At 38.1% G+C, this 143,677-nt stretch overlaps 7 protein-coding genes and 1 pseudogene across 15 annotated transcripts in view; 3 read left to right on the top strand and 5 right to left on the bottom strand.

The window, feature by feature from the left end:
* LOC104594672 (uncharacterized) overlaps positions 1–51,871 on the top strand; it is a 53,725-nt gene extending 1,854 nt beyond the window's left edge. The window contains exons 2-18 of one of the 3 annotated variants that reach the window (XM_010255073.3): positions 4,141–4,359; positions 7,123–7,218; positions 11,377–11,429; positions 16,342–16,438; positions 25,272–25,345; positions 32,433–32,550; positions 33,935–34,045; positions 34,892–34,968; positions 35,681–35,747; positions 41,432–41,497; positions 49,604–49,711; positions 49,851–49,981; positions 50,151–50,217; positions 50,319–50,386; positions 50,469–50,559; positions 51,054–51,124; positions 51,247–51,871. In XM_010255073.3, coding sequence (XP_010253375.1) covers positions 4,141–4,359; positions 7,123–7,218; positions 11,377–11,429; positions 16,342–16,438; positions 25,272–25,345; positions 32,433–32,550; positions 33,935–34,045; positions 34,892–34,968; positions 35,681–35,747; positions 41,432–41,497; positions 49,604–49,711; positions 49,851–49,981; positions 50,151–50,217; positions 50,319–50,386; positions 50,469–50,559; positions 51,054–51,124; positions 51,247–51,625 — 1,893 coding nt within the window. In that variant the 3' untranslated portion in view covers positions 51,626–51,871. Of the gene's footprint in view, positions 1–4,140; positions 4,360–7,122; positions 7,219–11,353; positions 11,430–16,341; positions 16,439–25,271; positions 25,346–32,432; positions 32,551–33,934; positions 34,046–34,891; positions 34,969–35,680; positions 35,748–41,431; positions 41,498–49,603; positions 49,712–49,850; positions 49,982–50,150; positions 50,218–50,318; positions 50,387–50,468; positions 50,560–51,053; positions 51,125–51,246 lie in introns of those variants that run through there. The other 2 variants (XM_088897554.1, XM_088897555.1) reach the window with 2 other exon arrangements.
* A 3,162-nt stretch (positions 51,872–55,033) lies between these two features.
* On the top strand, positions 55,034–56,723 carry LOC104594671 (putative membrane-associated kinase regulator 4). Its single transcript, XM_010255072.3, has one exon. The coding sequence runs from the start codon at positions 55,313–55,315 to the stop codon at positions 56,414–56,416; it is 1,104 nt and encodes a 367-aa protein (XP_010253374.1). The 5' UTR covers positions 55,034–55,312; the 3' UTR covers positions 56,417–56,723.
* A 3,982-nt stretch (positions 56,724–60,705) lies between these two features.
* Positions 60,706–74,032, bottom strand: LOC104594670 (uncharacterized). 2 transcript variants are annotated; one of them, XM_010255070.3, is made up of 7 exons: positions 73,579–74,032; positions 73,402–73,472; positions 73,011–73,155; positions 61,600–61,706; positions 61,453–61,497; positions 61,231–61,285; positions 60,706–61,116 (listed from the first exon to the last, which is right to left on the bottom strand). In XM_010255070.3, the coding sequence occupies exons 1-7, from the start codon at positions 73,751–73,753 to the stop codon at positions 61,112–61,114; spliced, it is 603 nt and encodes a 200-aa protein (XP_010253372.1). In that variant the 5' UTR covers positions 73,754–74,032; the 3' UTR covers positions 60,706–61,111. The 2 variants fall into 2 exon arrangements, with proteins under 2 accessions (XP_010253372.1, XP_088754185.1); XM_088898059.1 differs by having other exon boundaries at positions 61,034–61,116; positions 61,231–61,275.
* Positions 74,033–74,923: 891 nt separating this feature from the next.
* LOC104594669 (E3 UFM1-protein ligase-like protein) lies at positions 74,924–92,520 on the bottom strand. Its single transcript, XM_010255069.3, has 20 exons — positions 92,224–92,520; positions 91,695–92,006; positions 91,329–91,595; positions 91,184–91,231; positions 90,239–90,304; positions 89,997–90,100; positions 85,620–85,713; positions 85,483–85,539; positions 82,757–83,195; positions 82,512–82,666; positions 80,379–80,444; positions 80,161–80,229; positions 79,969–80,061; positions 79,801–79,866; positions 79,354–79,400; positions 79,206–79,269; positions 79,017–79,094; positions 78,839–78,901; positions 76,216–76,308; positions 74,924–75,363 (listed from the first exon to the last, which is right to left on the bottom strand). Exons 1-20 carry the CDS (start codon positions 92,395–92,397, stop codon positions 75,262–75,264), a joined length of 2,457 nt encoding a protein of 818 aa, XP_010253371.1. The 5' UTR covers positions 92,398–92,520; the 3' UTR covers positions 74,924–75,261.
* A 308-nt stretch (positions 92,521–92,828) lies between these two features.
* Positions 92,829–94,076, top strand: LOC104594668 (FHA domain-containing protein FHA2 pseudogene; annotated as a pseudogene).
* Positions 94,077–97,424: 3,348 nt separating this feature from the next.
* LOC104594666 (ankyrin repeat-containing protein At5g02620-like) lies at positions 97,425–111,872 on the bottom strand. Its single transcript, XM_088898530.1, has 5 exons — positions 111,714–111,872; positions 111,539–111,587; positions 110,623–111,202; positions 110,128–110,537; positions 97,425–98,544 (listed from the first exon to the last, which is right to left on the bottom strand). Exons 3-5 carry the CDS (start codon positions 110,954–110,956, stop codon positions 97,681–97,683), a joined length of 1,608 nt encoding a protein of 535 aa, XP_088754656.1. The 5' UTR covers positions 110,957–111,202; positions 111,539–111,587; positions 111,714–111,872; the 3' UTR covers positions 97,425–97,680.
* A 9,711-nt stretch (positions 111,873–121,583) lies between these two features.
* NUDT9 (nudix hydrolase homolog 9) lies at positions 121,584–132,522 on the bottom strand. 5 transcript variants are annotated; one of them, XM_010255064.3, is made up of 10 exons: positions 131,154–131,378; positions 130,894–130,968; positions 130,678–130,734; positions 129,657–129,739; positions 128,718–128,776; positions 125,857–126,005; positions 125,245–125,388; positions 122,230–122,388; positions 121,994–122,122; positions 121,584–121,656 (listed from the first exon to the last, which is right to left on the bottom strand). In XM_010255064.3, the coding sequence occupies exons 1-9, from the start codon at positions 131,244–131,246 to the stop codon at positions 122,030–122,032; spliced, it is 912 nt and encodes a 303-aa protein (XP_010253366.1). In that variant the 5' UTR covers positions 131,247–131,378; the 3' UTR covers positions 121,584–121,656; positions 121,994–122,029. The 5 variants fall into 5 exon arrangements, with proteins under 5 accessions (XP_010253366.1, XP_010253367.1, XP_010253364.1 ...); XM_010255065.3 differs by having other exon boundaries at positions 121,584–121,627; XM_010255062.3 differs by lacking the exon at positions 121,584–121,656 and adding an exon at positions 132,507–132,522 and having other exon boundaries at positions 121,681–122,122; positions 131,154–131,348.
* Positions 132,523–133,426: 904 nt separating this feature from the next.
* LOC104594664 (ankyrin repeat-containing protein ITN1) lies at positions 133,427–140,965 on the bottom strand. 2 transcript variants are annotated; one of them, XM_010255059.3, is made up of 4 exons: positions 140,534–140,965; positions 139,847–140,344; positions 136,195–136,604; positions 133,427–134,634 (listed from the first exon to the last, which is right to left on the bottom strand). In XM_010255059.3, the coding sequence occupies exons 1-4, from the start codon at positions 140,553–140,555 to the stop codon at positions 133,801–133,803; spliced, it is 1,764 nt and encodes a 587-aa protein (XP_010253361.1). In that variant the 5' UTR covers positions 140,556–140,965; the 3' UTR covers positions 133,427–133,800. The 2 variants fall into 2 exon arrangements, with proteins under 2 accessions (XP_010253361.1, XP_010253362.1); XM_010255060.3 differs by having other exon boundaries at positions 139,847–140,341; positions 140,534–140,798.
* Positions 140,966–143,677: the final 2,712 nt, after the last annotated feature.

The raw sequence follows: 143,677 nt of genomic DNA, 5'->3' as shown, positions 1-143,677 counted from the left end.
TTTTGAGTCTTTGTCTTGTTATGCGTCTTTCATCATGACAGATGTTTTGAATATCCTTAAATTATTTAACAAATCCATTCAAAATAGTATAGCTTGGGATTTCTTGAAAATCTCTCTGTCACAAGTTTGGTGGATCAATTGTTTGTTATAGTTCATTTAGTACATCCATTAAGGTTGATTGACAACAGGTGTATTTTATGTTTTACTGTACTAATCTCCACTGCTATTCTGCCTAACTGTGGTTACCTTTTAGCATAGTGATGCCAAAGTGTTAACTAGAACCTGTAGTTAAGTGAGACGGATGTGAAATGGTAATTTTGTATGTAAGGACAATTAGTTGAGTGATGAGGAAAAAGGATGCCAAGCAAACACGAAGATAATATCCACTTGGCGATATTCCATTATAACTTATCTAAGCCCATGGATTAAGATTATTATTTAGGTTTTAACTTGAACTTGCAGACTTGAGTATTATTGGAATGTTAATTCTGAAACTATCATCACCAAAAAAAAACTCTGAAACTATCATCCTGTTCATGATTTTATTGATTCGGCTTTACACCTTACTTTTTTACTGCCTACCTGTTTATTCATCCATGTGTGAAACATCAAGGATCTAAACAAATTCAAATTGGCTGATTTGATTCTCTTCGAATTTTGTTAATGATAGACTAGGTGCTTAAACATACCCATATCTATCTAGTCTGAACCATACCAATCCAGTTTATGATAATGATATCTGTGACCATAAGCTAAATTAAAAGGATATTTATAAATGGATGGAAAAGCATACCAACTAGGATCAAGAAACACCCCTGCAAGGATTTGCACAAGATCAGACATGGATGTGATTTTACAATCTCAAAGATTCTTTTTGCGGTCCAAATTCCAGTCAAATCCAGAATAAAAGAATTAGATGGGACAACAAACTCAGATATTGACTTACCTTTAAGGGTAGAGAGCGAGAAAATAGAAGGGTATAGTCCTTTAATCGAAAATTTTCAATCCAAAGGTTTTCTTAGAATCTAATTTTATTATTAGGAAAGTGATCATACCTAATGTGATTAAGAAACGGAGGGATTTGTGTTCCATTTGCAATATGTTGGGGGATTTGAATTAAAAAGATATAGAAAGACTCTTTGAAACAACTGTTCTGATCTAGCTTCAGTTAGAAACAAGGTTATAGGCTTTTTGAGTTCTGGTTAAGTGTACAAAGGGCTTCCAATGGTGCCCAGCTTTTATCTTTTTGCAATCTGGACCTTTTTTCGTTGAGTCTTTTTGTATATCCCCATTGTACAAGCTCTCATTGTACATGGGCTGATGTTATTGGTTTTCATCATAATTCAATTCAATACTTCTCCTTCTTCAATCAATGAATCAATCATCTATCAATCAATAAATAAATAAATAAAAGGAATAATGACGAGTGGTGTGCAGATATTGAAACATGATTATAGATTGGTTTTGATGTTACCAAACTTTTCAGGGGTGGAGAGAACTTATATGGAGAGGGCTTCTTTTGGCATGGGTTTTTTGGGAACTATAGAATTGTATTTTGATGGAGCAAATTTAAATATTTAGTTATGTCAATTTTCTTTTTCTAGCTTATTTTGATGTATAGGTCCTAGTTCATCACCCTATACACTATTATAATCATTTTTATTTAATGAAGCTTTTCATTGATTTATTACAAAATATTTATGCATGTTTTCTATGCTTCCCCTGTATATTTATTGCATGTATTGCTTGAGCATTATATGCAGTTGTCTAATAATTCTTTCACAAAAATATTCCCCACTTATGTCTTGCATGTCAGAGAAAAACCACAAAATGCAATCCTCTCTCTCTCTCTCTGTCTCATATGATAGAATTTCCCATAATTTACAAAGAATCCTCAATTGGACTGGTATATTTGCCATTTTTTGTTTAACCTGGTATAGTTAAATCAATCCTTCCTGTAGAGGGAGAAGAAACAACTCCAAACCTATGATGCCATCTGCCACCTGGTTAAAGTATGTCCTCTCTTATGAAAAAATTTTGATCTTCTTTATTGGACATTCACATTTTCTAATTATAGTGAATCCTCAGCACCAATAGATCTATTCCTGTGCTACCTTCTAAAAGGTGTCTTGTGGCATCATATACAGCAACTCTTTCTTCATCCACTTGAGTAATTGAGATGATATGCAGATACAATTTAGTCATTAATTTTGTTTAAATTTAGCAAGTTTTTAATTATATTAGTTAAATTTGTGAGCATGCGGATTTAGAAGTGTTCTGTGGCTTGTTATGTTGTTTCCTTATTTGAACCACTGTGGCAAGTAGCATGCAAAGTAATATGAATTTTGTTTATCATATAGGCTAACTTGCTCTTAGTGAATTAAGTTGAATTGTTGAGTTAGACGTATGAAGAATGGATTCATATTGAAAACTTTCTCTTAAAATTGTTTTTATTTGTTTAAAGTTCTATGGCCACTGATATCCTCCCTCAAGCACTAAATGTGCTTTTTTCTTGTTAATGAAACTGATTTGAGCTTTTATTTAAGTAAGCCACCATGATGGTCTCTTTAAACTGTCAACCTGATTGAGCAAGCTGGTCCAAGAACCAGTTAGACTGTTCTAGTGGAGTGATTTCAGAAACTTCAAACAAGCTCATTGTTGGAAGGTGTTCTAGTCTCTCTTAGTCTGGTCTATGTTGTTGCATCAGTTTGCCATTAAGAAACAAGAAGGTTAATTGGAGATTTTCTCATTCACTAAAGAAATTCATGACTTGTACATTGTGTTAATGTCTTGCACCCATGTGGCTGAATGGGCAGAATCTTTTGCAAAGGGTGGGGTTCTTAGAAGGAGAGATAGTGTGGTACTATCCTCTTTGTATTTTTACCCTTCAGTTCTGTTCTTTGGTTGATTCTATTGGACTATGCTTTTTATGCATCCTCCTCCTCCTCTGTCTGTCTGTCTGTCTGTCTGTCTGTCTGTCTGTCTGTCTGTCTATCTTTTCTTTTCTTTTGATATAATTTTGCTTGTAGTTTCAAATCTATGTAATATTTATCAGCTTTGCTACTATCTAAAATTTAAATAAATTGTTCCTTTCTTAATCAGTCTTTTGTATTTTTGCTTTGTTCTATTGATGACGGTTCTCAATTTCGATATCATGGGTATTGCCATGCAGAGATTGGGAAATTTTGGGGATATTTTGCTGATTTTACTAAGATATTTGGAAAATCTAATGAAATCAGGATTTTTTTTTAAACATGAAATAAGTTATAAGCCTTCAAGTAATCACTAAAAGAAGCATAATTGCACATTTAAGGCTCAAAAAAGCATAGAAAAAAATGGATAAATTAAGTAAGAGAAGATTAAGTGACTTAAATAGGTATGTCTCTCTTTTAGTCTTTTAACCATCTTTTCTTCATTATGTATGTCATTTACTTGCCATTTTGACTTTGTTCTTTTTTTGTTACCATACTTTTTCATTAGATTGAGATAATCTTTTGTTGTTTTGTACCATTTTTCCTTTTTCTTTTGAATTGTAGTGACTTGGCAAATGAATCATATCAAAATAGTAAGCCAAATTATTCTTTTAGTTAAAGGTTTTTAAAAAATTATGATGATTTCAAAGAAATATTGAAAAATTTCTTATAATATTCAAATATTTAAACCTCAAATATATAGTCTATCAATGAAATTTGAAATATTGCTGATATTGGAGATATTAGGAAAAAAAAGATTCTTGGCATTCATATCTCCCCCTAGCAAAGTGAGGATGTTCCAGGGAAATTTCACCAATCTTGCTGATATTTTTTTGATGAGTAAAAAGATAATTTATTAATTCAGAACTTTAAACTGATACAACAGCCCTTGAAGATGTGCGAGCTGCAGCCTCTCCCAACAGATTGCAAAGAGACTAGAAAAAAAGAACAAACATTACAGCTGAGCCCAAAACATTACTTCCCTATTTGCCCCTTGCTTAACTAAGCCACCAGCCAAAGATTTTGCTAATCTCCCCACCCATTTTATTGTTACAGACATATTCTTTCTGATGTTGTGAACCATGTTATGACTAGTGTTTTTTTAACTTATACTTGGTTAGTTTCTTCAATATCTTACCTTTGTAATATTGTCTTGCAAATTTTTCAGGGGTCCAGGAATTTCAAAAGCTTTAAACATACTGTGAAAAGATTGGAAGAGGTTTCTATTTCTTGTAGGGGGCTAGAAAGAATTCAATTATTGAGAAGGTGGTTGTTTGCACTTAAAGAAATCGAAAAATTATCTGGAAATTCTATTGATGACAAAGAAAAGGTTCTTGATCAGCATCTTGCTTCTGATGAATCCAGCTCTCCAAAAAACCCCCCCATGGTGAGCAAACACATTTTGCTATTTATTTATTTATTTTTGACTTTGCCTTTTGAACTGCTACTACAAAGTCAAAGCGTTTTTTACTGGCTTAATTTATACTTTCCTGATGTAAAAACTTTGAACATGTTAATATTCTGTTTTGATTTGTATATTCCATCTATTCCTTAGTTGTCTTTATCAGCTGAAATAGAAACTATGTACTATACAGAATAATTTGTCAATGAAGCCTATACCTTCTCAGAAGAAGGGCTTTTTTCTTGGGAGATGATACTGGAAGTCAATACCTGTGATGTTCTTCAAAGGGGGAGACCTTGATATCTTTCACCCCACATGTGCTACATTATGAAATAAGTAACGATTCTATTTGTCACCTGCTAATTTCTGGTCCTTAAGTCATCAACATTCGGTTGCATGTGTTTTCCTTGTTTGGTTCTAGGTGGTTGCAGCTTACAGATGTAGATAGCCTTTTCAAACAAGATGTTTTTCTCTAGTAAAAGAAGGGGGAGGATATTGTGGGGGTATTCGATGGTTGCTCTGTTGTGGGCAGTTTGAAAAGAAAGAAAATATGGATTTTTCATAGACAAGGAACAGCCCCAAGAGGTGTTGATTGATTTAGGCACTATAAGACTAGTTCATTGGGAACGTGCCATGAATAATTGAAACACCGTTGTTTCATCCTCATTCCATAGGGTGAGGTTTGTACAGTAGTGGCAGCGACCCTAGTTTTGCGTCTTGAAGCTAAATTTTGAAGGATGCAGTCTTGGCAATCCGTGCCATTGGTGTTCGAGGAGACCTTAACAGCTATAAAAGGACTACTATCTTGGCATATTGACGGCCCAAAGGCATGGGAACCTCAGTAAAGTTGAGATGCTATCCTTACTCTTGGGTTTAAATTTGCAATATCATAAGAAAGCTGTCTTTGGAAGTGAAGGAGATTCCAAAGTGGTCATAAGATGGATGAAGGGGAAGATTTGACCTTTGGTTCTTAAACATCATATTACAGAGACTATATTTTTGGCCTCTAGAATGAACTTCTCTTTCTGATGGGCTCCCAAGGTTTATAACCCCGTGGCAGATACATTGGCTAGAAAGGGGGTTGTAGGGAAGCATCTTTCAGTGGTCCTGTTGCATTGAGGCAGTAGGGGGAGTTGATATTTATCGTTGATGGGTGTTGGAGAGGGGTTGTTCTATTGACTGGCCATGGTTGTCAAGACGTGCCTAGGCGACAAGGTGCCGTAACGTGCTATGAAGGGTCACCTCGCTTAATTGCCAAGCTAATTTGTACATGGCAGAATTTGAGATTATAATAATAAAATAGACTATTAAACTAGATATTTATTTTGTGCTTTTATATACTGGCTTCTTTTTATTATTTCTTATTTGTTAGGGTTCAATCAACACACATGTTCTTATTTGTTAAGGAAGGAACGGCTTAAAATTTTGACCAATCATCACATTCTTCTTCTTCTTCCACCTTTTCTTTTCGTCTTTTCCTAGGACAAAAACAGGGGCTCAGCCCCTATGTTTTCTGACTTCACTTTTCTTTCTTCTTTTTTATCATGAATATGTTAATTTTCTAGATTTTAATATGAATTTATATTTTTTTGTGAAGATTATAGATAATTATTTATGAAAGATGGTTGCTAGTTGTTATGGAACCTAGGGAACTACCCTAAGGTTCATGCCTTTTATTTGAAAAAAATCCATTGCCTAGTTGACTAGGCAACAAGGTGCCCCCCTGTCACCCAGCCTTGCCTTGGCTCTTTGAAAACTGTGACTGACTGAGGGTTGCATTATCTACTTCTGTACAGTTCATCTTGTTATTAATTGTCAGTTTTGACATGCTGCTCACGGGTGTAAACAAACTGATCTAATTTGTACCAGATCAGGGAGGCTAGAGCCTTTTCTTATAGTTCAATTGCTAGTTTCTACTGGGTTCCTACTTCCTATATCAGCAAATGCACATGCAAATGCTCTAGCTGGACTGATGGAGGAATCAGTAGATGGCCTTTCTTTTGAGGAACTCACCCTGATCTAATGTTTTTCTTTCTGTTGATTATCTGAGATCGGTGTATGTGGGGAAGAGCAGCAGTGGGGCTATTTGCTCTCTTTCTCAGCCGGCGGAAGGGGTGATAGCTCTCTTTTTCTGTAATTCCTTGTACACCTTTATAATTTCTGATTTAAACAAAATTATGATGTTACTGATCCAAGAAAAGCACTTGACTACAATGAGTTTAAAAGGAGATATATAGAATTGGAGACCTTGTAGTTGTAACTCAGTTTTATGAACACTTATTTGTTATCTCATGTTTCATTTTGATGACACAAAATGCATGAAAACCACATAATAAAGTTTCTTGTAAGAAGCTTTTAAGTTTTTACATTCTTGTATGCATTCTTAAATGCATTGGTCAATGACTTATCTCTAATTCCTGACTTTTTTTCTTGGGTCCATAACGTGGTCTCTGCCTTGTGGATAGTTGAATCAGATTTTAGTGGACATAGTCCAGTAAAATAGAGCTTGATTCCAACACTCAAGTGGAATCAAAGAATATTATCCTTGTTGGATAACGAGGTTTGCTTTGCCTGTCATGGATGTCTTACAATAGTAATGCAATCTCTTTTTGGAGTAATTTGTGCATGGCGTTGTATTATGCTTATTGCTTGTTCATTTGGAAGAGTATGAAATTTAAAAAAAATTATGAATTCTCTTCATCCCTTTGTTTAGGCTGCTGATCCTATGTACTTCATTCATTGTCATAGGTTCTGTTTTATGACTCTGAATTAGGTGGTGAGCCAATGAATTTTCGTGATGTCTTCCTTCATAGTCAAGCTCTGGAAGGCATAACATTGTCCATGGTGAGTTAGATGAATTTAAACGATCTATTTTATTTGATGGATGAACTTCAGCAATCTATCATTGGATGTGCTTTGACTTGTACCCTGTAAATGTTAAAACTTAGATGCAGCATGCTGGAGTTTGAAGCTCTTCCATAAGGCTGTGTTTGGTTTGATAGAAAATAAAAGAAAACAGGAATTGACAGAAAGTTCAAAAGGACCCAACTTTCTATTTCTCTCTTATTTTCTATCAAACCAAACATAACTTAAATGTCATGAAACCCTGTAGGTCTATATGTGAGCATTTTCTGTAAAATCTGGAATTGTATCCATAATTATCTGGTCCTTGGTCTTTATCTCTACATATTGGACAGAGCTTGTAAAACTTCCTCTTCCACAAATGGCCTCTAAAGCCAATCCAAATCTTGAAATTTGACTAAAAGCACTTCCTTCCAGGGGGAGAGATGTTAATGATATATCTTCGTTGTCTGGCACCTCCCCTGAATTGGTGGCTTATTTGTTGCTTCATTGCCTTTTCTCTACTGTGTTATAGTGGCATGCCAGTGAATATTTCAAGTAGCATCTCATCCCTCATTAACATGTGGCTCTTAAAGGGGTTTGACAAGCAGCGGAACAACCCAAGGAACTTCATGCCTTTTGTACTGTGCTGTTGCATATAGAACAAGAGAAACAACTGGGGTTTTAATGAAAGAGGTGGTCAGTTAGGCAAAGCAGAATATCTCATTTAATTTTGATCTTCTATCTTGGAGGAATTCCAAGGCCTGAATTTGATCAATGTTTCAATGATTGGAACAACATTATCTTTTTACTTGTTTTGTTAACAAGGTTTTAAAATATTGATACACATGATATGCAAGTGTTGAATATCATGCAATTTCCAAGGTGCAATACTCTTTTTTATATATATTTTTTCAGGATAATAACTCACAGATGGATAACTGATGATGGGCATTAACATTTAAAACCATTTAAATTTCCCAAGTTGGTCACCTCCAGAAGAGGGTTTCTTAAAATTAAATTTTGTGGAAGCTGCCAAAGCAACCCGGGACCATTGGGGGAGTATTCAGAAATAATGAAGGAAGCATCATTGCTTTATTCTTGGGTCCATCAGGAGTAAGAGGTTCCATTAAAGCAGAGTTCTAGGCAGTTGTGCAAGGGGTTAAGTTTAGCAAGGGATTGGAGCTTCAACAGATTGATCTTGAAGGGGATTCTAAGCTGGTAGTTGGCTGGCTGAAAGACCCAGACTCAGTAATTTGGACTTTTAGAGAGGACATAAAGTGATTTAAGTGGCTAACTTCCAATATGGTGGCGAGGATCCAATGGGAAAGAAGATCGGCAAATGGATTGACAGAGATGCTTATATTTGTGCGAGGCTGCACCTTGCGATTCTACTTGCAATGCTTGGATTGTTTGTACTCTTCTGATCTTAATTTTATTAACAAAGTTCTACAATAAATACTGATATGGTATGCCTGATAGAATATGATACACGTTGATACTTCAAACCTTCTTTGGTAATAGTATAGATGGTGCTTATATCTGGAGGCTTTTTTTTGGTAATAAATAAAAAAGAAAATTTATTAGTAAAAGAAAGAAGTACATCTTTGAAATTTGCAGAGAAGTTGGGAGTAAGAGAGATGGAAATTGAAGGGGATTCACTATTAGTCATAAATTGGGCAAAACAAATCAACTTAGCACCTTGAAAGTTGAGGCTCATCTTCAGAAAAATTGGTTCACTAGCAAGAAAATTCAGTTCCAGCTTTGATTGGGTCAAAAGGAAATCAATAGCATGGCGGATACTCTAGCAAAGCAGGGAGCTGATAGATCCACTTTATTTTGGGCAATTCTGTAATATGTTGTAACCTGGGCCATTTAAAGATGACTTGCTGTTTTGCTGTAATATGTTGTAAGCAGGGAGGAGGCAGGACTCTGGAAAGCTTGCTGTTTTGATGTCGGGAGTGGATCTCCGTGCAGATTTACAGAGGCTGGAAGGGGGTGGAGGGGGGGGGGGGAGAAGTAGATTGGGAGGTGATGGCAGGTGATGGAGAAGGCATGGGGAGTCTGGAGGGGAGCTGTGATAAGGATGGTTTTAAATCCGAGGAGGTGACGGCAGGTAGATTGGGTGACGATCTAGGCTGTAGGAGCAAGCTTGATGAAAAGGAAGAGAACCAAATAAGCGAGGCGATCAACAAGAAATCTCATAGTTTGAAAAATCTTAATGCAGTGCATGTGATGAAGATATTCTCCCAGCTAAAACTTGGTCTGGCAGGGGCAGGTCCCACGAAAAACTTGGGTTTATAAGAGAAAAGATTAAGAAGCAGTAGGTCATTTGGCTCTGAAAACAGGGGGACAATAACACAATGCCAACCTGTGTCCTCTCATTCAGGAAAGGAGCAACAGAAGGACAAAGTGAGTGTTGATGACTCTGCTTCTGGCAAGAGCGGGACAATGCAAAACAACAATGGCGTTGATAACAAGACAAGGTGTGGGACTCTTCAAAACTTGGTGAGCAGAGAGGTCACAATTGGAAAGAGCCTGGGTTTATTTTTCTGGGGTGGTGAGGAGTTCACTAGAAGGGCCTTTGAGGAGTTTGAAAGAAGGAAAAGGAAAGAGAAGATGAACAATGAAACTCATTGGGAAGGCGGCAAGCGTTGGGTCAAAGATGTTTCAAGCCGGGAGGATGAGTTTGCGGTGGAAGATTGAGGCTTTGGTTGTGGAGCAAGGAGGGTTTAAGTTTCTGTTTAGGGGATTTCTTGGTTTGTGCTTGAGATTGTTTTGAGAAAAGCTTTAAGTTTCGCCAGTTTTGGTTTTATGGGTTTTAGTTTGGGACTTTTGAGATCTTTGTTGGGTTCTTTGGGTTTATTTACTCTTCGGGTGATGTCTTATCACCTTCCTGTTGTATTCTATTTTCTTTTTCTAATGAATTTCTATCTTATTCTTCAAAAAAAAAAAGATGACTTGCTTTGTACTTTCACAGTAACTTCTAATAAAATAAAGGATTGTATTTACTGATAAAAAAAAGAAAGAAGTACATCTGATAGTGATGAGATATCCCTAGAGAACAAATCTACAAAGGAGATGAAGAAAACATAAAGGAGACACTGAATAGAAAAAGGAGGAATACATAAATCAAACAAAAGGGAAATTATTAAGCCAAAACGGATGTTCCAAAAATCAGAACCAAGGTCTTCTTTTGTGATTTCTTCATCTGGGAGAATAAGAACCCAGTCTGTAATTCTTTATATCTGGAGGATTAAGGTCAATTAAGTGTGGACAGACTCTGTGCTGATCAAATGCTTGTAAAGGATTTCAGTAGTGAACAGTAACCTAAGTAAAAATTGATTGGGTAGGATCAAATTGGAGGAGGGTACAATAGGGTCTTAATGCTAGTGGCCTTGGCTTTAGTATTTTGGGATAACATATAAATTCTTTAATCTTTCCTCCTGGTGGAAACCCTAGAATCACTGCCTTTTGGAGCCCATTTTTTGGATTAGATTTGCTAGAATAATTTTGATTGGAAAAAGAACTAAATCTCCTTAAGAGGTATAATCACCTTAATGAATTCCATATTTATTTTTTCAACTTTCATGTGTAGTTTTCTAATTGTTCCATCATCCATGCCCTAATGAGTGCAAAAGGTTAGAAAAGGGATATTTCCAAGGAGCTTGGAAATTCTAAGAGCAATCATTTGATCAGTTGGGAGATTGTGTGTCAACAGAAAGCAGACAGGTATTAGGTATAGGTAGAATGAAAGATAGGAAACCTGTTTTACCGGGCCAGTGGTTGTGTACGTTTCTCAATGAGGTTGGGAAACTTTGACATTTTATGATAAGGAATATCAGTGTTGAGGGTAATGGATTGAATTCGAGCCTAAAAAGATGAGTTACTCATGTTTTCCCATGGACATCCATTAAAAAATATCTTGTGTCTCCTTTGTTGTACTCTTCTTGATTTCTTCATCGTTAATAAATAAACTTTTTACTGTTACAGGTAAAAAATTATCAAATTTTATGTAGGGGGCTTCCATTCCCCCTCCATATTTATGACATTAATATATACAACATTTTCCTATAAAAAAGATTAAGTTGCATTTTTAGTTGGATTTGTACTTGCTGATCATGGAGGTTAACCGCAGGTTGACTCTTTTCTATGACTCAGATTCTTGAAGCACCAAACGAGGAAGAAATTTCTTTGCTTTTGGAGATATTTGGGTGAGTCTCTTCACTCTTATATCTATGGCAGGTCACTTCACTTCCAATTATGTATCCTTTAATAAGGCTGAGTTTGGAAGGAGTACAAATGCAAATATGTAGAGTGCAAGACCTTATATTTTGTATTATTTTGTATGTATTTACGCTGTACATATTTGCATTTGTACTGCTTCCAAACTGAGCCTAAGGAAATGGATAGTTCATAAAGTATCCACCATAAAGTAAATCTTCAATAAGTGATTTTGTATACTTACATTTGAATCTGTCTCAGATGTTGGTTTGATCTGGATTTAGATGTTATGTATCTGTTTAATCTTTAGCATGTTTGTTCTCATCATATTCTGGATTTAGTTTTATAGGGCATTTGATCTGTTGAAATCTTGTAATGCTTTTGTCTGACATGCACATGATAGAACACATAAAGGAATTTTTCCATTTTGTCATTGCAAGCAAGCCTTCATAACTTTTTTTTTTTATGGTAAATGTAAATTTATTGAAAAAACAAAGAATATATACAAGAAGTAAATGGACCCTAGGCCCAAAAGCAAACAAAAAGGAAAGAAAAAAAAAACCCCACAGGGAGCAGCATAAAAAGGAATCAACCCTGGGCATCCATCTGGTTATCTTATAGGCTGCTTCTCAAGGAGCCTGAAACTCCTTATTTACTTCTCCAACTCGTATCAACTGGGATGGTTGCTTTCCTCAACCTCTGAGTTTCTTAATATTGAATGGCCCTATCTTGCTCTTCCAATTGCCAAAAAGTGGCCTATGAGAAATCATCTCCTCCCAGTAGAAGAGGTGACAACTTGTACTTCTTTTTTCTTTTTATCTTCAAAAGAAAAAAAAAGAGGAGGTCACAGCTTCTTTTCGACTTGAACCTCATCGTGGACAATCTGATCAACTGGAAGAGACCTATGCAGCTGGTAAACCTCATCAATTGTAACCCTCTATATCCTTCTTGATTGCTCCCCTTTCTCACTCTGACCCATCAACACTATGCCCCTTCAATGAGGCTATTTCCACACCTTGAAATATTTTCGTTCATTAATTGGTAATTTGGTATAGGGGAAGGAATGGACATTCAGGATGTCCTTGACCTGATATGTTCAGGGGTTTTACAAAAAGGTTGATGCCATCACTATTTGTCTTTTTCCCTTGTTTTCGTTTTACATTTATACATGTATATGTCTCTATGGGTTACAAGAGGATTCACATAAGGGGAACTGGGGATCAGATGGTTGAGGGACAGTACAAAGGTCAGTGGAGATTGCACTATCAGATTGAAGGGGTTGGGTTTTTGACATCTAGCGTGAGCCTTTCATTCCATTAAGTTCTTACTTCCTAGAGCTGTTGATTTGGCTGCAAATTATTTAATGAGAGAGGGAGTATTGAAGAGCAAGCTATAATGGGAAGTGTACTACCAACCTTATTTTAGAAGGAAAAAGAGAAATATATAAAGGAACCGAGAGGCATACATAAATAGAGCAGGATGGGCAAAATGGAAGGGGGTGCATCTGGAATCTCATGTGATAGGAGGAGAATATCAATTAGGCCAAAAGGAAAATTTTATAAAACGGTTGTAAGGCCAGAAATGTTGTATGGAACAGAGTGTTAGGTAGTCAATAAACAAGACGTGCAAAAAAGGGTGTGGCAGACATGCAATTGTTGAGATGGATGAGTGGGAAAAATAGAATGCGTTAGGATTAGAAATGAACTTAGTCAAAGAAGTGATTTGTTACAAGTTGAAAGGGGCTAGAAAGCTAGGGGCAAACCAAAAAGGAAATGGGTTGAAGTTGTAAGAATTGATTCAAGGGCTCATAATTTAACAGTGGATATGACACTGAACAAAAAGGAATGATGGTACAGGATTTATGTAAGCCGGCTCCATATAGTTGGGACAAGGCTTAGAGGATAATGATGAATTGATGATATGTACACTGAAGAGTATTTTTTTTTCTATCAATAACTTCAGATTTCATTAAGACAGAAAACATGAATTACAAGGGGGGAGAGCTAAAAACTCTTAACTCTCCCCGAAGATAAAAACAATTTTTACAACTGAGCCCAGAACAATTGATTTCTTTCCACCCCTTTTTTTTGCCGAAGCATCAGAAAAACCATTAATGATTCTTTCCACCCAACTAATCCTCACTTCCATGTCTCTTGTCAACCATTTGAATTTCTTCCTTTCATTGCAATAATTCTCACAGATCAGCTTCTTCCTTTTGCAACCACCCCACCACCAGTTTTGAATCCCTTTCTATGATCAGTTTACTGATATTCATATCCTTTGCTCTTTGCACTCTTTCCATCATAGCCAAGACCTCAGCCCTTAAAGAGTCTCCTTCACCCATTGGCCCAGAAAATATGCCAATAATGCTGCCCTCTTCATCCCTGAAAATGCCATCAATCCCTGCACTACTCCCATCAAAGTTCAGCTTTGTGAAACCATGGGTCGGTGAGAACACTGAAGAGGTATGCAGCCAGAAGCATCATCCATATTATCGCCGGTTTGTGACAACAAATTCCACCAAATTCTTGCTTACATAGCTTCCTTATTTCTGGCCAAATCAAAGGTTGTTGGGTACAAATCTGAGTGATTGATCTCCACAACAGAGGTCCCTCCAAAAGTTAGTTCTTCTTCCATTTTCTACCATAAATCAAACTCCCTTCCTAAAAGCTAAATGTTCTTTATCAATACTTATTCAAATGCAGTCTCCCAATCAGTGTCAATGGCCCCATAAATAATCTAATCTTACAATTACAAACCTTTTCTTAGTGATTTTGCTTGAAACTTCTGGGTCAAACATTATTGTTGGAAAGCTTCTCTTAGTGATTTAACATGCAAATCTTTTCTGATGGACAGATTCATGTAAACGTTTTCACGTATCAGCCAATCAAATGAGCATCATAAGAACTAAAGTCTTGAGCAAGATAAAGAAACAAATTTAATATAAGTTGGATTAAACTTCTCTATTAGTTTCCCCAAAATATTGTGAATAACTATTCAGAAGTAGAGGCTACAAGATCAACTAACTGTGATTAGTAGACCTGAAATTAATCAATCTTGGAAGAGCTGCACAGGCAGACAAAACTTCCAAAGACATAGGTGAATTTGCTAGGGACCTCACATATGGGGTCGGCTACATGAATCCTCATCATCCATGCCTTATCCCAACTATATGAATATGGGGTCGGCTACATGAATCCTTTTCCCCAATCTGTTCTATTTAAAGCCATATCCACTGTTAAGTTATTAGTGCTTAAATCATTTCTTACTACTGCCCATGTTTTTTTCGGTCTTGATTTTGCTAGGGACCTCATATATGGGGTTGGCTACATGAATCCTCTTCATCCATGCCTTATCCCAACTATATGTATATGGGGTCGGCTACATGGACCTTTTTGTCAATCTGTTCTATTTAAGGTCATATCCACTGTTAAATTATTATTGCTTAAATCATTTAATAATACTTCTATCCATGTCCTTTTTGGTCTTGATTGAACCCAACTAGGGTCCTCAAAAACCTATTGCTTTGGTTCAAGCGAGTGACTATGTGAAAAGATTCCCAGAAAAGATTTGCATGTTAAATCATCGAGGGAAGGGGTCAGCATTCAAAAGAAGAACTGTTTTAGTCCATGAAAAGGAGGATGAGGAGGAAAGAAGTAAAGAAAGAAAATAAATAAATATACAAAACATACCTGTAGTGTCTGTCCATCTATTCTCTGAGACTGACTTCAGTCCTTCCTCCAAACAGTTCAATCAAAGGAGAATTTGGTGGCTTCTTTGCTTCCATGTGCCTGATTGAACCCTAACAAAAGAAGAGGGACAAGATGATTAATATAATGTGTTAAAATAGTAAATGATTCAGTGCACCATTCCTATTTTAATACTGTAAGACACACACACGTATATATATATATTTATATAAAGTGCTTGCCTGGTCTTTTCAAGTTGCTTAAACGCCTTCCTTGAGCACCTAACGATTTTGGCATGTTCCTTTGTCAAATTATTTGTGGTAATTCATTGATGCAGGCACCTAAAACCACTTAGTTGCCTAGGTGTGACCTTGACAACTATGCCAAAGCCCATTCTACTGACTTGGAACATCTGCCAGTTTTCTTGAAGACCTTAATTTTCCTAAAAAATATGTCTGTTCCTCTCTTTCCAAATGCCAAAAAAGACTGCAAAAGGGATGATACTCCATAAAATTTTACCATTCTTTCCACCTGGAAATCCTGGCCATCTGGTAAAACTTTAGATGTAAAAGGGACTAACATTTTGATATATAAAAATTGTAAGTACAGATCTAATCCTCAATCTGATAAAAAAAAAACTTTGCAGGAATAGGGCTGCCACTATTCCAAGATGCCCTTTTGTACCACTAATCTTATTAATCAATTGGCCATTGAATTATGCTGGGGTAATAAGGATTAAGATTTCTAACGCTCAAACGTCTATGTTGAGTTGATCTTAATTTGAAAGACCTCCCAGCAAAAAAGCTCGATTTTTTTTTTTTTTATTTTGTGTGTGCGTGGAGTAGGATAAAGCCATACAGTTATTTCTTGAAAAAAACAAAGGAATAAATGCATTTGGATCCGGGACTCCATAGAAGGATAAGCAGAAAAGAACAATTAGATTCAAAGAACAGATCTTATTATTATCAATGGGCTAAGAAAGACATTTGGTAGAAGATTGGGTGACAAGATTACTTCAAAAGCTTCATAGTCCTGTAAAAACCTTTCAAAATCCAAAATTCCAATATAAACTAGGGAATGACCAATTAGACATTAGTGAAGTATTAATAAAATTTTGGTAGTGGTTCTCACTGTTTTTATAAATTCAGAAAGCTTCATACTTGGGACCAACTAGAATTTTCTCTAAACCTCTTTTTGTTGTGATTGTTTTCAGCCTCTGTCTTACAGGGGGAAGGGAAGTACATAATGCGATAGTGAGCAGTATACAAGATTTGGCAAAATCATTCTCAAGCTACCAAGATGAAGTATTGGTAAATAACTAAACTTCACATAGCTTTTAGAAATTGGGAAAATCTACTTATGTTTTATTATTTTCTCTTGGTTGTTTTATCAATATCTTGTGCATCTTATTGTCAATGGATGTTTCATTAAGTATTATATGGGGTTAGTTGTACGATCTACTAGATGTGTGACAGTACCCTATAGATTTTCCCTATAAATTATGAAACTTCACAAAAGCCAAGGATCTGGGGGTGAGAAAGCTTGTTGTGGAAGTTGATTCCAAAGTGGTGACAAACTGGCTAAAGCAAGTTGAAATAATACCCTGGCAATTGAGAAATGAAATCATGAAACTTAAAAATCTATCCAAGGATATGTAGTTAATAATTCAGTAGACCCCAAGAGCGGCTAATGGATTTGCAGACCAGCTAGCAAAACAAGGGGTTAACAGGGATCATTGTTTTTGGGCTCAGTTGTAAAGGTGAAGTACTAAAATTGAAAGTTGACATGTCAAGTTTAGTGGGGTAGCTGAGGCTACACAGGATCTGTAATCATAATTTGCACCTTTTCCTCATATTAATGATTTACTGATCAAAAAAAAAAAAGGAACTTCACTTAGTGCTGTATCTTTTTTCTTTTGACTGGAAACAGTTACTTCATTGATGTTGTATAATTGTCCTTCTGCCTGTCTGTCGATTACAACAAGGATATAGGTTCCCCCTTCTGCATGTTGAGCCCTATTAGACCTCTTTACCTTTTTTCTAATGGTTAATGACTAATATTGCCATTGATGTTTTTTCTATAATAAAAAAATATATTAAAGGAATATAAGAGTACAAGAGGAAGGTGACAAGCAGTCACGCACAAGAAGGGAAAAAAAAGACCTCAGAACTAACAAGAATCAAAACAAGACTACAAAAAACCTCCCCCTAAATCACCCTCAACCACCTCACCCCTGACCCTCGCAACTACAGGCATTCATCAACTAACAAATAGGGACAGCCAAAAAGAAATTCACAAAACCTCCATTAACCCTCCCCCTCAAACACTTCATCTCTCCCATCATCTGCTTCGTTCCAGACTTCTCCTTCCCCCACATAAACTTTTCTCAAGCTCTCCTTCCTCCTCTCAAACTCCTCAATGGCTCTTCTAGCAAATTCCTCATCTCCCAAGAAGAACAAACCAAGGTTCTTACCATCCTCGATATTTTTCTCTGTAATTTTCTCAATAGACAAACCACCTTCCTTCTCCATTTCTTCTTCCGGCCTCCCACCGTCCATTCTCAAATCAGCTACCTCCCCTTCCACAATTTTCTTCCTCTCCTGCTGCAAAATTTCCAGCTGCCTATTTGAATTAGTGGGGATGATGGGATCTCTCCTACCAGTGCAAACTGAAGCTGAAAATACTTGTTTGACTTGCACTAACCAGGCCAAGCTTCAAAGTCGAGAAAATACTTTAGTAACGTGGACAATATGCATCTTACCAGGAGCCCGAGACTTTCTAGGGACTGAATCAACAACAGCAACCTCAAGACTTTCCTTAGATGGGCCAAGGGACCCTTTAAGTACTCACTTGACTGGGAGGGGGGGATGAGTTGATGGACGATAACAATCGTCTATCTTCTTCTCCTTTGAATCCCTCCTTTCGATCGAACGTTTCAGGCACAGGGCCTCAAGACTCTCAACCCCAAAGCTCTTTACAGTGGGTCCCTTCCAACATAGTGAACCGTCTCTCACCTGATAGGCACAATCCAAGGTGTCTGAAATGTAGTGATATTAACAGAACAGAGATCGAAGACTGGCCGAGTGAACAAGATAGCAGTGACGATTCTGATAGTGATGAAACTGTAAGTTTGGGAAGTGTGCTTCTGAAAAGCAACAATAATCTACTTGAAACAGAAAGTTTGCACACAGAGCTTCTGTTTATAGAGGAAGAGTTCGAAGATGAAGGTTGCGGGAAGGCTAGAAATGGTGAAGAAATTGGTCCTGAAGCTGTGCAAGCTCCTCTCCCCTCCACCGAGGGAGCCGACCCTGAGTCTAACAAATTGCAGGATGTTGGTGGAGAAGGACAAAAATCTGCCATGAGGGTGGATGTGGGCATTCTAGTGTCGAAAACACATAGAAAGGAATTCCAAGTGGGTAGGTAGTCCGAAAGTGATACTTTCACTACGTCTACTTCACAACATTGTCCAGAAAGGGGAAAGACCTTAAAACCAAACAAAACCTGTCAGCAACTCAAATCCAGTGGTCCTAGTCCTCCCCCCATCCTACCATGTATGGGTGTCATTTCTTTTTTGGATACTGGCTTGTGTGCTATGCCTGTAACAGATACTCCAGCTTCCCATCTAGGAGGATTTGATGTAAGAGAGAGGGTGATAGTGGAAGGAGGAGAGAGGGTGGTGGAAGGAAGTGGTAAGGGGACAAGAGGAGGTGGATAGAATCTGGAAATTGATTTGTACAGGGCTGGAGGAACTAAAAAAAGGAAGGAGTCATAGAGAGCCGTTGCAGCCAAAATGAGTGCGAGTGTGGTAAAGATCTATTTTAGACATTGGGTGGAAAGGATGTAGAGAAGGAAGAGGATGCTTATTGTATTAGGAAGGGGGAAAAAGGAAAAAAGAAGAAGAAAAGATCTGAAGTGGAAAGGCTAATCTCGGACATTGGGGGAGATTTAGAATTTAGTGGTAGAGGGGATAGGAGGAAGGGCCTAAAATAAGGAGACAAAGGCTTCTTCATGTGTGTTTTGCTATTTTTGTCTCGATGAAAATTATTAGCTGGAATGTAAGAGGCCTAGGGAGTGCAAGAAAGAGAAGGGTGATCAAAGACCTACTCTAAAGGGAAAAACTCAACATTGTTTTTTTACAAGAATCCAAACTGATGGAATTAGATGGGAGATGGGTTAGGAGTTTCTGGAGGTCTAGAGGTGTAGGTTAGACTTTGGCTCCTTCTTGGGGAGCCTCGGGGGGGGGGGGGGGGGGGGGGGGGGGGGGGATTGTAACATTGTGGAGGGAGGACGTGGTGGAAGCAGTGGAATAATTGATAGGAGGATATTCTCCATTTCCATTAAGTTCAAGAATGTAGAGGATGGGTGGGTATGGGTTCTAACCAATGTTTATGGCCTTAACTCCTATAGAGAGAGAAATGAAATGTGGGAGGAATTATATGCAATCAAGGGGTTATGGGATGGCCCTTGGTGCCTGGGTGGGGATTTTAACGTCATTAGATTCTCTGAAGAAACCAGTAGTCCCCAACAGGTAATCACAACAACCATGAGGAAATTTAATGGTTTTATTGAAGATTGGAGTTGAAGGAAATACCAGTTGTACTTGGTCCAACCTTCAGGAAACCCCTTTGTGTTCGAAGTTGGACATGTTTTTATTTAATCTAGTCTGGGAGAATAGTTTGGAAAACTTGGTTGCTAGAGCATTACCTAGGGTCACCTCTGATCACTGTCCTATCCAGATAGGCACCAAGTCTTTTCCTATTGGGTCCAAACCTTTTAGATTTGAAAATATGTGGCTTACCCATCTAGATTTTGTAAAAAAGTGAAGGAGTGGTGGGGGTAAGGTGGAAGGGGGTCAAGTTTCATAAGAAGTTAAAGAGGTTGAGAGTCAAAATAAAAGAGTGGAATAGAGATCAGTTTGGCAGAATTGAGGAGAAAAAATGAGCCTAATCTCTCGAATAGAAAACTTGGATGTAAAAGACTCCCAAAATGGTTTGACAAATCAAGTGGATTAAGGAAGGCAATGGGAACACTAGATTTTTCCATGACTTGGCCAATGGGAGACGAAGGAAGAATTTTGTGACCAAGCTAGAGATAGAAGAGGAGGTGATTACCAACCGGGATGAATAGCTAGAAAATTTGTGGACCACTTCAAATCGATCTATAGAAGACCTTTGAGTGAGAGAGCAGTCGTGGGAGGGGTGGAATGTCCAAGACTTAAGGACGGAATGGCAAGGTGGTTGGAAAGGAATTTCAAGGAAGAAGAGATTAAAAAAGCTGTCTTTCTAATGTTTAGATCCAAGGCTCCAGGTCTAGATGGCTTTATAATGGCTTTTTATCAAGACTGCTAGGAGGCACTAAAAGAGAATTTAGTTGAAATGTTTAAGGAATCTGCAGACAATCATGTAATAAGCCTTGGAATCAATGCCAATTTTTTGCCTTGATCCCTAAGAAGATTGATGCCAACCACCTAAAAGATTTTATGCCTATTAGTCTGGTGACAAGCATCTATAAAATTCTAGCTAAAGTGCTTTCTTTGAGGATCTAAACAGTTCTCCCTAATATCATCAGTGAAACTCATGGGGCCTTCATTTAAGGGCGACAAATAACAAATCAAATTCTAATTGCGAATGAGTGTGTGGAGGAAATGAAAAGGTTTAGGCAAAGTGGTTTTGTTTGTTAATTGGATCTTGAAAAGGCCTATGACTTGGTGGACTGGGAGTTTTTATTAGAGGTGATGAGAAACTGTGGATTTGGGGACAAGTGGTGTAGTTGGATATTTGGGTGTATTAGTACCTATCACTGCTCTATTCTGGTAAATGGTGTGGTGAAGGATTTTTTTCTAGCTTGCAAGGGCATCGGGCAAGGGGATCCACTCTCTCCCTTCCTTTTAACCTTAGTAGCTGTTGTATTCAGTAGGATCATTACTAAGGCTGATAGAGAAGATGCCATTAGGGGTTGGAGAATAGGGAGATACCAAGTCCCAGTCACCTGCCTTCAGTTTGTAGATGACCTAATGATCTTTTGTGAAGGAGGTTTTAGCAAGAAGGTGGCAAACCTAAAGGAGCTAAACAAAGGATTTGAAAGGGTTTCTAATTTGAAAATAAATTTGGAGAAGAGTTGCATAGCGGGTATAAATTTGGAGGTTGGGGAGATTGAGGTTATTGTAGAGTGTCTTGAGTGTTCTATCTCTTCTTGGCCTATGCCCTTCTTAGGGCTTCCATTAGGGGGCAAATCCTAGGGAGAGCAGATTTTGGACCCCAATGCTAGAAAAGTTTGAGAAGAGATTAACTTCTTGGAAGAAGAATTACATCTCTTTGGGAGGGAGAACACCTTAATAAGAGATACTTTGGCTAACTTACCTATTTACTTTCTATTTGTTGGATACCACTTAGGGAAGCTAGGAAGCTGGAGAAGTTGATGAGAGACTTCCTTTGGGAACCGAGACAAGGAAAAAAGGATCATTTGGTTAAATGGGAAATTGTTTGCAGAAGTAAAGAAGAGGGGGGGTTTGGGACTTGAGAGGGTGATTGAAAAAAATCAAGCTCTGTTAGGGAAATGGTTGTGGCAATGGCCATCGGAAAGTGAGAGGGTGTGGCATGAGGTGGTGAGAAGCATTCATAGGAGTTCAGAGAATGGATGGGATGCTGGTGTATCAAGGCAGGCTAACCTAGCAACACCTTGGAAGGCCATACACAGCACCCTTCCTCAATTTCTCAATTTTATCAGGTGTGAAGTTTGTTCTGGAAATGCTGTTCACTTTTGGTCTCAAAATTTGTCTCACCCTCAAGAACACCCTTGGCTCCTAATTGGGGTTTTGTAGGGGACTAAGGGATATGAAATTGAATCTCTCTCTGACTTGCTATGTTGCCTTAATCAGGTTTGCTTGGATCCCTCCAAGCTAGATAAAAGGGTGTGGGCTCCTAGACCCAAAGAAATCTTTACTTGTGCTTCTTATTTCAAGTCCATCTCTCAATCTTCTGCTCAGCAACCTTTTTCGTCAAAGGAAATTTGGTGTAGGCCAGTTCCCCCAAAGATTATGGCGTTTTGTTGGGAAGTATTCTATGGGAAAGTAAACACTCTAGATAACCTACAAAAGAGAAGACCTTTCCTCTGTATTTCTCCCAAGTGGTGTATCCTCTGCAGAGCTCATGGGGAGGATTGTTACCATCTACTAATATCTTGTCCATTTTTTGCAAACCTTTGGGCTTGGTTACTTTCGTTGTTTGGGAGTAGTTGGAACTTACCAGTAGAAGTTCGCATGATCTTTGACCATTCTACTTTCTCTTGGCTTACAAAAAGAGGGAGACTTATGTGGAGATGTGCTTGCGCTGCTCTGATCTAGACTCTTTGGGAAGAAAGGAATGCTAGAATTTTTCAAGAAAAGGAAAGGAGCAGTCAAGAACTGAAAGACTGTGTGTTGCGTGGGGCAATCCTTTGGCTGAAGACTTTGGAAATCTTTCATCAATTCTCTTTTAATGACCTTTGGAGAAACTGGTCAGCAATATAGAGGTGTTCACCCTTAAAGGACAAGTTAATTACAAGCTGGTTCCTCCATCTAAAGGCTCACTGAAGTTGAACTTTGATGGAAGTAGCATGGGTAATCCAGGATTATCTGGAATGGGGTGTGTTCTGAGAAATGAGAATGGAGAGATTGTCTTGCTTTACTCTGGTCCTTTAGGAGTTGGAGACTCTATCAGGGCAGAGCTATTAGCTGCTGTACAAGGGGTGCAGTTTGCAAACCGATTGGGTGTACAGAATCTGATAATTGAAGGGGATTCCAAGGTGGTGGTGGGCTGGCTGAAAAATCCTGAAGATGCTATATGGTGCTGCGAGAACAAAGTGGAGGAATTCAGTTGGTTGACAAGGAATATGTTGGTCTCTCTACAGTGGGTGGGGAGATCAGCAAATACTTTGTCCGATGTGTTAGCCAAGCAAGGGGTAAATAGGGAATAATTGTTTTGAGCTCAGCTGTGATTTCTGTATTTTTTTCCTAGTTTAATTGTAAGATTCTAGGAGGGGCTGCAGCTCGCGCCTCTTCCTTGGATGTTGTATGAAATCACAACTCTAAATCAGTTTTTGAATTAATAAAATTTTACTATTACTCATAAAAAAAAAACCTCAAGACTTTCCTCAACCTTCCTCCTGCAGCCCACTACTTCCTCCAAGAAAAAACGAGATCAGATAAACTATCATCCAAAGAAAGAATCGTTCCCTTTGCTTGTCTGACGGATCCTCCCTCTTCATCTTTGACCTTTTCTTTGACTTTCAGAAAATCTTCAGCTTCTCTCTCTGTCTTCCTTTTCACCTCCAACCCTACTCCACGCCTTCAGATTCATCTTCTGTGCCTCTCAGGTGAAACTCCTCCTGGGCAGGGTCACACATTGCCTTGGCAGAGGAGAATCCTTCTGACCAACAGAATCACTGCAAACCTCCAAATGACCATTCTCATTGCCTCTTCGATCACCACTTGACCCAGAGTCAAATGAACTCCTTACCATTGAAAGAAAGCTGCCATTTGCTTCTCCGATGGATCCTCCAGCTTCATCTTCTACAATTTCTTTGAGTTTCAGAGAATCTTCAGCTTCTTTCTCCCTGTCCTCCCTTGCGCCCCCGACTCCGACTCCACCCCTTCAATTTCAGCTTCTGTACCTCTCGAGTGAGACTCCTCCTGAGCAGGGCCACACACTTGACTTGGCGGAGTAGAATCCTTCTGATCAATAGAAACATAGCCTACCTCCAAAGACTTACAGTTCCTAAAATTGCAAGTCCCAGAAGAAAGATCATTCTCATCACTTCGATCATCACTTAATCCAGCAGGCTTCTCCACTTGGACATCTTTAGTCTGTTTCTTACCTTCCATGTCGTAGCTCGTAATCTCCATGACCTTTTGAGGTTTTTCACTATTGTGAATTCAAGTATACTCATGTTAGATTTCATTTATCTTTATATGCATTTTACTTTTAAGAAAAATTCGAAAAATACCTTGATTCTTTTTCTCTGATGTTTAAATTCTGAGCAAGTGCATGCTACATCCTCATTGCTTGTGCTCTCATATTTCTGGATGGCCTTGAGTCCAATTGACTTACATATGTCAGATTCTGACCATTGCATACCATATCCATATTCATTTAAATCCTTGACACTTATCAGGAAAAAACAGTTACCCCATGGTTTATGCTTTGCTTATTTATTGGCATTTATTCTGACATTCGTGTTTGCTGTAAGTATTTATTCAAATGAAGCTGCTTTATTAGGAGCCATTGCTTGGTGAGAGGGAAAAATCTTTGGCTGACAAGTGTGAGGAAATGAGTTTGAGTCTGAGAGTCACCACTTTGTGCAAAAATAACCAGAGGTTAGGACCATAAACAGTCCACCCCTTCCAGCATCCTGGATTACTGGGACTATCATTGGGTAATGGTCTTTTAGTAGTTGTCATTATTCATGCCTTCTCATATCTATTTGGGTTAACCTTTTCACAATATGGGCCCATAGCAGTAATCCCATGCTTTTTTTTTTTTTTTTTGGGGGGGGGGGGACTGCCAAATGGTTAAGAAAGGGATCTCATGCTTTGAATTTTTCTTTTTCCCTTGTACTTTCAAGTATCTTGGGAAAGTGAGGGCGTTTTTATCATTTTTATTTATTGGTAGTGAGATCTGGTCACCAGCATCATTCATCTACTTAGGCTATGTTTGGTATGAAGGAAAATGTAGGGAAACCTTTACAACCCTTGTATTGGTTTCCCTGTCTTTCCCTACCTTTTCCTTCAAGCCAAACATAGCCTTATTGTTTAGTTAATTTTCAGGTTTCATAGTTAATGGTGCAGTAGATAGGAGGTATGGATGTTTTTCTCCTACCTTTGTGTGTATGACATTTCCGTAACTATGGTGAACAATATTCTACCCTATACATCTTCACCTATAAAATTTTCTTTTCTATTCTTTTTGTTTCATTATGTTGTAAAGATTAACTTGTTTTAGAGGTTAATCTTATGACGGTGATGCTTGGAATATTAATTTAATGTCAAAAGTAACATAAAATCATTTGGTAGATTAAGATTAAGATTTGTCAGTTTCTCTTACTGACCAAAAAAAAAAAAAAGATTTAGTCAGTTCTTAACATTTTGGGAGTTTCTTCCTTTTCCAGGTAAAGCGAGAAGAGTTGCTCCAATTTGCACAAGGTGCAATTACAGGGTTGAAAATAAATGCTGATCTTGCAAGGTGGTTAACAGTCTGTATTTTTTGTTTTTTGTTTTTTCTTATATGCATTCAGCCTCAAATGCTGGTCCTTGCTTTCTTATATGCTTTTCTAAGAGTAATGCATATATTATTGATAAAAAAAGAGTAATGCATATATTAAGTGGTCTGATACTTTAATGTATCTATATGAAGCTTCGGCCTTTATTTCGAGTATGCTAGGTGGAAGTAATGTTATGATTGCATTTGGTACCTTTCCCTTTCTTGGAACTTGTCTGTTTCTGATTGAAGTTCGAACCTTGTTAAATTTGACAGAATGAATCTTAATAGACATAGACTGAAAGCAAAGTTTCAGGAAGAGAGGTAATCTGGTAGAGAAAAGCCATGGAATAAATGGATAAAGAAAGGTTTTTTTTTGTTATTTTATTTCAGGAAAAAACAAATTGAAGAAGCAAGAACTCCATTTCGTGCATAATAAAGAAAAAGGTGACAGGATAGATTGAGGGATCAACTTATTTACATTATGGGGAAGGAAAGAGTTGAGATCAAGAGAGTGATCCTTTTGTTTTTATATGCAACTGGGCATTTGGTTAAAAAAGTAATAGGCTTAAGAATAAAGTACAAAACAAGGGAGAGTAACCAAACCCTCTCCAATGTAGAGAATGAGAGCTAGCATCACTGCTACCTCCCCCCAACTAATATTTGTTTACAAAAGGAAACATAAAAAGCCACCATAAAAGCTAAATTCCTGGGGTTATGACTGTGTTTTTTCTTTAACTGTTTGGGTAGCCGAGGCTATTCACTGCTGTAAATTCTGTTATTCTTTATTAATATAAGTTTGTTCTTTTTACTGATCAAAAAAATTAAAAACAAAAAGCCACCATATGAGGTACTATACTACAAAATTTGTCTATGAACTCTCTATCTCTCTCTAGCAAGTGAATCAACAATTGAACCTTTCTTAGTTGGATAGGTTCCTCTTCAACCCAGCCTGGGAGAATTGCTGGGGAAATCTGATTTCTAGAGCTCTGCCTAGGGTCATTCTGATCATTGCCTAATTAAGATTGGTATTGAATCCTTGATTAGTAGACCTAGACCGTTTAGGTTTGAAAATATGTGGCTAACTCGTCTGGACTTTGGGGGTAAAGTGAAGGAGTGGTGGAATGAGGAGTTGGGGGGGATAACATGGAAAGGAATTAAATTTCATAAGAAGTTGAAGAGACTGAAGACCAGGTTGAAGGGGTTGAATAGCAAACATTTTGAAGGGTTGAGGAATAAAAATTGAATCTAATCACACAAATTGAAAAGTTGGATGAGAAGGAATTCCAAGTGCTATCGAGTGAACAAGATAGAGAATTAAGAAGGCATATGAAAAAGAAATTGGAAGATGTCTTACTCAGAGAAGAGGTTTGTTGGAGGCAGAAGTCAAGGCATAAGTGGATTAAGGAAGGTGATGGGAATACTAGGTTCTTCCATGATCTGGAAATGGAAGAGGGAAGAACCTAGTGGCCAAATTAGAATTAGAAGGGCAAGTGATTACCAGTTAGGATGAAATTGCTAGAATTTTTGTGGATCATTTTAAATCTATATTTAGAAGATTGTTGAATGAGTAGTTACCAATGGAAGGGTTAGAGTAGCCAAGTTTGGGAGAGTAAAAAGAAAGGTGGATAGAAAGGAACCTTAAAGAGGAGGAGATTAAGAGAGTTGTTCCTGATGGATAGATTTTAAGGCACCAGGCTCGGATGGTTTTACAATGGCTTTCTATCAAGATTGTTAGGGTGTACTGAAAGATGATTTATGTGATGCTCTTAAGGAATTTACAGAAAACCATATAGTGAGCTCGGGTGTCAATGCCATTTTTTTGGCCTTAGTTCCTAAGAAGCCTAACGCAAATAACCCTAAGGATTTTAGGCCAATTAGTTTGGTAACCAACATTTACAAAGTGTTAGAATTGGAATGAGAACAAAGTGAGCTACGACGCCCAGAGCTTAGAATTGGAATGAGAACAAAGTGAGCTACGACGCCCAGAGCTTAGAATTGGAAGGTGGTCTCCCATGGTTGGCGTTATCAGAGACGTGGGTCTGACAAGCTTGGTGTGGATCGTGATCTTTGGCATTCTTTTACACGTTTGGACTTTGGAGCTTCCATATGTTCAAGGTGGTGGGAGATGTCTGCGGCAGTTTCAGATTTGTAGATGCAAGAGTAAATTCGTGGCAGAATTTGAGTGTTGCAAGAATCTTGGTAGAAGTTGCAGAGGTCCACGAGGTGTTGACTCTGTTAACTCTCTGCTTCAGAGGGGAAAGTTACGAGTTAAGACTTGTGGTGGAAGGCCCCTACCCTCTAAGATGGTTGAACCACTTAGAAGATGGGAGGGGAATACAAGATCGGAAGGAGCTATGTTGCAAAAAAGCTTTTCGTTTTTGAGAAGTCGAAGAGACAAGGAAGGTCAGAGGTAGGCAACGAGGGCAGTTTTGGCATTTTAGGAAAAACGAGGGGGTTTTGAGGGCTTTAATGATGGAGGTGGCTGGCAGAACTTGAGAAATGGAAAAGGGGGTGGGACCCAGGTAGAGGTGGTTGAAAGAGATAGAAAGAAGGATTCGGGTACTGCAGAGGATGGTGGAGTTAGTGAGAAGATTGGGGAGGTGGGACACATGGACAACTTTGAGAACAAAGCAACAATGGTGGAAGCTGAAAACCCGAATGAGAAGAGTAGACCCTTTGAAGAAACAGGTGGGGCCTAAACTTTGAATTTCAATTGCGTTATTAGGGCTAAGGTCAATCGACTTAATGAGGTGAGAATTAATTTTAAGGAAAGGTGGATTTGGGCGATTACCAAATTTGACAAAAATGGAATTAAGAAGCTAGATGGATGCATAGGGGAGGATCACGTCGGAAGTCAGGCCTCTTCTGCGGTTGGAGGAGAGGGTCTGTTCGCTCAGGTTGAAAGAAATACTGCAGTGGCCTGGATCACACTGGAAACTAAGGTTGATGTGTCAACTCTCCAAGAAACAAGAAACGATTTGGTTTCAGTCGACCTTTTGGCCTTTGAGAAGATTTTCCCCAACGAGAGTGGGGGGTTAGAAGAGGGGACTGAGGAAGTTGGGGAGATCTTTGTGGTTTCTGAGTTTGGGGAAGTAGTAGGAGGAAGAGGGCTGAGATAAGATGGAGATAGCGTTGGTGTTTAGGATGAGAATCACGTTGGAGACGCCTTTAGTCTTAAGGAGGTGAAGGTCGGAAGTTTGGGTGTTGACTTGGGTCGAAGAAGCAGGAATGAAGAGAAAAATGAGAGGTTCAACAAAGTGAATGGTAAAAAATCGTGTAGCCTAAGAAACTCTAATGTATTGCATGTAACAAAAATATTCTCTAGGTTGAAGCTCGATCTGGCCAGGACCCATAAAAAACTACAAATGGGTATACAAGAGAAGGAGGAGAGGCAATTTGTCTCCTAGAGCTGAGTCTAAAGGAACAACGATGGAGGAGTAACCACTAGATTCTCTTTTGGGGAAGGATGTTCAAGCCATCAAGGAGGCAATGAGGGTTCTGTTTTTGGTACGAGCACCAAGGTGCAAAGTGATGAGTTTAAGGATAATGCTTCAGGCGGTGTGACTCTTCAAAAGTTGGTAGATAGAGAGGTTACGATCGGAAAAAGTTTGGGTCTCTATTTTTGGGGTGGTGAAGAAGAGTTTGCTAGGAAGGCCTTTGAGGAATTTGAAAGGAGAAAAAGGGAAGAGAAGTTAAAGAAAAGAGCTTTGTTGAAAGGAGGTGAAGCTTGGGATGAGGAAGTTTCAGATCAGGAGGATGAGATCGTGGATGAAGATTGAGCATCTCTACCAGGTGTTTCAAGGTTTTTAGCTTGAGCCCAGTTTAGTATGAGTCGTTGGCATGTAAGTTGTATGCTTGTTTGCTGGGTCATTTAGTTGTTCTCTCCTTTCGGATGATATCTTATCATCTTCTTTCTGTAATTATTTTTCCTTTTATTCTTCAAAAAAAATTACAAAACCTTAGCTAAGGTTTTGTCTCTAAGGCTTAAAGAAATTCTCTCTTCCTTAATCAACCAATCCCAAGGGGCTTTTGTATAAGGGAGACAAATAACAAACCAGGTTTTGATTGCTAATGAGTGTTTGGAGGATATGAGAAGATCTAAAAGAATAGGCTTTGTTTGTAAGTTAGATTTGGAAAAGGCTTATGATCTGGTGGACTGGCATTTCGTTTTACAAGTTTTGAGAAATTGTGGTTTTGGGGACAAGTGGTGTAATTGGATCTTTGGTTGTGTTAGTTCTGTCATTATTCTATCTTGGTCAATGGAGTGGTGAAGGATTTCTTCCTAGCCTATAGAGGTATTACGCAAGGTGACCCTCTTTCACTTTTCCTTTTCACTTTAATAGTAGATGTGCTTAGTAGAATGGTCTTGAAGGTTGGCAGAGAGGATGTAGTAAAAGGGTGGAGAATAGGCAGAGATGGTATTCTCTTTACCCATCTCCAATTTGCAGATGATTTGCTGATTTTCTATGACGGGAATGATCTTGAGAAGGTGAGAAATCTTAAGTAGTTGGTTAGAAGCTTTGAGAGGTTGTCTAATTTGAGAATCAACCTTGGAAAGAGTTGTGTAGCTGGTGTCAGCTTGGAAACTAGTGAGGTGGAGGCTATTGCAAGAGGCTTAGAGCGCTCCATTTCTTCCTGGCCCATGACCTATTTGGGTCTTTCTTTAGAGGCAAACCCTAGGGAGAGTAGTTTTTGGCACCCAGTGGTAGAGAGGTTTCAAAGAAGTTGGCCTTGTGGACAAATAATTTTATCTTGTTGGAGGGTAGAATCACTTTGATAAGAGCTACACTTACTAACCTACCAACCTACTTCCTGTTTGTCTTTAGGATTCCACATAGGGAAGCCAATAAATTGGAGAAATTGATGAGAGACTTTCTTTGGGAACCAGGGGAAAGTATGAAGGATCATTTGATAAAGTGGGAGGTGGTATGTTGTAATAAAGAGGAGGGGGTTTGGGATTAGGGGACTTGCTTCAAAAGAATACAACGCTACTAGGGAAGTGGCTATGGAGATGGCCCTTGGAGAGGGAGAGAGATTATGGCATAAGGTGGTAAGAAGTATTCATGGCCGAGGAAAAAATGGGTGGGATGCTGGAGTATCTCAGCGGGCAACCTTGGCAACACCATGGAAAGCGATTCATGGTATTCTTCCTCAATTTCTTAGGTTTGTCAGCTATGATGTTTGTGTTGTTAACTTTGTCCTCTTTTGGGAGGATATTTGGGTCGGAGAGGCTCCTTTGAAGGATCTCTTCCCTTCTTTATTCTCTGTTTCTTGGTATAAAAAGAACTTTGTATCAAACTTTTTCTCCCCTCTAGAAAATCCATTGGCACCAAACTGGGGTTTTGGGTTTTGTAGAGGTTTAAGGGAGGAGGAAATTGATTGTCTAATTAGCCTGTTAAGCCTTCTTGATAAAGTTTGTTTGGACCCCCTTTTGAACTAGATATGCGCATTTGGACGCCTCGGTAGAATGGGTCTTTTTTCTTGTGCCTCTTTTTTCAAGTCACTTTCTCAGTCTCCTTCCAACTAACTCTTCCCCGTTAAGGAAATTTGGTGCAAGCCTATTCCCTCTAAGGTTTTGGCTTTTTGCTGGGAAGTGCATTATGGGAAAATAAATACCTTAGATATCCTACAAACAAGAAGATCTTTCCTTTGTATCTCACCTAATTGTTGTGTATCCTTTGCAGATCTCATGGTGAGGTTTGTTACCATTTACTAATATCATGTTCCTTTATTGCAGAGTTATGGGAGTGGCTCTTCTTGTTGTTTGGGTGCAGGTGGCATAGGCCAGCATAAGTAAGCTTGCTTTTTGATCCTTCTACCTTCCCTTGGTGTCAAAGAAGAGGAAGAACTATGTGGAGGTATGCAAGAGCAGCCTTGATTTGGACAGTGGGAAGAAAGGATTGCCAGGATTTTCCAAGAGGAGAGGAACCTACAAGAATTGAAGGAGTGCATTTATGGTAATTTTGTGGCTAAAATCCCTGGATTCATTCCACCAATTCTTCTTTAATGATATCTGGAGGAATTGGTCAGCAGTAGCAAGCTGCTCCTCTCTAAGATTAGAGAGTATGAGTTGGGAACCCCCTCCTGAAGGTTTCTTGAAGCTGAATTTTGATGACTGCAGTCAGGGTAATCCAGGCCCTCTGGATGGGAGGGGTGTTGAGGGATGAGGTTGGTATTGTGGTTCTCCTTTACTCAGGTCCTCTAGGAGTTGGGAACTCTACTAGGGCAGAATTGCTAGCTTTCATCCAGGGTGTACAGCTTGCAGTTCAGTTAGGTGTGGAACAGCTGCTAATTGAAGGGGATTCCAAGGTGGTAGTGGGTCGGCTACAGAATTCAGAGTCTATAGTATGGTTCTTTAAGAATGGAATTAAAATATTCAAGTGGCTGACAAGGAGCTTAACTGTAAGAATACAATGGGTGGGGAGATCAGTAAATGCTTTGGCTGATTGCCTAGCAAAGAAAGGGGCAAACAGAGAACAATTGTAATGGGCTCTGTTGTAATTTGAATTTGAATTTGGTTTCTGTTTTCTGTTTCTCCTTGTTGTTAGGAGAGGATGCAGCTCGCACCTCTTAATGAAATCTTAATTTTATTTATAAAAAAAGACTTTTTAATAATTTAAATAAAAGAATGAAGTAAAAATTGAGATTTTGCCAAGCATCCCTTTTGATAGGCTAGCATTTGCTACTCACCCCACTTGTATCGGTTATCTCTTATTTATCTTCACAAAATTACTTTCATCCGCTTGGGATGCAATCCCTCAATACATCTTTTATATGAACCCCCTGCCTTGCTAAAGCCTCAGCCGAAAAATTAGCTCTGTATCCAGTTGTAATTTGTCATTGGCTCCATAGCTAGAAATTTTGCCTTCTTTGGTACCAAAGGCATAGAGTGCGTTAGATTATCCAGGGATAAATCCAGGTAGACAGGTGTAGAGTTTAGTTTCTATTTTCTACTTGGAAATGCATTGTTTTGTCTTTGCCAATAAAATGCATATTATATGTCTAGCTTGAAGTGGGTGGAAAAACTAATATTGTTAGTGCTATTCTATTTGTTGTTTTCTGGTCACAGAATAGATGCTGAGATTTCAAAACTGCAACAAAAAATTGATGAAATGAGAGCTTCTCGTCTGTCTTCAAGCAAAGCAGATGAGAAAACATCTGAAAAAACAACTATTGCAACACTGGAGGTGAGTTGTATTTTATTATTCCCACAAATATCTCATCTAATTATCTTAAGATGACATGTGAGAATGCTGGTTTGAGTCTAAAATCAGCCACTTTGTGCCAAAAAATGCCAAAGGTTAGGACCATATCCACTTCACCCCTCCCATGACTCCAGATAACTGGGATCAGCATTGTGTAATGGCCTTTGTCTAATATTTAGTTGGATTCTAAATACAGTATTAAGCACTAGTTTTTTAGGAACAGATTTAGCATAGTTGTCATTGCTCTTAGGTTATTGCAAAGTTTATTAGGAGTGCAAATGAGACAAGGCGCAAATTATAGTTATTAATAATTATAATTTGCAAGGTTTATTAGGCAAGAAATTTTCTACATTTATGAGAGCAGTTTATAGGCCTGATCAGGTTAATATGACCAAAAATGGATTGGAGTGAACTGGATATACCCAGATCTAAATTTGATTCATTAATATTCGGATTCAAGTAGAATCTTATCCATTGGATTTAGATAGGACTCAGATCAGCTTTAGATATTAAATACCATTAATAAATTAAATTAAAATGATCAGAATATTTTATATTATTAGTAAGATAAACCAAAAATGACGTTGGTAGTGTATATCATGGATAAAATGACTTGAAAATAACTTATATGAGACTTGAACCTATGATTCTAGACATGCAATATTCTAACCAACTTTACTAATAGATGCATATTTAAGTTTATGTACATGTATATAATGGTTAAGTTTTTTTTTTTTTTTAATTTTTAATTTTTTATCAATCACCAGGTCAAAATTCTTTGTTAACAGGTAAGCAATATACAATCCTCTAGTTTCCAAGACAGGAAAACCAGATCCAAAACCTTTTAAAGAAACACAAACTAAAATATAAAATGCATTAGAGATTCTTCAGTGAGACAAAAGCAACTGTTAAGACTACATTATTCTTCTACGGAGACACCCCAATACATATTACCCCTTCCCGATCTACTCTTGCTAAATTGTCTGCTACAGAATTTGTTGTTATCAATACACATCTGAATGAGGTTTTTTCTCCAGATGCAAGAGCTCTAGCCTCTCTAGCACCTGTTCTGGAGGAGCCGTGATCCTTTACTAGCCATCCAAAAGCCTAAAGTTAAATGAGAATCTCCTTTTATCTCCACTTTCTGAAAATTCATGAAAACAATTAGTAAGCCTTGTAAATCATCTTTTGGTCAAGGGGAGTCTACTGAGCCTATAGGACCTTTTAATGTTAATAGGATCACCTTTTGAAATCTTCTATTCAATCCATATACATGTTCTTACTTATTTCCTGACTTTGTTCTCTATCTGTATTCATGCTTTTTGCTTCATATGATAATAGTATATGCTCAACTTTGAGCTTGCAGTCTCTAAAAGACGCGCTTGCAGAAGTTCGGCTTTGTTCCAAATTAGAAGCACTCTTGCTAAAGAGGAAATCACTAAATAATGGAGATTCACCAGAGATCCATTCTCAAAAGGCTAGCTTTAATCTCCTCTCTTATTCTTGTCATTGTTTTTCTATCTCTGAATCTATGCCTTTATTATGATGTTGGATCTTTTTCTTATTGATTTCTGTACTTACTATTAGGTGTTTGAGCCATGCTCACATTGTGGTTATGCTTTTGCATACCTTAATCATTCCTAGACAAGTGGCAATTATTGTTTGCTTTATATCAAGTGCAACATAATGAGATGCTGTAATAGTCTTGTAGTCTGGGTAGGTTCCTATGTTCATACTGGCTGCTTCTTATGTCTGGGGCTACAGGCATGGAACTGTCTGTGCACCCCACAACTCACTATATTTGGACCTTTCTTCAGTATAAAACTGTGGCTGCATGCTACAGTTTGGGCTCACACTTCTAAAATGGACATGAAATTTCTTAACCTTTTGTTTGGTTGTTGGGCTAACACATCTTGATGATTGCATACCACCGACGGACCTTCAAATATCAAACCTTTGCCAGTTTTTCTGCAAGGTTTTGTAAGCAGCGAGGTGATGGTTCCTTGGATGAAACATCTCAATAGTCTTCTATCTGTTTGTACATTGACATGTTGCTTGCTTCTTTGCCCAAAGCAAGGTCTAAAATATCAACACACAATACACGAAAGTTGCGTATTGTGTGTTTCAAAGGTGCAATGCTCTTTTTCAGGATGATAATTCACAGATGGATAGCTGAGGATGTGCATTAACATTTTAAACCATTAAAATGCCCAAAGTCTCAGTATTTTTTTTTTGGTATCCAATAGTCTCAATATCAATATGATGCACGTGATACAATGTGATATATGTCAATACTTAAAACCTTGGTTTAATTGACATCCAGGTTGATAAGTTGAAAGTCTTGTCAGACTCTCTTGCTAACTCCACCTTGAAAGCCGAAAAGCGCATTTCAGATCACAGGTTAGAAATAGCATCTTCTGATAGTTTTATTGCTTATGCTTTTGCCTTCCTAAAGAAAACCTTCATTGGCATGTGTATGGAGACCTATGTCATGCTATATACTAGTAAGCTACTGACATGCTAGGGGTAGAAGCATTGGGCCAGTTCCCAGTCTTTGCTTTGGACAGGGTCTTCATACTTAATATAAGTGCCTAATCAATTACTATAGGAAAAACTAAAGACAAACTGGATGTGTTGGGCTCTGACTTTATGGTTGGTACTTGTAGGGTATATTCAACCAGAGAGGCAGAGAGAGTTGAGTATCATTTGACAAGTTATGGGGTGCCTTTGTTAAGATATATTTTAAGCATGTCTGCAAGTACTTAAATGTTAGTCCTTGCCATTAAAAAAAATTATGCAAGATTGATGTTCACATGCCACCTTCAGAATGACAGTGCAATCCATAATGAGTATATATATAGTTATATACTACTCGGGTGTAATATTAGTTTATTTTCCCCAAGTTCTTCTATTCATCCTGTCCAAACACAAGACTGAAAATGAATGACCTTCTATGGTTGGTGGGAAGATCATGCCCTCCACTAGGTTCTTGTTGCTAAAATCTGAATACAGCATCATTTTATTCTATTTCAGATTGATGATTTGTCTCGATTTCTGTATAAGGAAGTTTAGTATTCGAAATTTCTAATTATTCTTTGTGTATACTAAACAGGCACCAAAAAGAAGAGGCTCTTAAATTTCGTTTTGCCAAAGCTGGTGAGGTTAGCGAAATTGAGAAGGTATGGTGCTTCTAGATGATCTACGATTCATTTTCTTGTTAAAAAAAATTCAACTGTTTGGGAACTGGTAATTGATATTACTTATTTTGCATGTCTAGATTAAGATGCTCAACTTTGGCATCTTTAATATTATTTTAATTTTTAAAGAGTGAGTGAAGCCTATACCTTGGTGATAGGGGTGTTAATAGGTAACCTGATCACCCAGGTACCTGGCATACTTTTACTGATCATTAGGGTTTTTTGATCAACATACTGATTGTTAGGGTTTGGGTCCATAAGCATTTGTCTTCATCATAAGAGCATCCAATTTGGATTCCATATTTAAGACCCATGAGAATCTAGCCTGTTTCCAGGCACATACAGGATAAAAATACGGGTGTATGGATCTTTAAGTTTATAAAGGGAAGTAAACTATTTATTTCCATTTGCTTTAGCTAAGTGTGTGCAATAAACTAAACTTTCTAGTGTTTTTATATAAAAGTCAATTTTCATATATCTTATGATTCAAGGAACAAGGCTCGACTATAGGGGTAAGGTTTGTTGACATGATAATACATTTAGACATGGTGAAGATCTGAGGGTAAAATTAATGCACATAAATGGAATATTCTTTTTTTTTTACTTTTTTGGGCTTGCATGTATGTGTGTGGTGTTGGGGGGGGGGGATGGTACAATAGCCGCCTCTGGTAAGCTTATTTGGCGAAGCAAGTATGTGCACAAGCCATGAAGTTCACTGTGGAAAAAAAACATATTTGAATTAGTGCTGCACATCAACCAAAGATGCCATGATCTAAAGGTTATTTCTGCCTTTATGATAGTGGGGAGAATGGAAGAACCATAAGATCTGGACTTCTCCTCAACCATATTTTCCCTGGAAAATATCTAGGCTTATATCTATTAAGAGGGTTTTATACACTTCTGCCATATTTATCTCTTATCACTTTTTCAAGAACATCTATCCCAAAGTTACCAAGTGTATGATATATAAAAGAAGGGCTTTAAGTTGGTACACTATATTACCAGGTGGGGTAAAAGACAGGGTTAGTGAAATAGTTCATATATCATATATCAAAGATCTGGTATACCACCTTTTGCTTGCATGTAAGAGAACCAGTAGCTCTGTAAGTTTCACAAAAAAGGCTGAGGCGTTTTAACCTGCCTAGATTTTAAGAGGTTGCCACTTCTAGCACAGTATTTCAATGTTCAAAGATCATGCCATTTACCTGATTACCACTGATTATTTGGCAGGTTTGATCTGGAATCCCCTGTAACTTACCCAGACTTTGGCAAGATAAGACCTATAACTGATGAGAGTCAAGGTCTATATATATTGCCTTGGACCTGAACTATTTACCCCACCCCCCCCCCACCCCCCCCCCCCACCCCCCACCCCACCCACTTGGTGGAGGTTCAAGGACAATGTCTAAATGTGCTTAAGGTCCTCATGATGCCTCTTAGACGCTAAAAACTTAATATTAACTGTGAGCATTGGTCTGGGGGAGGGGTTTGGGCCTGGGATTAACTCCATATAAAGTTCCAGCTTGAGCCTAAACTCAGCCCAAAGTGTTGTGCTGAACCCAGCTCAATTAAGCAGACAGGCCTTGGGCTGGCCAAACTCAAAATTCTTATGCATTTAACATATCTTAAAAATATATATATATATATATATATATATATTTACATACATGTTATTTGTATATCACATGTTTATGGGTACTTTATTCTATGCATTATGCATATGGGAAAAAAAGATATTGTATGTATAACTATACATAATATATTTTCTAGTCAGGTCATTTAGTGAGCTTCTGTAAATGACACTGGAATCTCAATGTGGCAATTTTAGGATCTCCATAGGAGTCTCCATGTTCCTCTCCCCAACCTCTATTAATGGAAAAATTTCAGCCCAACAGGCCTTGCAATGTATGACTACTATTGATTGGGAAAATATCCAATATAATAGTGGGTATAGGCTGATATATACTATGGGATTGAGTACATGGCCAATTGGATTGTCTACCAATAAAGAACGTCTAGAATGCCCACAATGTCTGCCCTCACATGGCAGAAATAGGTATATGTTCGTGTATGGAAGCTAAATATTGTGTGTGTGTATGTATGGGAACATGTCTGCTAGTCAGGTCATTTAGTGGAGTCCAGATGACCTAGGAAGCTTCCATGAGGATCTACTTTTCAGGCCCCAGAAAAACTCCAATTTTTGTCCCTTTAAACTTATACGGGGGATAAATTTCAATAAAAAAATTGACAATATTTACAAGTTTTCATGTGATATATTTTTTTAAACCAAAAGATTGAGGATTTTTGATGGTTAGTGTTACTTGGGGGAAACTCCAATACAAAAGTAGGGATAGGATAGTGCTGATGTGGACTGGGTGAATGAAAGCATAGTTGATCAGAGGGTGCCAATGGTGCTCATATTGGCCAACAATTCATTCATGTGGGGAAAAAAAAAAAGAACTTAAGTCCAGAAATCATTTCTTACTACTACAATCCATGTTCCTTTTGGTCTTTTCCTAGTCCTAGGTTCTAGCCCCTTCAACTTGACTGTTTATTCTTACAGGTGTTGTAGATAGTATTGATATTCTATGTACGCGACCAGGCTTTTGAGTTCAATCTTGTTCTGGTCCGACCTGCAATATATTTATATTATATAATAAATTATATATATTTAATATTAGATATTTTATATAGAGTTGACATATATATTAACTCGTGAGTCAACTCACATAGGAGAGAACAACTTTCTAATCTATATAAGGATAGACAACCATGTGTTGAAGCCCATGCCCCATGGCCTATTTTGTGTGTCATAGCCTCCCAGCCCAACTTGGGCCTATGTAATACATATATATATATATATATATATATATATATATATATATATATATATATATATATATATATATGATATAATTTCATTAAATTTTCATTATTTAATGCTTTAGGCCCAAAGCCCAGCCTGGCCCATGATGACCCCTACCATCTTTTTAATTTTTCCACTCATCTATCTCAGCATATGCATTTTTGTCACACTCATTTTTTTGGACAAGTTGTTACTTGACTACTGAAAACTATTCTCCACACAGCATTGCTGGTCTTTCAACTGTTTTATAGAATTTTCCTTTTAACATGAGTGGTATTCACCTATTCACATAAGACTCTAGATACATTCCTCCATTTTGGCCATCCTGATCTAATTCTATGGGTGACATACTCAATCTCTTCCTTGTATTGTATTGTTAAACCAAAGTAATGAAGAAGGTCACATTAGGTTATTATTATTATTAAATTTACATAACCTATATTTTGTTTTGCCCTAGTTATTTTAAGATCTCTTGTTTCTAAGCAAGGTTTAAATGTTGATGTCAGTCATCCAAATATAAGAAACATGTCGGAAATGTTAGAAATATCATATGGAAGTATTGTAAAAGTTATGACAATTAGGTTTCAGTGGGTGGATAGATCGGCTAATGCCTTGGCTGATTATCTTGCTAAACAAGGGGCTACTCAGGTTACTTTGTATTGGGCTTCCTTGTAATTTTCTTTGTCCTTTGTTCTGTTTATTCAACTAAAGGGTTGATGGAATCCTCCATCTCCCCTTCTTAAAGGGGAGGTAACATCTCATGCCTCTCCCTGAATTGTACTCTCTTCTTTGGTTATGATTTAATAAATCTTACTATTCAATGATAAAAAAAAAATATTGTAAAAGTTATAGACATGGTGGAAACATTGTAAAATATACAAAATATAGAATTATATTTTATGAAATGATAAAAGAAGCATACGAACACCTCTTTAAATTGTTTTCTTGTTCCAAATTATTAAACAAGGCTAAGAAACTAAGGTTACAGACAAAAGAATATGTTCTGAAGCTGCCCTGTAAACCTTAAGATTCAGAGCTTCATGACAGAATGAGTTAAAGCAAAATTTTATCTCATAGAAAATGTAAATGGTTGTAATAGATCAACCAGATAATCTATTACACACAAAAAAAAAAACTAATATTTAACTTCATGTTTGAAATGAATATTGAGCTAGCTCCAAGTGGTAATCATGTAAGTTAGGCAGACAGTGACATTGTTACTTCACATATCTACAATATTGTCACCAACTTATGTTATAATACCATCTCTTAGACTCCACATAGTACTAGTAGTGTTCACTGGGGAATATGTTGATTCTAGTAAAATTTAATGTTGCTACCCATGGAAGTGGACATGGAAATATGTTGTGGAAACTATCTCTTGTACTCCACATAGTGCTGGTAGTGTTCATTGTGGAAATGTCGATTCCAGTAAAATTTCATGTCACTGCCCATGGAAATATTAGGGAAATTGGGGACATTTTAAACCATCTAAGATATTTGTCCATAAATTTAATTTTACATTTAATTATTTATTAATTTCATCAATTAAGTTAGAAGTCTTAATTCTTAAATATAAAGCTTGTCCAAGAGGAGTTACTGATGTGGCACATGTTTTGGGGTTGAAAGTTTCCCGAGTGGAGTCCTGTCCAGTGCAAGGAACATGTGGGGTCCTTTTGGGCTTCAAACTAGAGCTAAATGACATGACTAGCAGACATGCTCTCATGCACATATACTACATAGATACATACATAGACTTGGCCTTAGTTTGAACTCAAGGTCAACTTCCTATCTGAACTAAATTGCAGGCCAATTCTTGTCCCAATTCTGGCCCTAGTTTCTGACATAATGGTTCTTTGGCAAGGCTGGGTCTTTAATTAAATTTCTCTTATAAGTATTGAAGGATTTTTTAATGCAACACAGTTTGTACTATGGCTTCTTTTTAAATTAGTATTGAAATCTGCTAACTTTTCAGTCCAATGTCTAAATAAATAGCAATACAAATCTTAATTTAAATTTGTTTTTTCATATTAAACTTAATTTATGTGATCATTTTTTGGTGATATTAATTATGTGATCCTTGAATTATTTATGCTTTTTTCTTCTTGTTAAAAGTGTAGGTATGGTGGTGTGGTGGTGTTTGTTTCACTTAATTTTAAGTTATGTTAAGTTCTGTACCACAGGCCTAGCAGTCATATGTTTGTTTATGTTCTATTTTGTATAGATCCGTCCCAACTTACATGGGGCAGACTGGCAGATTAGACACTCTACACATAACCCCTATTTGTAGTGGCTGACTGGGAGACGGAGACTAACTTTTTCTTCCCATAGGATCATATTCAAACTCTGTTCTTCTGCTGCACACACTTCAAGACCACCATATTCTGATTTCAGAATACTTCTAAAACACAGTACTTCTCTTCTACATGAATATTTGACTCCACTATGGTTTGACTCTTTTTCCCAAAAAAGAAAAGGTTTTCTGTGGTTCCAGTTTATATTTTAATAAAATGCATTGCTTTAGTTAGACATTTTCTGAATCATTTGGAGAACCTTTCTAAATCAAAATTCTTAATTATGCAGCTTCATGTGTTTGTACATATGTCCATTAGGAAGAAATGTGACTTATGTTCATTAAGTGGTTCTTTCTGGTTCATGGATTTGCTTGGCTTCATCATATGCTAATTTAAAATGGCATACTTGGCTTACTTAGAATAGGTCCTTTTTTCTTTTTCCTGTTCTTTTTAGAAGGAAAATGTAGGTAAGCTTTTAGTATTTGACTTTCATGTTCGTTTTCCAGGAATTAGCTATGGAGATTTCAAGTCTAGAGAGGCAAAGAGATGAACTTGAAGCTGAATTGAAAAGGGTATCTCTCTTTGATCTTTTCCCTGCATATGTACAAGACCATAACCTAAACTTCTGGATGACAGATGTCGGATAAATTTTCAGCTTTGATGATTGCTCAATTCTGTACTAGTAACTGGTGAATTGTTGTTGACCCTTGTGTTATTTCATTTCAAATATGATGCCTGTTTACAAGATCCTCAACAATCCCAGAAGTATGAATACATCTACACTCATGACACAGTTAAGCCTAAGCAGTGATTCCTGAACTTTTCCAGCATTTGGAATACATTTAAGCTTATGGCAGTTTTATACCTTCCATGCAGTTGCTGTTAACAATCCTGCACTCAGCACTGCAATCAATCTCCATGGTATAGATTTATATCAATAGTCTAAAGGCTTGTAGAATCCCATTATTTCCCTTTTTTCTGTAACAGAAACCTATACTAAGAAGAAGAGCAAAATACAACCATCTGGCTTAAGGGAAGGGAAAAACAAAAAGAAAAAAAAAGCCTTGCCAAGTTAAGCTGTGACAAAACAAAATCACATGTGAGAAGCTCATATTCCAGGAAAAGTACTCCAAATGGCACCATGCCCTCCCAATCCTGCCCCTGGCCAGAGAATCTGATAGCTTGTTGGCTGATATCTAGATCCATCTAAACAGAAATTATGAAAAAATCTAGCCCATAGTTTTCAAGGCGACTAGGCGAGGCTAGGTGACCATGGGGCGCCCAAGCACCTAGGTGCCTAGGCGGGCGCCTAGGAGATGGAATCTGTAATATATTAATTTATAGATTTCTATACTTCCTAAAGGACCCAATCAGCCAAAATAAAAGAAAAAAAAATAAAAAACAAAACTGATAAAAAATCAGCCATATAATCAGCCAAAATAAAAAAATGAAAAACAAAACTGATAAAAAATCAGCCATTTCAAATTTTCAAAATAAAGCATTTCAAACATTTTAAACATATATCAGATTTTCAATTCAGCAATCAGCATACAATGATACAATCAAAATAAAACATTTCAAAAAAATAAAAAAATAAAAGAATGGACTCAAGGACTCAAGGGGCTGATGACTGTTGGACACTTGGACAGTTGGATTCATGGCCTCATGGGGTGGAATGGAATTTTATATCAAGTCTGGAGATTGAAGGGGGTTACAATTTCCACCCAAAGAGAAATAGCAGGGGCTTTTGCAAATCACTTTAGGTCTATCTTTAGAAAACCCCTAAATAGTAGGGTGTGGATTGAGGGTATGGAATGGCCAACTTTGTAGATAGAGGATAGGGAATGGTTGGAAAGGAAATTTGAAGTGGAAGAGATAAGGGAGGCAGTGTTCTCTATGGATAGATCAAAGGCACTAGGCCCAAATGGTTTTACGATGGCTTTTTATCAAGATTGTTGGGAGATATTAAAAGATCTGTGGTCTGTTTGATGAATTCCATTCTAGAGGGGTGATCAACCTAGGGCTGAACTCCACTTTCATTGCATTGGTTCCTAAGAAGAGGAATGCAAGTCACCCGAAGGATTTCAGGCCGATCAGCCTAGTTAACAACCTCTATAAGATCATCACTAAGGTGCTGTCCATCAGAATAAGGAAAGTGCTCCCAACAATTATAGCAGATAATCAACGAGCTTTTGTGAAGAGGATATAAATCCAATTGTAAATTGGATTTGGAAAAGGCTTATGATTTGGTGGATTGGTCTTTCTTGATGGAGGTGATGATCGATTTTGGTTTCGGAGATAAATGGTGCAAATGGGTCTTGGGTTGTATCAGGAACTGCCATTACTCCATATTGGTAATGGGACAGTGGTAGATTTCTTTCCAGCCTTGAGAGGGATTAGACAAGGAGACCTCCTTTCCCTCTTTTTATTTACATTGGTAGCTGAAGTTCTGGGGAGACTAATTTATAGAGCAGATTCTAGGAGCTTAATAAGAGGTTGGAGAGTTGGGAGGGAGCATGTGCCACTCACACATTTGCAATTTGCAAATGACACCATACTCTTTTGTGAAGCAGGGGACCTTGACAGGATTAGAAACCTGAAGCTCACTATATGACTTTTTGAGCAAATGTCAAACCTTAAGGTGAATTTTGAGAAGAGTTGTATAGTTGGGGTAAATATGGGCGAGGGGGAGATTTCTAAGTCTGCAGACATCTTAGAATGTGCAATAGAAAATTGTCCCTTAAATTACCTCAGTTTGCCACTAGGTGATAACCCTCAGAAAGGTGAGTTTTGGGTTCCGGTTGTGGAGAGGTTTGAAAAGAAACTAGCAACTTGGAAGAAAAATTATTTGTCTCTTGGAGGGAGAACCACTCTAATCAGGTATACTTTAGGTAACCTTCATGTCTACTTGTCAATCTTCAAGATTCCGACAAAGGTGGCTAGTAGATGAGAGAAACTAACGAGAGACTTTCTTTGGGAGTCGGGGGAGGAGAAGAAGGATCATAGGGTGAGGTGGGAGATGGTTTGTAGGAGTAAGAGGAAGGGAGGTTTGGGTATTGGGAACATAAGGAATAGGAACTTGGCTCTACTTGGGAAATGGCTTTGGAGATCCTCATTAGAGAAGGACAAACTTTTGGTGAAGATAGTGGGCAATATTCATGGGGTTGCAGCCAATGGATGGGACTCTGTAATTCTGGCAAGGAGTACAAGAGCATCTCCTTGGAAAGCTATTCAAGCTATTCTACCTTTGTTTTCTCCATGGATCAGGTATGACTTGCACTCAGGCAATTCATTAATTTTTGGGAACATGTTTGGATTGGGGACTCCTCCCTAAAAGACCAATTCTCAAGCCTTTTTGCCCTTTCCACTTTTAAAAATGAACCGGTTTCTTCATTCCTTGTTCCTTCTAATTCTATTTCTGGGGTCGGTTGGAACTTGGGCCTGAGAAGAGATATTAGGGACACAGAGCTTGATGGTATCTCATCACTGTTATCCATTCTTGAAGGGGTTTTCCTAGAGCCAACAAAGGCAGACAGTAGAATTTGGACACCCACCCCCTCTAATTCCTTCACTTGTGCCTCTTTCTTTAGAGCTCTCACACAATCTTCTTCCTCTGGCTTGTCTTTCCCTATTAAATAGGTGTGGTGTCATCCTATACCTCCTAAGGCTGGGAGTTCTGTTGGGAAGCCTTTCTGGAAAGAGTTAATACAACAGATTTACTTCAAAGAAAAAGACCCAATAGTTGTTTTTGTCCTCACTGGTGTGTCCTCTATAAAGCTGATGGTGAGTCTGTATATCATTTACTGATCTCCTGTCGGTTCACTAACGTCATTTGGGAATGGTGTACTTCTTTGTTTGGGTGCAGGTGGACCCCCCCTTCAAATGTGCAAAGCTTATTCACATCTATGCCGATTCAGCCAACAAAAAGGGCCAAGTTTATGTGGAGGTGTATTAGGGCTGCAGTCTATTGGACTATTTGGGAGGAGAGAAATTCATGGATATTTACAGATAAGGAGAGAAGTTTGGAAGCAATACTGGAGGTCATCCATATTAGGGTTATACACTGGCTGAAAACCTTGGCTCTGTTTGCAGAATTCTCAGTCGATGAGTTGCAAAGAAAGTGGAAGGAGATAGCAGAACTTGCTCCAATGAGGAAGGCCTCAAATGCTTGTTGGATTCCCCCACCCCATGCCTTTACTAAACTGAATTTTGATGGCAGCAGCATGGGTAATCCAGGGCCATCCGGAATAGGGGGAGTAATAAGAGATGAACAAGGGAATCTGTTAGCTATGTATTCTGGACCAGTAGGGGTGGGAGATTCTTTGAGAGCTGAGATATTTGCAGCTCTTGAAGGGGTACAAAGAATCAAGGGTATGCATATTAACAAGCTGATCATAGAAGGAGATTCTAAAGTGGTGGTAAACTGGCTGAAAGAGGATAGTTTTAAAATTTGGAATTACAGTAATGAAAAGAGTAAATTTAAGTGGCTGACTAAGGACATGGAAATCCAATACAAATGGGTAAAAAGAAGTGTGAACTCTTTGGCAAATGGTCTAGCTAGACAAGGGGTGAACAGAAATTCTATATTTTGGGCTGTTTTTGATGTTTAATGGTTGTTCTTGGGAGCTAAGATTGTTAAGCCCCCTTGCCCTGTAACTTTTTCATATTATTAATAGTAATACAATCCACAATTATTGATCAAAAGAAGAAGAAGAAGAAGAAGAAGAAGAAGAAGAAGAAGAAGAAGAATAGTGGAGAGAGGACTGACTACTGAGAGGAGCATAGGGGCGGAGCCCCTGTTTTTTCGGAAAAAAGAAAAGAAAAAAGAAAAGGAGGTTTGGTGGAACCCCAGTTTTTTCAACTGAAATTTGAAGAAGAAGAAGAGGTTTGACGCCTGGTCTGCGGGGTGTGGACGTATTTTTGAAAAAAAAAAGGAGAAAATGTTGAAGAAGAAGAAGAAGAAGAAAACTGAAGAAAAAAACTTACCTGCCGCTGCCGGAGGTGAGGTGTGATGGAGTTGGGCTGGGGCTTGAGCTCGAACTGGTGTTCGGTTCTCCTCCCTCTCCAATCGAAAGAAAACTCTTTGATTGAGTCTTTAATGTAACTTGTCTTAATACTAGATGATACCATGTAGCAGATTGTATTTTAAAACAATACAACGATCAATAAAATTTCAAAACAATTATTAAATAAAAAAATAGTTTTATTATATATATAAATAGGCGCCCGCCTAAGTCTCTGGGCGGGCGCCTAGTATGTAAAACCTGGGGCGTTTGGGCGAGGCGACCATGAAAAAGCGCCTAGTCGCCTAGACAACTATGACCTAGCCTTCTCTAAAAAATTATGAAAAGCCCATGGAACATTTGGAGGCCACTTCATCCAAGCAATAAACCAGCTGAGCATTGCTCAACACATCTACTCTGCCAAAATCCAAATAAAACATCAACTTGAGTCGTTGGAAGAATGCATGAAACACATCTTTATTAACTGTAGGACCATAATTTTCATCCTTGGGTTCCTGAATCCCCCACCTAGTCACCAGCACTCAAATGTCCTGGTTTCCTAAGAAATCAAAATTTGGCTTGATAGCTCCTCTGAAAGAAAAAAGAAGAAACTAGGGTAGGAGAGTATGGTGACAAATCCTGTGCTACTGTATCTATGGTGTGATAGGCTGCCCCCAATCTGCCAATCTCTTTGTCATCAATGTGGAAGTCACAGACCTCCTCTCTAGTCAATGGTACTCATGTGAGCTACATTGATGGTAACCAAGTCACTTTTGAGGTTTGATTTGTGTTTGTGAAGATTTGGCAATATTCTCCTCCTAAATGCTTTGTAGTATCACAACCTCATGTTTATGTTGCCACATAATTTTCCTTCTCTTTGTAAAAGCGAATAGGAAATTAGAATCAAAGAGGTGCGTACCTCAACAAATGGTAAAAAAGGGGAAATGAAATGTCCCCAGAGAACTGCAGAAAATTTACAGTCAATAACGAATTGGTGGATTTTCTCTCTAATAGCCTTTGATATGGTACACATATGAGATGAAAGTTTCCATGTTTTATTTTTATGTATCACTTCATAGTTTAACACCTGGTTTTTGGAGTTGGACCCCAGCAGACAGCTTTAACCACTTAATAGGTGCCGATTTGTGCATATATAAATCCTTGAAGACGGCGGATCAAGACAAGGCATCAAGTGAACCAGAATAAATGCCTAACTCAACCATCTGCACCAGAGGACTACAAAGTAAACCAGATTGTAACTCTAACATGGAATTTACATCAAGAGTTCCAAGAGTTGTGAGCAAGGAAAACAGAAGGAAAAGAGAAAATGGGACAGGATTTGAAGTCTGAGATTTGGTAGAAACTGGGAAACCAAGAGTGGAGGGCACAGTACTCACCACATAAATCTAATATTCTAACTTCGGAAGAACCATATTTATCCCTTTTATAACTACCTTCCCTACCTACGTTATCCTGTAGATGATCCTGTATTCTTGGCTTCTCTATTTCACTAAATGGATGTACATGCTTTTTCTATTCCAACAAATGCTGCAACTTGTTTGCAAATAATCACATGCTAGCATAGATTCGATACGTTACCCCTAAAATATCTATGTATAACCTGAATTTTGGTCTCTGATGTTCTTAAGAAGGTTACACTATTCCAAAATGGTTTTTCGGAATTTCAAAGTTCTGTAATTAGAAGTTGAATGCATTTCAATGATCAATGTCCACACTCCATGCAGGCATGCATTATATATTTCATATTTATTTATTGCATTATGAGTTTGCTTTTTGTCATTTTTCAAGTTCATAATTGTACTCTACTTCTGAATGTTCCTTTTAGAGATTATTAGAATGAACCGATGTTTTTTTTTTTGATTAATAACACATTTCATTAATTAATCATAGAAATAATTACAAAGGGGAAGATAAACTTTCTTATCTTCCAGCTGAGTCTTGAGCTCCCAAGAAAGGATAAAAAGGACTACACCTGAGCCCAAAGCATAGACTCCCTCTCCACCCCTTGTTTAGCTAACCCATCAGCAAAAGAGTTAGCTGATCTTTTCACGCAACTGATCTTGACTTCCATCTCTTGAACCGGCCACCTAAATTTCCTCCTCTCATTGCTGTACTTCCATAACCCACTGTTGTCTTTATTCAGCCACTCTACCACCACCTCCGACTCCCCTTCAATTATAAGTTTTCTTATATTCATCTCCTTAGCTCTCTGGACTCCTTCCATAACTGCATAGATCTCGGCTCTGAGAGAGTTACCCACTCCAATTGGGCCTGAGAACAGGGCTGAAACAATCCCATTCTCATCCCTAAACACACCCTCAATCCCCGAGTGCCCAGGATTCCCTCTTACTCCCATCGAAGTTTAGTTTTAAGAAACCAGCTGGTGGAGGGGTCCAAGACACTCATTACTGTTTTGGTCTGGGTGCAACTAGCAATCTCACCCCACTTCCTCAACATTACATCCATTGTGTAATTTGTGAACAGCTCTGAGGATTTCAGCCACTGTACAATCCTTATATGGATCATTTCTTTCAATTCTTCAGCACCTCTCTCTACTTCAGAGAAGATCCTGGAGTTTCTTTCTTCCCATAAAGACCAGTATACCGCAGCCCTCGGGCATCTCCACATGGTCCTACCCCTTTTTCATACGCCATCTAAAGAAAAAAAGGGAAAAAAGACTTCGCAAGTTTGATGGAGGGTTCCAAATACACCCAATAGGTGAAAACCAGTCTCCCCATCAGCTTTACAAAGAACACACCTGTGAGGGGATAAACATGTCTTGGATCTCTTCTTTTGGAGAAGATCACCAGTGTTGATTCTTTCCAAAAAAGCTTCCCAGCAAAAACTACCAACCGATGTTATTTAATATAAAGTTCATGATTATTATAAAATTTTATATTTATTCTTCAATGTACCATATGTTCATGTATCCATTGCACCATTTTGTACTAAATCCCATTTCAAGAGACATCCATAGCCCAGCTCCAATATCGTAACTAATACACAGCAACAGAAGAAATGCATGAAGCTGATTAGGATGGAGGAGAGAGGGTTGTTCTGTAAGTGTCATTCAGACATTGTTAGAAGTATCCCAAGAAAAAGGACAATTTAGGAAATGAAGAGGTGCTTCCAATGCACTGAATAAAGTCATCAACGGTGTCATCTAAAACCAATAACTAAATAAAAACTTGTACATTGTTAACTACTCTGAAAGTACTGATGAGAATTTTACATTTTCTGATTTTCCAGAGGATTTTCTTTCACATAAATCTTTGTGGTTGTTATGTTTAGATCTTCAGTTGTCAGTGCTAACCTTCTCTCAATAAATGGTTCTGGTGACTGCTTATCTTTCCAAAGCATCCATTTAGTACTACAATGAAGGTGCTTCCCAAGGCATTAGTATGCAATAGAGCTGAGCGTTCTCTTCAGAATGTTCATTTGATTGATTGATGCATATTGACTTGCTAGGAAGCACTTCGAAATGATAGCATTCCATTGATATGATATCATTTTCAGCATTTGCAGTGTTTTACTTCAAACAATGTATAAATCAAAAGGCTTATTCATAGTAGTTTCCCCTGGTGGAGACCAAACTGGTTTCCCTGTTTTGATGAACAATGGATTTTTTCTTAATGATTGGGGCAACTATTGTAGGTTAACATCTCCTTGGCTGCTGCTCTTGCACGCCTTCGCAATACCCGGGAAGAGAGGGAGCAGTTTGATGAGGCAAGCAATCAAATTGTTGCACACCTGAAAACAAAGGTATGTAATTGTTACTTACAGTTTCTGTGCTGGTACCAGCAGATTAATCTGTCTGAAATTAATATATTCTAGATCGATATATTTGTCATCATTTATATGCCAATAGATTTTGCTTGCCTAACATTTGTTTAAATTATAGGAAGATGAGCTATCAAGATCCATTGCTTCATGTAGAGTAGAAGGAGATGTTCTTCATACATGGATCAATTTCCTTGAAGATACCTGGGTTCTCCAATCCTCCTTTATAGATCGGAAGGAAAAGCAGACCAGGTATGTATCTCTGTGTTGTATCTGGCTTATGAAATCTTGTGCGCTTGTTGTGTATTTGAAACCTTTGGGGGGGGGGTGAAATCTCTTCTACTCTTTAACGAGTTTTGTATGCCTATATCATGAGTTCTTACCTTGATGCTTGAGTACTTACTTTTCTTACATGTTCAAGTGATGAGTTAGAGAAACATGAGAACTACTTTGTGGAATTGATCACTTGTCACCTCTCTGCTTACAAGGTATTGATTCAATCATCAAAACAATAGATGTATGAACATCCCCACACTTGACCATAAATTCTATAGATGATATTCCTTTCCATCTTGTACAACTCATACAGGAACAGTTGGGTCCTTCTATCAACCGTATCAGGATACTTGTGGAGAATTTGAAAAATCTAAATGAAGGGTAATGCAGTTTTTTTGCATTGAAGAGATTGTTACTTTCACTGTAACAAGTCTTTTACTACTTTCCTTGTTTCACACGACAGGTTAGAGATGGCCTCTGGTTTAGATGCCAATGATTCTAGAGAAAGCCCAAGAAGAAATCTTGAGGAGGAATACCTGAATTGTGAAGCGAAGGTATGGATCTGTCTGCATGTGTTCTCTTTTGGTTCTGCCTACCTTCACATTCAAAATTGTCTTAATTTAGATTTTGTGGAATATCCTGCTTCAGATGGAAGAATTAAATAAAGTTGAATCTTTTTTGCATTCCATTGTTTCTTGTGGTGTGGTTTTAAATTTGATTTTTTTTTTATTAGTAGTGGTCCTTAATTTGATGACAACCAAACTTTTGAAATTTGTTTCTTTCTTTTGAAATATGCTGTGGTTTTGATTAAGAATCAGGTTAGGGATATGTTTGGTTTTATAGAAAATAAGGGAGAAACAGAAAGTTGGGGGAAAGTCTTAACGAATTTCACAAAATTTGTTTAGTAATTTCCCTCAACTTTCCGTTTCTCTGATTTTCTATCAAACTAAACATAGCCTAAGATGATTAAAAGCAATGCATTTTAAGGACACATTGACATCTACTTCCCTTGAGTGCTCTTGTTAATGGCATGCTTCATTTTTTGCAGATTATAACCACCTTTAGTGTAGTGGACAACATGAAAGAACAGTTTTATCCTAAACATGGGAAAGTCTCCAGGTGCGATTGTAGTATTTGTTCCCACTTTGCCCTTGTTACACATGAACTTGTGCATGTAGTTGTCATGTTAGGTATATACCTGATCCCACTGAAAATATGACACAAGGTCACTAATAATGCAGGAAAGATGATCTAGGAGTGAAAGAGCTATTTGATGCTATTGAAAAAATGAGAGAGGAATTTGAATCCATTGAGAGACCAAACCTAGATATTGAGACTCCAACAACCCCTAGTGCAGAGACGCCATCTATCAATATGCAAGAGAAGGTTTCATCTCCTCCCTCCACACAGACCATTGAGTCACTGCTATCTAAGAATGATGAACCTTCGGAACCACCCTCAGCCAAGGAAGAACAGTCATTGGACCCTGAAGCGGAACTGGCAAAGCTGGAGTCAGAATTTGGTAAAGTTAGCAGAGACTACTCAACAGAGGAGATTGGTGACTGGGAGTTTGATGAGCTTGAGAGGGAGTTGATAGGTGACTCGGCAACAAACAAATAGATCAGATCTACCCTTCTGCTCTGAGTCTATAGAAACTTCTGGTATCCGTTAACCATGAACAGCTTTGTTGTATGTAACTATTTAACATCTAGGCGCCACCTAATGAAAAGCCAGATTTTAGCTAGGTTTATATTTTTTAATGTGTGGATCTAGATGAACTTGTATCCATTGGATCGGATGTAAATTTGCAAACTGTGATAACATAACATGGGTTCGTTGAAATAAATGTAATATTCTTGGTTTACATTTATGTTGTCTTTTGGATGCAAGTATTTCTCTGGGTAGAGGTCTAGTTGGAACATAACTAATAACGATCAACATAGCCTCCATTTACGCTTAGGTTGTCAACAAGAAGCCGATTAACTGATGGATACCATTCATCTCTCTGAGTTTCTTAAATCTTGGTTGTTATTTGGGGTGGACGGCCCAGAGTGCCCTCGTGTCCAAACTCTTCCACTCAACCCAACCATCTAAGTACTCTGGCGTTAGCAGAGCTGAAATATGGTGCAGATTGGTTCGACACTTCCACTTTGACGACTAACGCTTCATTACTGATTAGTTCAGGAGTAGAAATTGATTGATTTGCAACGAATCAGTCATGTTCAAGGCCCTAAACTCGGTTAAGAGTTTAAACCTTGGAGGCTGTGTAAGTTAGGAAATAATTATTGTGATGGCATGGCGTGTGCCCATATGCCACTTTGCTCAAAGTGGTGGTGACGAGGAATGAAATATTTGTTTTATATTTTGAAATTATGTGCATTCCAACCACGGTATGGAAGGAGAAGTAAAGAAAGAGAGGTGTGGAGTGAGATTTTTCTGGTTTGAAAAATGGTTTCCTATTTGGGAAGTTGGGAAATTGCTTCAGCTTTTGAAGGGCAACATAATTGTCAAGGGCTCCCATGTTTTCAGCACTAGGGTACAAAGCTTAGTGGTGTTAAAATTCTCCATACCAAATTTCATCAATTGGCAGCTCCGAGTTCCAACAATGAATAATGATGATGACCAAGGGATTAGCTGAAAACCATTTCGCTGTAAAATGCATTATATTTACCACTTCCTCCATTCCATATGTGCCAGGTAAGCCACGAGACCACGGGCACGAGGCATGGGATTCCCCACTTTAGTTCTACTTCTAGAATCCGAGACACTCTAAATTGTCTTTCTTTCTTTCTTTCATTGAGCCAGAGTCGATATCTTTCTGGTTTTCTGGGTTGGTGGGTCAGTTCAGTTCTATGGACGCATTCAGCCTCTAAAACCTTTTTAGTTTCTATGTTCCTATTCCTTTTGTTGGGAGAAACTGTTGGTTCTCTTCATCGTCATCATGTTAGATGCATGATTCATTTACTATAGTGATATTAGCATTTAGTACCATACAAAAGAGTGTGAGTGTGGGCCATTCAATTAAGTTGACCTACTACTCAAGACTGGAGAATAAAACTGGGTGGATGATCTTTCATGGCCATCCATCCTTTTTTGTTATGGCATATGAATGAATATATTATTTCTATTAATAATAATTGGGAACTTACAAGGGTAGGGTAGGTAGCAAAAGGCTCAGGTTCAGGATTCCAGCGGGAGCGGTCACATTGGTTGAGTAAATGGGGTAATCCCTGCCCCACCGTGTTCATCACTCAATACTACTCTCATCGTCATTGGTGCAGAATTCAAGTGCCCTACCCTGCTCATCACTCATTGAACACAGTAGGGATCACAGTTTTTGCTTACTCAGCGTGAGCAGTTCCACTCAATTATCACCCTTCTGGGAAAACTTATGAAGCCGCTTGCCTGCTCTCTGCTTCTCCTGCCTAGTGCCTGCTGCATGTGGAACTTAATTGGTTTTTTTTGGGATTCCATTGGTGACATCTCTGTCACGCCATCACTTTCTTAAGTTTTATCCTTTGGTTGGATAAGATAATTTATCTGATGAATGAATGAATGAACGATGATCCACCGTAAATTTCGCTCTTACCGCTTCAAAATCATCCCCAAGAAAAAAAAAAAAAAAAAAAAAAAAAACGGAAAGGAAACCCTACGAAGAAGAAGACGACGACGAAAATTTGTCCCTCTTAATGTTTTATCGACTTGGCCCAGATATCTGTAGGGTGGCTCAGGATTCAGGAGGCACTGATGCTTTCTCGATCAGAAGTCACAACCCACAAACACGTACCCTCACAAGTCAGGGTCCTACAATTTACAGTAAACAAATAATGGTTTGAGACCATGGGGAGTCAGACTCTGTTGAACAGTCTTTGACAATGGCTTGAGACCTTAATCAGGGTCCTACAATTTACAGTGGTGCTCTTTCCTTCTACATTGCTTAAAATACCAATTGATAGTAGCCAAAGCAAAGCAAACTTATGTTAGTGTCTGTTTAACAACTCTCTCTCTCTCTCTCTCTGTTTTCTGTTGTGACTGAGCATTGTGTTTTATCAACTTATGTAACGAACTATTTTGAGGGAAGAAAAACTACTTCTTTCTTTCTGAATTCTGTGAGGGTATCAAGACTGAGTTTTTAAAAAGGTGCACAAAAACAAGGCCTCGAGCTGCGCATGCATCTCTCCCTTCAATGTAAACCTCCACCATGAAATGTCGGATGGTGTGTTCCTCACTTCTTAGAGAGAGTGATGCCAACAGCAATAATCAATAATATCTAATCTTAACTTAAATATAAATTAAAAGGAAAGGAAAGGAGATAAAAAGATGCCCAAATGCCAAACAACATTTTTATCTCTCTCTTGCCAATCAAGTCAAATGAAGGGGGAAGATCACTACAGACTGTTGAGATAAAAAAAATAAAAATAAAAATAAAGAAAAAGAATAAGAAGACCCAAAGCCAGGAATCCAGTAAAAGTAGTAAAGTACTTCAAGTGTGAAGTGACCCTCTAGCTTCCTAGATTTCATTAAACAATTTTTGTATTATATGAAACATTAAATCAATTACTACTGGTACTGGATAGCAGAGCCCAGAGTCTTAGCCAAAGGTTTTGTATTTAATGGAATACAATAACTGGGGAATGCAGAAAACCAGCTTTTGAGACATGGGCTGCATTCAAATACGTATGTTGCTTGCGTAAGTGGGGATTAATTATTTCAGAAAATATAGAAATAAATCTATTCTTTTTCTTTTATATACTTAAACAGTGCAATGGAAAAAAAAACAAAAACAAAAGTGAAAGCCTTTATAAATTAAATAGAGAAGTATATCTTTTTAATTAATTGTTATACATATTAAAAACATAAAATCGAATTATACCTGAGATATTCCCATATAATACCTTCTTTCTTGTGAGGAGGGTATGGTCCCGTATATTCATTCAATTAAACTTTATAAATTGTTAAAAAAAAAGGCAAATCAGGGAGAGACGAGCCACACAATTTAGTTAGAGGGAGAGAGATGAAGCACATAATTTGGTTAAAAAAACAAATAAAGAAAGTTACGGGTCAGTTGGCCATTATAAGTTTATGAACGTGATTATTTGGAGGCATTCAAAATTCCCAAATCTCTGACAGTGCCTAATCCTTATTTACTTTTCTATTTTCGTTTTTCTACTTTGGCACTTTCTGATCCCCACCTTTAAAGTTGGCTTAGCCCTTCTCCTATCTTGCACAAACACCAGGTTCCATTAAGCTTCTATACACATTGAGAGAGAGAAAGAGAGGGAGAGAGAGATCAGCAGATCAAATAAGATGGCCATGAACTCACCTCCATGCGACCATGCAGATGAAGAATACATAGACATGGAAGTTGGTTCCTCCGCATTCTTCTGCTATTCCGTCAACTCTCCGCCACATCCTAGAGAGTTTGAGTTCCATATGTCTTCATTAACCCCCATTGATAGGGAACCTACAACCTCCCCAGCTGATGAACTCTTCTACAAAGGGAAGCTTCTACCTCTCCACCTTCCTCCGCGTTTACAAATGGTTCAGAAACTCCTCCAGCACTCCAACACCCACTTCGAGGAAAATACAGAAGCCTTGGATGAAAATTACACCACTCCATTCTCCACCACAACCCCTACTCCCACCACTGCCACCCCATTCGAATCCTGCAACATCTCTCCCTCCGAGTCTTGCCGGGTCAGTAGGGAACTGAACCCAGATGAATATTTCGTCGAGTGTTGTACTGATGCAAACGGTTTCATCAGCGACCAACCCAAGAAGTCTTGGTCCAAGAAGCTCAAGCTGATCAAGAGCTCTTCCTTGGGTCTGAAGTTGAAGGCTTCTCGTGCTTATCTTAAGTCTTTGTTCAGTAAATCCGGGTGTTCGGATGAGTCCTCCGCGGAAGCTGCGAGGAATGGAGACGAAGGGACCATTTCGAAAGCCAAGGAGTGTTTAAACAGGTATATCAAGGTGTCAAGGAAAAACCCATTTGGCCAAATCCAAAAGGGGAGGTGCCAAAATGCAGCTACTGTCATGAGGGGCTTTGATAAAGAGAAGATAATTGAGGATGGTAGTGGCGGTGATACTGGCCATAGAAGGTCCTTCTCTGGGGCTATCAAATGGCATTCGACTATCAAGTCCTCTTCTTCTACATCTTCATCTGGTTCTTCTTCTTCATCATCACTTTCGAGTAATTCTAACGGCCATTATGGGGTACAGCTGCTCAAGAGGAGCAGCAGTGCCAATTCAGAGATTGAGAGTTCAATCCAGGGAGCAATTGCTCACTGTAAACAGTCTCAGAAGCTGTTTGGTTCGAGAAATGCGATGAGTGAAGTTGGGTTTTGTTCATTGTCTGCTTCAAGGATTGGAGTTTGTGAGGAACAAGAAAGGCCAGCACTTTGTAGAGGATGATCATTGATCATTAGTTGATAATGAAAAAATAAGTAAAAGAAGAACCCCTATTAGGTGAGGGAAGGAGAAAGGGGATGAATAAGTACATATATTTGATTGATTTAAGACAAATTTCCTGTTATTTTCTTCTTTTTTGATGCTTGGTATGCTCTGATTCAGTGCAAAGTCCTGTGAAACTGAAAGGCTGTCTGTCCTGTACTCTTAGATCAGACCATCCTGTGGCAGTTTGTGTGAACTGTAGAAATACCCTCTAAAAAACTTCCAACTGTAATTGCTTGAATAAAAAAGAACAATCGGAACTCTCCTTCCACTGGTTTTATTAATTTTCTTGGTGAGTGCTCTCTGAATGTAGAGGGGGAAAAAATAAAAATAGATGACTCGCGCGTTTTCTGTTGCATTTTGGACACTATAAAGAAGTTCTGGGTTACGCTGCAATGCAGCATTGTTCCAAATCGGTTAACGTGGTTCAGTTATTCTTTTTTTTTTTTTTCAGTTATTCGATGGCGAGCTTTTGGTAGTCACCCGGAAAAATAGACTTGAAAAATAGTTTATTTTTTCAAGAAAAAAAAAAGAAAAAAGAAAAACATAGAGCTTGCATCAATTGGGATGCTTTTAAATATGACAAATTTGGGTCATTTTAAACCATTGGAAATTTTCCACAACTTGGAAATTTTGGACAGAATATTTTGATAAAATCTAAACATTTTTAACCTTTTACTATATTTTATATTTTAGTTACATTATTTTAATAATATTTTGAAATTACAGGCTAAATAAAAATTTCAATCTAAACAAATCTGCCAAAAATATTCCAATTTCATCATCGAAGTGACTCTGTCTGAAACTGAAAATCTTGCAAAATTTCATGAAAACCATGACTGGGACCATCATGTCAGGGTAGCTTTTGTCTTTCAGCAGGAATGTGCCCAGTTAATAAAAAATGGGATGTATCCAAACAAGTCCCCTTGATTTTTACAGAGAAGAAAAGAGGGAAAAAACAACTTTCACATCCCTTTATATGATACCAAGCTTTCCAGGGAAGTTGACATGATCACAAGTCAGGCAGAGAGAGATACTGCAAAAAGCAACCAAGGAAGGCTTTTATCAAAGATAGTCTTGCAGCTCTACCTCCCTGAAATGGTTTCTTCTATTTGGGTCTTTCAGGCTTTATGCATCCATCCATTTCTAACAAGGGCCCGTGTCTTGCTTTTATGAGTTTATCTTTCCACTTGTTTTCCTCTCTCTCTCTCTCTCTCTCCATGGCTCGATCTTCAGTAAAGAAAAAGAAATAGATTACTGAACCTTCTTTACAAACACACACAGAAGAAAAAGTGTTTAAATAAAAGTTGGATCAGTTCCCATATCCCTCACCAATGAACATGATATCATGAACCATAATACTACAACCCAGCAAAAATGCTTTTACCTTTTATGGTTCCTGTAAACAAAACGTTTAGTGTCCTAATTACAGCATTTATAATGTTACTTGTCTGCCTCTTAAGAGTACAAGTGGGACACTTACATTAATCATGCCACCAAAAAAGGCCATCCATATAAAAATGCAGTATGATTACTTGATTGATAATAAAAAAAAAAAATATGATAGAGGAGGAAATCTTGAGGTGCAAACAAACAGCCTTTCAGGTGCCACCACCCTTCCTTCTTTTTCTCTTTTTTCCTTTATGATTTAAGGAGTGGAGGATAAACCTTAAAAAAAATGAGCATGGCATCCATATATTTGACAGGATTAAAGCCAAAGAAAGCAGCAAAGGGGACCCATTTGAGTTTTGATGTTATTGAGCACTACGGACTAAGGATTATTGTTAATAATAAAGCCATCACAAGCATTTGTTTGTTTATTCCAGAAGCAGAAAGGAGGGCACTCCAATTGGGTCCCTCTTGAAAGTTGAAACCGTGAGTGTGAATCCATCAGAGACACGCGTATGCTTGTATTAGCGATTTGGCATTAATCATTACGTGTGCAAATCCAATGATTTTGTGATTTTGAAACGCCAAGTGCATATGCAGAAGCTATATTATATACTGTACTGAATTGCATCTCCATTTTACTTTTCTTTGTTTGCTGCATTTTTGCATCAATTAGTTTGTCCTTCTGCTGTCCAGGTTCTTAATTCAAGCAATCCGTTGTATCCTTCTCTCAGATTCTTGTACATGGGATGGGATATAATTGCAGATATCCAATTTTACAAGGGTCAAATTGCTCTCCACTCTTCATGGTTTAAGTGTATGAGAGTATCTATTATTCCCAAGAAGAGACATCTTTGCTGTTAATATATATATAGATATAGGAAAGTAGGGAGCTTCCCTACAGGACCACCCCTGATTCTGTCATATGGAGGGATGATGTGGCCAATCTGAGCCATCCACCATGTGGGGGACCCTCTGGGTTGACCAACAGTTCAATCCTCTACTCAAAACCAGCCCTATGCCCCCACTTCTTATTGACAAATTATTGGCCATTTCTTCAATATTTTAATGAATTGACTCATAAACAAGGTTTTTTTTTTTTTTTATTACATGGCAATGGTGTGGTCTCAAATTTTCCCTGCCAAGGATAGCAAGAGGAACTAACCAAGTTTACCACATGGAGGATTCCTTCGTTGTTCAGCCTCCTTTGCTGAGTGACCTGACTAGCAGACCCACTCATCCCTTACGATAAGGCTGTCAATGGATTGAATTTTTGTTCCAATCTAATCCGATTCGAATCAAGTTAACATGGATTTGGACAATCATCAAGTTCATCAGATTGATTTCAATTAAAAAAAAAAAAAGCATTCACCATCATCATCTAGGCTTTGTCCCAACTCCCAACTATATGGGGTCAGCTATTTAAAAAAAAAAAAGTATTATTTGATTGAATAAGATAATCAAACAAGCATCTAATAGATCAAATTACAACAAAGAGAGGGCTTTGGTAGCTGAGGTATGGCGTTTTGTTTGTTATTAAAATAAAATAACAAATACAATTGCAAATGTATAAAACATGCTTCAATTAATTACTCTATTCTAGTAATAATTACCTAACCTAGCATGCTGATGTCACCTTGGTACCGCGATGGGTCCCGATATGAATTACTCCCCCTGCTTTAATAATCATCACCTGGCATACTAATATCAGCATTGGTACTAAGTGACTAACAGAATCCTTGGATTGAATTAGATTCAATGGGATTTGATGGATATCCAAAAGTACTGTAACTAATTGGATTGGATTTTCTAATAACAAGTTTGATTGAATTTAATTGGATCATTTGATTGGAAATCAAGTTCATTGACAGCCCTACCTTTGGAACATGCACAACAAATTGTCCTAATCTGTTGATTCTTCCTGTTTCCTATCACATAAACCGGGATCAATTATATGGATCAGTCAATATTGTTTTGTTACCCTCTATGTAGTTCCACTTCCAGTGAAAATGGAACTAGCTTTTGTACAGATATGCCCCGAGGAAATCCAGGTGCCACAGCAACTATTTAACATTTTGACAAGCTAAGGTTACCGAATCAAAAACAAACCAACCCAATTTGATGTTGGTTTGTCGTCCTCTATGTCAAGTTCCTTCAAGAATTCAATTAGCTTTTGTATGGGTATGCCCTTGTGAAACCCAGATGTCACCACTCAGCAAGCCCAAGGTTACAGAATATTGCTTTCCATAACAAACCCAAACAGATAATTCAAATCTCACCGCTTGAAATGATCATTGAGTAGTCACTATTGTTTGGTGAATAGTTTCTTCAGACATGGTTTTTTCTTGTGTTAATTCGTAGAAAGTTCCCTTAGTTGCAACTGTTTGTCGCTCTTCATGTCCATTACCTTGTAGAATTGTACCAATCCATGCTCCTTAAAACCAACCAATTTGATTGTAGTCTTCCCAAAACAATTATGCAAATTGCATCCCATAATAAACCCAGAAGGATGTTTGTGGAATTGCTTGAACCAATCAGAAAAGGGCGCATGTGGGTTGATGTCAGATATTTCTGGACGAAGACTCCGTAGGGAAATTTGTCATTTTTCTTAGACTTTTTCCAATGCATGTCTTCTAGTATCACGGCCAACCATAAAATGGGTAAAGGAACAGAAAACAAGAAAAACAGGCTTCGCTTATCCGTTCAGCTTTTGCCCTGCTGTTCTATCTCCTTCCGAGTTTATTTCAAATTGATACAAAAGAAAATGCTGCATCACTTTTTTTAATTTTTGTTTGGAAAAGAATGCTGGCATCATGTTAAATCTACCACTCTCCGGACACACCCCCCCCAACAAAGAAAAGTTAAAATGCCATTACTTTTTGTTTTTATTTGTCATCTTTATACACTGGTTTTCCTTGCCCACCATGTGATAACAGTGATTTTTATCCACACAAGAAAGGTGGTCAAAGTTATAACCATTCTTTTTCACTTGTTTCTTTTATAAAACTCTGTCATACAAGCCCAAGAAAACCCAAATCTGCCATAATATTTTTTGCAGTAAGCATCTATGGAAAGGGCAATCTTGGGACCATAACAGTTTACTTCACAAGGATAGTTGGCAGCTTACCGGAGTGCAAAGGACCTTCTCTTCACTCGAAACACATGAAAATTGCAGGACCATTGGGAACCTCAGACTCTATTCACGAACATTTTTTGAAGACTCAACCAGAATTGCAGATTCAATGTTCTATCCTCATTCTTCTCATGTCAACCTACCATGGTTGAAACAGGGAAAAGAATTGGAAATGAACAAGAGAAGAGAAAGGTTACAGCTTTAGCTGCATGGTCAATGTTGGCAATTGATAACTTGTTCGAGTGAAAATTACCTTGTGCTCTTTCAGTTGGCCTACATTCATTGCTACTTGAAGTTACTGCAATCATCTTGAACATAAATAACAAAAATAGAAAAAAGCAATTATAAATCAATCAGGAGGAACTTTGAGGTTTGATTCAAAAAAGACAAGCAAATGCAGCCAAAATATACTAAGGATAAAATTAAACATCTAATTTGAGAGCTTCTAATTAGTCATGAATATCTTGTAACTTACAGAATGACCTGGATCTGAGGCAGGCAGCTGCAATCGGATCATGATCTGTGATCAATGGGTTAAAGTATTGTTAAGAGGTTCATCCTGGAGGGCAAAGGATTTCAACTATGTTAATGTAGAATTCTTTTAATCCATCAAAGTAGATACCTTTGTTTTCTCATTTTCACCAATGTAATCACAGAGTCGTTTATTTCTCATTAGCTCTTTCCCCGCCCACCAAAGTTGGGTAGTATCCTCTTGCATGAGTTTCAAGTCTGGATAATTAAATAGAATGAGATATTTTTGTACATTAATTATATATGTGACATTGTATATATTTACTCAATTGTCATCCTTGAAACATCATCAATTAAATATGAAAAGCCCATTATAGGCATAAAGAAAGTCAATAAGCTTCAAAGAAAAAGAAAAAAAGGAACTAGTAAGCACATGGTATATGTTTTTTTTTTTATTGATAAATTAAGCACATGATATATGCTCAAGAAAAAAGAATTAGGGGCCATTTGATAACAGTTGGATTTGCCGAACTGAATGACTTATTGCTTTTATCTTCTAGTGCCAGTCATGCAATAACATTTTGGTTATAGTAATCAAACCAACATGCCATTCAGACATTAAAGAGCTCACAACCTGCTTAATGACTTCACTAAAAGACAAAGCAATAAGCTATTTGGTACAGCCACTCCACCATTATCAAATGGCTTTTTACTCTCACTACAAGGTGCTAATTAAGGCACCATTGTTAACAACTTAAGGGCCTGAACTAAAAAGTTTATTGCTTTGTCTTTTAGTAAATAAGTTTTTAAGGAGGTTATGGACTCCTTATCAGCTGAAGCTGAATTTATGTTGATTACTATACCCTTGAATATTTTACTATTTGATTATTTTATCCACTAAATGGCAAAGCAATAAGTCATTCAATTCAGCAACTTCAGCTGTTACAAAATGAGTAAACGACCCTAAGTATATAAAACCAATATTTTTTTATTAGTAGTATCTAAAACCAATATTAGTAGGATGTCAATTTCATGAAGCAGAGGTGATGCAGGTAGTGGTTCTGTGCTAGTAGAAAAAGGAAAACTCTGTAGTCCAGAAAAGAAAGGGGCTAGATCATTTTACTTTTATCACATTTTGAACAATAATGACATTAATATAACAAGGAAAATGATGTTTGTCGAAAGGTGGCATTGTCATGGCAAATACCAAGGTTTTAAACATAGCAAAGAGCAAGAATGTCCTCAATGATTGAATTAAATCCACTGTCACAAAAGCAAAGGAGCTTAAACAAGGTGTTTTCTGACACAAAAAGGAAGTAGAGCCTGTTGGTAAGTAGAGGCAGTAATCTTGCTTAAGCCCCTTTTCTCTTTTATCATGAACTGAAAAGATCAAAGTGCTACACAATAACAATATATAAAGAACAACCCCTAGCCAGAAAAGGTTAGCACACTTTACAATATATGATAAATATATGCCTTCACTTTTTTTCTTTTCATTTGACAGGGAGGGATGCTAATTGACCAGGATGAAAACGGCCCGGCCCCCCACTGGTTTACACAATGCAGAGAGCCTGCCTTTCTTCAAGTTTGATGGGAGGGATGCTAATTGACCACCTAGACTACATGGTCATTGGCACATTAGTTATATCTCTTGAATTCAACAAGAAAAGTATACCTCTTAAATAAAATGGCCAACAAAAATTAACAAGACAAACAAACGTTTGAGACAAGCTGATATAAGTACAAATAAAATAAAGGATCATAATTCATAAGTACAAGCTAGTAAAGGCCTTAGATATCAGGTTTTTTTCTGTTCTAAAATAAAATTTAAGGATTCTGTTATTCTTTATATATAACAAAATTTCTATTTAAGAATTCATCAATGTGATACTCAATAATTATGTCAACAATTTCCAATAACTTCCAATTTCCAAAATCCTTTGATCAAGTAAATATCACCCCTCCCCCCCCCCCCAAAAAAAAAAAAATAAATAAATAAATAAATAAACAAAACAAAATCCAATACCCAATCATGTACAGAGTGTAGGTACATAGTGCTCGCTCGGACCCTCATAAAACATCAAACACTAAGATTAACACCACAAAGTTGTGTGCGAACAACCTACAGTCAATCCCTATGCTACGATGAACCCGCAACACACCATCAACCTTGCGATCACAAGGCATATCGCGAAACTGCGATAAACCCACGGTTCACCAAGCCCAATCGCAAGCCAAACCGAGAGAAACCCAGGCTGAGCCCATGGCGAGGCGCGCGTGGAACCATAGCCACATGGAGCGCATACCATCAAATGACATGGCGTGACGCCACCTAGGGTTAACATGACGCCGCTCGCCAAGTGGTGACGTCATTAAACGCCATGTCAGTTAAAATAAAGTGCACGAAAGGAAGTAGCACACGTGAATAATGAGGGATCTTGGGGAAAAGGAAAGCCGATCCTCGAGAAAATCCTCATGAAACACGTGGCGAAACCCCAGTAGCGCACTTAATAATTGATAGCGGATCCAATATCCCCTTTCCCGATACGGTGCGAATACCCTTATCTCCTACCTTTTAGGATCTCGGGACCTCCCCCATAAATAAAGGTCCTCTTTGAATTGAAAATCATCCAATCCTTGGCATTTGTAACCCAACACTCCCGAGTACTCTCTTTCTCTCTCCAATTCCCCCATTTTCACACCCTTAATCCAGAAAACTCATTCCCTACTCACAGGCCTCTCTCTGTCTTTGAAAGAGACCATTCCCCAACCGCACCTTACCCCACCTACACAGAGCATATATATCTAACATAGGCTTCACATTAAATATTCTTCTATACCTTTTCTTCCAAATACCAAAGCAAAATATGAAGGGGATGATACTAATTTTTACTCCATAACTACCTGAAATTTTTGGCCAATGCTCAAATAGCTCAGTTGCATTCATTGAGATGGAAAAAAACAATTTCCTAAATATACTCAATATTTAGGAAATATTGAGTGTACTCAATATATAACCCTTTCCTGTCGTTCAGAAGCAATTTGCAACTAACTATTCAAGCAACTTCATCTGAATTGGTTTAGTTATTTTCAGCGTTTTAAGACTCGGACTGGAGTCAAAACCGGAATGCTCTCTGGATCCCAGCTTTACCAGTTAACCGGATGGTATGCCTGTCCAACCCGCCAAAACCATCATTTAACTAGGACCCAGAAAGGCCAAAGGTTCCCAAGTTTCACGGTCGAACTGTCTAGTCCGGCCTGAGTCTTAAAACATTACCTACACCAATAATTGTTGATGCATGTAACCATTTGATTTCATAAAGGTGAAAATGTAGTGGGAAAACTCCAATTCAATGCATTCCTATAACATAAAGTATGTATAAATTCATAAACAAAGGGCATTATCTCAAAAAAAGAAGCTTTACATATGACATTAACCGATAGCATAGATAAATTTCCAGAGATTGAAGCCAAGGAGCAGGCATTAGTTGTATTAGAACAAAATTAGCAACAACACCGCTCTATAAATCCAAGAGACAACTCTCATTGAATATGACCATGAAAACCTGCTACATATTAGATTAAATGAGAATAAAAAAAGAGAGAAAGGACGATGTAGGTGGTAGTCTAGAACATTCAATTCCAAACGGCTGTAACAAATTCAAGAATTCTAGAGTCTTCCAGGTGGTAGCACATAGCCATATGTCGAATTTAGTTTCTTTTTTTTTTTTGAGAAAAGGTTTAACTTTATTCGAAAAAAGAGGTACATGAGGAGATGTACACAACTGTTAAGCAGTTAGAAAGTTACATAGGCAGAGAACTATCACTAAAAAGGTCCTGTGAGCACCAGATTTAGCTAGACTATCTGCTTCAGAGTTTAGCTCCCTCGGAATCCAGACCACATGAGCATTTAAAGAAGAGATGATGTCTCTCGCTTCAGCCAGGTAGTGAGCTAAGGCCCAAAGCCCACTGCCAGGATTAGAAATCCAATTAATGGTGTTGGCTGAATCTCCTTTAATGGTAATATTTAGTAAGCCCATGTCTTTTGCAATCCTGATGCCGGTTAGAGCTGCCATGACTTTGGCCTTTGTTGAGGAGGCTATCCCAATCGGCCCACTAAAAGCCCAACTGATAATAGTCATAATACCATTTCTATTTCGGATTACACCTCCAATACCCGCTACACCTGGGTTTCCAAAAGCACTCCCATCAAAGTACAAGGTCGTCTCGCCTTCCACATCAGATCTGAAATTGCGGGGAGTGATGAGTTGTATTTGATTAGAGTGAAGAAAATTTACGGCATTTCTTTGGAGGTCGCCAAAGGTGACACCTTTGAAGTGAGTTAAGCTAGAAGTCCACAAGAAGCATCTGTAACATATTAGAGAAATCAGCTCCTCAAAGCTTTTTGTTCTGTTGGTAAACACCCAGTTGTTTCTCTCTTCCCAAATGCTCCAGAAAATAGCATGTGCAGCAGATTGCCATAAAGTTTTCTCTCTTTTGCTTAATTCTCTTCCTGACCATTGCCCTAAGCATTCAACCACATTTTATGGGAAAACCCAGCTGTATTCAAATAATGATATAAAAAAGTTCCAAAATTTTCTAGTTTCCTCACAGTGAAGCAGGATATGGTTGGTAGATTCCCTAGCTTTAAGGCAGAAACAACAAACATGAGGAGATAGATAAGACCTTCCATGGTTCTTTTTCTGAAGGAGGTCATAAGTGTTGATTTTCTTTAAGCTGGATTCCCACACAAAAAAACAGACCTTCCATGTCTAATTTAGTTTCTCATTGTATATATAAATGTCAAACATTCCTAAATGAAAATACACTTTTCTCTTCTGCCTTTTTCAGTTGTTCCTTTGTTTACATGGTATCAGAGTGTGGGCTCTACGTCCTTGTTCCCATTTTCTCTAAAAGTATCGATCATGGCAATGCAATCGAATTCACGTCTTCCGACTGCTGGAACTGGAACGGAGATAGATCTAGGATTGCTGTTCTATCTTCATCCTTCAGACAATCCTGGTTCAATCCTTGTTTCATCTCCTCTCGCTGGAGAAAATTTCCCGATGTGGCAGAGGGCCATGACGAATGCATTAATGGCAAAAAACAAGTACGTCTTAGTCAACAGTTCTCTTCCACAACCAGCAAAGTCAACATCAGAAGAAAGAAACTGGAATAAATGCAATGCAATGGTGATTTCTTAGTTTGATTAACTCCCTGGCCAAGGAACTACATGAAAGCGTGGGATTTATTGAAACGGCATCAGAAATCTAGCGTGAACTGGAAGAATTCTATTCACAAAGTAATATCCCTTGCTTGCATCAATTGAAACGAGATCTAGCCATACTCCAGCAAGGTAATCTCTTTGTAACCGGATATTTCACAAAGTTGAAGGCCCTGTGGGATGAACTTGGATCACTCACGACCTTCCTTAATTGCAATTGTGGCAGAGCCATGAAGCTTCTCATTGCTGAAAGAGAAAAAGATAAGCTTCATGAATTCTTGATGGGTCTCAACGACTCTTATAATGTTATAAGATCCAGTATTCTTGTTTCTGAACCACTCCCAAGTCCGAATAGAGTGTTCGCTCTAGTAACCCAAGAAGAAAGCCATTTACTCAATGCTTCTCTTCGTGGACCAACTGCACCAGAAGCAGTGACACTGGCTGTGGCATAGAAACCAACCACTACATGATCAACAAATAGAAGTAAATATTTTTGTGACCACTGCAAAAAGCAAGGACACACTAAAGATCATTGTTATGAGTTGGCCGGCTACCCTAATAACAAAGACAAAACTATGAAATAAAAATTGGCTTAGTGGTTAAAGATGCATTCTCCGGTAGTGGAGAGGTTTAAGAAGAGGCTAGCGGCTTGGAAGAGGAGTTATCTTTCTTTAGGTGGAAGAGTCTCTCTCATTAGATCTACCCTAGCTAACCTTCCTGTTTACTTTTTGTCAGTGTTTAAGATCCCCTCAAAGGTTTCAAATCTTTTGGAAAAATTAATAAGGAACTTTCTCTGGGAGCTTGGAGAGGAGAAGAGAGATCATAGGGTGAGTTGGGAGGTGGTCTCTAGGTGTAAAAAACTATGAGGTCTTGGGATTGGTAATTTCAAGAAAAGAAACATGGCTCTTCTGGGGAAGTGGTTGTGGAGGTTCTCTTTGGAAAGGGATAAATTGTCTGGAAGACAATGGCTGGGATCCTGGAATCTTGGCAAGGGCTTCAGCTGCTTCTCCTTGGAAATCCATCCACAATCTGCTTCAAGTTTTCTCCCCTTGGATCAGGTATGGTCTAAACTCTGGTAACCGAATAAATTTTTGGGAACATCTTTGGGTCGGGGATTTTCCTCTGAAAGACAAGTTTCCTTCCTTGTATGCTCTTTCAGACTAGAAAAATGAACCCATTTCTTCTTTCTTAGTCCCTTCAGCTTCCACTTCGGGCTTTGGTTGGAACCTTGGCCTGCGTAGGGCAATTAGGGATACGGACTTGGATAGCTTGGTAGCTTTGCTAGCCTCCCTTGAGGGTGTCTTCCTAAACCCTGCTAAGGAAGACACCAGATTTTGGACCCTTTCAAGCTCTGGTACCTTTTCTTGTGCTTCTTTCTTTGAAACCTTAACTCAGCCTCCTACCCCCTTGGGGTTGTCCTTTCCAGTTAAGGAAATTTGGAGCAGACCTATTCCTCCTCGGGTGGGGTTTTTTTGTTAGGAAATTTTCCTGAAAAGAATCAACACTTTAGACTTACTCCAAAGAAAGAGACCCAACTATTGTCTACTTCCTAATAGATGTGCTCTTTGTAAAGCTGATGGGGAATCTGGCTACCACCTCATGGTCTCTTGTAAGGTTGCTAAAACTGTTTGGGAGTGGGTTTTCTCCCGTTTTGGGTGTTCTTGGTATCCTCCGGAGACTGTCCAAGGTTTGTTTTCTCCTTTTTTCAGTTGGCCTAAGAAGCGAGGGAAGACTATGTGGAGGTGTATTAGGGCAGCGGTTTGCTAGTCTTTGTGGGAAGAAAGAAACTCACGCATATTTTCTGACAAGGAAAAAACATTGGAAGATTTGTTAGATCGAATCCTTTTAAGAGCGGTCCACTGGCTAAAATCTTTGGAGTTGTTTTCAGATTGTCCTATGGATGACTTGCTAAGAAACTGGAAAGAGATTGCTTCCACTGCTAGATGCAAGACGACTCTTTGTCCGTTCTGGTCCCCTCCCCCCTCGGGCTTTATAAAGCTGAATTTTGATGGCAGCAGTGTGAGGAATCCAGGGCCCTCTGGGATTGGAGGAGTCTTCAGGAATGAGGAAGGGATTGTTACTGCTTTATTCTCTGGCCCTATTGGAGAAGGTGACTCTCTTAGGGCTGAGATCCTTGCAGCGCTTGAAGGTGACTCGAAGGTGGTGGTTAATTGGTTGAAGACAGAGGACAGTGGCTTGTGGAACTTTAACAATGAGAAAAAACAGTTCTTATGGCTGGGTAGGGATATTGAGATTCAGTACAGCTGGGTGAAGAGGAGTGCCAACTCATTTGCGGATGGGTTGGCCAAGCAAGGAGTGAATAGGGAGGCTGTTTTTTGGGCTAGTTTTTAATTTTCTTTGCATTCCCTATGTTTTCTGTTTTTGGGGAGCTAAGTTATTTTATCTCCCATTGTATTCTTTTCCCTCTCTTCTCTTAATTTAATGAAGTTGATGTTATTGATCAAAAAAAAAAAAAACAAAGACAAAACAAATCGTGGGAATCAATCCAAATCTAGATGATCTGATTGATCCACAACATGTGCAAATGCCGAATCACCAGTCACCACAAGCCCCTCACCAATTGCTGGTCTGAATTCTCATCAGTATGCCCAACTTCTTGCTCTGCTTAGCAAAGAATCGAACACATCCCCTGCTACAGCCAATGTATCTGGTAAGCCGTCTGGCTCACACCTTGATTGGATTATTGATAGTGGAGCATCTAATCATATGATCTCCACTTAGAATGCTTACAGTAGCTCTTGTTCATTGGAAACCACTAAGCCAATTTACTTGCCAAATGGAACCATCACTTATGCAACTCAGTAAGGGACTGTGGTTCTTGGTCCTAAACTTCATATTCACAATGTGTTATATACACCTTCCTTTCATTGCAACCTTATTTCAATTAAAAGACTAACAGAACAGCTCCAATGCACTGTTATTTTCTTTCCTTCCTTCTGTGTAATTCAGGACCCAACCTCATGGACAATGATTGGGATGGGTCGGCTTGAGGGAAGTCTCTACCATCTGAATTATTCTGTTACTACATTCATTGTTGCATCTACCATCAATTCAGAAACATGGCATAGGTGGCTTGGCCATGCGTCTAATAAGAGTTTAGCACTCATTCCTGGTGTCTCAACTACTGTTGGCTCCTATTGTGATGCTTGTCACTAGGCAAAGCAAACCAGAATTCCCTTTCCCATCAGCACTACTCGTGCTCAATTTCCCTTTCAACTAATACACTGTGACATTTGGGGAGGTTATCATACACCTTCACACATAGGAGCTCACTATTTTCTTACAATTGTTGATGCTCATACAAGATGTACATGGGTGTATTTGCTAAAATTCAAATCTGAAGCAGTTTCTTCTTTGTTATCATTCTTTGCCATGGTTTCTCGTCAATATGGTTGCTATATTCAGCAAATACGATCTGATAATGGTTCTGAATTTATTTGTGGACCACTCCAAGAATACTTCAACACTCAAGGGATCATTCATCAACGATCTTGCATTGATACTCCCCAACAAAATGGCGTGGCTGAGCGAAAATATAGCCATTTGTTAGAAGTTGCTCGAGCACTCAGATTTCAAGCCTCTCTTCCAGTTGCATTTTGGGGTGAATGCCTCCTCTCAGCAAATTACATCATCAATAGGCTTCCCACAGTAGTTCTCCATGGGAAAACCCCTCTCGAGGTACTATCCAAGACCCCACCATCATACAGTCATATGAGAATATTTGGATGTTTGTTATGTCCAAATTCGACCTTAGCTACGTGACAAATTTGCAAGTCGAGCTATCAAATGCATATTTGTTGGGTACCCTCATGGACAAAAAGGTTATAGGGTATTTGATTTAGCCACCAGGGTTGTGTTTACTTCAAGGGATGTCATCTTCTATGAGGATCAATTCCCATATCAAAATATTCCTGACATCACTTCAGCCCCAGCTGTACCTATTCCAGCACTAGATACCACTGTTGAACCCACAAACAATGCATCCACTGCTGTTGAAACCATTCCCTAGACAGTTTCTCACAGTTCAGTCCCTGTAAATCCGTCCCTACCTCGACCACACCGCATTAGACAACAACCAGCTGCTCTCCGAGATTATGAATGCCAACTTCCACCTTCCTTGGCCAACCCGGCCTCTACCACCTTACCTGTGGAACCCACTTCTTACCATCAAGCTGCTCTTGATCCTAAATGGCAACAAGCCATGAATGAAGAAATTGAAGCCTTAGAACGGAACAACACATGGTCTTTAGTGCCACTGCCCCTGGCAAAAGGGCCATAGGGTCCAAATGGGTATACAAGATCAAACTTAAAGTTGATGGAACCATAGAACGCTACAAGGCCATATTAGTAGCCAAAGGATAGAACCAAGTCGAAGGGCAAGACTATCATGATACCTTTGCTCCAGTAGCAAAACTAGTAACAATGCATTGTTTACTTTTTGTGGTTGTTGCTAAAGGTTGGGAGTTACACCAACTTGATGTACATAACGCATTTCTTCATGGGGATCTTCGTAAGGAGGTTTACATGCAAATACCTCAAGGCTTTGCAAAAGATGGTGATTCACGAGTATGTCGACTACACAAATCATTATATGGCTCTCAGATGTAGTTCGAGAAGTTCAGCCAGTCACTCACATCTATTGGATTCATCCAATCTACAGCGGATTACTCTCTATTCACTTGCAACACAGGCTCTTCCCTTGTGGTTTTTCTTGTCTATGTTGATGACCTAATCACCACCGGAAATAATCGAGTCAAAATATCTTCTCTTAAACAATATCTCAATGACCGCTTTCGTATTAAGGACCTTGGACCTTTATCATATTTCTTGGGCATTGAGGTGATCAGAACTAACTCCGGAATATTTCTCAGTCAACACGAACATGCTCTTGATATCATCAATGAGACAAACATGTTGGACCGCAAGCCTTGCCTCTCCCCAATGGAGCAACAAAATCACCTTATTGATGAGTCCAACCCACTTTATTCTGATCCAACTCGATATAAGCGGCTTATGGGACGGCTGGTCTACTTAACTGTCACTAGACCTGATTTGTAATTTGTTGTTCATTGTCTCAGCCAGTTCATGCAATCTCCACGTCAAGAACACTTTGAAGCTGCCCTATGGGTTGTTCATTACTTCGAGGGTACTCCTCATTATGGCATACTCCTTCCAGCCCAAAATGATTTCACACTCAAAGGCTTTTGTGACTCAAATTGGGCTAGCTGCCCACTGACAAGAAGATCTACTTCTGGGTATATCACCTTGTTGGGAAATTCTCCATTGTCATGGAAGACAAAGAAACAACTAACAATTTCTCGATCATCTATCGAAGCTGAATATCGAGCGATGGCCACCACCACTTCTGAATTACTGTGGCTTCAACGAGTTTTTTTTTACCTCTCAGTTCAGCTTTCCTCTCCCATGCAGCTATTGTGACAGCAAGGCTGCCCTACACATTGCAGCCAATCCTGTCTTTCATGAGAGAACTAAGTATGTCGACATTGATAAAGGGAACATATTCAACGTCGGCACATTACCACGTTCCACATTTCCACTCATTTACAGCCCACCAACATACTCACCAAGGCATTGAGTGTCGCAAATTTTCAACAGCTATGATCTAAGTTGGGCATCGTTTCCGCTGCTCCAACTTGACGGGGGTGATAGTCTAGAACATTCAATTCCAAACAGCTGTAACAAATTCAAAAATTCTAGTCTTCCAGCTGGCAGCACATAGCCACATGTCTAATTTAGTTTCTCATTGTATCTATAAATGTCAAGCATTCCTAAATGGAAATACACTTTTCTCTTCTGCCTTTTTCAGTTGTTCCTTTGGCTGCGTTTGTTTGCAATGCAAACACAAATATGTACACTACATATTTACTCATTTTTTGGTTCATGAATACAAACACGGTTCACATTTTAAACCGTTTATGCATTCATCTTGTTTGTTTTAAATTGGTGCAAAATGTGGGCCCATCATTAAATGCTCCAACTATCTTATGCTCCAATGCCTTAACTTTGGTCAAAAAATTAAGCACAAAACTGTATCCAAAAAATAGGTACAGTAATGCTGCGTACAAAAGTGTCAGAAAATACATTTTTGCTCTGATAACCATTACTTTATCAAACAAACTCTCGCAAACACAAACCGGAGTACATAAATACCCCAGTTCAGCGTTTGTATCGCAAACAAACGGAGCCTTTTATAGTAGGCCAATTGCTAATTTCCAACTAAAGTATAGGTGCGTTTTACATCAAAGAATAACTTCATTCTTGCAAACCAATATATACAGTGATCGATATCTTCTAACCTGAGGAGGAACCAGAAAATAGTTGCTGTAGTTGAGTGGAATCTGACAAATCCAAAGATTGGTTCACCATGACTTCCCTCTCTATTGCTTGTATATGGTCTTTCAAGACATGAGGTGATAAAGGCTTCTTATTGAGAACTTGGTCCTGTGGCACAGTGCAAAAGTATTAAGCATCCCCTCTAGAAACACAAAACCCCAACAGCAATCAGTTAAAGGATTAGTAGATACAGAAAACAAGTTTCAGTCCTGGAATACTATATAAAAAGGCATAAAGAGAGGGAGTCTGGTCCAAAAGCCATTACGAAGCTATAACCGACTGTTAGTTAGGGTAATAGAGAAACAATTTGGAACTAAAACTGAAACGTATAAATAAGGGGATTCTATATGAAACCTTAGATGCATATGTCTTGGCTTCTGACAAGGCTCTCCTTAAAGGTATTGATGCTGCATTTAGATAACCTCCTGAAATGTGAAAATACGCTTCTGTTACTCAGTCAAGTGCGAGGACGAACCGGTGCATCTTGGTTTGCAGGCAAGTAAGGGGAGAGAGAGAGAGAGAGAGACAAACCCGCCACCCCAAGTTGGAGGAGACGCGGCTCAAGTGCGAGGACGAAACGCTGTGTCCTGGTTTGAAGATTGGCTATCTCGATCACGTCTTTGGCAATCTCGTTGACCCCTGTAGTGCTCAGGCAATGGTATAGGAATTGCTTCTCCTCGTCCTGCTTCACCTGGATTTGCACCATCCTTGTCTTGTTTTGCTTACCAGTAAAGACGAAGTCTTTGTTACATTTTTCAACACAAACAATCTGGGCCTCGCTCTAAATTTTCAGTCTTCTGGACGAAATGCCTAACATCCACGTGGACATGGAGAAATAAGTTGGAACATCACGACCATTTATCAAGCAGACGGCCCTTTGCATCAATCGACCACCTAGAGCCAGAAAGGAAATCGTCTAGTTACAGTTTTCCTTTTCCACTCATGAGGTGGGGAATCCAGCATCCAGATGAAGGGAACGTCCTTCTCGTTGTGGTGACCTGTAATAGTTAATGAGAGATCGTATATTTGATTATTGAAACCAAACAGACAGTAGTCCACACTTGGAGTCTTCTGATCTTCTCTGGACTCACTCGTCTGAGTTCAGATCTGCGCCCCTCAATGTCTCACAGCACATACCCGCCGTGTATTGAGAACATCTCCCGATGATGGTGATGTTCCTAATATATGGCGGGGATGTGTTGGCGCAGATGTGAACTCCGCTCGTCTCTTATTGAACCTCCCACGTAGTCCATTCGTATTGGCAGACCAAGATTAAACTGGTCCAAATTTCAAAGCCGCACAGTTCTTGTAAATGGATTAAACTTACAAGTGTCCTCAATCAATCCTAGCCTAGCACATTGTTACTTGTTAGGCAACCCATCAAATAAATAAATGACATGCCAAAGCTTCTTGGGATGGGTAATTAATTGCACGCACTCCTTGGCTTATTGGGGTGGGGGAAATAGGAATAGGTCCTCCAAACTCCAGAGAAGAGGAGTCTAGTAATTATCTAGGACTATGAGTTTGCATCTGCTACGAGCCTACGACCACCGGCCATTCGATATTTTGAAAACTGAACAAAATGTTGTCTGTTGACTCGCATGCCCTCTGATTGGCTGTATATATACAGTTTAAAAATTATAGCCGTCCTCTTTAACTCTTTAAGTTTAAACCGTCCAAAAATACATTATAAATACTAAAACTAAAAAAAACAAAAACAAAAAAGGAAAAAGGAAAAATTAGTAGACAGAAATATTTTGATTTTTGACTGAAATATTCCACATAAACCGTTTATGTGGATGCTTGAATAATTCAACGCCCTATCCAGTTTCTAAGGGTAAGAAAGAAAGAAAGGAAAAAAAAACAAGGGCAAATATTTTATGCTTAGTTCATTTCATAAATAAAGATGATAATTATCTCTCCAGAATCAGTACTTCATCAGATCAACTTAACATTGTATATGCATATGACCGCAACAGAGTAAGCTAAAGTCTACACTCTACAGCATGTAGAGGCAACTAAAACAAATGAACAAAAAAAGATTAAAAAGAAAAAACCAATGCATCTTCAGTTCATCCTAACAAGTCCAAATGAATTGCAGGTGCCCTTAACATGTTTCAGTTTAAAATTGCTCTTTGTTCCACAATTTCCATGTCAATTGATCACCATATTCAAATTCAATAAGATGCTCTTTCTACTGTTCGTTTCACCTAGTTAGGATTGAGTTGTATTCAGAACCAAGCCTTTCAAGTCTGTCATTAGTCCCTCCAGAAACTCCCTTTTACTTGGAATTCTATCAGAAGAACAGTCTTGTTCCTACAAAAGAATGAAGAAAAAGGATTTACCAAAATTTGACAAACAATAGCTAAAAGGTTAACGATAATAAAAAGAGAAGGATAAACGATGCAAACTTCATTTATCACGTCCATAATCAACTGCTACTTGGTATAGACCAATCATACATCATAGTCCATGTATTTTTTTTTTTTTTTGATAAGCAGATTATAGTTCATGTATAAGAACATAGAGAACACCTACCTGACCACAGAGTTTAGAAAAATAATTCAGCAGATAGCGTCCCTATCGTACCACTCACTTTCCAAGTCAGAAAAATAATATTTGCAGGGTTCTACATTTCCAGCAAATATCATGGAAAAAATCAGGAGTCTCTCTTCCCAAGTCACATTTCTTTGACCCAGAATACAGGTGAATCAATGACTGGCATTCTAGAACTACAGTAACATCAAACAAGTAGAGGTAATATTTGAATTGTTATCAGAAGGCTCAGTTCGGAAGGAGTACAAATGCAAATTTGTAGAGTGTAAAACCTTGTATTTTGTTTTATTTTGTATGTATTTGCACTCTACAAATTTGCATTTGCACTCCTTCCAAACTGAGCATTAAGTAACAGAAGTTCTTCAAGGCTCAATTTGGAAATCGTGCAAATACATACAAAATACAAGGTTTTGCACTCTACATATTTGTATTTGTACTCTTTCCAAACTGAGCCTCAGGAACATTAACATAGAAGTACCAACTGAAAGGAAAAAGAAACAAACATAAAGATTTCAAAAATAAAAAACACATTGAACTAAATTATTATTAGTAACTAAGGCACATGGAGTCCAGAACAAATTTAGTAGTTTTTCTTTTTGGATCAGTACTCACGTCATCAGTTGCAGCTGCTAGTAGAGACAAAAGGGTTACTGTAGCAGTCTGGTAATCAACTAAGATCTTATACGCCGAGCTTTCCAATTTTTCCTGGCATATTCATATACATTTCTAAGAAAACTAGAAACAGAAACATCATAAAGAAGGAAGATGATAAAAAATATATATTTCTTATTTGATGACTAAAAACATGGTAGAAGTAGTAAGAAATGATTTAAGTGCCAATAATTTAACAATGGATATGGCATGAGATAGAATGGAATGGTGAAACAAGATTTATGTAGCTGACCCATGTAGTTGGGATAAGACTTGGATGATGATGACAATGACGACTAATTAACCAACTAGATAAGAACCAACAATATTAAATAAAAGGCACTGTAATGTACCAGGGCAGCAATCTTCTGCAGGGATGTCAGTAGGTCAGGTTAAGTGTAAACCTGCCTTGACCCGACCCCATAGGATTGAGCTCGAATCAATCTTGATTGGGTTTCAGGTTGGGCTTGGATTGAGGCTGACCTGCACTGAGCCAGATACATTGACATAACTTCTGCTAAGAATAGCCGTTCTGTTCCTTGGACAGGTCAGGTTGGGTTTGACTTTGGGTCAAAGGTCTGGCTTGAGCCAAACCTGACCCATTGACATTTTCTTGTGGACAATTTTGGCAAGAGAGGAATGCAAAAAAATTTCAAGACAGAAGGTTAATCCAAGGAGTTAATGACAGAAAACACCCTGGTGAGAATGGTGTATTGGGTAAAATCATTGCTCGACTTTATCTCGATGACAACATTAGAGAATGGCAGATTGTCACTTGTTCTTTCATTGGCTAGAGTACCTACAACCATACTTTCATTACCACTCATGACTTCATCTGCAATCCTGGGAGTTCAATAGGGGGAGTTGTTCAAGAATTGTTATGGTGCAAACTTGGCACTATCCTCTAGACCCAATAGGACATAGTGGCTCTACACAGGATGAATTACTAGCTGTATTGCAAGGGCTGAGGCAGGGTAAATCCCTAAATTATGGAAATGTAGTAATGGAGGGGACTCAAATGTGGTGGTGGGCTTGTTTAAGCACAACATGATAGATGCTTGGAAATACGAGCATATTATATGAGAGAGGCCAAAAAACTGGATAGGGACTCCCCTAAATGGATGAAGTGTTTGTGTCAAACACATATTGGAATTTGATACTCCATGGATTCTTGAATACTTCTATATGGCATTTTTCTTTTCCTCCTTGATTATTCAATGTAAATTAACAGTTAATGTATACAATGAATGACATTTTTCAATGATATGTCACTAAAAAAATCTTTTAGACTTTCATGTTTATGATGCTAAAATACAAAAAAGTATGGACTATTCTATTAGCTTATACTTTTCTACAGATGTGTCTCTTGGTCCCTGTTTCTTCTTCTTGTCAAGTCAGACTCCAACACATCTCATTCTGATTCCTTGTGTCCATGTAAACTTCTTTCTGCTAAACACAGAGAGCTGCCAATAGCATCACTGATGCCTTGGCAAGACAAGGGATAAATAGAGACTAACTTTTGGCAATGGTCCTCCAGGCTAACTTATTGTAGCATAATGATTGAAGTAGAGTAAGGTAACAAGAGCTACCCTACCAAATGGGGGTGCTTGACACATTTACTTCCCTGTATATCATTCTCTCAAAATAAATCAATAAAATTCACAACTTTTACCGATCAAAAATAAATAAATAAAAGGTACTGGATCCCCCAAAATGCATAGATGTTTGCTCTATGTTAAAATATGTTGAAGTCACTCAGTAACTGGTAATTGAAACTCGTATATTTTACCAAAAAAAAAACAAAAGAAATTTGTATCTACTTATTTGCTTTTATGATGCATGGACTAGAGTAAAATGCCTTCAACAATCCGATGTGAGAATTCTGAATTAATAAGCAGAAAATGGTTTTGAAAAGTCATAATACATGGGGCAGATTCAGGAATCTGTTTCTATTTTTCAATTTTTGGAAGGAGTAGCATTAATTATAAGCTTAAAGGTTACCCAACAACTACTAAATTCCAAACAAACAAATGATAACCCATGGTAACTCTTTGAAGAATAGCCTCCCAATAGAGCTTGGCTGTATACTCCTGATGTTGATCTAGCAAGGCTACTTGGTAAAGAGTGTAGCTGAATGAGGTGTTCTACCTTGTTTTTTTTTTTTATTTCTTAAGGTTCTAGGCCCAAACATAGACATATTTCCTCAGTCACAGCATTTGTTGAATCTCAAACAGATATTCTGTTTTGATTTATCTCCAATGGTATAAATAATGTGTTTTAGCATCTTTCTCAGAGAACTATTGGCTTGAATATTCTTAATTTCTATCATTAATTTATCAAAAAGAAGGGAAGGCAAAAGAAAAGAATAAACATATATGGAAGTTGGGAACATCCAATTAGAAACATATAGGCTCATATTCATGACAAAGAAAAAGGATAGGAGATTAGTTGTTGTTACCCGCCAAGTGCATTTATTTCCCTTGTAAAAATATTCAAGCTACAATTCATGAATCCTGATGAAAAAAGTGTATAGATGCACGATATTTTCCTACAATACATGTAAGAAGCAATACAAAATGCATACCCTCAACCGAGAAACCGCAGCAGAAATGGCCCTTCCAGGGGCTTGGAGAGCTTTATTGTGCACCTAGGAAAAACATGAAAAGAAAGAAAGATTGAAAAAAAAAAAAGAAAAGATCCCTTCATATGAGGCAGCATTAATTAATAGAAATGCAAAAGAATAGCAATATGAACACACTAACCTGAAAATAGAGTAGAGAAACAACCTTTGGCAGAAGAGCAACTGGATCAGTTTCAGCAGAAACTTGAGACATCAGATCCTGACAGTCACAGAAACAAGGCTTAAATGATGATGATGATATAGATACATACAGGTATTCCTTTAATCATCCAATTTCCAGACACTTCCCAGAATCCAAGAGAAGGCATACCTTACGATATGAATGCAAGAGTGTCCTCTCCAATTTCTTATCGAGTTTCTTTAAGAGAATTCCACTGCAAAAAAGTAAAAGTGTCAAACTTATATCAGGTTCTAGACAAAGATATGACAGAGACGGGGATAATAATGAGCATCATTACCTTTCCTCTGCAAGTGTTCTGAGCATAGTCATGAATGTATCCACTCGCTGTCACATAAGGTTTACATTTATTCAAGTTATGTAAAGTAGAGAAGTATGAAATTATATATATATATGTATGTATGTATGTATGTATGTGAGAAGTATGAAACTATATATAAATAGAAAGAAACACAAAAGAAAAGATTTAAATTGTTGCAAATAATTACTGTGATAAGAACTTGTCAGGAAACACATATATAGAGCCGTTTAAATTATCAAAGTATTCTAGGTCCTTACAAGTGAAAGCTAGACTGCTTCTTACATAGAAACAAAGTATATAAGCATCGGTTACTTATAGGAATCATAGGGAAAGAACATTTAGTGGGACTCTACAGTAAGCCACAACTTAATATCATAAAAACTTCAATGAGGGATGAATTACGTCATTTTCTGCATGTTCACTTACCTTTCCTTCTAAAGCCTCGATTACAGCAAGAGCCTTAACTGAAAGAGATCCATCTAAGCTCTTTGCCTGCATTTAAAAAATGAAATAAATGAAGGTGAAACAATCATAGCAGCATTTCACTCTTAACCATGAGTATCACAAGTTCACATGAGAAACTGATTTTCATACAAGGGGTATTCTTTCACCCGATCCCAGTGAAGCAGACTCTGGATTTTGAGATTCATCAATTTCAATTCCACTCTTCAGTTTGTTGTGCATGCCCTACATGGCATGGGATTGGTTATATTCTTAATCAATCAAATTTTAGAGTCAATATAATTCTAACACATATAAATTAAGACCTCTGAATATAAACATTACCAAGTTAAGTAAAAGCATGTCAACCATTGGAGTAGCAGTTGTTCTCAGCAGATGCCTGTGTAAAATAACCTGTGAAAGAGAAGTCAACATCTACTTTAAAAGCAGACTACTCAAATATGTATATGAATGGAGGACTTCCTTTTCTAAAGAGAAGAAAGCCATTAGTGGGAGAAGAGGCTTCAGAAAACCATCTGTCATAACCTGAATGGAGGACTTACTGAGGTTGATGGATCATCTTCAAACAATTCCAAAGCTTTTTCATATAATTGCATATTTAAGAAGGCCTAAAAAGGAAAGATAACCAACTATTCAGTCCAGCAATATCCACAATCCTATAACCAACTATTCACACACACATGTATATATGAATACATGCATAGTTTCATACATCTATACAAAAATATGCAAGCCCTTGGAGATAGGAGATCAGATGCCTCTGTTTATGGACAACTGTAACTTTTATTAATACTGAAAAGAATCGGTATGTACAGTATGCCAAAGCATCTCTGTTACAAATAGGCCGGTTTCAGCCACCTAACCCAAATTTGGGTTTTACATTCATTTTACTAAACCCCAAAACAACTACTTCCTATTTACTCCTTGTTTGTCTAGGGTATCTGCCAAGCCGTTTGCTGATCTCTGCACCCAAGTAAAAATGGCACTTATCTCCTTCCAGTTATGTGCAAAATGTATTAGAATGAATCTTCGCCTAGGTTCAACATTTGGTCCTTATTCATTTACACTAGTCATGGATAAATTAATCGATAAAACTAGATATAAATTAAATACAAAATTAGGTTAATGGACAACAGCATTAGAAACAAGAGGTTTTAAAAATATGCAGGACTAAAACAGAATATATGCAATGTATATTTAATAATTACAAGATGCAATACTCTTAGGCCCCATTCGTTTTTTTGATAAGTCATTTACCTGGGTAAATGCACTTACCCAGGTAAGTGCAACATTTACCTGGGTAAATGCACTGCCCAGGTAAGTGCAACATTTACCCGGGTAAGTGCATTAACCCGTGTTCCTTTGATCATAAGTGTTTCCCAGGTACAATAAGCAGGACTAAAACAGAATATATGCAATGTAAGTTTAATGATTACAAGATGCAATACTCTTAGGCCCCATTCGTTTTTTTTTTTTTTTTGATAAGTCATTTACCCAGATAAATGCACTTACCCAGGTAAGTGCATATTTACCTGGGTAAGTGCATTAAACCGTTTCTTTTGATCATAAGTGTTTCCCAGGTAAGTTAAACAATTGGCCATTTTTACCCATAATGTTTGACAACTTTCCTCCCAAGAGGGTAAGTTACCTACCCACCGGAAGATGAGTATCATTAAGTGATACCCATGGGAAAAGCAATTTACCATGGGACCCACAGTTACCCAAAAACGAACATGGACACTCCCCCCCCCCCCCCCACATTTACCCAAAAATGAACAGGGCCTCAGGATTAGAGACCAAGAGATAACTCAATGTGACCTCCCCCTTTACCTTGGTTCAATAATTCATAACAAAGGAGAGACTGAGGACAATGTTGCAATAGAATTAGAGTGGGATAGTCAAAATGGAGGGTTCACCCAAAGTCTTATGTGATAGGCAAATACCACTTTGACTAAAGAGAAAATTCTATAAAACAGTTGTAAGGCAGCTACATTGTATGGAGCAGAGTGTTAAGCAGTTTAGAAACAGCATGTCCAAAAAGTGAGTGTGGCAGTAATGTGAACGCTTAGATGTGGATGAATTGTAAGGACAGGGCTAGAAATGAAGTCAATAGAAGGAATGTAGGAGCTCCAATAGATGATAAAATGAGAGAAAGTAGATTGATATGGTTTGGTCACATGCATAGAAAAGCATCTACAGCACCTATTAGAAAAAGAGATATGTTACAAGTTGAAGGGGCTAGAAGAGCTAGGGGCAGACCAGAAAGGACTTGGTGGAAGCAATAAGAAATAATTTAAGTGCCCACAATTTAACAATGGATATGGTACTGAACAGAATGGGATGGTGAAACTAGATCAAGGCATACATCCAAAGTAGTTAAAACATATTGCTTAAGACTTAGAAAAAGTCAGGGTTGACAGGGAAAGGATGGATAGCAAATCCTCACTTTTATTGCAAAGCCTTTGTAGCTTAAAGCTTGTAAAGCTTTCCCGTGGAGGCATGGATTCATGGTTTTTTTATCGGTATGCAAACTAAGTAATGGATCCAAACCACATTCTAAATAAATTGGTGAACATGAAAAGGTAAAGCGAATATTGACACCATTGAAAGACAGATAAAGGCAGGACATGGTAAAAAGATGCAGATTATTAGACAACAGATATAAGTAGGCTAACCTCATCTAATTTCTTTTGCAGATTATCAAGCAATCGCTTCATTTTCTCTGTATTTTCCGTAAGTAATGCCTTCCTTTTCTCCTTCCATGCAGTAAGCAGCATAGGTCTCAAATAGTTTGCCAAGGGTCTAAGAAATGTATATGGATCATCCACAACTATCAAATCAAACCATGTCAATTGTCAAAAATAGGATCTCAAGCAAAAATTCAACCAAGAGAACTAAATATACTCATTGTACAACAGACCTTGTCCTTCAAGATCTGGGCAAAGCATCAAGATTCTTTGCACTATCCATTCTTCAGAAGGAATAAGGTTGTCCTCCTTCATTTTATCCAAATCCTTTTTCGCACTCAATTTTGCCTCTTGCACTTGTGAAGAACTTGATTCCTTGTTTTTCCGCTGGTTTTTCTTCGCTTTTGTTGAAAGATTTTCCTGGTTATCAGGACTACTTTCAGCTGTCCCAATCCTTGTATTACCTGTTGGTTTTCCTTTCTTCTTCTTTGATCCTTTCTCAGATGCATTTTTATTACTTCCCTCATTACCGGTTTCATTCAACTCACTGAACTGACCAGAATCATGTCCAACTTTAGCTTTGCTGACCAAGTTTAAATCTTCATTTAGCCCTTGACCAGGTCTTGAATAATTGAAGGCTTCTATCTCTTTTTCCATTCGATCAAACACATCCTAGCCAAATAAAGAGACACAAAGTTACTGCAAGCATTAGAGTTTTAAAGAAAAGAAAATAGTAATAAATAAACAGCATCAACATAAACTTTTGGAGGTGCCACTTTTGTAACTGAATATAGTAATAAAGGAAAGGTGCATTTTACAGTATGCACCTCACCTAGGTCCTAGGTGCAGGACCTTCAAAAAGGCATGCACCTGGTGCACCTTGCGCTTCAGCCCAGGCGTGTATGCCTTTTTAATTTTTTGCTCCTTTTGCTCTTTTTTGAACCTAACGGCTGGGCCAGGGGCTTTGCCCCTGGACCCCTGACCAAGCTCCTTGAGGCAAGCCCAAACAAATTCATGTTAGGGTCTTAAATTCTTAATCCTTACGCAAAAATAAAAGATTTTATAATATTAATTGTCTGTTAAAAAGATATTTTACTAGGTTGAATGAATGAACAACATTAGCAAATAGAAAGATAAGATTAAAAAAATTGCATTCATGTGAAACTTGAGGCAACACCAATAATGACAAAACTTAATCAATTTTTTTTTTTAATTTTAACATTCCATTCTATTTCTTTGGTAATCAGAATGAAATATATAAAGACCTATTGTTTCTGTTGAAACAGAGAAAATAGGGGAAAAAAAGAAAGGAAAGCAATCAACAAACTTTTGTTTCAACATACAATACGGCCCTAGATAAATTAAATTGTGGAAATGAGATTCATTTAGCAAACCCCAATAGATAACAAGGCTTTTCCATATAGAGATAGTACGAAATTATGGATCATACATTAATAGAATTAATAATAGCATTTTTAGTCCAGAATAATACTGATAGAAAAGGTCAACAGGCCAAATCAATCAAAAGGGATATAGCTTGCATTTCATTGTGGTTCAAATAATATCATGGAAAGAGTCGAAAGACAATTTTAAAACATTAGACAATTTGGAATATAAATAAGATGTAAGCACAAAGAGGACAAGAGGCAAAAAAGTTGACAGACACCGCTATACATTTAGTGTTTGTTTCTAGTAATATTGAAAAGCATTAGAATATCTGTTATATAGGTGGTGTCATAATATTTTTAAAGTGCCACTAAACCAAGCATAACAAGTATCACCATTTCCACCCCTGCAATTTATACATTACCGCTAGAAAAATTCTACAACACTCCAATACCCCATTAAACAGTTCAATTTCACCTCTTCAAAATAATATCTACAATATATCATTTTTTCAAGGTAAAGTATATTGTATTAAAACAAAAAAGAGATTGCAATACTTGGATCGTGGAGATCCTTAAAAAAACACTTCCACTCTCTTCATTGAATATAATGTTAGCATTGGAGATCATGTGAAGTGGAAACATCTTTGATGGAGTAAGAGATTGTAATACTTGGATCGTATCTTTTACCTTTGCTTGCGTGTAGGCTAGCTTTATCACTAATGGTTAAACTTGTAAAACTATTTCCTTATCTCAATTGAATCCTTTAGACTCCTACATTTGGTAAGATCTTACTTCTTAGAGACTATAAGCTGGATATAAAGAACAAGGCTTTTGTGCCAGGGATAGATCTCCTAGGTGGGACCTAATTAATACCTTAACAGGCACAATGTATACTGCCATGTGATTGGTAGTATCATTTTATCCTTCATAAAAGTTACAATCTTCTTTTCACCTTAAATCTTGGATGCCATTTATACCCAATTGGAACACTATTATGCCACCTTAAACCAAAGCCAAAAGAAAGGGATCTTCAAAACAATGAATTTCAGAATGGAAAACAAATCCAAGATGTCTATCTGGAAGTTACAAATTGTTTCCTACCACCAATGCAATCCTACCAACGACATGCAAGAGGTACAACAATGCCTAAAAAACATTCAGATGCACCTCAACTCAGAAATGCCTTTACCCAAGCCCAATTATATGGGGTAAGCTTCAGATACACCTTTTTTATCAATAACTTTGAAAAATTTTATTGATTAAAATGCTTTAGGATACAACAAGAAGTTGCAAAAGAAATCAGCATAGTAAGCTGACCCAGTACAGAATTACAAATGTGCCCAAAACATATATGTTCTTTGAACCCCTTGCTTTGCTAAGCTATCTGCCAAACTGTTGGCAGATCTCCTTACCCATCCCACCTGAATTGAGTCAGCTTCAGATACACCTAATAGCCTAGCTAGATAACTCTTGACAATGCTGGAATGAAAGCACACAAGCAATAAATGGTTTACAAAGAAAGCAACTCATTAAGAAGCATTTTCCTATAGCAGCACATCATAGAGCTTTACCTTTATGAACGCATTGCTAAATAGACAGGACTCCCCAAAGATATGTGCCTTTGCAGACTGAAAAGTAACATATTAGTGATCATTACTTTAACTCGAATGCATGTGCGGTTAATGGTGACAGTAAAACAGAATACTACCTTAAGAGCCCTCTGAACAGATGGACAAAGTGATAAAAGTTTAGATGCATCTTGTGATCCAAAAGATGGAGGTAAAATTGAAAGAGAATCAATCCTGCAATTATTCAGAAATTATATTAGAAAAAAAAAAATCAATTCCAATGCTTCATTTAAATAGCATAGAAAAGAAGGGGGAGACCATCCAAAGTTACATCTCAGTTTTGCACCCTTATTTAATTAATATAATAAGGGGCAATTACATGGTGTAATGGTAAAATCTCAGGCTGGCAAGCGTGAGAACGTGGGTTCGAGTTTGAGAGTGGCCACTTGGTGCAAAAAATGCCAAAGGTTAGGACCGTTTCCAATCTACCCCTCCCAAGACCCCATATAGCTGGGATCAACATTGGGTAATGGCCATATATCAAAAATATTGGGTAATGGCCTTTTTATTTAATTAATACTAATATAGTTGAATATTAGACTGGAGGTAGGAGATTTGCAATTTGGGATTGCCTGGATGAGGAGAGGAAATACTCCCTGGATATAGGCAAAACATTAGGAAAGCAATGCCTTTCATCCCATCCAATGAATACCTCATTCAAATGGGTTACAATAACAGCAAAGTCCGTAGCTGGCTTTCTTTCTAGAGAAGGGATAGGCAGAACTGTATTGGAGGCCAGCAGTAGGCTAGGCCTAGGTTTGGAAAGATTATGGGTTGTGGAACTAAGGGCTCCATTGCTACAATGGGTTCTGATCTTAGTAAAGTGCTACTATATACATTATAATAAATGATAAAAAATATTAATATAGTAGAATAGTTTTCTGCAAATTAAAAATCAAATACATGTCACTTTTGATGTGGGATCTGAAGCAATGAAAGTTTGAACTATAGATCAATCACTTAATAGCAACCCAAAGCCAACTTATGGATTAAATTTGCAGTGTCAGAACTTGTCCTTTCTGTGTGATCATGTTGCATTAGAAAGGTTATTCAATTAACTAACAAACCCAATATTGCACAAAATGAATTGAGTAATTGAGTAGGCCTTTGACATTTTTTTATCAGTAGACATGTATTTTATTTTAAAGTTAAGAATGAAACAAGTTTGTACAACTTGGTGGTGGGAACGTTATTCCCAGTTTAGAACACTTTTCTGTCCCAAATTACAACACAGCCCAAAATAATTGCTGCCTCAGTTCCCCTTCTAGGTCTTTGACATTCCTCAAATTAAAGTACTTTCTTTTTAGAACTTTTGTTTCTAGGGAAGGTTTTAGAAGTGGTTTTACTTTTCAAATGCCAGGATAATAACTATGAGTTAACCCTACTGAGAAACCAGTTTTTTTTCCTTGGAGAAAACTACAAATAGAGTTTTCTTACCATAGATTTTTTTATTAGTCGCTTTCAATTTGTATTACATAAGATAAAAGAATGAGATTATACACTGGAGAAGATGTGCCAAGCACCCAACAAAGAAGTTTAGGCTAGCTTTTGCTACATCCTACATCATCATCATTTAAGCCTTGTCACAACTATATGGAATTGGCTACATGAATCATGTTCTACCATTCCATACAATCAGGTTTCCCAACTTATAATCCATTAATCCTCCAATACAACTGGTTCCTGGTCACACCCAGTCATGCTAATGCATCAGCAATTATTTTTGCTTATCTTTGGGTCCATACAAAGGATGACCTCAATTGTCTAACCAGGCATCTGACTTCAATGAATTTGTATGCCCAAGTTTGGCACTTTTTTTGGAGCCATCCAATAACTACCCAGGAGTTCCAAAGTGTTTACCAAGCCTTAATCCTTGGAGTACAGCTAGTACTTCACTTGTTGAGTCCCCTTGGCTAATTATTAAAATTATTTGAGATGTTTGAGAGTAAATAACCAGGTTTGCAGATGATTGGTAGGGAGGAGGTGGTGGTCACACACTTACAATTTGCAGATGACATCATCTTGTTTTGTGACGGGGAGGAAGGGGAATTACGGAACTTAAAGAGTCTAGTGCTTCAATTTGAAAGGAAGTCCAATCTTAAAGTGAATTGGGGAAAAAGTTGTGTGGCAGGGCTCAATCTAGGCGGAGAGGAGGTAGATTCCGTAGCTAAGATTTTGGGGTGTGAAGTGGGGGGCTGGCCTTTGCAATATTTGGGCCTACCACTAGGAGAGAACCCAATGGTTGAGAGTTTTTGGTACCCTGTAATTGAAAGATTCTCCAAGAGGTTAGCAAATTGGAAGAGGAATTACATCTCTTTAGGGGGTAGAATAACCTTAATCAAGTCAACCTTAGCCAACCTGCCAGTTTATTTCCTGTCTACCTTTAGAGTACCAATGAAAGTAGCTAACCAGTTAGAGAAGATAATGAGGGATTTCTTGTGGGAACCAGGGGATACTAAGAAAGATCACTTAGTGAAGTGGGAGATGGTTTCTAGGAGTAGGGATGATGGAGGCCTTGGGTTAGGAAATATAAGATTAAGAAACATGGCTTTGCTGGGGAAATGGATTTGGAGACTACCGATGGAACGGGGCAGACTTTGGTCTAGAGTGATTGTTAGTATTCATGGATTGGCAGATAACGGCTGGGATGCAGGACTCGACCCTGGGGCTTCTCAGTGTTCTCCTTGGAAAGCTATTCAAGGTATTTTGCCTCTTATGCTTCCTTATTTCAAATATGATGCCTGCGTTGGAAATAAAGTCTTGTTTTGGGAAGATGTTTGAGTTGGTGAAAACTCCCTTAGAGATAGATTTCCTTCTATTTACTCCTTGTCTGAAAACAAGAGAAAAGTGATCTCTTTAGTGTTTGTTGATAACTCCTGGGATTTGGGCTTGAGAAGCGGTCTAAGGGATTCTGAAATGGAGATGGTTGATGATTTGATCACTCAGTTAGGGGAAGTCTTTCTTGATCAGTCCTGTAGAGATAGCAGAATTTGGAAACCTTCCCCTTCTGGTTTTTTCAATTGCTCTTCTTTATATAACATTTTGCTTCAGACCTCTAACCTTGTAGGGAACTTTCCTTCAAAGGAGGTGTGGGTAGCCCTGTACCCCCTAAAATTCAGGCCTTTTGTTGGGAAGTGGTACTCCAAAAAATCAACACCTTGGATTTATTGCAGAAAAAGAGGCCAAATATGTGCCTCTCCCCCCATGTTTGTTGCCTCTGTTTGGGTTCTGGTGAGACAATTTCACATTAACTAATCTCATGTCCCTTTGTGTTCTTTATTTGGTCTTGGTTCTCTTCTCTCTTTGGCTACAGGTGGACTCCCTCCTCAAGCGTGGTGAACCTCTTTGATCCAACTTTTTACAGGCAACCAACGGTTCGTGGAAGGATTATGTGGAGAGCCACTAGAGCTGCTGTATTGTGGTCAGTGTGGGAAGAAAGAAACAATAGGATCTTTAAAGGCAGATGTAGATCCAAGGAAGAGGTTGTGGAAGGAATAACTACTAAGGTTATCCATTGGTTGAAATCCCGTGATCTTTTTAAGGATTTCTCAGTTGAAGACGTTTATAGAAGTTGGAGTATTATGGCATCTACTACTACTTCCAAAGCTATGATACAGAAAGTTTGGTCCCCACCGGCACAACAAAGGGTGAAACTGAACTTTGATGGAAGCTCTATAGGTAATCCAGGCCCATCTGGTATAGGAGGTGCTTTCAGAGATAATGAAGGCAAGATAATGGCTTTGTTTTCAGGTCCAATAGGAGTTGGAGATTCCTTAAGAGTGGAAATCTTGGCACTACATCAAGGTGTAAAACTGGCCAAACAGTTGGGGCTATAGCAGATTGAGATAGAGGGAGACTCCAAGTTGGTAATTGGGTGGATGCAATCAGGGCAGCTGGGAATTTGGCAATATAGACAGCTGATAAGGGAAATTCTTAGCATAACAAGGGAGGTGGGTGTTTGGTTCAAGTGGGTAAGGAGATCAGTAAATGGTTTTTCTGACACCCTAGCAAAACAAGGGACTGCAAGGGAGAGTCTTTTTTGGGCAGTGCTGTAATGTTTGATGTTTATTGGATCAACCTTTTCTAATAAGGGTTGAATTCTGTATTTCAAGTTAATTTATCTCTAATGAAAGTTATCATTTCTGATAAAAAAAAAATTATCATTTTGTTTTTTGGGAGTACATAATCATGTACTATTCTTTTTAGGGAGTAAAATCTCTTTCACAAAAGCATCCCCTCATCCCAAGAACTGGAAGTAACTATTATTTTAGAGGTTATTCCTCTGTGTGAACTTTAGTTTCATCATCATCCAGCATGTGGGTACATAAATTTGTTCATGTCACATGGACAAGATATTCTTGTTTACCAGATAAATCATTAAACAAGAAGAACCAGGATAATGTTGTGCAATCCAGAACAGAACAAAACAAAATAAAATGCATTATTGTAGTCCTTACCAACCGGCATGTTCAATAGCATCCTCTGCAGCAGCATCCAACATCTCAATCATCGAAGGGTGAACAAAAACAGTATCTAGTAGAATACCTTCAGGATATCTGGACTAAATTGGAGTGCATAAACACATTTTTTATTACATAAGGATCAAAAAAGCATCCTTGAGCAGAAAGTTCAACAATCGAAATGTTAACAATTATTTCTTGCAAAAATAATATAACATAAATAAAATACATTCTGCTACCTGTAAGTATTGCTTAGGCTGGGGTATTGCAAGTTTGTAAAGAACTTCATAACTGATAAAAGAATTCTGTAGTGCAAAAAAAGAAAAAGTTTGAATAAAGAAATAAAAATAACAGAAATTGGAAATTGCAAGGCACCAAACCATTATTCAACAGAAAAAAAAATGACAGTAACAAACAAAGTAAAAGGAAAGATCTTAAAGGACCCAGTAAAAACTGCAAGGAATGCTGAATAAACAACTAACAAGGTCACAGTCTGAAGGGATGAGTTAATGACTTTTTTTGTGAAAAGAGATTAATGGGATAAAGTTGACATAGGCACGGAAACAAACAGACAGAAGGAAACAAAAAGAAGTCTGCTAGAGAATGGATGAGTGAATCTGAATATGGGCAAAGGTGTATGACATTTCTAGCAAGAACGTAATCTAGCAGCATCCAATTAGCAAATCCTCTAAACACGCTGTAGTTTCGAACTTCCAAAATTAAGAGTGTGATTGAAACTTCAATTATCCCTGACCAGTAACCACCCATAATTTAGATCTACACTTTGTTTGGTTTCAGCTACAATCCTTAATTTCACATCTGCTGTGACTCACCCAAAAGAATTCCATATTTGCACCCCACATCATGCAATATCCATCAGCCTTGATAAAAGTTAATAAGGCCAAAGCTCCAGAAAAATTTTGACTTATTACAATATCCATTAGCCTCTTTGAACATTCTCATAATCAAGCAGCAAGTAATCATCTGGTATCCAAGATTTTTTTGAGTAAATTCACAAATAATGGACATAAATCCTGAGAGTGCCCTTATATGGTACAGTTGTAAAGGATAGAATGATACAAGATTTGTTCATGTAGCTCTAAAACACAGGATTTGTCTTCTAGCCAAGTAAACTACCCAAAATCCAAAAGGCTACAAATGCATTAAGGATTAAAGGTTCAAACCTGTGAGAAGAAAGAATCTACACTCTCTTTTTGTGCATGGGCAAACACCTGTACACCCAATTGTACAAACAATTACCATTACAGATAATATATGTATATGTATGTATATACTAAAGAAAAACAGAAGGAAGATTAGATCCAATACAGCTGGCGTCCAATGAACTCCTGCACGAAGTGATCCAAGGATCTCCCCGCCTTTTACAAGCCCATTAAACAAGGAATGGAAAAAGGCAGATTCAACAGCCACACCATTGGCTCCATCTATTTCCTGCAGTAGTTGCTGTAAAGAGCTCCAGACCGTTGACAAATTAGTTGGAACTGTTATACCCCTGGCAGCTCCACGAACCATGGCACTAACACGTGTGACATACATAGGTGTATACAGTTGCCCACCTTCCAATCTCCCCTTCACCTGGATGTTAGGCAGTACAATAAAACTTACAAAATAATCCACTACAAAACTGCATACGCATGTATCCTAAGAATCATTGCAAGTATCAACAGAACTTACAATGCTCCCAATGCGAGGCTCCAACACAGTTGCCACCAATTCTGAGCCCACATGCAATTGCGCAGCAAGTTCCGCCAGAGCAATCTGACTACACTCCTGAAGCCGCTCGTTGATTTCTTCCGCTACAGTATCCCAATAAGATTGTGATATAATTTCTCCCTGTATCAGCATAAGACCGGAATCATCCGAAACTATTTGATGAGCTTGCTTCTCAACATGATATAAGTCCACCCCAATAATGTCAGCAAGTTCAATCAGAGAAACACGTCCCGATTTCTTAATCTCTGCCACCATTTCAAGCTTTAATTGATCCTATTGTAACAGATCACCAAATTAGCATTAATAATGTAGAATAACAAGTAAAACCCTAACACGAGCTATTAGAGTTTGCTAGGAAACCATGTGGTAACATCTAAATCATGAAATCTATGTAATTCGATCAGATTGGCATAGAACGAACGTGAAAAAATAAAAAAGACGAATTGAAAACCATCAAACGAAAATCAGATAAGAAAAGAGGTAAGCATACAGGTGTTATATATTCTTTTCCGGTGACAGTGTGGAGAAGCTCGAAATCGATGATTTGAAGCTCTTGAAGCTTTTGAACTAATTCAACTACGTTTCTTTCCGACAATCTGATGCTCGATTTTGCTTGTTGAGCGAATTCGAACTGTCTCTGCAATTCCAGCAATTCGTCATCCATCTTCTCTAATTCGAGCTTTCGGCGGGAGATCAGATGATGTGTGTTCTTCTAATTCAGTTTCAGTTCAGATCATAGCACTAGCGTAGAGTTCAGCGCGAATACGTTTTGTGGGTTAACGTTTCGTGGACGAATCATATATAAATCACCGTCAATCCTCGACGATTTTTTTATCGATTCGGACAGGTCCGACAATTAGGTTAGGGCTGCAAAGTGCAAACTGCAATATGATAGGATCCAGTTATATCTGAACCCGAATCACACCCCGATAGATCGGATCCAGATGACAATTAATCGCGTTATATCTTTATCTTCGTTTTTTTGGGTAAATACAAAAACCTCCCCTGTGGTTTCTGACAATCATAAAAACCTTCCCTCAAGTTTTACTTTAAACTCTACGCATACCTCCCTTCCGTCAATGAGCCAGACAGAAAATGTTCAACGATGCATTAATTTTTCAAAATGGCCATCTTACCCTTTTAAAGGATTCTCGAGCCCAGTTATCATTCTCGCATGACATGAAAACGTCATCCCCACAGATTAAAGATTTGAAGTATGTAGACTATAGGCAATAGCACCAATAGGCAAAAGCACGTGCAATTCAAGTTCCTCATGTTGGTAATCTGAAAAGTATGTAAACCATTCCTGTGTGGCAGTGTCCCTCTTTCTTTCAACCTCCTTCTTCTCTATTTTTTGAGAGAGAGATTGAGGCCAACCTCATTAGGCTCCAATGGGAAGACTTTGAATAATACATGCAAATGCATTCCAAAATCCTTGGCTAGAACAACAAGAAGTCAACTGTCGACGTCGACCTCGCTAGCCTCGGCGGCGGCGTGAACATCTCCCACATCTTCTACGATTTCCAACAACATTGCTTCGCCCTCAAAGTCGTTGGTAAGAAATGGATGCTTCGTCGAAGGTGTCCTCCACCTCCTCAGTAACCCTCCTGTCAAGCTTGACTCCCAAGACCTTCTCCAGATTGATAACAATAAATTCCACCTCCTCCTTACTGTCTGCAGCATCCTTGGAAGTCTCTGCCAACCACATCCCTCATGCTCCTCCACCCCTTCTGTCGTCCGCTACACATCTACCCTCTGCATGGGTTGCGCTGCCTCCATCGCCGCATCACTCTTCCAAGAAGGGGCGGGGTAGGGCATTGAGTGATTATTTGGACGATGACGAGAAAGACAACAATAGCACTGTTGTTGCTGGTGCTAGCAAGAAATTACAGAGAGAAGGGAATGAGATGTTTGGATATGGTGGATCGAGAGGAAAAACAGGGTCATCTGGACAATTAAAGAAAAAGTCAGAAACCAGGTCAAGAGCTACTGTGCTTTCTGATCTTTGTGGTCCAGTAGAATGGATACCCATGGCAAAACTTCATTTTGAAATAGTAGAGCAACATGGAAATAACTGGCCTGTCAATGAATCCAAGGGAAGGCCATGGTTTGGATTGCTTACATTGCTGAGGAACATCCAAAACATTTTGTCATCGACACATGGTCCAAGGGGCGTGTAACATTAGAGTTCGTCTCCTTGGTGTCCTTGCTTTGATGAGTAGTTTACTTGCATGATTGAGTATTTCCAATGTGATTCTTCTTGAGGCATGGCACTGGTGACTCTGAACCCCTTTTCTCTGTTTTTTCAGTAACAAGTATTCTTAATTTATGGGTTGCTTAAAGGAAAAGTCTCCTCTTCAAAAAAAAAATGTGTAATTAATTATGATGGGTAGCAAAACCACATGTGGTAAAGAGAGTAAGAAATCATCATCACTAATTCCTTGCTCTCCTCCATCTTGAGCATCTTCAAGTGTTAGAAGCCGCACAACAGGGACGATGTAGGTGTCAAAGCAAGAAACAAGGGACAGCTGCATCGCAATGATGAAGACAGAGAGGGCATTGGGTGGGTGAACCAAATATAGACGAGAAAACCACACAGTTCATTATAAAGTTGTATACAACCCACATCTTAGATCTCGAACGGCAAATTGTTAAAGTTCGATGGATTGACTCAGCAATCAAGGATGGAAGATTGAAAGAAGAGGAAGAAATCGGCAAAGAAATAATATGAAATAAACGGAAAGAAATAGAGGATAAAAAGGTTCCTCCTTGAATGGATGGAGTTTGGATGAGAGATTGCGTCCTACGTTGACGTTCCTCCTCTTAACGGATAAATTGGGATAGGAAAAGAGGGTGAAGAGGTCCTTAGGGGGAGGAGGAGAAGAGGATAACACGTCGATAGGGGTATTTTAGTAAAAACGGATGCAAACCATTTGCACAAAGGTAAAATATGTATTTGGGGAAAAATTGATTCACCGGTTTAACATTTTCTGTCTTGGTTATCAACGGAAGGGAGGTTTTTGTCATACTAGGGGAGGTTTTTACTAAGGTGAAATGACAGAAAAGTTTTATGATTGTCAGGTTTTTATTAAAGTAAAATTACAGGAAGATTTTTATGACTGTCAGGAGAGCTTTTTTGTATTTTACCGTTTTTTTAATAGAAAGGTGCTATAGAAGACGAGGGGTGAGGCCCACGAACAAATAGAAATAAAGGAAAAGGAAAAGTAAAAGAGTGATGTTGCAAGTTAAAGCTTAAGACACCTGTAGGACAGGTTTGCACATTATTACACTAGTGCCAAGTTGATGTAGTTTTACCTCATGAAGGTATTTGGTATGGGCGTATTGCATGAGTGTTGTGTTTATACATGATTTAAGTATTAGGAGATGAGAATTAAAAGCATTTTGGACATATGTTGTATTTGTTTATTGTTGTTTATTACATGGATTTGATTATGATACCAGAAGCGCACAATACAGGAAAACCTTGTATCCAATCAATCTTAAAAGGGATAGCCAATCAGTTAATATTTATGAATTTGAATCGCGCTTCACATACACATCCAAATGTATTTGGAATATCTCCCCTTCATATCCATCTGATTTGATATTTATCAAAATTGACAAGGTTTTTATTGCTCAAAGCCCTCCAATATCATGTTTTCAAGCAGTATAGATTTATCACATTGAAATGATGTTTTATTTAAAAGTCATTTTCACATAATCCAAGAAAAATAATAGTATAAAACATTTATACTTGATCAAGTGACCAACTAACCAAATGCCTATGAGACACCATCCAATCCAAAATCAATTTGGATGGACCAACAAGACTTACTGGATTGGACCAATCCAGTCCAAAATATTTATTAGATTGGATTGGACCTGCTCCATTCGTAATAAATTTATAGTGGATTGAGTTGGATTAAGCCAATATCTGATCCATTGACATAAGACAAGAATATAAGTGTCAATGGACCAGGTTTGGGTTGAAACTAATCTAAATCAAAACGAATTTGAACCAATTAAATGGTCCAGACGTTGAATTCGATTGGTCTAAAATATTCATTGGACTGGATTGGACTTGATCCATTTATAATGGACTCACATTGGACTGGATTGGACCAAATCCAATCCAATTGACACCCCTACCTACACAAAACCACAATGCCAAAGACACCCTTGTATAGTGTTTGGTTGTGATTATTATAAACAAATACTAATTTCAAGACCAGAAACTACCTATTTTTTGCATTAATCAATTTTTAGTGCAAAATTTACTTCCACTCCACTTTTGGAAGTAGATTTTGCTACTATTTTGAAGGCAAAAACTTAAAAGGAAAAGAAAAACAAATTCACCTCGGTTCTTCTGTATTTGCAATCTTATTAAATGCAGCCCAAAGAATTAAGGGGTTTTTACCATCCACTCCACCTCAGAATTCATAATTTGATCGTACAGTTTAGATCAATGTAAAGGGAAAGATGCCAAATTCATGGGATGATATTTATAGGGGGAGCTGGGAATAAATACAATTGAGAAAATAATTTCCTAATTGTTAGGTGGAGTAAACACTAAAAAACCCAAAAATTAAAAGCAAACTTATACACTCAAAGTTGATCAATATTAAAATAGGTAAATTCCGATTTGCGTTTGTACTTTCTGACCAAATTTACATTTACATTGATACATGTAAAACATGAGGTCCAGTGGTCCACCCACCACCAACTTGAGCACGCACACCAGTCAAGGAAGTGGGTTCAGGGGATTGCCAAGTGGCTAAACAAGATGCATGCAAAAGGTCTCAACAATGCAATCAACTCCAGTTGCTGTCCTCGTTGCTATTGTTGTTATATTCACCATCCCTTGCCATTATGTTGATGATTCATACAATATTCCACGTGGCTTCTCCCTTGGGGAAGGAAGGTTTTGTAAATTCAATTAAACGTTATCCACTTCTCTAAAGCTCCCAACCCATGCCCTCCACCCAAACCTTAACGGATTGGATTGTCAAAATACAAACTCTCTCTACACATGAAAATATAAAATCTTTCCTGATTTATATTCAAATTAGCTGAATGCAATGGCTATTCAGCAGGCTGCAGAACCAATGATGATGTTCCATGCCTGTAATAAATTCATGGGTCCCACTGTGCATAAAGGCACAGGTCCCCATGTATTTTATTAATGGCGTGGAACATTATCATTGGTTCCACGGTCTGCTGAATAGCTATTGCGTTCAGCTAATCCTTGCTCCCTTACCTTACCCTCCCTGCATTTGAAGTGGTGCAGGTGGGATTGGTAGGTTGAGTCTATAACCCACATCTAATTTTCTACTAGTTCCCATTATATATAAGCAACCAATAAGTATTAACAAACATCAAAATTTTCAATTATTTAATTAAAACGGGTAAAAACATGCAAACTAACAACTATCCTTTACATAAAGTTCAAAATATTATTAAATTTAACACCTAATACATAAATTCATATGCATTTCAACAAAATGCGGGTCAAAAAAGGTCACGTTTAGCCTAATAGCATACCCTACCCGCACCCATATAGGTTATAAAATCCCAAAACCTGTCCTTACCCCAAAATCCATTTTTCAAAAAAAAAAAAAAAACTCCCATGAGATTGGTACCCGCTGAATAGGGTAGATTTAAATTGATGAGTTTCAACTTTCAAGCTGTATAGAATTTATCATATAAAGTGATCATAACTTGATTATTATCTGATGTTTTAACAAGACAAAGTTTCCTTTAGTTTAATCACAAACACTGTACTTTTATGATTTCATCCTTTTCTACATGATCTTGGAGCAAGAGACAGTTGCTGCATCAACTGTTAAAGGAAGAAAATATACATACAGGGAGAATACATCTAATTATCTAAAGATGCAATAGATCTGAGACGCCATACAAAGAAAAAAGTTACATGGCATAGTATGTCTCAAATTGCATACATCTTATACTCGGTGTCTGGATCTGAGACTACTGATATAGACCAGGAACGAGACCTGCTATCAAGTGATGACCTCCGAATGCTCCTCTGGTTCGAGGCCTCAATGCGGTGCATCACAATCCAATAGCACATTGTCCCCAATGTGGTTGCTAGGATTGTTGTCCCTATAATTGCCACCCCAATAGCCAACCATCTCTCATTTTTACCCACCACTATAAATGCAAGTGCCAAAAATGCAACTGAGACAAGTACACATGCCAACCACATTAGTTTGTTGATGATTGCCATCATTTGTTTCTTTGCTTTGCTCTCTATGACTACAACTGAGGTCTGTACCACTACAACAGCCAGAGATATGAAGAGTGCAACAGAGTCAAAGATGAAGAAGATCATGAATGGTGCTTTTGGAGCAATATGTGCTTCCCCAAGGGAGAGGCCAGGTGGAATATTTTTTGGGTCATCAACATACTGGCCAGGGACGGTGAAGATAGCAGCAAAAGCAACAGTAGCAATGAGGACAGCAACCACGGTTGTGGAGTTGATTGCGTTGTTGAGGCCCTCTGCATGCATCTTGTTGAGCTGCTTGGCGATCCCCTGAACCCGCTTCCTTGTCTGGCGTGTGTGCTCAAGCTGGTAGTGGACCCCATGCTTTATGTCACTTACGGTCTGCTTCAGTTCTCGTGCTGGGTTTGGTGGCAACTTCATAGCCCTGGCACTCTGGACACCGTACTCCTCCAAGAGTGCCACAAGTTCAGAGTACCCCATTTTCTCAGCTATGTCAATTGCAGTTTCCCCTAATCGGTTAACAGCTTTTCTATCAGTATCTGTATAGTCTAGAAGCTTCCTTACAATCTGCAGAAAAGAATAGGAGTGTGGCATGAGTGATTCTATTATTCTTCCAAAATCTGTGATTAGATGTTTCTGCACTACTTTGTTAGACCTAAGGAGTAGAGAATTTAGAATGATAACACACAGTTAAAAGTTAAAACTGGCTTATAATATAAGTAGAATATTAATTAGCATTTAATCCGTGACTCTTTTCTAGCAAATCAGCGCATGTTATTTCTGTACTGAGGGCTGAATAGGAAAGAGTTAAGTCCATCTGATTGAGTTTTCTTTTCTCATGTTTTCTTTGTTTAGTTTTCCCCAGCTGAAATTCCAAAACCAACCATGAATACGTGCATGAACAAGAAGAGCAAAGCAGAGAGAAAAAACTTGTGCTGACTTACATGCCCGAGACATGGGCAGTTCTCTTTATGCAATAAGCATATTTAGCAGACGGAGGCAGAAATTGCAAATGCTCTGAAGCAAGCTGTTCAATTAGTGATGCCAGCTACATCACAGATCTGTATTTGAAAGCCATTTTAACTCGCCAACATATTATAACCAAAAAACCTGCTTGCCACCCTTCTGTCACAAAAGAGGGGGAAAGGGGAGGGGGTGATCATAATACATTTTTGACACAAGATTAATGGACAGGAAGTGATTTAAAGTAGCAGGAACTTTAGATGTGTCGTGCTACTGGCATACTATCTTCCTGAACTTACAAATACAATTTACTCCTTACCATGAGGTGGCACTAGTACATTTTAAGATCCGATTATAAGACAAATGCAATAGCCATTTTTTTGTTAACAGTAGTTGTCTGCAGTGTTTTATTTTTATGTTTGGTATGAAGTTGTCGGCAGGTCAAGAAATGAAGGTATCTCACCTTCTAACATGCGAAGAATATAATTAAATCTATAGAATAACAACTTTGTGGCAAAAAACTCACAATTTAGGCTAATCTCATAGTCCATTTACATTGGGAGGAGATTTATGTGGAAGAACACACTTATTCATTTAGCCTTTATGAATGTGTTGAATGGGCCGATTTGTGTTTAGTTTATTTTCTTTTAAATTAAGAAGTTGTTGGGCCTTGGGCCCATTAGTTTTTATTTTTAAAAGAGTTGTAACTATTTAGTTTGAGTTGCCGCCCTACTAAGGGCATCTTTGTAATATCTCATATTTAAGTTAAATATAAATAGAATGAGGGGCTGGCGGCTAGGGTTATGACACACAATCCTAGTTGACCTTCTTCTCCTTTCTTCCCTTTTCTCTTCCTATTGCTGAAATCTACAACTTTCTCCTCTTCCTTTCACAAGAAGCTTGACCGAATCAGCAGATAGTGGTTCCTACTTGGTATCAGAGCAGGTTGAAGGTTTTGGAAGTGATTCTCTCATGCAGCCCTAGATTGGCCGACTGCATGGAGATTTAAGAGGCTGATCGAAGCTCTCAGGTAAGCCCAGTTTTTGGATTTTCTTGATGGATCTGTATGCCCTGTAGCTGGTCTAGGGTTTCTCATCAGAATCAGGAAAAACTGGAGAAAGGGGAAGAGTCCTGTTTTTGTTGGACTCTTCAATTTTGACCTAGGTAGTGGCGCCCTAATTTTTTAGGGTTCCTTGGAGTTTTTTATAAGGGGCGATTCAAGTCCCACGTGGTTTGGAGGCTCCTAGAGAGGGCGGTTGCTTTTCTCTCTCTTCTCCCATCCCACAGAAAAGGAATCTTTCGTGGGAAGAAAGTCCAAGACACCAAAGGAGTGTTGTTGGTTCCAGAAGGTGTTTTGTTTGTTCTTGCTACATTTTTTATTTGTTTCTATACCCTTTTGAGAAGCATGGAGGGACACAGAGTTGAATATAAGCCCGGAAATGAAATGGGACCTATGGGAGGAGGTGCTGGAGACCCCTTCGGAGCTAGGACCATTACTACAGTTAGGTTGGACGGTACAAACTACTTGGAATGGTCCCAATTTGCAAAGATGGCCATTGGAGCTCATGGAAAATTGGGGTATATTACTGGTGAAGAGGTGAAACCTGAAACTGGCAACTCCCGGTGGGTGCAAGAAAATTATATGGTAATGACATGGTTGTGTAATTCCATGTTGCCACATATAAGTAAAAATTTTTTATGGGCAAATACTGCTAAGGAGATATGGGATGGGGTTGCAGAAACCTATTCACAAAGGGAGAATGTTGCTAGGGCTTATCAACTGAGAAATCAGATTATTGCTACAAGGCAGGGAGATAGATCTGTTGCAGCCTATTTTTCAGTCCTTAAGACCCTGTGGCAGGAGATCGACCATCTAGAGACTTTTGCTTGGGAAACCACCAAGGATGCAACTACCTATCAAAGACACTTAGAGAAGTATAAGGTGTTCGACTTGTTGGCCTTAACCCTGAGTATGACATTGCACGACAGCATCTTCTTTCCAGGGACGGTGTCACTCTCTCCCAAGCATATGCCTTTGTGTCAAGAGAGGAGTGCAGGAGGGATGTAATGATGAAGAATCTCATTTCTGATTAGTCCACTATGGTAAGTGTTGTGAAATCTAAACAGAATGGCAATGAAAACAATAAGACAAAAGGGACTTGGTTTGTGACTACTGTAAGAAGCCTAAGCATACAAGAGATACTTGTTGGAAGCTTCACCCACATCTTGTGCCGACCAAATTGAAGAATAAGAAAGGAAATGCGCACATGGCAGTTACTGGTGACACTCCGGCCCCCCCTACTACAGCTGCTTTGGAGTCCGTTGCAGCTACTGCAGTAAGGGCCGAGCTTGAGAGGTTTGGGTTACTTCTGAATCAGAGGGATACAGCTAGTTCCGGTTCAGTTGCAAGCAGACAACAAGGTACAGGTAGCACAGGTGGAGCTTACTCTACCTCCTTTGCCCACACAGATAGTTCACATGTCACTGCAAACTATGTTTCTGCTTCAGGTAAGGAGAGATCTCCTTGGATTATAGACTTTGGAGCCTCAGAGCACATAACCCATTGCTCCACTATTTTCTCCTCTTACCAGCTCTGTTCTGGCAGAGATAGGGTCTCCACAGCTGATGGATCCCATGTTCCTATTGCTGGGAAGGGATCTGTCAAGATTAATTATTCCATTTGTTTACCCTCTGTCCTCCATGTTCCTAGATTGAACACCAATTTATTATCTGTTAGTAGTTTGACTAAAAATCTGAACTGCTCAGTAATTTTTTCTCCTGGACGCTGTATTTTGCAAGATCTAGACTCAAAGAGGACGATTGGGAGTGGTCGTGAAGTGAATGGAATCTACCTCCTAGATGCTCTTCCTCTTCACCAAAGCAATCATGTTTGCAGGGACAGTGAGTCAAAATCTGTGGATCAGATTATGCTTTGGCATAATCATCTGGGTCATTTGTCTTTTTCTTCTTTGAGTTCTTTGTTTCCAAAACTGTTTGAGTATGTGAGTCTGTCAAGTTTGAAGTGTGAAGGTTGTTAACATGGAAAGCATTGTAGACACTCTTTTAAACCTAGTAATAAAAGATGTTCTTCTCCTTTTGATGTTATTCATTCGGATGTGTGGGGCCCTTATCATGTTCCCTCTATGGGCGGTCATCGCTATTTTCTCCTATTTGTGGATGATTTCTCTCGATATTCCTGGATTTACCTGATGAAATCCTGCGATGAAGTACCATCCTTGGTGAGGCAATTCCACCAGATGGTACTAACACAGTTTGGAACGAGAATAAAGATATTCAGATCTGACAATGCTAGAGAATATTTTGAGAGACATCTTGCCTCATATCTGTTGGAGTATGGTGTTGTCCATCAGAGTAGTTGCTCCTACAGTCCACAGCAGAATGGTGTTGCAGAGAGGAAGAACAGACACATTGCTGAGACGGAAAGAAGCATGATGATCACAGCTACAGTTCCGATTCGTTTTTGGGGTGATGCAGTTCTCACGACAATATATCTGATTAACAGGGTGCCTTCTCGTATACTTGGATTCAGCACTCCATTCAGCCTTCATTTTCCTCAGGGGGAGATTTTCATATTCCTCTAAGGGTGTTTGGGTGTGTCTGCTTTGCGCATATCCTTGGTCCTTACCGTTCGAAGCTTGATCCCAAGGCAAAGAAATGTGTCTTCCTTGGATATGCAGAGAATCAGAAAGGGCACCGCTGCTATGATCCAGTCTCTGGGAACTGGTATGTTACTATGGACATTACCTTTTTTGAATCTACGTACTTCTTCTCAAGGAATCCTTCTCAGGGGGAGTGTTTTGGGGAAGTAAGTCAGAAGTCTATCCCTCTCCCAGTTCCAGTCCCTGTGTCTACTCCTGTGCTTGACCACCACCCGATGTCACCTACCTTGCCACCTCCTTTGCATTTCGTCTCACAGCATTACTCATGGCAGAGACTTCATAAGGCGGTTGATTCCACTACAGCAGAACTCACACCACTTCCTGTCGATCCCTTGGAGACTCCAGATTTGGCTGATACGGATTCAAGTATTCCTCTTGATCCCACTACTATTTCAGTTCCCATTGGTCCCACTAACACTGTTACAGATAACCTTGATCTCCCTATTGCTCTTATAAAAGGAAAGAGAAAGTGCACTGCTCATTGTATTTCACAGTACTTATCCTACAGTGGACTTTCTCCTTCCTACCGTGCTTTTCTCTCTCCAAACCTGAGTGGAAGACAGCTATGCAGGAAGAGATGGAGGCTTTGATTAAGAATCAGACATGGGAGATTGTAGACCTACCAGAAGGCAAGGAGACGGTTGGATGTAGATGGGTTTACACAGTAAAGTATAAGGCAGATGGAAGTATAGAGAGGTACAAGGCAAGACTTGTTGCGAAAGGGTACACACAGACCTATGGCATTGATTATCTAGAGACATTTGCGCCAGTTGCAAAGATGACCTCTGTTCGGATACTCCTTTCTCTTGTTGCCTCATACTCTTGGCCCTTGTTTCAACTGGATGTGAAGAATGCTTTCCTAAATGGGGATCTGCAAGAAGAGGTGTATATGGATCTTCCAGCTGGTTTTTATGATAATGCTGAAAAGGGAAAGGTATGCAAGCTGAAGAAGTCACTATATGGCTTGAAACAATCTCCCAGAGCATGGTTTGGCAGATTCAGAAAGGCCCTGATTGTTTTTGGCTACACTCAAACTCAATCTGATCACACCTTGTTTGTGAAGCGTAGGGGATCTTTGGTGTCAATCCTAATTGTTTATGTGGATGATATTGTTGTCACTAGGAATGATCTAAGTGAGATTGATAGTCTAAAGAGGAACCTGCATAAGGAATTTGAGATTAAGGATCTTGGAGAGCTAAGATACTTCTTAGGCATCGAAGTTGCAAGATCAAAACATGGAATTTTTATCTCTCAAAAGGAAGTATGTCTTGGACCTTCTCCAAGAGACAGGGAAGCTTGGAACAAAGGCAGCTAGCACCCCCATTGATCAAAACCATAGAATCAGTGCATCAGAAGGTGAACCAGTAAAGGACCTTGGGAGATACCAAAGACTTGTGGGTCGGCTACTATACTTGTGTATGACAAGACCGGACATCTCCTATGCAGTAAGTGTAGTGAGTCAATACATGCATGCTCCACGAGACCAGCACTGGAAGGCAGTTGACAGGATCCTTGCTTATTTGAAGGGACATCCAAGCAGAGGCATATTGTTTACTGATCATGGACAGTTGAAGCTAGAGGCTTATACAGATGCGGATTGGGTAGAATGCCTTGATGACAGAATATCAACTTCAGGGGTGTGCACCTTAGTTGGGGGTAACCTAGTCTCATGGAAGAGTAAAAAACTAACAGTTGTGGCAAGATCAAGTGCAGAAGCCGAATATAGGGCTATGACACATGGAGTTTCAGAACTTCTCCGGATCCATTCTCTGTTAGAAGAAATCGGTGTACAGGCAGAAGAACCTATGATGCTATACTGCGATAACCAAGCAGCAATTAATATTGCCCATAATCCAGTCCAGCATGACCGAACTAAGCACATTGAAGTAGATAGACATTTTATCAGAGAAAGGGTAACTTCTGGAGAAGTTTGTCTTCCATACATTTCTTCTGATCTGCAGCTTGCTGATGTTCTCACAAAAGGCGTTGCAAAGAATAAGCTCGAGCATGATCTACGCAAGTTGGGAATGTGTGACATCTACTCCCAACTTGAGGGGGAGTGTTGAATGGGCCGATTTGTGTTTAGTTTATTTTCTTTTAAATTAAGAAGTTGTTGGGCCTTGGGCCCATTAGTTTTTATTTTTAAAAGAGTTGTAACTATTTAGTTTGAGTTGCCGCCCTACTAAGGGCATCTTTGTAATATCTCATATTTAAGTTAAATATAAATAGAATGAGGGGCTGGCGGCTAGGGTTATGACACACAATCCTAGTTGACCTTCTTCTCCTTTCTTCCCTTTTCTCTTCCTATTGCTGAAATCAACAACTTTCTCCTCTTCCTTTCACAAGAAGCTTGACTGAATCAGCAGATAGTGGTTCCTACTGAATGAAATGGAAAAAGGTTAACATCTTTGACAAATGGGAGGGCAATTCTGAGTTCAGATTGACCAACATGAGGGTGTTAAAATTCCTTTGAAAAAACAGAAATGTAAGTTAACCAAATAAGGATTAGAGTGAGTAATAGTTTATTGCCTCATCAAATCCTGGATACTAATTGACAAAGCTATATAATCTTATTTGTAATTTTAACTTTATAAAGATGGCAATGAGGCTATCCTTGCTGGAATGGGAGGTTACAAAATAAATGAGACATTAGATCAATGAGAAAACTAATTGATTTCTTGGGTATAAAATGATATATCAGAGACAAATGCACATTATAAATGGAAAATGAGAAAAACATGTTTGAAGCAAAGTTGTCAAGATAACGCCCAAGTGATTCTTAGGAAATAAGGCATTTTTTGGTTTGCTTGAGGCCTTACTTTGGTATTTTTGTATGGGGCTGTACAAATTTTAGGCGTAGTGCAGCTAAAGCATATGGTATTGTATAGACAAGGGAAAAGGGTGTGTAAGAGCATCATAATAGATCAGTTTTTATATTAGAGGTCCATAAGAAGGGTTTGGGGCAAAGATAAACAGAAATATAAAATAAGTGTTCATTGTAGTAAGGATTTAGCCAGTGGTTTTCATCATGGTATTCATTACAAGGAGCCTCTTCTACTTTCCTCTCAATTTCTAACAGAGTATTCTCTCTCTCTCTCTCTCTCTCTCTCTCTGTGTGTGTGTGTGTGCATACATTTTCTCTTGTATATCTTTGTCAAATTCAACATGGTATAGTGTTGATGCCCTGTTTGTTTGTTTTCTTCATTCTTTGATTTATCACATACATAAATATGCATAGATATTTTACTTATATCTCCTCACACCAATAGAATAAAGCCACATATCTGCTAAGTTTTGTATAGAACAGAAAACCATGGAGAAGTTGGCATGATAAACACAAGGATAAAGAGGAAGAATAAGGGGTATAATGCCCCTTCAAACAAAGATTTAAAGTCAAATAAAATGAGGATTCGAATAAAGGAGCAGAAATGGTTAATAACAAGCACTGAAACTTCACTTCAAATAGAGGAAAACCATGAAAAATGCAATGGTATAAAAAAAAATAAGATAAAGAAGAAAAGCTCTGATATCCTTGCAAAGACAGATCTGCTTCAGGATCCAATAAAGGAAGGTGGCCAAGAATTATTGGTCAGAGGAGATCTGGACTCAGTTTTATGAAGAGAAAATCATGAAGGAATTGTGATGGCCAAAAGGGGAGACATGGGAGCATGAGCTCTAATGGCCTTGAAAATAAGCTGCTGGAAGAATGTAACTTGGAGTTGCCAGAGGGGGGCACACATCAGAAAAGGACAGGATGGAAGAAGAGGGTTGATGGCCAAAAGCTTCTGGAAACATGTAGCCCACATGAATAAAAGGTGGAACGTTTTGAACATCTTGAAAAAGCTGGATTCAATTGCTGTTTAGAAGAAGCAAGAATGGATTCTATTGGAGGGAAGGAACATGGAGCGCTTATGAATGGTAATCTGGCATTGAAGAAAACCAGTGGTCCATCAAAAAGTTCAGATGCTAATTCAACTCAGAAGAGTGACAAGTTAATTGATGGTAATTCCTCCCTAGTGTAAAGTGTTCAAGCATATAAAAAGCAGGAAGGAAAGTTGTTTGGGTCCTCAGGAGATGGTTTGGAACCAGAAAAAGACAAGTATGTTAGCAGCTCATTGCAGATTGTACAAATTAGCATGGGAAATGTTGCCGTTGCTTGTTCAGACAGTGCACATGCCTTAGAGAAAAGTAAGAACAAAATAAAAAAGAACGAAATTGCGAAGAGGGATAACACTCTTATAGTTGTTCTTCTGAAAATGGCTACAACAGAAGAATATTCTTGAGTTTTTATAATGGGCAACGAAAAGCATCAGAAGTTAGAATTTGCATGGAAAGAAATGAAAAGAAGTTTGGAAGAGTGTTCACCAATATCTGTGTCCGTTGACTGTTTAAACACTCCAGCTACCTTGGTGAACAGCCTTGAGGTGAACAAGTCAGGAAAACCTATTGATGGAGATGGTTCTTCTAATGATATGTATATGCTTATCCATCCTGATGGATGCCTTGTACAGAAGAGGAATGATGAGTTCAGGGAACTCTGGAAAGTTGTTAGAGAAGTGGACCCTTATGGGAAACATGATATAGAGGAACTTGGGAAGAAGTCTGGCTCCTCAAGTAACACATCGGGGATGATTAACAATGAGGGTCTTTGTACCTAACTGCAGGTTATGCAAAACCTAGAAATGGGAGATGCCACTGCTAGTGATGATCAGTCAATTAAGGTTCAGATGTCATTATATCAAAGTAAGAACTATGGGGAGCCAAATTCAAAAGAGTTATATCTCCTTGACTTTACAGATGATGTTTCTGTTAACCATCCTGACAAAACAATTGCTGTAAAAAAATGTATAAGGGGAATCAAGATGACTGTGGAGCAAGATATTTATGAAGAGAACGATTTAGATATCTCCAGATTTAGCATTTCTGCTGTGAAACCAGAAGATATGACTAAGAAAGACCGATGTGTACAAGATTGGGCTTGTTATCATTCTACCAAACAACTGGAACAGAAGAAAGAGGGAAATGCTGTAAGGAATTCTGTAAAACTAAGAAGAAAGAGGAAAATGCTGTAAAACTAAGAAGAAAGAGGAAAATGCTGTGAGGAATGTAGTTTTATAGCAGTTAAGGAATGTTGTAAAATTGAGGAGGAAAATGTTGAGGCATCTCCAAGAGATGGCAAGGAGGACAAGATAGTTCTTTCTACATCAACTACAAATGCCCTAACGGATGTTCCTGTAGGTGAGATGCAAAGAGAGGATAAACCAATACAGAGATTTTTTTACCTCATTAGAGAGAGCACCCATTACTTGCAGAAGAAAGCTTTTTATTCTTGACATGAATAGGCTGCTTGCTGATATTGTTTGTTTTCTTCCTTCTGGCTACACAGAAGAGGAAAAAGCAGGTAGGGATTGGATCCAACTTTTCTTTGTTTAGTTTGGAGTTATTCTTGATGTTTTATCTGCTTAACTCTTTTTGAAAGATTCAATGTGGGTGTCTGGTCTTCAAGAAACAAGTATGCTTTAAACCTATAGATCATGCTATTTCCCTCTCCATTGACTATTCCATTGGCTCCTTAAATTTGATTCCTGTTTAGTTATTGTTTCCTTAGCTTAATATATTTCTGGTGTTGCTTCTCTACAACATGGGGTTTCATATATAGTGTTTCTTATCTGCAGACAGAATCTTAATGGTGTGGTATGCCATCTTATGGGAGTCATGAGACATAATCTATTATTTTGCTAGGTAAGACATAATTCATTCTTAGTATTGGAGAATGAATAAATATTCTGTATGTCATAATGCCACTATAACAGAATGCCCATTAAGTAGTTTGCTGCTCACTTATTTGAAGTTCTTTATTTTTTTTTTCAGGTACAAGAACTGTGATATTAGTTCTTAGTTTTTGTCTTTTCATATCTGACCCTTCTTTAGCAAGATATTACCTACTGGAATAGTCATAGAGTTGATACTTGATCTATCAATTTGAAACTTCTCTTATCCAATGATTGATGATGGAATAGAAGTTGCAATTGCTTCTCTTTAAATGTCTTAATTAGAATCTAATTGATGTGTTGTTTAAATGCAGGATATTTTCTTCTAAAGAGTGGGCTGGTTGTTTGTTTTTCTTTATTTCTTTTACACCTTTTTTCTAGCTTTTGTTTCAATTTTCAATGCAATTAGGAACCTTGGAGAGTGGAAATTTCTGAGTTTATTTAGGACAGGTCAGCTAGTTTTTATTATTTTACACTATAATTAAGGGTTTTGGTTTATAAACATTGCCCTAATATGAGTTGGCCAATGGTATTCTGAAACTTGTTTTGAAGTCAATGGCATAGGAAATTTAACAAATTTGCCTTCAAAGTCCCTTTCTATTTTTAATGTTTAATTCATTCACTTTAGATCACATTTAATGTTTTCAAGTTGCTACTTTGACTAGGAAAGGGTAACAAGCTATCCATAAAAAAAAAAAAAAAAAAGCAGCAGCTAGAGAAACAAGCAAATTTAAGCAGGTTTTTATGTAAAAACTCGTTGCCTAAGTAACAAGGAGATCCCCTGTTGCCTAGCCTCGCCTTAGCACCTTGACAAGTATGGTTTGAAGAGAAAATACTAACATTGACTTGGTAATTTTTTTTTTCTTTTTCTCTTTTTGAATAAGGTAAAGTATGATTTGTATTAATTAATCAAAAAGATATATAAAGGACCTTTGTGCAACAAGTTTCTGCACATATAGAAACATATTCTATGTAAAGAAACACCACAATTGTAAGAACAACCAAATACTTTGTATTCATATATGGAGATCCTTTATGCTACCTGTTACATTAAGATTTGCAGAGGTCTACCTTTTGGAACAATCTTAAATACAAAATTTTCACCTTCTACTTAAATTACTTTCTAAACCCCTCAATATCCTTGATATACAACACCTTTAAAAGAGATAAGCAAGATAGCTGTTTTTCAGTAAGTTGACATCTCTTTGAAAAGGTTATCCACATGGGGTTCAAAGGCTGTAAGCCTTGAACTTCAACGTAATTCTATTGACAAGGAAAATACCACTCTCAAGAAAGGACGAGAAAATATTTGCTAGCATTGGTCTTACAATAAGTGAAAAGGGAACCTTCAGCCTCATTGTTTTCACACAAGATTAATCAAACTAGGGAAAAGGGCCGACTCAAGGCCAATAAAAAGGTTAATGTGATATGCAGATGAAACTTTTAGACAATGGAACTTTATCAGTATAGTATAAAGTGAATGATTAACAGGTGAAACTTTAAACAATGGAACTTTGGATAGGTTGAATCAGGACTCTAAACTTCATCTTTTTTCTTCCTTGATAATTTAGTATTTAATCTTTTCTGTGCCTATCTGTTTTCATTTCCAAGATTAGCATTTTTCAGAGGAAAAGTCTGCCAAACAATTAATAGCATCTCATCTTGTGGGCTATACACAAAGAAATGGCTTCTTGCTTATGAACAGAAAAATAAGTCATGAAAGTAAGTAATCCAACCTGAGGTCGATTCTTCCTGGTCGCTATATGCAATGCTGTGTTGCCCTTGGTATCAACCATGTTGATCAAAGAAGGGACTGACTTGACCAACTCCTCCACCACCTCAAGTTTCTGCCCCTTCACTGCCATGTGGAGTGCCGTCTGCCCCTTCTTGTCATTCCGTTTGGCAATACTAGGTTCTTTGCTTAGAAGGGCCTTTACAACCTCCACGTTCCCATTCCTTGCTGCAGAATGCAAGGCAGTTTTCCCATTGCTTCTTGCTATTGTGGCCAAGCTGCTTCTCTCCTCCAGGAGGAAATTCACCACTTCAACGTGGCCTTGTGTTGCAGCCGTATGCAATACTGTAGTATTAGATAGATCTACAGTCATTAGTAGCTCTGGAAGGACCTTCAACAGCACCTTCAATACCTCTGCAACATGTTCAAGAGATATGCTTAAGCCAATAAACAGAAACCACTACGAGAAGAAGAAACAAAGAATTCTTCAGGGCCATACCCAAGTCCCCTTGCTTGGCAGCGATGTGGAAGGCATCATAGCCATTCTTGGCTTTGATGCTGGCGGATACAATATCATAGTATTTGATCATCTCCTCTACAACATCAACATGACCGTATTCAGCAGCAGCGTAGAGGGCTGTTTCTCCCGACTGGTTCTGCTTTGACAACAAGCCCTTCAACTCATCATCTCCGGTCCCAGAGAGGATTTCTTTAACCGCGTCTAGATGTCCCTCTCTTGCTGCCGAGTGTAAGGGAGTGTCTTCGCGTTTTCCTGTCAATTGCTTCGTCATCTTCTTTGGGCCTATGTTTGTCTGCGTAGTTGGAGACTCCATGGAAGCAATTACAGAAAAATAAAAGCCTCCTCTTTGCTAACTTTGATCTCTAGGTCAAAATCTCTTCTTTCACGATAATCCGGGATTAAGAGGCAATCTTAATTTCAGACTACATCATTTATCTATATCTACCCCAAGCAGAACTTTGGAGCACTTCAAAAGTGAACCGTGAGAAACAGGGGGTTCAATTATGATTCCCGTATTCAGTGCCTTTTTCTGACATCTCCTGTACCTCAAATCAATGTCCTGTACATGGTAACACCCAGGAAATTATTTCATTTTAGATGAATGCCAATTCCGATTTCTTTCACTTAATTACACTATCTCTATCATCATCACGAGTTCACGTTATTAATATCATCACCACGACCATTGTCATCAAACAATACCAAAACAAAACAAAAAAGAAGATACTATTACATTGTAAATGAGATAGCTAGCTACCCTTACCAAATTGAAATTCTAACATCTACTCAGTATAACACTGGAATTTGCACTCTACACCACGAGACTAAAATTCAGGGGAAAAAGAAGATGATGATGATAGAGACAATTACAGGAAAATAAAACATAACCAAGCACCTGTGCTTTGAAGAACAGAGCCTCTTCTTCTTTTTCTTCTTCCGTCCATCTTCATCAGAAATACAGGAATGAGGATGAAGAAACAATATAAAAGGAACAACAAGTACAGGGAATCATGGGATCGTCAAAGCAGGGCTGAAAAAACCTCCAACTGACAGTAAAACTAACTTTCTACCTGTCATTCACTTCTTAAGGTGATGAGGAAGCAAGGTAACACAGGCATGAAACACACATGCGTGAAAGATGTTTTTGTATATATAGTGACTCTAAACCTCACTAATGGCCGCCCACCAAAAATCACAAAGCTTCTAAAAGGAGAACCTGTTGCAAAGCTGATGAGGATCGAGGTGTGAGAACAAATAAAAAAGTAGAAAAGGGAAAGAAAGAAGGAAAAAAAAAAACAAACAAACAAAAGAAAAAAAAAAAGGAAAATACAGTAAGAAAGCAAAAAACCAATGGGTGAATGATCAACTACCCTTCAGCCAGTGAAGGGAGATAAAGGAAAACCTTCTGATGGGGATCCGTCATCTCTGTCACCCATTCGGAATAATGTGGGTCGGTGGTGACACCACTACCACCATTATCTAAATTCTAAATAACAGCATTGCCATTCAGCACAGCAGGGAGATCATTTTCAAAAAAAAAAAAAAAAATTTAACAGGGAGATCACATCTGCGCCCCACAAACGCCTCATGTGCACATCTCAGCGTGCATTCGGAATATCTTCTGAGGCTGTCGTTGTCAGTGGAATACACGATTGGGATATATTATGGGACGCGGATGTGAATTCTTCAGGAATTGCTTTCCTGACTTACCCTGATGCAGTGATGCTGATGGAAACCGATCTCCATAGACTGACCGTTGACCCAGGCACTGGGCCTGAGGCAGGCAGGCCGCACAAGATGTTGGGCTCACATGGGTTGGTGACTTGGTGGACCGCGTCCGTGGACGGACGACGAACACTACAAGACAAGTCCCACGTCCATAATTAGCGGCACTTGTTATTCTAATCCTTCTCTGACAACTACCGCATGAACTTCCCTTGAACTTTTAATATTGCAATAAATACCTCTTTTATTAGATTTTGATCTTTAAAAAAGATTTTCATTCAATTATTTAAACTTTTTTAAATCCTTGTAATCCTTTTTTATTTATTCGAATAATTTATGATTCAATTAGTTTTTTAAATATAATATTGAAGTTCTCTAGATTGCTCTAATAGATTCTTGTAGGGTTTTATTAGATTTAATATTCAAATGAAATGGTATAAATTTCTTTTTTATAGAAAAAAAAAAGAATATTTTAAGGTGAAGAGAGATATTCATGTTAGTGAAAAAAAACAAGAATTTAAAGAATTTTGTTTTTCTATATCAATAAAATTATTTTTGTTATTTTAGTGAGTTTCCTTTACAGAAAATGAATGTATTTTTAGGTCAATTAAGATATAAAAATAAGAAAAAATAAGAAAAATTCAAGTGAATATTTTGATAATTTAACACATTCCTTATTTGATTTCATAACTAAGAGGTAATTACCGCAAATTGAAAGTTCAGGAGCTCCTTTATCGCAAATGAAAATTAGAGGTAATTGTCACTAACCCATTACAACCATTACAGGGAGTGTCTTTATAATTTATCCTTTATTTAATTTTATAATCATGCTTGGGTGTGAGTATGAATCTAGCCACACGTCCTATACCAAAAGCAAGACGGGATCTGTTCCTCACAAATGGGTGCCTCACATGTATATCCACCGTGCATTGAGAACATCTTCCATGAATAATAATTAATAAGTATAGGAGATGTTCAATGCATGCTAGAAGGCGTCAGGTGTGAGGAGCAGATCTAGTCTCATCAAAAGCAACCAATCCAAGTCTTGACGATCCCACAATGGAGTTTTGGTGCGGACTAAATGGTTTGAGCATAATTTTTCAGAGAAAAGATTCAATCCTCAAAAATTGTGTTCACACCATTCTCGTAGCCATTTTCAGTTGTGCATTGGGAACATCTTCATATTTATATCTTTTTATTTATGGGGAGATGTTCTCAATGCAGGGCTAAAAAGGAGAGACCAGATCTGCTCCTCACACCTGGTGCCTCACATGCATATCTTATCATGCATTGGGAATATCTCCCATATTTTTTAGTTATTATTCATGGGAGATGTTCTCAATGCACGGTGGATGTGCCTGTGAGGCGCCCATTTGTGAGGAGCAAACCCTTTCACTAAAAAGGATTGTAAGAATAGTATGAGCACCAAATCTGATTTCAGATTTTGCCACAAACCAACAGTATGGAGTTCAGCTTCGGTCAGTGCAAGTCTGTGCTCACACCAACAGCCTCTTGCAATTTTGCATTTAGGGGTGGATTCGAGCCAAATACTTGACTATTCAAGCTTAGTTCGCAAGAATAGTACCAAATTCGAGCTCGATTCGAGCTAGAAACTTGAGTTGGAGCTCGGCTCAATTCATAGCTCGCAAGTTTGAGTTCGTCTTAGCTCGGAGCTATAAGCCAGGTTTTTTTTTGAAAAAAAAAATTATATGTATAAAATTATTTTTTTTTTTATTTTTTAGACAAAAAATTATTTACTATTATACATGAAAAATAAAAATATTGTTATATATATGTATATATGTATAATAAAAATTATTTATTTAATACTAGACTCCCGAACCTCACAAGCCGAGTTTTACTGGACTCGATTAACAAACGATCCTATATATCAAACTCAAAACTCAGTTTAAACCCAATCGAACTAAACTTTTCATAAGCCGAGCTTGAATAATTTGTAAAAGACTGGGCTCGTGGCCACCCCGTTTGTAGTGAGAATATCTCTTGATGAAATAAAGCACGTAAATAGAGTGATATTCTCAATACAAGGCTATAAAGACTGTTCGGACGGGCATTGCGTTGACGGAAACCGAAATCAACAGTATGTGGCTTGGCCGTGTGAATTCCAATTTCTAGGGACTGATAACGACCAGAACTAACAAACAGTTGTCCCTCTCTTTCGTAAGTGGTAATCCACACACGTTAATACGTTACCGGACTAATCAGGCTGACGTGTGAAACCTACGTGGATAGAGCTGCTGCAGTGTATAGCGATAGACTCGATATTACGCATAGAGCTGCATAAGTGCGAACTTTTGGGTAAATTACACTCCACTCTGCAATTAGTTTGCAGCAGTGAGCCAGTGACAGTAATCTCCTGCACTTTTGCAACAAAGACCCCTATACTTCTGGATTCCAGCATTTTTCCCCCGTTTAGCATTCGTCAGCCATATTCTTTTAATCATTTCTAAAACATATTCCTATGTTAGGATTCCTAATGCGTATGGCACAGGAACAAATCCATGGAATTGCAAATTCTCTATGATATGGCTAACGGAGTGGGGCTCGTCACCCTAGGATTATTTCATGATACTATTTTTGGTCTTTTGTAACTTAGGTTGTGTTTGATTTTATTGTTGTTTCTTGTTTGTGTAGGATATAAACAGGTGTGAAATGAGTGGTCATGTTACATGAACAAAAATGCATGTCTCAACTCTAAGGCCCTGTTCGATGCCTCTGAAGAGGTGTTGGGTAGCTAAAGTACAAATGGCTCTTATCACTAGTCTCCTACATGCATTTTTTGGTTGAAGTGACTCCTTATGATGTGACAATTCATCTTTTCCACATCAACCCCAAATGTTTAAAAAAGAAATGGCTAGTACAACCTTTGTTTTTCTCAAATCCTAATTCTTGTTTATTCTTCTAAAACTTTGTCTAACAAAGTTCATGTTGAAAATACCTTGAGAAAGTTCCAACAAGCGGGTAGGTAAGGTCTGATGTTAGTCATAATGGAGACTTGGGATCTAATCCCGATTGCACTTGGATTGGGGGATGGGTTACCTCCGCTAGTTGTATAGCCCTTTAAAAGAAATAAAAAAAAATCTCCTCTCAAAAGAAATGATTAAAACAGAGATGCGTTCAATATAGAGGTGATCATTTCAACCCGGCCCGGAAATTTCAGGCTTGGGCTTGGGTTTTGTGTTCAGGCTCAGCCTGAGCCTGGGCCCACATTAGGCCCGCAAATTTTAGGGTCGGGTTTGGGCTTAATTAACACTCTATCAAACCCAACTTGGGCCTATCCTGGCCTGCATATATTTAAACTTACACATTTTGTGTATAATGTATACATATTATTTTACATTATATTATATATTTTATATATAAATATTATAACATGACATGTATAATTTATATCATATGTAATATTTTATATTATACAATATATAAAATAAAAGTTTATATGCATGTTATGTAAATATAAAATACTATAGATATATAATGTTTTATATATGAAAGACATTGGCCTGGCCTGGCCCGGGCTTGTGTAGACCTGGGCTAGGGCTTATGTTATAGACCCAAAACCTTGGGCCAGGCCGGGCCTAAGCTATAGCCCTTATCATAAGTGCAAAGCCTGGCCCGACCCATGATCACCCCTAATCCAATATCAACAATTGGGTATTGGTTCATATGATAAGGGCCTGTTTGTTTCACTCTTACTTTTTAAGAAGAATCTTGCAACTTCAAAAGGAAAATGGCTGTTCGTTTCTTCTTATTTCTTATATTTTAAAGTGGAATCTTATATTTTTTGTTTTTTAATGATATCCACAGAACACAAAACACTTCCCCCTCCTTATAACTCAAGAGCCTCATATGCAATAATAATTATTATTAATTATAATTTAATTAATAACTAATAATTAATTAATACTTATTATTATAATATTTAATCATTAATCATGATTCATTTATTACTATTATTATTATTATTACTTGTTATATAATAAATAATATTAGTAATTATTAATCATTATAATAATTTTTAATACTATTTTTTTATTGAATTATATAGGCAAACAAAACCCCTCATATATGGGGTTAAAATGGATATTTGATAACTTTTAGAATTTAGAAATCATAACAATATTCTTTGCATTCAAAATTCAGAGGAAAGAAAAGTTCACCAATACCAATATACCTTTTAATGTAATTATTGCAGCAAATAAACATGCCCCAATGCTTTTTTTCTATATTTTTTTTAACTTTATTAGTATTAGAGGGATGCCTTTTATCATCCCAAAGTTTCAAAACCCCTAACCTTACATGTATCGGAATTCATGCATCTCTTAACCACTGAATATGTGGTGTTATATATTGATATTTTGATCCTAGGGAGGGGTGGTAGAGGTAGATCACACATAGCCATATTGAGGTAAGACTTAGAAGTTAGATCTGATCTTTGTTTTGAGACAAAAACAAAATTCAGGACCAAGTCTTATCATTGGTCATCTGTCATTTACCCCTTCAGCCCAAAGTTCAAACTATACAATTCTATTATTTTTAGGGTAAATAACAGATTGATATCCTATACTTTAGGGTAATGACTGATAGGTACCCATAACTTTCGTAATCGAACGTCTATTATTGCAACACTTGAATATCAGTTAAACATTATATAATACCAAAAATATCCTTTTCAAGTATTTCGTAATCGAACGTCTCCCCATGATGATGTTCTTACATAGACAGTAAATAAAATATTCAAAATTTTCGATCCCAACATTTTCTGGTGATAATTTTATTTCTCTTAAAAATACATGAAAAAGATATTTTTGACATTATATAATGTTTAACACTTTAGCTATTTGATGAACCCAAATGTATATTTTTGAGAATTAGGGTATTCAAATATTACAATCGAAAGTTCAGGATACCTGTCACTACCCTCAAAGTATAGGATATCTATTATTCACCCTATTTTTTAAACAAGCGTCAGGGTGTGACAGAGAAAGTGCACTGAAGTCCACGCGGTGGTGTATATATCCGTAACATTGATCCCATACCTCCAAAATTGATTCCCAGAATCTGCTGCGAATACCGACATGTGAACCAGGCCACATGATCAATTACGAGTAATCACACCAATGTTTCATACAAAAGGGGCCCTACACCATGGGCCTTGTGTATTGAAAACACTGCCATATTCACTTGTGAAGTGATTGGTCATATAGCCCAGTTTACACACTTATATACGTAGCATACTAGTATATCCTTGTTCCCAAAATGGAGAGGGTGTCATGTGACCATCTTAGTTGCTAGCTCATCGGCCTGAAAGTATACGATTCCAATTTGCTCTTTTAATTTTTAATTTTTCACCTTAAAATCATCTCAAGCGGTCGGTATGCTTTTGGCTTTATTTGCCAAGATGATGACTTGCGCAAAACAAGTAATCTGGCTTTTTCAAGTTGACTGAGAAGTCTTTCATGGAGTCTTCGTGCTGCTAGTCATCTCTCATCTTGCGCAAAACAAGATTCCCCACTTTATGGATCTCTGATCTCTCATCTTTTATCTCCACTGCAAATGGACTTGCCTTTTGTCTGTGTATATAATCACAAAATCATGTAATGGTTGGTGGGTTTTGCTCATAAAAGCTGGCTCTGGGCAAGAACCCCTCATCTCCATTCTTTCTATTGTAAATTGTAATTAGCATTCAAGGTTCAAAGTATTGATATGTATTGGCCCATATTAGCTAATACATATTATTTTGGGACCTTTCTGGTACACCCCTACGGTGAGTGTATTGAAGTTCTAACCGATTCAAGGGGTGGAGGAGCCTTAAACTAGTCCTCCTGAATCTGTTTTTGAAAAAAAAAATTAAAAAAAAGTAAAAACTAATATCAATATCGCCTGATATGCCCCTACCAGTATATCGGACATATCGATATTTTGAACCTTACCAGTATTAAAACTCTTATGGTGTCTACGATTTAATCTAAATTTAGTAAAAGAAGCAGTGGAAAATAATATTAAGTGCATAACAACTAAGCTGCGAAGTGACTGGATTAAATATACTTGTTGCTTTGTCTTTTTTAGTGAAAAAGTTATTTGGGAGGTTAAAACAGCTTCCTTTGATAGGCAATTTGAAGCTGGGTTTTTACTATACTTTTAAATATTTTATTATTTAATTATTTTATCCACTAAAAAACAGAGTAAGGAATCATTCAATTTAGCCATTTCACAAGCAACTATGAGACATATAGAGTGAAAAAAAAATGATAATAAATATTTAGTATTAAAATAAACAAAAAGTCAATAGTCAATTCAGCTCAACCCAACAACCCTCCTTTATTTAAGCTTGTGACCAATATTGTAAGAAGTAAATGTCAAAGAAAACAAAAGAGAAAGTATCATTCATCACAAATAACTTGAATACAGACTACAGTAGTTGAAATTGTAGTAGAATCTTTATTTCTTTTTATGAGAAATCAAAATGAAAAAGATGCCAAGGATCCTAATAGCATGATCTTCATTCCATGCTAGCCATTGTGGTAACCAATTTTTATAGAAAAGAATGAAAAGAAAGAAATTAAAGAGGGATTTGGCTTGCTATATAGAAGATGAGGTTAGACTGAGGCCTCAAGTAGCCCAATACTACAAACACAATCAAATACCAATAAAAAATACAAATCTTGCATCGGTGTTATCAACAATTTAAAGTTAATATTAATAATGTTTACTTTAAATACAGGTTTTTTGGGCTCAAATTTTCGTTGATTTAGAGGAATATGATGGGCCCTTTCAGGTCCAAACTGACTCAGCCATGTGGAAAATCCCTTGGTCGTTCAGAGTTCTAATCTGAACAACTCGACTAGCAAGCTAAGCTTGCTCTCAGAAAAAGAAAAAAAAGGTGAATTATTGCTATCTTTATTGGGATTCCAGACTAGGATAATGGAACTAATTACACGGAACTGATGGAATGTATTTTGTCAAATCTTAGTTTCCCCTAATGGGATATGGGATGGGATGGGATCATGGGATACTCAACAATCAACATGCTCTGAGCCTCTGATAAACATTTTTTTTTTATATATATAGAAAACATGTGTTCCCGAGGTCAATTTTCAATTAATCTGCTCAGAATATAAATCCAGCAACACCCGACTTATTTACTGCCATAACCACCACCTGGGGGAGTGGGGAATCAATCATCCACCGCAAGTCTGTCCCACGTGTAATGCTCCCAACAATATAGAATGGTTGGTCCCACGGCTTCATCCAAGGGAACATTATCCTGCGTAGATGAGGGGAATGATTCCAGAACGTGCCTATCCTCCTCGCTCCAATCAATCACCATATTTATTTTATAGGTGTTGAGAATAATATAATAACACTAAGAACCATGAAAATGGTTGCACTGTGTTTGGGTTGAATGATGATTCGGTTGCTCTCTGATGATGCCTTATTGTGAACCATCAATCGTGAAGAAACTAATTAAAAATTTCTGCTTTACTCTACCATCTGGATTAATAAAGGGTCAAGATTCTTTCTACAAGAGCGGACAAGAATTTTCTTCACCCACTCTTGCATTTATCTACCAAGTCAAAGAGGTTAGTTGCAATTGTCAATAACCAGTAGCAGAACTCCTTTGTTCCTAACAGATTTGACTGCAAGCCTGTAAGAGATAGTTGTAGTTGTACCGTCTCTTTTAACCTTTCCTTGGAATGTACTAACTCGTTTCAGTACCTCCTTACTTAGATGTCACTCTCCCTTCAAAACCCCATCTCTTTCTTTACCTTAAGAAAGAAGACTTTTGAGTTTTGGCTTGGATCACCAAAATCTAATCTCACTTCCTCTAAGTTCCATGTAGCTGTAGAACCTTTATATGCAATTAATTATTAAGATAAAAAAAAAAAGAAAAGAAAATATCAACTGACCAAGTCTTTCAACACTAGAGCAGGGAACCACACAATAAATTATAAATGCAAGGTAGAGAAAAGGATTGGTCATCTATGACCTTATCCTAATATGCATATGAGATAATGAAAATAGATAAAAACACAAGCTCTAGCTTTGACAGGGATATACTAACATTAACAACTTCGACCGCATAAAACAATCTGACTTGATAATTGAATGAAGAAAAATATAATATGTTACCATTCTATAGTTTCAGCCTGGGGTCATTTATGAAAATCCTCTCCATAGTTTCACATATTCACTAAAACCTATACTATAGGTTTTATTTTACTAAAATACACCTATGGTTTATGAGCAATTTACTAAATTGACCTTGTGTTAGATGAAAGTGGAAAATTTAACTCCACCGTCACGATTCACAATGAGATTACAATTCTAATTGATGCACTCAATGTCTTTTCTGTTCTGTTGTTGAGGGAGGGTTTTCTTTCTAAAAGCTCGATATGAAGTGTGAAGGGTATTTTTGGGGTAAACAACCATGAATCCATGCCCTTTGTAATTGTTTAGGTGGTCATTTGACCATTTTCAGATGGCAATACTAACGGTGTTCTTAATGGAAGGTTGGTTAAGTAAATCAGTTGCAAACTACAAGGGGTATTTGAGTAAAACACAACAATGTAAGGTAGGTTTTATTAAATACATGAAAATATGGGGGTGTTTTAATAAATGACCCTTCAGTCTACGTAACATGATTCAATATGGTAAGTGGAGGAACAAATCAACAGTATTGTTTTTGTTAGTCAATACCAATTTAAATCAACGCAAATCAATGATGGTGCAAAACCGGACTCTTTCTTAACCAATCAAATGCTCATTTAATTGCTTTACAACAGAAGTCAGTTTAGGTCCGATCATAAAATTTTAAATACAACTACATTAATTTAAATCCTCACTTCCTATGCTGATTTGAATCCTTGCAACCTCCAAAAGTTAGCTTTGACTTCTATAGCCAAAATTTTCTTACCCATGAAAAACCCAGCCAATTCTGCAAAATTTTAGAACATTTCCACTCTAGTTCCTGATCCATTGGTTTCTCCTACTAAACTTTCAAGAATATATAGGAATTATAAACAACTTTGGATCAACAAAATCATGGCCTCAATACCAGTTACAGATTTTGCATATAATAGAATGAAGTACAAGCAATCTGATTAATAAATAAATAACAAGAGGTAAACTAATGATGGTGACAAGAATAGCTTCCCTCAATGTTGGTAGTGCACGCGAGATGTGACTGAAAATTTTGGAGTTTGAAATCATCATTCAATGGGCCTATCAATGAGACCTAGGTCAAAATTGCATACCATTAATTACCTATCAAAAGAAAAAGAAAGGATATTTAGCTGAAATTTGATCCCATCTAATCAATAGGCAATGTTTTGGACCATGAACCACATTTTCTATAGATCCATAAATAACAGATTGAACTATCAGAATCATTTTGACTGGGACGACTCTTGAACTAAAAGATATATTAGAAGCAGTGTACAACGTGTCCTGACCCTCTTGCATGTGCACCACCATTATGCATGCCTCAAGATGACTTCTCCTGTACAATACATCCTCATAATCCCATTTCTTTACAGACAGCAATAAAATACTCAAAATGAATAGCTTTATGAGAATCATGGAGATGACTAAGACTGAAAACCTTGACCAAAGTAGTAGTTCTGGATTCCTCATTCTATCAGATTTGCACAGCTTCTGTCATCAACTTGTAAAGAGCAAATCCACCTCGGTGGCAGCCGGGCATTTTTGATTCCATAGTTTCTAACTCGATCTGATAAGCAAGCAGAACATCAATAAGAAAATGTAAAGTAGTAAAGAGTTCAAATTATTCCACAAAGGAATTTCATATCAATACTCTTAGATGGAATATGCACTAACCCTTGAAACAGTATAAAGCTGCGTAGACTCATAGCCATCTTGTGCGCTAGAATATAATTGCTGAATTTTCTCTGACTGAAGATTACATTTAAGAAAGAAAAAGGCTGTAGGTCTAACATTCAACTCCCTACGAGATATACCAATGAAGACTGGATCACTCTGCATGTGAAGTCAATAAATAGAAAGAACATCAGATAAACATTTCTCCAAATTACTAGACTGGAAGTCCAAACTGTCTCAAGATGAGTTTGAATGCATCGCATTAAACATAGTAAGTATATAGTGTTTCAGCAAGCATAAGTAATTTATATGGGATACAAAGAAAAGGAAACCATGACTCACAAGGATAATCTATGGCATCCATGCATGACATAAAACATAGTAAGTATATAGTGTATGCATTGCATGTATATTCTGTGAAGCAATGGTATCCATTGTATTAAGTACAAAATTAAGTTTTACTAGAAACCCGGGGGTGGGAGCCCAAACTAGAGCTTTACAATATCTTAAGACTCATCACAGTGACAAAACAAGATAGGGTAGAAGATTTTATTCCCCTAATGCAGTGACTCAACCACCATGGTCCAATTACCTTATCCCATGAATTAGCCTCCATTATTAAAAGCTGCAAAGCTCTTCTCTTCCATCAAGTTCATTTTTGCCTATTAATAAAATGCTAGGTCCATATGATGAGATAGTAGATCATTGTGAATTAAGGTCTATAAGGTTAGGTAGAGTAGGAAGCTGATTCATTTCCCTAAATCCTCTTCTCTTCCATCAAGTTCATATGCTAGGTCCATATGATAGACAAAATAACCTGTCTTCAATTTGTTCAAATTGATTACCCTAAATCCTTGTGAATTAAGGTCTATAAGGTTAGGTAGGTAGGAAGCTGATTTTCCTTTAAGGTCTGGCAATTCCTCTCTTGCTACAACCTCCAAAAGCCAGACAAATGAGTTCACATAAAATTCTACCATTCTTGCCACCAACACCCTGATTTAATGGTGCAATAAATTAATCAAGCAACTTTGACGGAAGCTCTGTAGGTAATCCAGGCCTCTCTGGAATTTTGGTGTGGAGGGGGGTATCTTTTTTTTTATCAATAACGGTGAATTTTATTAATAATTTGGAAAATCTGAATTACAAGGTAAGGAGCTAAAAAATCTTAACTCCCAAATACCCTATAAACCCCAATTCATGGAACAATTACAAAACAGCCCAAAACATAGAGTTTTTGTTCACCCCTTGCCTAGCTAGACCATCTGCCAGTGCATTAGCACTTATATCCATGTACAACGAAATTCAATATCCTTGGTGAGCCACTTGAATTTCCTCTTTTCATTGCTGTATTTCCAGAGCATAGAACTGTCCTCTTTTAGCCAATTTACTACAATTTCAGAATCACCTTCTATGATCAACTTTTTAAAGTTCATTTCCTTGGCCCTTTGTATCCCTTCAAGAGCTCCTAGGATCTCAGCTCTCAAGGAATCTCCCACCCCAATTGGGCCAGAATACATAGCTAACAGGTTCCCTTTTTCATCTCTTATCACTCCCCCCACTCCGGAGGGCCCTAGATTACCCATGCTGCTGCCATCAAAATTCAGTTTGGTAAACCCATGAGGTGGAGGTGTCCAGCAGGAACTTGAGGTCTTCTTGATTGAGCCTAACTCCACAATCTCCTTCCACTTTCTGGTCATCTCATCAACTGAGAACACTGCAAACAATTACAAGGTTTTTAACTAGTGAATCACCCAATGTGGATAGTTTATATGATTACTTCCAAGCTTCTCTCCTTACTAGAAAATACCCTTGAATTTCCCTCCCCCCAAATAGTCCAACACACTGCAGCCCTACCACACCTCCACATGATCTTGGCTCTTTTGGTTGACCAGTTAGGCATGGAAGTATCTTTAGAGATGGGGAAAGAAGAGTTATGGCTCTGTTTTCTGGCCCGATAGGCGTGGGAGACTCTCTTAGAGCAGAAGTTTTGGCACTCCTACAGGGGCTCAAACTGGCTAAACAACTAGGTTTCCAACAATTGGAAGTAGAGGGAGATTCGAAATTGGTAATAGGATGGATGCAATCAAACAATTTGGGCACTTGGTCCCTTAGACAACTTGTAAGGGAAATTATGCACCTAAAAGGGAGCTGGAGGTCTGTTTTAATTGGACTAGGAGATCAGCCAATGCAATGGCTGATACTTTATCAAAGCAAGGAGTTGGTAGTGAGAACCTTTTTTGGATGTGTGTTTAATTTTTGTTGAGGGGTCACCTTGCTTATGAAGGTGACAGTTGTACTTAATCTCCTTAAACATTAATGAAAGTTACCATTTCCCATAAAAAAATAATTAATTAATTAATCAAGCAATCTGGAGCAGAGAATCCAAAGCAAACCAACCTGATAAAAAAATACTATGCATCTCAAGTCATTGAATGAAATAGGAAAACATGGCAAGAAAATCTTTATTCCTAAGACAAAAGAAGCAAGCATATCATTACTTGCAGGGCTGATAAGATGTTTGAGAGCACAAAGTGAACATTTCCAAAGCTGCTTTCCAAGTAAAGAATATGGTGGCTACATAACAAATTATGATTATGCAGATATGCATGTCAAGGTCATTGTCATGAGAAGAAACTGTTTGATGAAATCCATACTCATATATTAGTGATGTTTCTCTTAATGACAAGGCAGAAGTTTGCCATGTATTGCACCCACAAATAGAAAGGAAGGTACTTTTATTATTATAGCAGCACAATCCAGTTAGAACACAACCGCACAACCTTACCTCTGCTCATATGTGAGAGAACAAAAGGGAATGAATACTGTCATGAAAGCAATAAATGCATGTGCAATACAATTCCAGTAAATAACAAGAAAGGGAGAGATAAAGATGAAACCACAATCACTATTGATTTAAACAATCAGATATTAGAAGCGGCATAAAAGACAATTTTATTGCAAAGAATAAAGTGAAAGAAGTTATTCCCCAATTCAGCAAAGTTGTTGTAACTTAACAAGAGAAGCTGTGGGTACTCCAATTTCTTCAATTACTTCTCGAATAATTCCATCAAACATTTCCTGAGAAACCTTCCTGTTTATATGTCCTGAGTCTGTCAAGTCTTTGTCATACTGATGAGATGCTATTCCAATTTCTTCAGGCTGCCAATCATGAGAAAGAAAAAAGCAACTATTAACAATCTCTGCTTTAAATGGACATTACTTTTCTGCAAGAGAAAAAAAGTAAAAGAACTCATGGGGCAAATAAACATTACACCTATAAAATAACCATTAGAGGACAAATGTTCAAGTTCCATGAGAATTCAGATCACTGGTAAGACAGGCTCACTCGCTAGGCAAAAATTTAAATAAAAAAAAAGAGCAACCACCTATAAACAAGTGGAAAATTGGAAATCATAAACTAAACAGGAAGAGCACACATCCCAAGTTCTAAGGCCCAACAGAAAAGGAAGACTATTGCCACTGGAAAGATTGGTGGCAAAAAAGTGCAGATACATGAATCAGAAAATAGAACATAAACTCTTGACCAGAAAAAGTTAGAGAAATCAGACAACTATGAAAACTATGAAACTATTTTTGGTGATAGATTTTAAATTTTACAAGTGATACCTCTGAATGGCCACCAGGAAAAACAAAGTATCCAGGAAACTCCCCCACATTATTGCTTCTTTGCAGCACAAGGATCCTTCTATCGGCTGTCTCTACAACTGCACCATTACCCAAGGGAGTTGAGCAGTGTTGACATCGTATGGAGTCATCTGCAAAACAGTAAAACTAGTGAGTTTAAACAGCATGCATCATCAAGGGCTAGAACTATATCCACACCAATGTTTTAAAATGTGGAGGCGTGACGCGAGGTGTTCCACTACCTAGAGGTGTGAGGCGTAAGCCTCTTTAAGAGGAGGGGGATGAGGAGGGGAAGAAGAGGAAGGAGGATCTCATTTTTCTTTATTTCTAATAAAAATATTTTATATTAAAAAGAATGAAGATGCATAGCACTTGTTTATATTCATTTCCCCTTATCTTCTCTTCCCTTCCCTTTCCTTTTCTTTCGTTTTCTCTTTTTTTTTTCCTTATCTTTCTTACTTTTTCTTTCCTTCCCTTTCTTTTCTTTTCCTTTCCTTTCCCTTTTTTTTCTTTTTTCTTGTCTTTTTATATGAGGTCTGCATGGGGCGCATGAGGTGTATGCCTCTAACGCCTCATGAAAAAAAACATATGAGGTGTACACCTCAAGGCATTTTGGGGGTGCCTCGCCTGGAGGTGCGCCTCCAGGCGTATGCCTCCCACACCTTTTAAAACACTGATCCACACCATGAATGATTAAAAATCCTAACTAGAAGAAGCTCCAAGAAATTTAGGCAGACTGATAAATTAATCAAATAGACAACAAGGGAACTAAAGTCTCGTTAACAATTAGGATTAAGAAATACACCGTCCAAAATGTAAGCTGTTGTAACTTTTATGAAATAAAAATATCTGTTGTTTGAGAATTCAATATGGGATTGGGACCAACAAGGTGACTTGTCATGTAATACCAAGCATTTAATTACCATATCATTGTCTTAAAAGACTAAAGAAAGTATGCATAATACTTTCTCAAGATGGCAATCTTGAAATCTGGATATGTGAAAATCTGCAACAAACTGGTTGTTAAAGGCCAAATGATGATATCACAGACTTAAACCCTATCACTAAATTGACCATAACTTTCTTGAAACATGTCATGTCTATACTACATAATGCTGATACTTACCTTGGTTTCCATGCAGGTCACAAAAGTTAAATCAAAGTAATGTAATGTTAATACTTACAAAGAGCAGTTCTCCAAATATTTTACACTTGCACACATGCATAGCACGTGCCCTTACACCAGTTTATACAATCTTGGTCTTGTTGGATAGATTACTTGATAATCTATCTAATAATACCAAATTCATGCAAAACAGACAAGATTTAACCTCTAATAAATAGGTTAACACAAAAGTGACGTGATTGCACTTTCACCATTTCATAACTCTACAAATTCTCTAATAAGACTCTTTGAACTATTCCAACCTTTTTAAGGTAACTAGCCTTATTCCTAGAGACACTAGTAATCTAGGTAACTAGCCTTATTCCTAGAGACTCTTTGGCTCTATTTCTGTTGTTTTTTTCTAGATTAATAATTGGTTTGGGACTGTTATTTCTGTTCTGAACCAATTCAGATCCAAACTGATTATATAGTTAATAGTATATAAAAGCCTCCTGGTTTTCTTGTAAATTTGGTTATATTTTATGTCCAAAAGGGTAAATTTTATCAATTGTATATATGGCAATTTAGGTTAAAACACTTGTTTTATCAACATAATCATTTTTATTAAGGTATTATAAAAAAATAAAGTTTTAAATTGTTATTATATAGGTAATTATGGATCTCAAAAATAACTGGGTCTGACCTGATTGTCCCAGACTCCCAATTAATAAATGGGAGATGGGACGGTTCTGGGTCTATCATATGGAACCAATTAATACCAATTGACAGCTCTATGTACATTCAAGCTCATCCTATTGATCTCTGCCGTCAGAGATAGTAGTTCATCAGCCTTCCAGTCATGAGTGCTTCTTTGAAGTCTTGGTATTGAAATTATTCAACCCATTATTTTCTCCATTGTTTATTTAAAAAGAAAACTCTTGATAGTTGTTATGAAAAGAAGTACACATCAATTCTCTGAACCCGCCTCTAGCTAAACTTTCTGCTTATGGAAACATTAAGAAACATGTTGACATTTTAAACCAAGATCATACCTATCACAAACAAATGGTTAACTTTCAGCAATGAAGTTGCAATGAACCGGAGATGTTATTCTAAGGTTACATTAGAATCTGAGTGGAAATGGAATTAGTGACAGAATTGAGGGATCATGAGGGACCAATCCCATGAGTCTCCAGATTCCATCATCAGAGCCAAACTTGGCAAAACACCTGTTTTTTACTTTTTAGTCTTTGGAAGTTTGGATGCCACATTCTACCTGATGTTAGAAACAACTGGGGGGTTAATCATCTAAATTCCAAAAAATTTAAACCGGAAACAAAATACAACTACGAATCCATTCCCACTATCCAAAGAGAACCTAGTAGTGCTCAAGAAATTGGACTTTCTTGGACCTTAAACATTACTGATAACCCTGATGCCCATAAATATCCAAAGACACCCAAACATGCACATAATCCGCACCCAAACTAATACAAGTAATTGTTGGTCACCAAACAAATGTGGTCTCTGGCTGGTTGAGAAAGAGAACCTTATTTGCAATCCAGGCCATGAGACTCAACAGTAAGGCTACTGTACTTCACACTAGTTTGTATCAATAAATTCTTTTTTATCATGAAAAATCAATTGTGATCTCTGAAGTATAAACAGTCGAAAAACAAAATTACTAAATAAAATGCACATAATTTATGAACTAAAAATTATTTGCATGCAACATTACCTTCTGAAGGAACAAGAAATTTCTCCCACAAAGGATTTAAGTTTGTACCTACAAATGTCCTGAAAAATAAGTAGATTATCTGAATAAAAGAACATTGAATGAAAAAAAGAACGAAGAAAATATCATCTTTACATTTGAGGTGCAAGCCTAATTAAATAGAATTTGGAATAAACAGTATATTATTGGTATCTAGTTCTGATAAACACCAGAAAAAATCTCGCAACAATAATATAGAGATAGGTAGGGAAATATGAGGTTCTTCACCAACAAATCACAAGCCAAAAATGCATTGGCTGAACAAAAACCATGTACATCAAAATTATGATCAAAGATAAATATTCCCATTGCCTATGGAAATGCTTATACTTAAAGCCAAAGTTTTCAAGGCGCTGAGGCGAGGCTAGGTGGTAGGGGAGCGCATCGTCACCTAGGGGGGACCTAGGTGATGGGATTTTTTATTTTGAATAAAAACCATGAATCCTAGGCTAATTCCCTAGGTTCCATAGCAATCAGCAACCATCTTTCACTATCAATTGTCTATAATCTTCATAAAAAATGTATAAACTTCATTCATAAAAAATCAACTTACTCATGATAAAATGGAAGAAAGAAAACAAAAATCAGAAAATAGAGCTGTTGAGCCTCTATTTTGTCCTAGGAAAAGAGGAAATGAAAAGCACTGAGTAAATAGCAATTCCTATTTACTTGATGGGTATTCCCACCAAAATGCTTATGTTTGTACTGTGGGCCTAGTTGGAACCTAGTCTACCATTTAAAATAAATAGTGATTCCTATTTTCCCTTGTATTATTTGTAACCAAAAGTTGTGCCATCTTATCTACCCATTCTGAGAGAGTTTCACTGATAAAAAAAAAAAAGACTGAGAGAGGCCACTTTGTGCACAGTGAGAGAGAGAGAGAGAGAGAGGGAAAGAGCAGACCTGTAATCCGTCAAACCAAGGTGGAGACATACATGGGGCCCATGGTTAGAACCAGTAGTACTTTGCAAGAGATAACCTCCATACTGTAAAATATATATAGAGACCAAATTATAGGAGTTACTAATGCTCAGCATGTCAATTAAAGTAAATTTCAAGGTAAATCATGCATTAGAATGTCAACTTTTAAATGCCTGTGGATATAAGTAAAGATGTATTAATAGAGAAAAGATGACAGAGAGAGAAAGGTGTGTTGAAATAGACAAAAATGGAAGATAGCCAGCCTTCTGACTATTAAAAAAAGTTGATTTTCTGGAAATATCTGCAAATCTGTATCTCAAACTGTGAAAATTCCTCAGACCCAAAAAAATTAAATTTGGCACATCTTTATTATCTTCCTTGTTTGTATCTAAGAACATATTTGGAATATGTGATTGAAATAGAATGTTCATGTAAATCTTTCACATTTTATAACCACTCCTATTCATGTGTTTCCCCCTCAACTCCTCATACTTCCACTTCAAAATCCTTTTTTTTTATTCTTCTGTGCTAAATTACATCCTAGAAATTTTCTATCCCTTCTGTAGCAGTAACTCTTATGATTAGCAGCATGTCTCTATCCCTTCTGTAGCACTAACTCCCTATTCATGTGTTGCATCCTGGCATCCAGTATTGATGGATAAACCACCAGAAAGGTACTTCTACAATCAACTATCACTCCTCTAACAGTTACTGTGAAGATCCTAAGAAAGATAGCATCTAATAATAACTTAAGCCCTTCCCGTCACCCGTTTTGTTTGCTTCCCAATAGACAAGCGTTGATCACCAATCTAATGTGTATATTTTAGTTTCTTCCTTCCTTCTTCATACATTGAACACAAATATACCTCTCTTACCAAGAAAGTTTTCGTGTCTTCCAAGCAATTCAGATTTTCTATTTCCATTATCAAATGGTGAACAATGGAGGTGCATGAACAGAAAACCAAGTTCAAACAGGCAAAATTGATGTGGAAGAATAGCATACCCTGAACTTTTTGCCATTATATAGAGATGGATTTTCTTTAAGACGTCGATCCCAAATCTATACAAGAAAAAAAAATGTAATAAACGCATTAAGCTGAGTTGTATACTCAAGGGAGTGCTCTGTAGAGCATAACGAACTTTACCCAACTAATGAGGTAAAGTTAATAACAACTTAGAATTCAAAAACAAAAGAAAAGGCATAGGTATGGTATGTTACCTCAGAAATGGTGTTCTCCAAGTAAATGTCAGGGTGGGGAATCCGGTCGTATGAAGAACTGAAATCTACAGAAAGCTTCATTCAACAGCAAACATAAATTTTAAATAAATCAAGGGAAAGCGTCAAATCAACTGGATCCAGATTACTGAATCAACTAACGAGTAATATCTGTAGCCTGTGACGAATCACAGAAAAATTAACCAGGATAAACAATAATCAAAGGAAAGAAGTTGTAAAGCTAAGAAGGTGAAGAGACTAACCTGCGCCTGGGAGAGACCAGAGGGGCACGTTAGCAGGAGCATGTATGAGGGAGGATGGACCTCAGTCCTCACATCAGCCTCCGATTTCTCCATTAAAAAAAAGCGCGTTTGTAAAGCAACAGGTTGATGAATTGAGATCCGGGCGCAACGACAGTCAGAGAAGTTTTACTTTCAGTTTCAGCGACCCGTTCGATTCTACACCAGTAGTACACCGTGTCCGTCAATCCGTCTGTCCGTGGAAAATATCAATGTATACGCGAGGGGTTCGCATCTGTCCCCCACTTACTTGAGACCGGATCTGCTCCTCACACTTGGCGCTTCAGACGCACATCCTATCATGCATTAGGAACATTTCCCGTATTTATTAGTTATTATTCACGGGAGATGTTCCCAATGTATGGTAGATGTGCCTGTGAGGCGCCCATTTGTGTGAAGCAGATCCCGTCGCTACAGCCTTGCCCCCCAAAAACATCCCACAAAACCTATGCGCGACGCGTGTCATGACACACGCGCAATAAGCGCGACGCGTGCGGACTCCATTTCACGTCGTTTCCAGCACTTCCGTTAATTCTTCTCTCGCCCAAAAGGGTTTCTTTTCCCATTCTACTTCGAACTGAAACCCTTGGCGCCCAAAACGGTTTCCAGCATCTCCGGTCGAGTTCCGCCGGCCGACGCCGACAGCCATACCGGCCGCCAGCACCTCCGGTCGATTAGCTCAGACCTAATTGATTTGCTTGGCGTCCGAGTTGATTGTGTTATCTCTACATCACTACCTCTTGCCCCTTCGGTTCATGCTTTGCCTACAACCTGGACGAGACCTCTTACGGGCTCCATTAAAATTCATTTTGATAGCACCACTTGTTGGGGGATTCTTCTCACTCACCTTAGCTTGTCTGAAGCTATCCAGTTTGCAATTTCTCTCGGTCTCTCCAATGCTATGTTTGAAGATGATGCAGAAATTATCGTAAAACTCTTGCTGGGGGATTATTCTCACTCTCCTTGGACTTAGAGCATTAATCTTAAGCTCATTTCTAGTTGCAGGTGTATTTTGTCGCATCACCCCGATTCCTTCTCAGTTACTTTTGTTCCAATTAAGATCTTACAATCAACTTTGATTGTTGAATGAATTAGTGTGGGCATTTTCCCAAAAAAAAAAAATCACCGCCTGGGCTTAAAAAACATATATATAAATATATATAGTAATTTTTTTATTTTACTTCTTAAAACAGCATTAGTTGCATAACAAGGTTACGTCGTCGAAGTTTTCGTGGGAAGTAGTTAGGAACTCGAACACTTATTAATCGAAACTGGCTTTCTTTTATTTTACTTCTTAAACATCAAAAATCTACTTACCTCCTCCAGTATGGCCGTCGGCGTCGGCCGGCGGAACTCGACCAGAGGTACTGGAAACGGAGGTGCTAGAAACCCTTTTGGGCGTCAAAGGTTTCAGTTCGAAGTAGAATGGGAGAAAAAACCCTTTTGGAAGAGAGAGGAATTAACGGAGGTACGGGAAACGGTATGAAAAGGAGTCCGCACGCGTCGCGCCTAGTGCACGTGTATCATGACACGCGTCGCACATAGGTTTTGTGGGACTTTTTGGGGGGCAAGTCTGTGGGGGGCAGATGCGAACCCATACCCGAGCGGAGTTGAAACAGAGGCCCATTTTCATGGTCTCACGGTTTAACATTAGAATCCGAGGGATTAAGTGGTAAACCCGCATATTAAAATAAATGCTACCATCCCAAAAGGAGAGGAGGGGCAGGATCCGGTGAGCTGTGAATCCTGTGATAGTTGTTTCAATGTATGTTTGTCTACTCTAGTTCGACTATGGTTATCAGTTGTTTTCCTTGGCTTGAGTTGAGTGATTTTTTGAACTGCGAAAACTGAAGCAAAAGGTTAAGCATTTGAAGATAGTTGAGTCATTAAGCTGTCAAACTCGTTTTTTCTTTTAATTTGTAGCTTTTGACTTGCTAAATTTGAGATCATCCTTTGCTACAAATGGAAGTCGACCATAGGCGACAAGCCCACAAGTGAAATTGCAAAAGAAATGCCTTGTCGTTGCAAGCTGATTGAATACAAAACGTGACTAGATGTTTTTTGTATTTACATTGTACATATTTGTATTTGTACTTTTTCCAAACTGAGCCTTAAAAAATGAAAAAGATGAAAGAGGTAGAGGCGGAAGACCAAATTCCAATAACATTTTATGATTTTCATAAGATTTTAAATCATAACAAATTCGTAATTGCAGTAAGACCATGAGATGAGCCACATTGAACAGCAACAAGGAATATCACAACTCACAAACGAGAGGAGAACAAGTAGTTTGATAGTATGGCTGACAAGTTCAAAGGAAAAATAAAAATTTTCAGGACAAGGAAGAGGAAGGGAATGTGTTTCGTTGACGTCCTCGTCCTGACTCCTGAGCTGGTTCCGGCATTTTGTGACAAGAGGTCACAAGCAAAAAGCACCCCAGAATTTATATGTACAAGAAGCACTGAAGAAGAAGTACATGGCCAAAATACCTCATACAGAAATCGTTTGTTCTGGTTTTCATTCTGTTACATACTAGAAACACAAGATTGAACTTAGAAGAATACTGCCTTTGGGGAGGTGGGTTGGTTGCCTATTAATTAATTAGCCTATATTATATGGCATAAATAGGGTTGACTTCGGAATCAGAAAGCTCTGATTGAGGCCACGAGTTGGATGCGCTCCTTTTAGAGTATTTCTTCTCCTTCCTCCTGATCTTCCGATTCCGTTTGTACTTCACCACATAGTACGTCATGGTGCCAAGAACTCCTGCCATTACCACTCCACCTACAACAGTAACCAGGATGGCAGCCCAATGGTTATGTCGCCCCACTACTATGTAAGCTGAGGCTATAAATGCTACAGAGGTGCACACCGATGCCAACCACATCAACTTGTTTATCACTGTCACAACCCGCCTCTCTGATTTTGTCTCCCCCCTAACCAGAGTGATCTGTACCACCACCACTGCCAGCGACGTGAAGAGCGCAACAGCATTAAATATGAAGAATATCTTGAAAGATGCATGCCCCACCACCACTGCCATCCCTTCATCAGTGTCCCCACCAGGCACTGTGAAAATAGCTGCAAAAGCCACTGTAGCAAACAGCACTGCAACTACAGTTACCGAGTTAGTAGCATTGTTAATCCCTTCTCTATGCAGCTTTCTCAGCTCCTTAGCAATCCCGCTTACATTCTTGTTCGTTTTCCTTGTCTGTTCTAGCTGAGTATGGACATCTTTCTTAATCTCTGTCACTGTCTTCCTCAACTCGTCCCTTGGCTGGTTAAGTTCGTTTGCCCTTACCGCTCCACAGCGGGCCAAGCACTCCTTCATATCAGAGGATTCTTCAGAAAGAGGGAGTCCTTCTGCTATGTCAAAGGCTGTCTTGTGCTCTCGGTTTAATGCATTGACATTGGTGTCGGGAAGCTGCAATAGCTCATTCACTATCTACAAGAGATGAAAGGGAGAACAAGACAAGACCATTACTCAATTTATTCATTTTAAGATTCTAATGCAGTTGTCATTACTCAATATTAATACAAATGCTGAATTAATGGAAATAATGAGGGTAACTATAATCATGATGATGATAAAGGAGTACATAGAAGATGGGAAGTAGAGGGAGAAACATATAGAAGCCAAAAGACTGATTAGAAACTACATGAAAACATTGGAGTAATCCCCTAACAATCATTCTCACAACCTTGCATGCCTACTTTACTAATTAGTTATATATAGAAAACCAATGAATGATACAGTACGGTGAAGTCAAGAATGGAGATAAGCAAGGAAAATGTTAAGGTAATCAAACCGACTAGACAACAGTAAACTCCACATAAAACCAACAAATGTATCTCCTGTCTTCCCCCCCCCCCCCCCCCCTTATGAAGGGCATTCACCCTTCTTTTGCACTCGACTTCTCTAAGGTGGAGGTGGATGGTAACTCTCAGGTAATGGTGGGTTGGATGAGAGAGGAATGAGATGGTCTTGGGCAACCAGATGGAACATCTCTTTCCACTGGATTAGGAGTAGGGCTGGGTCTGGGCCAGGTCAGGGTAGAGACAGTCCCAAAATGACACAAAAATACACCATTTCCAGCCCAGACGTACAATTTTTTTGGTAGGAAAGCACAGACCCTATAATAGGGTTTGTAAGTAATAGACCAAGAACCAACTCTATTATTAATTGAGCTTATTGGCTCTGACCCAATAAAAAACCAGATTATAACCAATAGGCCTTTAGCATGGTACCTTGACTATAAAGTTGCCAATTCAATTCTCTTGTTGTCTCTGCTCAAAATCTTGCATACCCCTACCCTATTAAATAACAATTTTAAAAATCTTATATGAAATTATTACAAGTAAACCATGAATATATATCAAGTGTTGGGAGGTATCTTTTTCATATGCTAATACACATATAGATATACCCAATCATATATGTATACATTCATGTATCTTTTACATAGACACGCACACACACAGCTACATGTGTGTATATACATATGTATGTATGATCAGTTTGACCTGGACAATCAACAGCCTCAAGTAGGAGATTTGTTAATGATCTAGCCTCAGTTCCCATCTAGAGAAAGGCTTGCTCGAAGTGACTTGTATCTAGGTTCCACATTAGAAGATTAGGTAGCTTTTTCTAGGGATGCAACTTGGGTGCGCTCCGGTTGGGTATTTGTTAAAATTTGAATGGATCCAGACCAAAAGCCTAGGCCTGATGCAGTGTAAATTATTCAAATTTGGTAGCCAACTTGCACCCCTAGCTTTTTTCATTTTCTTTGAGAATATGTTGGGTATGCAGCACAACAGCTTAAAGGTCTTGTGAGACCTTATGGCCTTGGATCTCTCTTTTGTATCTCTTTTTTATCTTTTATAAAAAAGTCATCATTTCCAAAAGTGATAAATGGTAAACAATGTCACAGAACTAGGGCAGAAGATTACCAAAAAGAAAAATCTATAGATATAATGATTAAGATGCATCAAACTCACAAAATACCTCTGCTCGCTTTTTCCTGGTTGCCACATGTAATGCTGTGTTACCAGATCTATCAGGGAGCATCACAATAGCCGCATCTGCTTCAAGAAGCAACTTTACAACTTCACAGTTGGTCCCTTTAACAGCCAAATGCAATGCAGTCTGCCCTTTCTTGTCAGTCCTTCGAGCCAATTGTGGATCCTTGTCAAGTAGTGCCTTTACAATGTCAACATGCCCTTGTCGAGCAGCAAAATGTAATGCATTTTTCCCATTGGAACGGGAAATCTCTAGTAAGCTAGAATCTTTTGATAGCAACTCATTAACTACTGCTGTATGCCCTCTGGTAGCTGCAGTTATAAGAGGCGTTGCATTTGATGGAAGAACTGTTTTGCTTAGCCCTGGGTCATGGTCTAGTAGCACCTGGACAACAGCTGTATAAAAATAGTCACTACAACAGTCATTTACCTGGTTTTGTTTAGATATATCAAGTTCACAAACAGAAAGGTTTTTTGAAAACAGTAAACTATTCAAATGGTCAATGTATTTTGCTTTCCTACAATAGTACAATCAATATTCTAGGATTTGCACAAAATTAGCATCACAAATTGCAGCATTAAGACTGGGATATAAAAGCTTTCTACAATACTGCTAGAACAATTCCTTCTTCGGTTCCCATAAATTTATTATATATAACAGCAAGAACAGACCAAATATATTCACATGTAGAACCATTAACCCCCATAATGGAGAAAGGGAAAATCTCATAGAGCCAAAATCATCACTAGTCTAAACTAATCCTCTCTTCAAGAGTAAAAACCTACCTCAACTCCCAACATCTACTCACAACTCATGAAATGGCTTGAAGCCATACCTTATATGACGACCAGAAATCTTAAAGAAAAAATAGCCAATCCATATCTTGTTACAGCAAGAATAGACTGGATATATTCACAAATGGAACCATTAACCCCCACAATGGAGAAAGGAAAACTCATATAGAGCCAAATTGATCCAAAAAAAAAAAAAAAACTCATATAGAGCCAAAGTAGCCTAAAGTCCTAAGCTAACCAAGTCTTCAAGAATAAAAACCTAGCTCAAAAGAACATCCACTCACAAGTCACAACTCCTGAAATGACTTACAACAATATCTTATAAAAAAGACAAATCCATACTCTCAAAATCCAATTGCACCATCAGAAAATCCATGATGAGTGATCCAGCATCATCAACCAATCATCAAGTATTTAATTTTTTCCTTCAAATATCCTTTATACTTCAATCCTTCAGCAGATGCAAATGATATGGAAATCCAAGATGCTTTTACCCTTTTTTGCCAATAGAAAACCAAGTCCATAATTAAATAAAAGAACCTCTTTTGGATGATAATATCTGTACTTAGGAAGGCAGATTAGCACAAATAAGTAGGTCCAAATTTATGCAAAATGCATACTTATACTCATCATATTTTTTTAAGTTTTAGGAAAGCAAAGAATGCTTTCTGCATAGGTACAGGGATCTTTTACGTAATGACCATATTAAGGCCATTACTAAATGTTTTTATCAGAAACAAACATAATTCTATTAGTTTATAGGATAAAAATAAGGTATAAACATGGGATTGTACCAAGAACCTCTTTTGGTAGACTAGCAGCCACTACCTACTCCCTTCTTTTTTTATTTCTTTATTATTGCAGTGCAAAGAACTATCTCCCAATCTCCCATGCATCTATTTCTATTAACCTCTTGCCATGCTAATGCACCAGCCATACTGTTGGCTGATCATTTTACTAGCTCCTCAGCCATACTGTTGGCAACCCGGGAAGAACTGGAATTGGTGTATTTAGAGATGACAAGGGGATTGTAGTGGGGCTGTTCTCAGGCCCTATTGGCATGGGTTATTCCACTACAGCTGAACTAAAGGCAGTGGTATTTGGGATCCAAAAAGCTAAGGAGCTGGGGGTGCAAAAGCTTGTTGTGGAAGGCGACTCCAAAGTAGTGATAAGCTGGCTAAAGCAAACTGAAAAGATACCCTGGCTGCATAGAAATGATATCAAGAAGATTAAAAGCATTTCCAAGGACTTGCAGCTATCATTTCAGTGGACTCCAAGAGCGGCAAATGGATTTGTAGACAGCTAGCAAAACAAGGGGTAAAAAGGGATCAGTGTTTTTGGGCTCAGTTGTAAGGATGAGAAATCAAAAAGTCATAGGTGGCAACTTAAGTTTTAGTGGGGTGGCCGAGGTTACTCATAATCTATAATTTATAATTTCTTATCTTAATGAACTTCTCTTTTACTGATAAAAAAATGTATCCTAGCACCTAAGGCTGTGTTTGTATGCAATGTAAAAACCTCATTGATGTAAAAGTCCATTGGAGTCACCGAACAGTTTAAAAATTTCTGAACCACTGAGCTTCAAAAATTGTGATTAATCGATGTAATACTACATCGATAAAACCGATGTAGTATTTACATTGATAATCGATGTAAAACTCCACTCCATCCAAACACTGACAAAACCAACCGGCAGTGAACTTTTACATCGATGAGGTTTTACACCGCAAACAGATGGAGCCTAAAGTGTTGTCCTTCAGCCATACCACTATAACCTTTGAATCCCCTTCCACCATTAATTTTCTGAAGTTTTGGGATTTTTTATTTTTCCATCCTCAATCCCTGTAAGGACCATTACCCAATGTTGGTCCCATCTATCTGGGATCTCAGCCTATGTTACCATACCAGATATAACAAGGGCATGGATGGATATGGTATTTTTTTATCAGTAAATATGTATTTCATGGATGGATATGGTATCAGATACCAAATTTACACTAAACATGATATGGCATCCTTGCACGGATATCACAGATCTCAGGAGAGTGGATTGGATATGGAACCCAACCTTTGGCATTTTTACATAAGTGGCTTCTCTCAGACTTGAGCCCATGTTCTCATGCTTGACAGCTTGAGATTTTACCATGGAACCAAGCAACGGTCATTTCCCTCTGCATCATTACAGATATTTTAAATAATCTAATATACTTTTTGCATTGATACTAATCTCAACTGAACTCGACCTTAATGACAACCATTTGGAGTTGGCTATTTTGCACTACTACTACTGTGCAATCAATTGTGTCTCTAGGAGATTTGTAGAGGCCGGAACCTCAAAAATATATTTTTTTTTCAAGTCTTCCTTTTCCTCTGGTAAAATATCTAATTTACTAATTTGTTTTCTTGCAAAAATAAACTAGAAGGTGCTACCAAAAACAGATGAAGTAGAATCTGTCATCAATGTCGAATAAGTAATAAAAATCCCTATACGGTGGGGGTCAGATTTCTGAGGTGGACTGAACTATAAAAACCCCTAAAATGAATACCCTGACATATAAATGTAATCATAATGCGCGAAAAGAAAGTTGAACACAATTACTTTTCAATCGATCGTTTGATTGAGAGAGAGAGATGGAAATAAATCAATATCTCAGTTACTCAGTAGTCATCAGTCAGTAGACTCAGTACCACTAAATCCCTTCTCATTACTCTAATTTCTTAGGGCCTTTTTTATGTTTATGATACTCGCCTCCTCATAAACAGACATAGAGCTAAAAGAAATATAAATCCCACTAACTAAACGAAGAGAAGAAAAATAAAGGCAGCGGATAAAAAAATCCCACCTTGATGACCGTTACTAACAGCTATATGCAACGCATCGAAGCCAGAGTTATTTTTCCTCGAAGTACTTTCCTTGGTTGAATACTTCAATAGCTCCTTCACCACATCGAGGTGTCCCTTCTCGGCTGCGGTAAACAGGGCATTTTCTCCTAATTCGTTCACCTCGTTCACAACCGCCGACCTTATTTCCGCCACCTCAGCATCAAAATCTGCTCCACTAAGCGTACCGACCATCTGCGCATCGATGTCATTGAGAATCTGTTTCACCGCTACCAGATCGCCGCGCTGCGCAGCCAAATGCAGGTCGGTGTCATTGTGACGACCGGTCACCTGCTTCACGTACTTCTTCTTCCCCGCTTGATCGATCCTCTTACCGGAATTGGAAAGAACGAGAGCAGGCGCCGGCGCCGTCGACGTCGACGTAGGGGATGGCGAATGCAAAGGCTCGGCTAAAGGATTCGGGTTCAGCCCTTGTCCTTTCTCCAAGTCCCTCTCACCTACTGGATAATAAACCATGAAGAATAGACATGATCAGATGCATCGATGCAAAATTCCAGGATAAAGCCAGTGATTAATATTGGTATATTTGGTGCCAATCGATGTTTTGATCGATCCCGAAAAAAAGGAAAAAAAAAAAAAAACTACATCTTGTGCTCTAGGCGAAGGGAAGAAGCTAGAGACAAGCGTACCTTCTTCGATCACAGACCCCATCTTGTGCTCCTCGAACCAAAGCCTACAATTTCATCAGCAGAGGTCCAATTTCTAGGGTTTTTGTGGAATGAAGTGAAAGGAGAAGTGACGATGAAGATGATGATGGTAAGGAAAGAGAGAGGGAGGCGAGAGGAAGGAACAGACGAATAAAATCAAAAAGATGCCTTGTTTTGTTGCTATTATTATTGCTTTTGTTTTGTTTTTCACTCATTCTTGTTTTTCTATTTTACCCGCGCGAAGTGCAAGAGTGAAGAGCCAAGAGCCGCCCCTAAAAATCTAAAATTCCACCACTACCTAGTTGAAAGTTGTGCTCTTTTCTTTTATGGGTTCTGCGACCTCACTGCTGACTCTGCTTGCTTTTCCGCCTTGCCTTTCTTTAAGGTAAGAAGGTCATTGTCGTCGCTTGCTTTGTCACTGGTCACTGGTCACTGGTCACTTTGTATGAAAAACGGTGCCCTACATGGCCTGGCCGCTGCAGTTAAATAACTTTAAGGAAAATTCCATTACCTTTAATTTTGGGGTAATGTCAAGTTAGTACTCCAACTTAACTGTACACTATTTAAAATATCAAAACTATCCTTCAAGATAATACACTTTTAATCGTCTTCTACCTTGAAGCTGAACCCGTTGAGGTGTTTGAGATTTTAGATTAACAAGTCATTGTCTTCTACTTTTAAATCTAAAACACATTCTTGTCTAGTTATTTCTTTGCTTTTAGTTATTGTTTCCTTTATCATATTTCATTTTTTCTCTTTGTTTCCCTCTCAAGGTAAAAGACAACAAACAATGTCGTCTTTTAAAGGGTAGTTTTGATATTTTCAATAAATAATTGAGGGTTGGTTAAAAGTAGAGACCAATTTGACACTTTTTGAAAGTTCAAGTATTACAGTGACACACTTTAAAGTTCGGATACTAACTCGACACTACCCCCAAAGTTTAGAGTACTAAAGTGAAATTTTCCCATAACTTTAACAAAAGTTATCCAACCCAACCCAATTCTCAATGCTCATTAGGATGAGGGTAGGCCCTGCTCAAACCGGCGGGCTTTACTGAATTCACATCATGCCCCACAGTATATCCCGACTATGTATTGGGAACATCTCCCACTAACAACTTTGAGAGATGTTTTCAATGCACACTTAGATGTGCATGTGGCCATGTGGGGCGTTTGTGAGGCACATTACATGGGGTACAAATGTGATATCAGCTTTACTGCCATTTTTTTATAGAATTCATATTCAATGCCCCACAATGCCACATAACACATCCCAACCTTGAATTGGAAACATCTCCCCATGAAGTCTCATTATCTCTCATGCTATCATCTAGAGATGTTCTCAATATAAGATAGGGATGTTGATACGCTCAAGTTATCTAACAAGAGGGAGAAGGATCTAGAATAAGGAGAAGAGAGAGAGAGAGTTTGTTTGTAGAAAAGCCAATGCCAACTCCATTCATTCAGGCTATATTTATCTAGGAACAGAATTGAAGACTTATCTATTCTAACAGAATTAAAACTGAATGGCTAAGGCTTATCCCAACTAAGAGTTAACATGACCGGGTCTTCTGCTGCTATCCACTTTGACCGGGTCTTCGGCTGCTGTGCGCCTAGTGCATGCATGCACATGCACGTATCATTTCCTCCCCCCCTGAAGGATCCTTGTCCGCAAGGAAGTCGAGATAAGATTTTCTGAAGCGCCATTCATTCTCCCAGGTTGCATCCTCAGCTGACGCCCCAATCCATTTGACCAACACTTCGAATTTTGGGCGGTATTTGCCCTTGTGAATAATACGATGATCCAGGATTGCTTCCGATTGGGGTAGGATGGTCGAAATATCCAAGATTGGAGGAAGCTGAGTGGAAGTAGGGGTGATGGGTCCCAAGTGCTTCCGCAACGAACTGACATGAAACACATTGTGGATTTGAGAGTCGGGGGGCAAGGCTAAGCGGTAGGCTACTGGACCAATCTTCTCAATGATTGGGTATGGCCCAAAATAACGTGGGGGCGAGCTTCATGGAACGCCGAAACGCCACCGATGTCTGCCGGCAAGGCTGTAGCTTCACATACATGAAGTCACCTGCTACGAACGAGACTTCTCGTCGGTGCTGGTCCACTTGACATTTCATCCGGTTCCGGGCTACCTGGAGGTTATGTTGTAGCTCGCGTAGGATGATGTCCCGGTCACGCAAGTATTCGTCAATTGCCCCTACTCGGGCAGTACCCGGTACATAGGTCAGGAGACTAGGGTGTGGGATCCCATAGACTGCTTCGAAGGGTGTCATTTTGGTGGAAGAGTGAGTGGAGGTGTTGTAGTTGTATTCTGCCCAAGGAACCCACTCTAACCATTTTCGCGGCTGGTCACCTGCAAAGCACCGTAGATATTGCTCCAACGTCCGGTTAACAACTTTGGTTTGCCCATCGGTTTGGGGGTAGTAACTTGAGCTCATACACAATTTCGTCCCATGCATCTGAAAAAGTGTCTTCCAGAATGAGCTGATGAATACCTTGTCACGGTCGCTAACAATGGATGTTGGTACTCCGTGTAGGCGGACAACGTTGGCAACAAATGCCTTCGCGACTGTGGTGGCAGTGAATGGGTGTTTTAAGGGAATGAAGTGGGCATTTTGTCAACTGATCCACAATTACCATGATAACCGTGTACCCATTGGAGGGAGGCAATCCTTCGATAAAGTCCATGGAGATGTCTGTCCACATTTGAGTAGGAATTGGTAATGGCTGAAGCAATCCCGTTGGTTTCATACAATCTATTTTGAAGCGTTGACATACGTCACATTGTTGCAAGAACTCCTTCACCGTCTGACGCATGTGGGGCCAAAGGAAGTTGTGCTTGATGCGAGAGAGGGTCTTATGAAACCCAAAGTGTCCCCCTACAGGGGATGAGTGGCAGTCCGCCGCCACCACCTTTGAAATCAAGGTGGAGGCGGGGCTCAAATAAATCTTGTCCCCCTTGAACCATACCCCATCCCGTTGAAGCAACTTGTGGGAGGGTCGCTTTTTCATCAATTCCCCATAAAAGGTGTATTGTTTGACCTCTTCCTGTAGCGTCGACCACCAGTCTGCGTGTGGTATAGAGATGGAAAGAAACTGAAATTCAGCCTT

The sequence above is a fragment of the Nelumbo nucifera genome, chromosome 2 (genome assembly GCF_055504915.1).
Source record: "Nelumbo nucifera cultivar China Antique chromosome 2, China Antique-T2T, whole genome shotgun sequence".
NCBI lineage: Eukaryota > Viridiplantae > Streptophyta > Magnoliopsida > Proteales > Nelumbonaceae > Nelumbo > Nelumbo nucifera.
The sequence above is the reverse complement of the archived record's forward strand: the minus strand, read 5'-3'. Positions and strand labels throughout refer to the sequence as shown.

Excerpts from the sequence above, each read along its gene's own strand:
- LOC104594671 (XM_010255072.3), top strand. The coding sequence starts at position 55,313 with ATGGCCATGAACTCACCTCCATGCGACCATGCAGATGAAGAATACATA.
- LOC104594670 (XM_010255070.3), bottom strand. The coding sequence starts at position 73,753 with ATGGTGCAAATCCAGGTGAAGCAGGACGAGGAGAAGCAATTCCTATAC. Across the intron at positions 73,156-73,401 it reads CCAAGACATATGCATCTAAG|GACCAAGTTCTCAATAAGAA; the intron begins GTTTCATATAGA and ends ACTGTGCCACAG. Across the intron at positions 61,286-61,452 it reads CCTCAGATCCAGGTCATTCT|ATGATTGCAGTAACTTCAAG; the intron begins GTAAGTTACAAG and ends TTTATGTTCAAG.
- LOC104594669 (XM_010255069.3), bottom strand. The coding sequence starts at position 92,397 with ATGGATGACGAATTGCTGGAATTGCAGAGACAGTTCGAATTCGCTCAA. Across the intron at positions 91,596-91,694 it reads AGCCTCGCATTGGGAGCATT|GTGAAGGGGAGATTGGAAGG; the intron begins GTAAGTTCTGTT and ends CCTAACATCCAG. Across the intron at positions 83,196-85,482 it reads TTAGCAATGCGTTCATAAAG|GATGTGTTTGATCGAATGGA; the intron begins GTAAAGCTCTAT and ends TTATTTGGCTAG.
- LOC104594666 (XM_088898530.1), bottom strand. The coding sequence starts at position 110,956 with ATGGAGTCTCCAACTACGCAGACAAACATAGGCCCAAAGAAGATGACG. Across the intron at positions 110,538-110,622 it reads TGCCAAGCAAGGGGACTTGG|AGGTATTGAAGGTGCTGTTG; the intron begins GTATGGCCCTGA and ends AACATGTTGCAG. Across the intron at positions 98,545-110,127 it reads CCAGGAAGAATCGACCTCAG|ATTGTAAGGAAGCTTCTAGA; the intron begins GTTGGATTACTT and ends TCTTTTCTGCAG.
- NUDT9 (XM_010255062.3), bottom strand. The coding sequence starts at position 131,246 with ATGGAGAAATCGGAGGCTGATGTGAGGACTGAGGTCCATCCTCCCTCA. Across the intron at positions 130,735-130,893 it reads TGGAGAACACCATTTCTGAG|ATTTGGGATCGACGTCTTAA; the intron begins GTAACATACCAT and ends TTTCTTGTATAG. Across the intron at positions 126,006-128,717 it reads ATTTCTTGTTCCTTCAGAAG|ATGACTCCATACGATGTCAA; the intron begins GTAATGTTGCAT and ends ACTGTTTTGCAG.
- LOC104594664 (XM_010255059.3), bottom strand. The coding sequence starts at position 140,555 with ATGGGGTCTGTGATCGAAGAAG. Across the intron at positions 140,345-140,533 it reads GGGGTCTGTGATCGAAGAAG|TAGGTGAGAGGGACTTGGAG; the intron begins GTACGCTTGTCT and ends TTTATTATCCAG. Across the intron at positions 134,635-136,194 it reads CCAGGAAAAAGCGAGCAGAG|ATAGTGAATGAGCTATTGCA; the intron begins GTATTTTGTGAG and ends CATCTCTTGTAG.